Source organism: Mesocricetus auratus, unplaced genomic scaffold, assembly GCF_017639785.1.
Source record: "Mesocricetus auratus isolate SY011 unplaced genomic scaffold, BCM_Maur_2.0 Super-Scaffold_100007, whole genome shotgun sequence".
NCBI lineage: Eukaryota > Metazoa > Chordata > Mammalia > Rodentia > Cricetidae > Mesocricetus > Mesocricetus auratus.
In genome coordinates, this window is record NW_024429191.1 from 48,146,552 (window position 1) to 48,284,192 (window position 137,641).

Sequence of the window (137,641 nt, forward strand, 5' to 3'; positions counted from 1 at the left end):
AGACATCTTACAGAGCAGTGCCACTCAAATTTGAGGACTTCTGTTTGCCATTGTCAGGCTCCAAAAGCAATAGGGACTGGAGATGCTGCCCAATTGGCAGCATACGCACAGCCTTGGGTTTGAGCATGCGCGGCTGGGGCACCTTCCCGTCAGAGCATCTCCATCTGAGAACTCATCTGCTAGGGAGGCAAAGGTAGCTCATGGAGAGTCTGTACAAACGTTAGTCTCCAGCTAAGTGTTCACCTTAGCCCTGCCATGTTCCCATACCCTCTGAGCTGAGCTCCACCCACGAGGACTCGGCAGCAAGTTTTGGAGACCTTGTACACTTTTCTATGCTAAGGAAAAGTCATTTTTCCATCCCTGACGGATTCAACCATTCAAGTCAGAGGGAATTTGAGGTTCATTCAAAAATCCCGATCTTTATTGGAATGTCAGATCATGTCTCAGACTGGGACTGAACCACCAAGATGAAGAAGTTAAATCTGGTGCAGAGCCAGTTCCCTTGTAGCTGTGGGGTGGTCAGCTGTCTGGAGAAGCTGTGGCTCTGATTGGCTGTTACCCCATCCAGAAAAGAGGTCAGCTTCCCTCGTGTAATGAAAACCCTGGCTGGGTGGTTGTTTCCACACTGTATACCATGAGTCCTCATGTTAGTGAATTCATGAATTCTCCCTTCAATGCCTTACTGGAACTGTGTGGAAAAGAAATAATTCTAATAACCACAGAACTGGGCTGGAGAGTTGGCTCAGCGGTTAAGAGCACTGGCTGGTCTTCCAGTGGACCAGGGTTCTGTTACTAACACCCACATGGAGGCTCACAACCATCTGTAACTGCAGTTCCAGGGGACCTTCTGGTGGCCCAGGGCACAGATATACATGCAAAGAACACATACATAATTAAAATTTTAGTACAGAGCTCTGGGCTGGTGTGTGTCAGTGGCAGAGAACTGCCTAGCATATGTGATGGCCCAGGCCCCACCCTAGCACTCACAAAACCCACAAACAGGGTCGCTTCCCTGATACTCCCAGCCGTGGAGAAGGGGCTCCAGAAATGCCCCCTGCCTTGGTACTTCCTTAATGTTTTCCCACTTCCCAAAGGACAAGTTCAACTCCACTCTGCTCTTCCGAATATCTCTCTGCCTCAGGAAATTTTAAAAATAAAAAAATAGATGTATATTTTGCCAGGCGGTGATGGCACACGCCTTTAGTCCCAGCACTCGGGAGGCAGAGGCAGGCAGATCTCTGGTCTACCAGAGCGAGTTCCAGGACAGCCTCCAAAAGCTACAGAGAAACCCTGTCTCAAAAAACCAAAAATAAATAAATAAATAATAAAAATAGATGTGTATCTTTAAGAATCACAGCGGCATGAAAAGATGTTGTGGAAAAACAATCCCTCCCTTGCCGCCTTCTCTCCCCACTTCTGGTAAAGGTGACATCATTTCTCTCCCCTCTTCCAGTAAAGGTGACATTTCCCCCAAATGTGTGTTCCGCTCCCTCCTTTCGTTCAAAGAGGCAGCGTGCACTCTGTCCTTCTGGACCAGCTTCAGTTAGTGATGGCAGATCAGGAACTCAAACCAGTACCTAGCATCTTCCTCCTCCCTCCGCGCACTGAGTTATATTTAGCCCATCACGTGACTTGCACATATGCAGTCTCCCAGCGTCGGACGTTTGAGTTACTTCTACGCTGTTGCTACGACTGTCTTGGTGACTGTTCTCTCTCACTTCTGCACAGACTGCCCAACCTCACGCACGCCCTTGTCCTTGCGCTGTCGAGGGGGAAAGGCAAGGGTATTGGCTTCTCTAAAACTCACCATCAGAGTGTGTTGCCCAACTTTGGTTTGGGAAGCCTCACCAATCTTTAAAGTAGGGGGAAAATGGTTTACTCTACTTTTATCTTGCATTTCTCTTTGGGTTTGTATTTCACTTCTCTTCATGTGTTGAATGAGCTTTTTAATATTTACTTATTTATTTATCCCCCTGAGCAACACCACCCCGTGTGTGTGTGTGTGTGTGTGTGTGTGTGTGTGTGTAGGTCAGAGGGGAACTTCCAAGTGTTGTCACTCTTCTTCCATAGTGAGGATCCTATGGATCCAACTCAGGCTATCTGAATGTCCTTACTCACTGATCCACCCCACTGGTCCCTATCACTGCTACTGCTACTGCTGTTGCTGCTGCTACTACTACTACTGACAGGGACTCTCTTTGTAGCCCAGGCTGGCCTCGAACTCACAGATATCCACCTGCCTCTACCTCCTGAATGCTGTGATTAAAGCCATGCACCACCACGCCCCGCCAAAAATTTGTTTTTAATGTAATGGATTTAGTCATGTTATTTATGGTTTTTTTTTAAATTTACAAACAGTCCTTTGCAAACATCTGTGTGACCACTAGAGGGGGAACGACTCCGAGTTTAACAGAAAAACATTTCCCAACCGCGCCCTTTCCAGTTAGAAGAGTTAAGACTTCACTTCCTGCGCAGTCTGTGTCTATTACGGTTTCCGTCCGTACAGACTGCACACGCTGGTGCTGGAGGTCCCTCCTGGGCCCTGATGGTCTTTCCCATGCGCCCCGTAAGTCACGCATCCTAGCTGGTAACTAAGCTACTAAAGGCGGCAGGGTCCTTCCCAGGTCCCTATCTGTAGCCTTGGCTTGGGCTCTCGGTGGTCAGCTCCAGCCTGCAGGAGCCCCTTCCCGCCACCACGGCTGCCTTTTCTCGCGGCAGATAAAGGGGCTTTGAAGTCAAGCTCGTCCCCAGGCAGCTATCGACCGCCTGTCATGTCTGCTGCTTAAGCCACAGTTAGCCAGCTTCCTACACTTGACCTGTGATTGAATTTCCTTGGAAACTCAGTGACAAGATTGATTCTTTCTAATTGAGTCAAAGATGGACTCTGGGTGCCATTCATACTGTCCTTGTTTGCCTGGGGCTCTCTGGGCACACGCCCCAGACTTTCACAGTGTTTGTTTCAGTTGTCAAGAACCTTTTACTTTAAATGACCCTGCAGACTTTTGGGGTCGGCAGGCCTTAGTGAGCAGAGGCTAGAGGAAACGCCTGATTTTAAATTTGCTTTGCATTCTCATTCAAGTGCAATTCTAAGAAAAGAAAGGAACCAGAACAGAACGAAAGGCCAGCCTTGTTCAAAAGCTAGTTTGGAAATGAGCAAAAAGTTGCCTGGCTCCTAGGGAGTCAGCACCTTAAGCTTTCCTCTTCCTCCTCCTCCCCCCCCCCTTTCTGTGTTCCTGATATGACTCAGTAATAAAGCACACCCGAGGGGAGGGGTAGGACTGCCTGGTCCTCAGGCGCTAAGTTCCATTTAAGCAGTGAGACACTCTGGCGTGCTATTAAGTGGTAGGGTGGCTTAGGCAAAAGCAACGCACTACATATTCCAAAAAAAGCTAGAAGAAAGACGAGTGGGAGTTTTAGCATCAGTGGCGAGCGGCAACGAAGATCAAGAGTCCCTGTCTCCCTGAGGTTAGTTGGCTAAAGGTTAAAAATTATCAGAAAAAAAAATGCTGGGAAAAAAGCCCTTAACTGTGTGTGTGAAATCTTTGTCACAAGCACCCCTTATACATACATTTTTCCTATCAAAAGATGGGATCTCTCTGGTGGGGTAAGTGGGAGACTTGATTGACAGCTGTCAGACCTTTCCTGGATGCCCAGCTGAAGCAATGTTAACAAGGACAAACCAGGCACCTATCCCCAGACCTGCAGTGATGAAGGTTGGATGAGGGTCCACAGCTGCCACCTCCACAGTTCCCGAGTCCCCCGATACTGTGAGCAATATTGTCACTGCTGCTCAAGGACCTGCAGCCATTTCCAGAGGGCCTGTCAGAGCTGTCAATCAAGTTGCCTCAAGTCCTCTCAGTTACTTATCTAGCCCTTATCAGGGCAGTTTCTAAACCTTTGCAGCTACCTGAAGGAGAATCTAATCTGGCCAGTGACACTGGGAGGAGACCAGTCAGTTGCTGACAGCCCAAAGAAACTTCCCTCCTGTTGAGGGAAGCTAACAGCGCTGTCTTGACCACCACCCTAATATTGGAGGTGTTAGGGAACCTCTGCCTAGGCCATGACAACTTCAGGTGATCCTCTGAGGACGGGGTCCACTGCATCTTCAGATATCCCTGCCTACAGGTGCTCTGGCCTTCATGAGGACACCCCTAACTGAGTGAGGAAGAAGTCCCCATGACGTTTAGTGCAAAGGGCTGGCTCCTCTAGCATTCTGGGAGCCCTCCCCCCCATGAACTGCCGAATTTTTATCACAGGGGGAGTTTTATCTAGACATCTTTTGTCTTTTATCACAGGTCAAGTAAGCCAAACTAGTTGCTTGAAGAGCAGGTGATTCCAGGGGCTGCTGGTCCCAGATACAAAGCCACCCATATAGGGGGAACAAGAGTCCAGTGAACAGCTAGGAGCAGAGACTTTGGGGCGCTGAGGCGATGATCTGGGGGTGCAGCAAAGGAGAGCCATGTCGGTGACTAGAGACTTCAGAAGACAGAATGCTGTAAAGGCCGAGACTGAGGCTGAGAGACTTCAGAAGACAGAGTGCTGTAAAGGCCGAGACTGAGGCTGAGAGACTTCAGAAGACAGAATGCTGTAAAGGCCGAGACTGAGGCTGAGAGACTTCAGAAGACAGAATGCTGTAAAGGCCGAGACTGAGGCTGAGAGACTTCAGAAGACAGAATGCTGTAAAGGCCGAGACTGAGGCTGAGAGACTTCAGAAGACAGAATGCTCTAAAGGCCGAGACTGAGGCTGAGAGACTTCAGAAGACAGAGTGCTGTAAAGGCCGAGACTGAGGCTGGGAGACTTCAGAAGATAGAATGCTCTAAAGGCCGAGACTGAGGCTGGGAGACTGCTGAAGGCCAGCAGCAAGCCCTTGTCTTGGAGACCGTCATGGGTCCTCACAGCTGCCAAGAAGCTGCCCAGAGCTGCAACGCCAGGGGCCGAGAGCCAAGTGTCCTAACGAAGCAAGAGCGACAGCATGACCTCTGCGGGCTGGGTGCCGGGCCACCGACACTTAGAGTTCATCAGAGCCCAGAGCTGTAACACTAAGAGCAAGGATCTGACAGCCCCAGCTTAGAGTAGCTGGCAGAACAGCTCCACAGCTTGAATGAAAGCAATTGTCTCCAAAGATGGAGACAGCCTCAACACTTACGTCCCCTTGAACGTCAGGAGGTGTGTGAGACACTGGTTTCTTTTATCTGATGAATCAATTCTCCAAAGAATCAGTTGGGTGTCTTCTAATTCAGTCATTTTGCCTGTAGATAGCATCAGATTCCACAGGCTAAGGGCTCAGTCCCCCAAACAGACCCACCATTCAGCATAGCTGAGGGTCTAGATTCATTGCCTGTAATTTCCCTGTGAGAGAGAAATATATAGGCCCACACAGAATCATAAACATCAATGATATCATTTTGCTTAAGCCATTACATTTTGGGCACTTTGCAATAAAGCGATGTCTAATTACAGCAATCTGGTCACCAGAAACCAGAAGGTATGGTTAGCTAAAGATCCTGTGCCCAAATGGAAACTAGTCTAATGCCTATACCAGGAACAAGGCATTCATTCCATCACCTACATTTAAAACCACTTAATACTCCTCCCAAGTAGTTACCTGGCTTAGAACATCATAAAACAAAACAAAGAAGCTGGGTGTGATGGTATATGCCTGGAACTCTAATACTGAAGACATTCACACAGGCATCACAAATCTGACGTCAGCCTGAGTTTTCTGAGGAGATTCTGTCAAAGAAAGAAGAGGAGGGGATAAAGAGAAAAGAGAAGAGATAAAAGAACAGCAGAAAATGGGACTAGCCTAACACCATGCAGAGCAGAAAATGTGCTCCTACCTATCTTAAGCAGGACTGTATGCCTCTGTCATCTCTGTAGTTAGTGACTGTAAAGAACTCGTGTTTATAAGAGACTGAAAACAAACGCAATCCTAATAGGTTAAAAATGTTATGTTACATGTTAATAAGAAATATATGGGTGCCAGGCGTTGGTGGCGCACGCCTTTAATCCCAGCACTCGGGAGGCAGAGGCAGGCGGATCTCTGTGAGTTCAAGGCCAGCCTGGTCTACAGAGCAAGTTCCAGGACAGCCTCCAAAACAATACAGAGAAGCCTTGTCTTGAAAAAAGAAAAGAAATATATGGGTAACAGACGAAGTGGGGGCAATACCCCAACTAGACACCACAAGCTAGCCAACAAAGTCCCCATTACCAGGACCTCTTCTTGAGTTACTGGCCAATGGCATTCTATAGACACCTAAGAATTACCAACTATTGTCCATACTCTCATTGACCTTCCAAAACCTGACAGTAAGACTCTATTGAACTGATACATTGTATGAAATCTTAAAAAAACAAGGAAAAAGAATGTATGGAGAGTTGTCTCAGTGGTTAAGATCACTTGTTGTTCTTGCAGAGGGCCTGTGTTCAATCCCCAGCACCTTCATGGTGGCTCATAACCTTCTGGAACTCCAGGTCCAAGGTATCTGACACCCTCTTTTCGGGCACCAGGTACACACGTGGTACACCCTCACGTGTGCAGGTAAACACTCACACGTTAAACAAAGATGTCAGCAATGAAATCACGGCGGCTCCCTGAAGGCTGCATGGGAGAGCAACGGCGAGGAGAGTTGTGCGGCTGTGAAGACGAGCGTGGCTTCACCTGTGCTGCTCCCTGGATCTCAGGCATCAACTGTCTCTAGTGATCGTGCGGCGATTTTCACTTCATTTGCAAATCGAGATAGCTCGCTTTCTTCCTCTTTGATTATATCGTTCTTTCTCGCTCCCCACCCCAGAAGCTTTGTGAGAATTTTTAGACCCAAGTTAAGTAGGGGTGATTGTCCTTGTCTTTAAAGAGGAATAATTCATGTTTCCCCATTAAGTGTAATTTTGACTTTTGGTTTTAAATAGTCTTTTTGTCATGTTAAAGAGACAACCTCTTATTGGTTCCAGGGAGCACTGCAATGAAGAATCCCCTTTGGGTATTTATAGAATTAACCGTATGTATTTCTACAGCATTTTCCAAGAGTGTTATTGGTTATGCTAACATGAGCTTTTAGGAGAGAGAAAACTAGAAATAGTAATAAGTATGTTCCTTTTAAAGTCATATTAAAAGGAGGAGAGTTAGGATGCAGTGGTATAAAAGGTTAAAGGGGAATAATAGAACACAAAGGGTTAAATAGTTTGGGAGGTGGGAGGGCAGGGTAGAGGAGGGAACAGGGAGGGGTACCTAACACCACTAAAGCCACATGGAAACCTACTACTGTCGAAATGACTAGATACATACACAGGAACAAAAGAGTTTAAGGGGAGTCCCCCTATAACAGGGTGACAGTGCCCCTACTAGGCGGCGAAGGTTGGAAGAAGTGCCAGGAGTGGGTTACTTCTTTTGGAGCTGTTGGCTAGTAAGGTCCTGAGAATTACAAGCTCTATTCAATGCTTTTGGTTACTTGGCAGTAATACTCTATTGCTGAAGACACCACGTGCCTGTGCCTGAGTCATAGAACACAGATGAACCAAGCTGATACTCACCTGGAAACTCTACCCCTTCTAGTTAGCTTTCATAGTGCTGGAAAATTCGACACACACTACCAGAGGAGAGAGGGAATCACCAGCCTTATCCAGCTGTGAGCCCTTCAAGCTACAACAATGACTGGCCTGGCAAGACGTGTACAATAGGGACACAAAAGCCATAGGAGTAACCAACCCCTTCCTGGTTTGATTTATGCTCTGTTCCTCATGTCTGGCATTGACCCCAGGGCTCCAAACCTGCATCTAGACAGACTCTGAGCCCTCAGGGGGAAGCTGCTACTATTACTTGATAAGTGAACGTAGTATTAAACTGACTCCTAATAACTTGTCGCTGTACCGATAGGTTAGCGCATTGCTCACTTGGCATCAGAGAAGCTTCGTGGGGTAGATTAGAATTAACACAGAGACAGCCCCACAGCTGGTCAAGATGCAGAGAAGAGGTTACAGAGTGCTTGGCCCTGAAGCCAAGGGTGTAAGAGTCAGAGGTGGTGGATGGTTATAAAGAAATGGTGCTTTTCCCCACAGTGGGGCAGCTGAGCATTTGAGCCAGAAAATCCAGTGTGGAACAGGGCGGAGCCGGGCACCAAGTCCCACCACCTACTTGCTAAGGAGCTGTGGCAAGTGACAGCTTCTGGGAGAGGAACAGTCAGTTGTCTTTAAGGGCCCGGCCCCTGGCAGGTTGACCATGTTCCAATGGAAGCCACACATCCAGGAGCATGTGGGCAGCTCCAACTGTACTTGATGAGTTAGAAAGGAAAAAGAGGAAGACACAAAGTTGGATGCATCGGGAAGTAGGTAGATGGGGACAAATGGCAAAGGGGTGAGTGACCAAAATACATTACATGGAATTCTAAAAGAGCTCATGAAAAAGGAGAAAGGAGTTACATCATATTGTGATTGCTAAAATTTTATATAAACCTCTTTTTGTATATCTATCCATTCATAAGATGGCCACACACATCTTTGTCTGTTTTGGGTTTGTTTGTTTATTTGTTTGTTTTTGTTTTTGTTTTAGCCCAAGTTTACTACATATACCAGGCTGGCCTTGAATTTAAAGTAATCCTTCTGCCTCTACCTCCCAAATGCTAGGATTACAGACTTGTACTACCACAGCCAGCTGTACTTCCTTTTAAATACTAATCTTGTTACATGTGATGATGTGTGCTGAGGGTGTGACTCAGTTGGTAGAATGTTTGTCCAGTATGGACAAAGCCTTGACTGCAACCCTCAGCACTGCACGGATCAAGCATGGCGGCCACATCTGCAATCCCAGCACTCAGGAGGCAGAGGTTGGAGGATCCGGAGTTCAGGGTCATCCTTGGCTACAAGTTCAAAGCCAGCCTGGGATATAGAAGATGCTTTCTCAAAAAAAGAAAAAGCTGATTTATAAAAGGAAGTGAAACAACTCATAAAAAGGCAATATAAATAGCAAAAAGAATGTCAAGTAGCCTCTCTGTGGGGTGTATGTTAAATAAAAGTCATAATGAAATACCAAAATTGACAAGTTTCAAAATAGTGTCAGTTAAAAAAAATAGATATCTTTTTTTCTTGCATGGTGGGAGTATAAATCAGTATAACTTTAAAATTGTCCATACATACCACAAATCACATAAACTTGGGAGCTGGAGAGGAAGCTCAGCCTCAGTAGCTAAGGGTCCCAACCTACAAACTTGGAAGGAGGTAAAAGTAACAACGATTTTTAGTTTCCTATCTCTTATTCAAACTTTATTTTAGATTTATTTATTTATATGTGGATACCCACTGGTTCCCACAGGGACCAGAAGAGGACGTTGTGTCCCCCAGAACTGGAGTTATGCATGGCTGTGAACCACCATGTGGATGCTGAATTGAGTTCAGGTCCTCTGTAAGAGCAGTAAGAGCTTTTAAACACTGGGCAAGTGAGCTCAGGGCCCTAGTTTAATCTTTCTTGTGCTTTTAAGTTCCTAAGTCAGTAAAAATCCATTATTTTCATAATTAAAAATTTGGGCGGTGGTGGTGCACACCTTTAATCCCAGCACTCGGGAGGCAGAGGCAGGCGGATCTCTGAGAGTTCGAGGCCAGGCTGGACCGACAGCCTCCAAAACAATACAGAGAAACCCTGTCTCGAAAATAAATTTTTTCTGGGGCCATGCAAGGGGACCAGCAGGCAGCATTGGAACTCATGGAACACAGCTGGGCAGTTGGCAACGCCACGCCTAAGGGAGAGGCAGAGCCCCAAGGACTGCATGTCCTGAGGACCTCTTGCTGTCTCTGAGCTTAGCTCTGGTTGCTGCCCTCGTGATCACCACATCACCCATGATCTATGGGTTATATGAAAACCCTCAGGGGTTTCTCGCCCCTCACTGGACAGTGTTACTGGTATTTTCAATAATAGTGATTGACTTTTCCCAAGCATTGGAGCAGATTAATGCTTCAGTCACCACCCTCAGAAGGAATTTAGACATGCAGATTGTTAGTAAGGTTAGGTTAAGGTGTTTTTGCTAATAACTTTGAGGTAGAAAATCTTGGGGAACAATATAAAGTTTAGAAAGGCACACTTTTAATAGTTGAGCAAGGGACTTAGGGACTTGTTGAGGACAGGAAGCAAGAACAATGTCAACCTTGCTAGGATGAGTTAGCGATCAGAGATGACGATTAATTCCTTGTACCCATTTCTGCCCTCAGCTTCCTAAATAAAATAATAAAAATAATAAAAAACTGTTGATGAGTGGGTATGCATCCTGAGGATTTAAAATAGAGATGACTGATTGTTTTTCATGTATAAAAGTTTAGATCTGTGATTCTTTTAAGATTTTTACAAGATTACCTTTTGAGATAAGTAATAAAGTGATCGCTCCTGCCAGCAGAAGAACTGGCTGAGAAAAATACCTTGCTTGCTTGCACTCTCTTAATCTATAACAAGTTGCTTGGGTGTAAATGTACATGGGTTCTTGTGACAACCTGTTTTTCACCTGTAATATGTAAAATGTTTAATCATGTAAGGGGTATGGAAAGCATGATTCGTTGTAATCGTTCATGTAAAATAGAATTTATAACCACATTGTAATTTTTATACTGTTTGAAAGATTTTGCTGGAGTATATAAACTGTAAGGGAAAAATTAAGTTAGTGAGAGGGGAAAAATTAAGAATAAGCATAAGGGAAACATCAGGGTAGAAGAACAGAACAGAAAAAGGATAAAGTAGAACATGCAACAGAAATAATAATAAAAGAACTAAGATTTGGCCCTCAGAAAAGTCCTTGTCTGTCTGTCCAGTATCCACATCTCCTCTTCAGTTTCTCTGACCTGCTGAAGGCTTGTCATTCATCAGCATCAGATCCTGAGATGCTGGAAGTGTGTGTGTGTGTGTGTGTGTGTGTGTGTGTGTGTGTTTGCACACACGAATGTGTGTTCCCATTTTTCACCAGCCCCAGAGAATTAAGTTTTACTCCCTCAGACAGAAAGGTCAAGTTGAGTGATTACAATGCCGACTCCATGGCTCCCCCTCAATCCCCGAGCTGCTGAAGGCTGGTTCTCATGGCAGCAATAATTTTTTTTTAATTACCAGGCAGTGATGGCTCACACCCTTTAATCCCAGCACTCAGGAGGCAGAGGCAGGAGGATCTCTGTGAGTTCAAGGCTGGCCTGGTTTACAAAGCAAGTTCCAGGACAGCCAGAGCTGTTACACAGAGAAAACCTGTCTTGAAACAAGATAAAATTTAAAATTAATAGCATTACTTATCTACCAGAGTAGCTGAAATGAAAAGTCACAGTAGTGTCAACTGAGAATTAGGATGGGGAACAACTGGTTCCTCACACATGACTGGAAGACGTAGGAGTTAGGTCACCCACTTTGGAAAGTTTGACAGTTACTGAAGCTAACCTAGATTCACCAGCAACTTGGTTTCCACGTATACACCCTACAGAAACAGAAAATAAGTGCACATACCCACCCGAAAACTTTCACAAGAATTTAACACTTCTTACTGCAGCTTTATTGAGAATATTCCCAAACTAGACATAACTCAAATGCCTGGTAAAGGAGATCAGGTCATTTTGATGCATTAAGAGCAGACTATAGCCAGGAAGTGGTGGTTCACACCTTTAATCCCAGCTCTCAGAGTCAGAGGCAGGTGCATCTCTGTGAGTTCAAGGCCAGCCTGGTCAGCAGAGCAAGTTTCAGAACAGGCCACAAAGCTACACAGAGAAACCTTGTCTCAAAAAATAAAAAATAAAGAAACCCCAGCACACTGTAAACAGGAAGGAAGGATTATCAGTGTGTGGAACAGTATGGATGAATCTCAGAGACACTGTGCTGTGACAACGAAACCAGACATGAGGTTTCATACTGAAGATTCAGTTTATGTAAAGTTTAGTAACCGGCAAACACATTTGCTGGTGGGTGAAGTGCTTGTGTGAGTTCACAGAAGCTACAGTGAAAAGAGAAAACTGATGCCTGAAAGTTGTTCTCTGACCTCCGCATGCAGGCCACACCCAGTGAGCTTCCTAGCATTAGTGTGTGTGTGTGTGTGTGTGTGTGTGTTGTTTTGAAAGAGAGGAAGAACATAAAGTTGGATGGATAAGGAGGTGGGGAGGATCTGGGAGGAGTCAGAAGAGAGAAAAAATAACCAAAATATATTTTATGAAAAAATTAAATAAAAATAAATAAATAAACCCCCTGGCAAGAATAGCAATAATGAGTACTGGAGAAATGATTCAGCAGTTTATAGTATGTACTGTTCCTTTGGACAAAGGGTTTGGTGCCCAGTGCCCACACTGGGCAGCTCACATTGACTGTAACTCCAGCTCCAGGAAATTCAACACTCTAATCTGGTCTCTTTGGGCACCTGAACTCATGTTTTCACATCCGCACAGACACAAATATATACACATAATTAAAACTAAAAGCTTTGGGGACTGGAGAGACCACTCAGTGGTCAAAAGCACTGGCTGCTCTTGCAGAGGACCCAGAGTGATGGTGGCTCACAGCTGTCTGTAACTCCAGTCCCAGGGGATCTGATGTCCTCTCTGGACACTGTAAGCATGGGGTGCATGCATTTCAAAGAACTTATTCTTTTTTGTTGTTGTTGTTTTTCTTGATAAGGTTTCTCTTGTGTAGCTTTGGAACCTGTCTTGGAACTCACTCTCTGGACCAGGTTAGCCTTGAACTCACAGAGATCCACCTGCCTCCGCCTTCCAGCTGCTGGGATTAAAGGCGTGAGCTACCACTGCCTGGCTCAGGGAACTTATTCTTAAAGCAATTAAAAATTTAGATGCATACATCCTTTTATCGGGCAATTCCACTTCCAGGAAATCATGTTGAAATAATTCCACCTGAAATAGTTCTGTCCAGAGATGTTTAATCTAACAGTAAAACATTCTTGCATAAAATGGGTCTGGTTACAAAAGTTCCTAGCATCAGCTGTTCACAAGATAACCTCATGTGATGTATCTCAAATCTAGTGCAGTCTAGGATGCAGAGTCAGGATAAGACTCAGGGCAGAGCACTTGCCTAGCACAGGCAAAGCCCTGGGTGGGAGCCCCAGCACCTCTAAAACAAAACAGCAAGCAAATTCATAGATGAATGTTTAAAGGCTCAAAATAATGTAAATTATTTATAATGTAAATTTATATTTAATTAACATGGTAAGATAAAGTTTAAGTTGCAACTGTATGTATACATGTCAGTCCAATCCTGTAGAAAACAAAAAACGTGTGAGAACAGGGAGAAAAGCCAGTGTGGAAAGGGGATGAGGATGTCCTTCTGTAGGCTGTGAATGTTTCATTACCATTGGTTATACAGAAGCTGATTTGGGCCGGGCGGTGGTGGCGCACACCTTTAATCCCAGCACTGGGGAGGCAGAGGCAGGCAGATCTCTGTGAGTTTGAGACCAGCCTGGTCTACAAGAGCTAGACAGGACAGCCTCCAAAGCCACAGAGAAACCCTGTGTTGGAAAAAAGAAGAAGAAGAAGAAGAAGAAGAAGAAGAAGAAGAAGAAGAAGAAGAAGAAGAAGAAGAAGAAGAAGAAGAAGAAGAAGAAGAAGAAGAAGAAGAAGAAGAAGAAGAAGAAGAAGAAGAAGAAGAAGAAGAAGAAGAAGAAGAAGAAGAAGAAGAAGAAGAAGAAGAAGAAGAAGAAGAAGAAGAAGAAGAAGAAGAAGAAGAAATAGCTGATTTGGTCAATAGCCAGGCAGAATATAGTCAGGTGGGAAATTCAAGCAAAGACACAGGGAAGAAGAAAGCAGAAAGCAGAGTCTGGAGATGTAACACAATTGTGTTGTTGGCACTGGAAACTCGTGCATAGGTTTGGTAGTGAGAGCTGCCTGGAACTGGCCTGGTAGTCTCTGAAACCCAGGGTCCCTTGGGATGCTCTTTCTTGGGCTCAAGCCAACAAGCTCATTAGGATGTTTAACAGAAATTACCTGACCTCTGTGGTTTAGGATTAGAATCTCCCCGTAGGAGCAAGGCTCTTAAACATAGTGCTTCTGTCTGCAAGGAAATCATTTCCTTCAGGACTCTCACACACTTTCCCGGGGGCCTATGAACAAAGCAGATGCACCACAGAGAACAGACAACACTGTTCTCTTCTGTGTGGGAACTCACAGGGAGCGTGTCTCAGTTCACTCACTGCAGGTGTGCACTTACAGACCTGGTTTAAGGGCCTGGAGAGAAGGCTCTGCCTGTAAGAGAGAGTACTGGATACCGGATTTGGTTCCCAGCACCCATAAGGCAGCTCACAACTCCAATTCCAGGGGATCTGAACCTCTTTAATATCCTTGAGTGTTGCATGCAGATAGTATACATTCAGGAAAAACACAGGTATACCTAAGATATAAGTAAATCTTTGTAGACCTAATTTAGCAGGTATCTACGGGGAAAACAAATGAATCTCTGTCAGCAACAGTTAGACTCTTGTCGGGGAACAGATAAGGAGTGTGTAGAGAGATTGTTTCTGCCAGGGTCTGTAGTCTGGAGGGGGCTTGCTGGGAGATCCCTCTCCCCTCCTTTGTGGATGTGAAGCCACCATAAAGAGGGGTTTGTGGCTGTTTAAATGCCTGGAAGTATCTGCTGTTAGACAGTAGGTGGGCTTAAGCCTGTCTGTAATGGCTGCGTCTCAAATGTCTCCAGCTCAAAAGAATTGCACTCCAGTCTGATAATTTGTACTACCCTCATATTTACATAGAAAGATCATATTTTGAAGCTTTATCAACTCACCCTTTCCCTAGTTTTTCTGGTAGACCTCTCTCCCCTCACTCATGCTGGTTTGGGTTTTTGTTTGTTTAAATTTTTAGACAGTATCTCATGCAACCCAGGCTGCCCCAAACTCACTCTGTAGCTGAGGCTGACCTTGAACTTCCGATCCCCTGCCTCTACTTCCCAAGTACTGGGATTGCAGGCAGGAGACACACTTCTCTCCAGGGAGCAGGTGACACATCTGAGTACCTAACATGAGAGCCACCATGTGATTTATCTTCGGTCAAAATGCTTCCATGACCTTACTACGCTAGCCAAGTGGCTCTCCCTCCTCGGTGGCCTGTCTGTCTTTAGAACTGCCACCCACAATGGCCAGCAAAAGTCTAAGTTGTCACACATGGGAGACAAAGAAACAAAAATCATACAAAAAGCTGTTTCACTTCAGTGAGCCTCCTGTAATGGCTGTTCAGAGAAACCCTGCCTCAAAAAAAGTGAAAAAAGAATGAAAGAGGAGAAAAGAAAAGAAAGAAGAAATAAAAGATGGGAGAGAGAATCTCACTGAAGACATGATGGAAGGGATACCTCAGTCAAAGAATGTTAAATCTAAAAAACTCCTGCACAAAACATCTAGAAAATCTGATATACCATGAAAACAAAATACAAGAATACCAGGAATAGAGGGACAAAAAGAAACACAGGTCAGAGGCACAGAAAATATTTTAACAAAATCAAAAAAGAAAATTCCCTGCCAGGAGGTGGTGGCGCACGCCTTTAATCCCAGCACTCCAGAGGCAGAGGCAGGCGGATCTGTGTGAGTTCATGGCCAACCTGGTCTATACAAGCAAGTTCCAGGAAAGGCTCCAAAGCTACACAGAGAAATCCTGTCTCGAAAAAACAAAAACCAAAATTCCCCTAACTTAAAGAGGTGCCTATCAAAGTACAAGAAGCATACAGAATACCAAATAGACTGGACTAGAAAAGAAAACCCCCCTGGCACATAATAACCAGAAAACTAAATGCACAGAGCAAAGAAAAAAATATTAAAGCTCCAAGGGAAAAAGATCAAGTAACATGTAAAGGCAGACAAATTAAAATTACACCTGATTTCTCAATGGAGAACCTAAAAGCCAGAAGGCCTGGACAGATGTGCTACATACTCTAAAAGACCACAGATGCCCACCCAGATTACTATACCCAGCAAAACTTTCAATCACCATAGATGGAGAAAACAAATAGATGACAAAACCAAATTTAAGCAATATCTATCTACAGCCCTACAGAAGGTGCTAGAAGGTAAACTCCAATCTAAAGAAGTTAACTACATCCAAGAAAACACAGGTAATAAATAATCCCAGACCAGCAGATTCAAAAGGAGGGAAATATGCATGTGTGCACTCACACACACAGTATCACAATCACCACCACTACCACCACCACCAAAATAACAAGAATCAACAACCATTGGTCATTGATATCTCTCAACATCAACAGTTTCAGTTCCCCAATAAAAAGACACAAACTAACAGAATGGATGTGAAAACAGGATCCATCCTTCTGCTGCATTTAAGAAATAGACCTCAGCTCCAAGAAGAGGCATTACCTCAGGGAAAAGAGTGGAAAAAGATATTCCAAGCAAATGGACCTAAGAAGCAAGCTGGTGTGGCATTATAGGATCTTCAAAACCAAAACTAATCAGAAGAGATAGGGAAGGACACAAATAGTTAAACAGAAATTAAGAAGGAAACTAAAGACTTCCTAGAAATGAATGAAAATGAACACACAGCATCCCCAAACTCATGGGATACAATGAAAGCAGTCATAAGAGGTGAGTTTATAGCACTAAGCACCTACATTAAGAAATGGAGAGCTCTACAGAGAAACTCTGTCTCAAAAAAAAAAAAAAAGAAATGGAGAGCTCTCATACTAGCCACTTAACAGCACACATGAAAGCTCTAGAACAAAAGAAGAAATCACATCCAAAGAAGAGTAGACAGCAAGAAGTTATCAAACTCAGGGCTGAAATCAATAAAATACAAACAAACAAAATCAATGAAGCAAAGAGTTGGTTCTTTAAGAAAACCAATAGGATTGGCAAACACCCAAATTAGCTAAAAGGGAGAGGGAGAATATTAAAAAAAACCCAAAATCAGAAATGAAAAGGGGGGACATAATAACAGACACCAAGGAAATCCAGAGAATCATAAAGACATACTTTAAAAACCTACACTCCACCAAATTAGAAAAATCTTTTTTAAAAAGATATTTTTCTTGATACATACCACTTACCAAAGTTAAATCAAGATCAGGTAAGCAATCTAAACAGATGTATAACCCCTAGTGAAACAGAAGCAGTCATTAAAAGTCTCCCAACAGAAAGAAGCCCAGGATTAGATGGTTTTATTGTAAGATTCTACCAGATCTTCAAAGAAAAAGTTAGCCCTAGTTCTCCTAAAATTATTCCACAAAATAGAAACAGAAGGGGCATTGCCCAATTCATTTTATGAGGCCACAGTCACCTGACACCCAAACCTCATAAAGACCCAACAAAGAAAGATAATTACAAGACAATTTCTCTTATGGACATAGTTGTAAAAATACTCAATAAAATACTTGCAAACCAAATCCAAGAACACATCAAAAGGATCATCCACCATGATCAAGTGGGTTCCACCCCAGAGATGTAGAGGTGGTTCAACATATGTAAATAAATATGTTTATATGATTCATCATATAAACAAACTCAAAGACAAAAAAACAACACACATACACACACACACACACACACACACACACGATAGTCTCATTAAATGCAGAAAACGCCTTTGACAAAACCCAACACCTCTTCATGACAAAAGTCCTGGAGAGATTAAAGCTACAAGGGACATACTCCAACATAATAAAGGCAGTTTACAGCTATCCATACATAGTCAATGTCAGCTTAAATGGAGAGAAACTCAAAGCAGTCCCACTAAAATCAGGAAGAAGACAAGTCTGCCCACTCTCTTCATACCTATTTAATATAGTACTAGAAGTCTTAGCTAGAACAATAAGACAATGGAAAGAGATCAAAGGGGTATATATATATGGAAGAAAGAAGTCAAAGTATCTTTACTTACAGATGATATGATTGATAGTATACATGAATGAATAAAAAACCCAGGAAACTCTTACAACTGATAAACACCTTTATTGAAGTGACTGGATACAATATTAATTCATAAAAATCAGTAGCCCTCCTGCAAACAAATGATAAGTGGTCTGAGAAAGAAGTCAGGGAAACAACATCTTTCACAACAGCCTCAAATCACATAAAATACCTCGAGGTATCTCTAACCAAGCAAGTTAAAGACTTGTATGATAAAAACTTAAAGTTGTTGAAGAAAGAAATTGAAAAAGTTATCAGAAGATAAAAAGATCTACCATGTTCATGGATCATAGGATTAATATAGTATAAATGGCCATCTTACCAAAAGCAATCTACAGATTCAAAGCAATCCCATCAAAATTCCAACACAATTCTTCACAGATCTTGAAAGGACAATTTTCAATTTTATATAGAACGAACACACACACACACACACACACACATACACACATACACAGAATAGCTAAAACAATCCTGAATAACAAAATAACTGCTGGAGGTCTCACCATCCCTAATGTCAAACTTTACTACAGAGCTGTGGTTATAAAAAAAACATGGTATTGACACAAAACAGACACATTGATCAAAGGAATTAAATTGAAGACCCAAACATAAATCTTCACACCTATGGACACCTGATTTTTATAAAGAGGCCAGAAATCCACAATGGAAAAAAGACAGCACCTTCAACAAATAGTACTGGTCAAACTAGATGGCTGCATGTAGAAGAAAGAAAACAAATAGATCCATATTTACCTCTGCACAAAACTTGTCCAAGTGGATCAAAGACCTCAAAATAAAACCAGATACACTGAGCCTGACAGAAGAGAAAGTGGGGAATAGCCTTGAACTCATTAGCACAAAAAAAGACTTTCTCAACATAACACTGTTAGTGCGGGCACTAAGACCAACAAATAATAAATGGTTCCTCACAAAACTGAGAAGTTTCTGCATGGCAAATGACACTGCCATTTGGACAAAGTGGCAGCCTACCGAATAGGAAAAGATTTTCACCAACTGCATACATGATATCAAGAAAACAAATAAACAAATTTTTAAAATGGGGTACAGATCTAAACAGAGAATTCTCAATAGAGGAAACTCAAATGGCAGAGAAACGCTTAAAGAAATGCTCAGCATCCTTAGCCATCAGGGAAATGTAAATCAAAACTACTTTGAGATTTCATCTTACACCTGCTTGAGTGACTAAGATCAACAAAACAAGGGACAGGTGATGCTGGCAAGGATGTGGAGTAAGAGGACACTCATCACTGCTGGTGGGAGTGCAGACTCGTACAGCCACTGTGGAAATCAGTGTGGAGCTTCCTAGGGAAGATGAGAATTGATCTACCTCAAGATGCAGCTGCCACTCTGTCCTACCACAGGACACTTTCTCCACCATGTTCTTCGCTGCTCTCACTGTAGCCAGAAACTGATTATACCAGCATGTACACCACACATATGTACATATGGTGTGACTTCCACCTTCGTTTTAGAAGAAGAGACAGAAAGTGATGAGCTTAAGTGTCCATACACACGGCGTTAAACTTCACTCCAGAGGAAGTCCAGCATGTTGCAGGTGGAGGTGTTGTTCCTTTGCCCCAGCTTTTCATAATTGCTTTGTTTATTGGCATGTGAGCTTTTCTGAACTCAACCACTTAAAAAAAAAAAAAGATGAGTGACCAAGAACACTGGCTGCTCTTCCAGAGGACTTAGGTTCGATTCCCTGCACACACACATGACAGTTCTCAATGATCTGCAACTCAATTCCAGGGTCCTACTGCCCTCTTCTGGATTCTGCAGGCACCGCCTGAATGTGGTACATGGACATACAGGCAGAATACCTACACAAATAAAAATAAATGCATTTTAAAAAATAAAAACGGGGGCTGTAAAATGGCACTGGGTTAGGAGAGCTTGCTGCTCTTCCAGAGGACCCGGTGTCAGTTCCCAGCACCCATGTGATGGCTCACAACTCTCCGTCACTCCAGTTCCTGGAGATTTGATGCATTATAGCAATCATCAGACACTTCCGGTGCACATGCATGCAGGCAAAACATCCATACACATAAAATAAAAATGCAACATAAGCAAAAAATGATATGGTGTTCAAACACACACCGACATTAGTACCACTGTTCAAAGTTGGGTGTGGCAGCACACACCTTTAATCTCAGCACTCTGGAAGGCAGAGGCAGGCAGAGCTATGAATTTGAAGCCGGTTTGGTCTACACAGTGAGTGAGTTCCAGGACAGCCAAGGTTGCATGATGAGACCCTGTCTCAAAACAAACAGCTAAAATCCAGAAAGAAGTGTGTCAGTATATAAATTACATGTGCATGGAAGGGGTACACGGAAGGATTGGGAGTGTGGCTCAGTGGTTGAGCACCACAAAGTGAGACAACTCGAAAGCCAGGCCTTGTCTGTCTCCCTCTCTGCCCATTGGCCAGCAGGGATAATTTTATACCAGTTTGCTAGATCACACACCCAGGCATTAGTTAAAAATTCTAGATGTTTCTGTAAGGTTTGGGTGTGTGTGTTACTTTTGAAACAGAACAGGAATTGCAGAGCACTGCAGGCCCCTTCTGACACTTGTCTGTCCAAAGCTGGCCTCTTCTCACTGCTGTGTGAGCCCTGCTGACCTTCCCCTCCCAGTGTTTCCTGTCACTTAAAGGCACAACATTCTGAAGAGAAGCTGCACTATTGTCTCCTCCCTGCCCTCCCCTTTCTCTCTCTTTGTTTTTTTAAGAAAGGGGTTCACTGTGTAGCCTTGGGTATTCTGGAACTCACTCTGTAGACCAGGCTGGCTTCAAACTCAGAGGCCAGGCTGCCTCTGTCTCGGGAGTGCTGGGAATAAAGATGTGAGCCACACCGTCAGGCTTCTCTTTTTCAAATTTATCTTTTTTGTGTGTATGTCATGTGAGTGCAGGTGCCCATGGAGACCAGAAGAGGGCTTCGGATCCCTTGGAGTAGAAGTTTCCAGTTGTGAGCTGGGCTAGCGGGAACCCATTTCCAGTCCTGTGGAAGAACAGTAGGCGCTCTTGCCTTGCTTCCTATCTCCCTTGTTAGCAACTTAATAAATTTCAGTTCATGCATGTCTGTCTAGCCCTTTATATGTTTTATATTTATGTATGCATTCAAGGTCTATACATGTAGTTTTATGTGTACATAGTTTGATTTTCTAACACAAATACAATAACAATGTATTTTTCATCCTTACTGTGAAGTTTTTAATACATGAGAATAAATAGGTATATGATATATACATAAATTATAAGGTACAATAACACTACACCCTGAGACTGTCTGTGGGTTCTTCATATGCCCTTTTCCTCAGCTAGGAGCTTCCATGGCCCTGGTTTTGATATGTATTATTTCTTTACTTTTACATTTTTCCTTTTTTAATTTAGAAACAAGCTTCTTTTACATATCAATCCCAGTTCCCTCTCACTCCCCTCCTTCCCTGCCCCCCACCCTTTCTGCTCCCCAGGTAGGGTGAGGCCTTCCATGGGGGATCTTCAAAGTCTGTCACATCATTTGGAGCAGGACCTAGACCTTCCTCCATGTGTTGAGGCTGAGAGAGTATCTCTCTATGTGGATTGGGCTCCCGAAGTCCATTTATGTACTAGGGATAAATACTGATCCACTACCAGAGGACTCATAGATTAACCAGACTTCCGAACTGACATCCTTGTTTAGGGGGTCTGGAATAGTCTTATGCTGGTTTCCCAGTTATCAGTCTGGGGTCCATGAGCAATCCCTTGTTCAGGTCAGCTGTTTCTGTGGATTTCTCCAGCCTGCTCTTGACCCCTTTGTTCATCATTCCTCCATCTCTGCAACTGGATTCCAGAGTTTAGCTCAGTGTTTAGCTGTGGGTGTCTATTTCTGCTTCCATCAGCTACTGGATGAAGGCTCCAGGATGGCACATAAGGTAGTCATCAATCTCATTATTGGAAAAGGCCTCTCCACTATTGCTTAGATTGTTAGCAGGGGTCAACCTTGTGTCAGGGTGGCCGAGTGGTCTAAGGTGCCAGACTCAAGCTCAGCTTCCTTACTTTTGTTTTTATTGTCCCATGCAGTGTAGGTGTTCCCAGACAGAATTAAGTTTGTTCTTGCCTCTGTTAGCCTTCTCCTCCAAAGATGTTTTCTCTTTTGTTTTGGCATTTGGGGACGGAATCTCACTATGCTGTACAGGCTGACCTCAAACTCGTGATTCTCCTGCCCCAGGCTCTCGAGTGCTGGATTAAGGCATGAGCCATTATACGTGGACAAGAATGTTGTTTTGTTTGTCTGCTTTTGTTTTCTTTTGATACTGGGGACTGAACCCAGGGCCTTATACATGCAAGGCAAGAGCTCTCTGCCACTCAACGATAGCCGTGGCTCAAAAGACTGGGTTTTTAAAGTCAGCTTCCAGGGCTGGAGAGATAGCTCAGGGGTCAAGAGCACTGGCTCCTCCTTCACAGGACACAAGTTCAGTTCCCAGCACCCATGTCAGATGTATCACAACAAAAGCCTATAACTGCAGCTTCAGGAGATCCTTCAAGCACTGCATACAAGTGAACAGCACCCCCCAACACACACACACACACACACACACACACACACACACACACACACACACACATATTTAAATAAAACTCTTAAAATTATAAAAAACAGTTTCAGAGTTTGGGATGCAGCTCCATGGTAGCATGTGTGAGGCCCTGAGTTCAATTCCCAGCTCTGCTAAAATAAAAAAAAAAAAGGCTGGGGGGGGTCAGTTTCAGTGTGACATGATTATACATGCCTATAATTCTACCACTTGGGAGGTGGAGGTAAGATCAAGAGTTCAAAGCCCATTTCGGCTACATAGAAGGCTTAGGGCCAGCCTGGGTTACCTGAGATGCTGCTTCAAAACATCTGTATTACACACAAAGAGATAAAACACGTGTAGATATAGAGACGGCCATCTCCAGCTGCCAAAGGACAAATGTATACACCCATCAAAGTCAGGGGGCTAACACTGGTCCCTCCCTGTGAGCTAACCCTCAGAATTTATTCAGCCTTCCCAAGTTATCCCACTGGTGTTTTCCACAAGAAAATGTCCCAGTCAGTGTCACATGCCACACTTAGTCTTTTTAAAAACACCAAAATTATATTTAATTCATTTGTATATTTATGTGGTGGATGTGTAAATGCAACACTACATAGTGAGGTCAGTAGTTCCTGGAATCAAATTCACGTCATGAAGTTCTTTCAGCACTGAGCCGTCTCCCCAGACCCCCTACAATAAAACTTACGTTACTCAAAAACAAGTTGAACAAGAATATCTAATAATAAACTGGGGGTGTAATTCTCTCTCCCTCCCTCCCTCCCTCCTTCCCACCTACCTACCTATCTCTCTGTGTAGCATGATACATAAGAGGCCCATAAACAGATATTGGGGTTCAAGCTTCAAGCTGAAGATCAGAAAAGCAAAGCAGCCGGTGCCTAGCTCTTACCTCTACCTCAGACTGGAAGGCCACCCTGTTCCCACCAAACTCAGACTGTAATCCCAAACTGCTATGGTGTCCTCAGTGTGACTGGAGAATCCTGAGACTGAATGCCCGTTCTTGCTCCTGTCTTATACACCTCCCTAATGCTGGAATTAAAGGCTTGTGAACCCAGGTGCTGGGATCAAAGGCATGAGCTCTGCTACTCTTCACCCTTGTGTAGGCCAAGGTGTCCTTGAACTAACAGAGGCCTGTCTTAATCCTGAGTCCTGGGATTAAAGGTGTGTACCACCACTGCCTGATCTCCATAGCCTGAGGCTGACTTTGCTTTCTCAGGCAAGCTTAAATAAATCATAAATAATGTATCACCACGTCTCTCTCTGCTATCCCACTGTATTTGCCCTTCTTGTGTTGACGAGGGATGACACAGTGCCTAAGTGAGGTGCCAAGAGTGAGGTTGTGAGGCTGGCAGGGTGGTGCAGGGTTACATGACGGCATGAGAACTCCTTGCATCCTGTCACGTGCATTCAAGCATGAGGCTGCGCACACTGGCTGAAGCAGGAGGATCATCTGAGTCCAGGACTTTGAGGCCAGCCTGATGGCATTCACAATGAGGACCATTTGTAAGCACCAACAGAGTACTCATACTGTTTATTGCTGGCATTCTCCATTTCACATTGTCGGACTGAAGTGGACACCCCGAGCTATAGGAAGCCAAACTGCTTAGGTTTTACTGTATTTAGAAACTGTTTTGAAGAATGTTAAAATGAAGTTGTAATGGATTAAGGTGGCTCCTAAATCTAATAAATATGATGTCCTTGCAAAAAGACCACGGAGGGCACAAGGACACAGGGACAATGTTGTGACAATGAAATAGACTGAAATGACCACAGGGGCTGTGGGCAGCCACTGACAGGGGCCAACCAGACAGAGGAGACCCTCCTCACAGCCTTCAGAGAGCATGGTCCCGCTCCACCTTGATTTCAGATCCTCAGCCTCCAGAATAGGAAAAAACAAAAGCCACCCAGTTTGTGGTCATTGATTATAGCAGTCTTGGGAAAGTAACAGTGTTGCTAGGAAACATGCCATAGACAGACCTACACACAGCTTGCATCACATGTGCTTCCATGTTTATCTCTACATACTGAATCCATGAGACATTCAACCTATTGCAGTGGCAGAGTTGGTTCATTTTCCCTTTTCCACAAACTTGGCTCCCAATATTTGATCACCCCCAGCAAAAGGTAGCAGTTTCCACTATAGCTGCCTTACATGGCTGCCCTGTCTCACCCTGCCCATGTTCTGTGGTTCCTTCTTGCTGGACTCTGCCTCTAATAACACATGCTGGAGGGGCTGCCCTGCACTGATTTTAAATTCTGTAAGCAGTACGTGTTGCCCATTTCCTCCTGCAATCGCATCTTCACTCAGCACCATGTTTGTGAACTTCAGACAGATGCCCATCTGTGTGGTATTTCCTGATCTGGAACTGCCACGGTGAAGGAGTTTTGTTTTGTTTTGTTTTGTTTTTTAGCTGTGACATCCATACACTCGTCTCCTGGTGCAGAGCAATTTTTCTAGGGCATGTCCCCAGGGATGACTTCACTGCGTGATAGGGTGTGCATCATCCCTTCAGGCACTGCCAAAACGTTCCTCTAAACGCTCCATTTGTCCCTCCTGGTTCCAAACCCTCAGAACAGATCCTGCTGTCCCTTATCTCAGTGACAATGCATTCAGACCTTTACAATGTTGCCTGTCTTATGGGGCAAAAGGATAGCTAAATCTGAAGTATTTGTAGTGCCCGCCTTCCCCTGGGACTGAGCGTCCCTCCCAGTGCGGACTGACTCATTGGGTTTGTTTGTCAAAAAATACCTCCTCATATCTCTTTTAAAATATTTTAAATACTTTTATTATTTTGTGTTTTGTTTTTGTCTGCATGCATGTGTATGTTTGTGTACTATGTGCTTGCTTGGTACCTGGGGAGGCCACAGGAGGGCACTGGAGTTATGGACAGTTGTGAGACACCACGTTGGTTCTGGGAATTGAACATGGATCCTCTGGAAGAGCAGCCAGTGATTGCTGAGCAATCTTGCCAGCCCCTACTTTAAATATCTTTTGTTAAGCTAAGCCCTTTATAGTGAAATTTAAAAACTGAGCAATTTACTATAGATCTTAACATGTTATTTAAGATAGTATCAACATTTGAAATAAATGTATCAATTTGGTGTCATTAAATGAAAGTATTATATATTTTAGGTATATCATTTGATACTCATTTAAACTAGTGTGCCATGAATATGACTGCTTAATCTGTGAACACCGGTTTTTCTCTTTCCTGATCCTGCACCACTAGGATTGACTCCAGAGTTAACAGAGGCAGTAAGGGAGGGTTGCCCTACTACAGGAGGGTGCTGCATTACTTTTTAAAAGAGAAATGTGTCTGTGTGCTTGCTACATGAGTATATGTACCATGTTCCGTCCTGATTCCCCGAGAGGCCAAGACAGCATCAGATCCCTAAGAACGTGGCAGCTGTGAGCCACCATATAGGTGCTGGGAGTTGAACCCAGGTCCTCACAAGAACAGCTTAACCACTGAGCTGTCTCTTCAGCCCCTAAAGAGTATGCTGTAAAGAGAATGTTTCTTCTCTCCTCTCTCTCTCTCTCTGAAACAGGGTTTCTGTTAGACTCAGCTGTCCTAGAACTCACAGTGTAGAACAGGCTGACCTTGAACTCACAGAGATCTACTTGCCTGTGCCTCCCAAGTGCTAGAATTAAAGAGATGGGCTACTATGCTTAGTTGTATGTATATTTGGTGAGTGTGGGGGGGGGTGCATGGGTCATCTTCCCAGTGAATAGTTTCCAGTTTCCTTTTTAAATTATTTTGTGGTTTGTGTGTGTGTGTGTGTGTGTGTGTGTGTGTGTGTGTGTGTGTGTGTGTGTGTGTCCTGGCTGATCTGGAACTTACTCTGTAGAGCAGGCTGGCCAGTTTTAAGTCACAGATCCTCCTGCCTCTGCCTCCCACCGGTTCGTTTTCAGTTTCAAAGTCCTGTGTAAGGCAGACTACTAGGCTATCTATCAAGATCCACTTCACCTTCCTTGTTTTTACACAAGCGAAAGCTGCACACGTGGCAGCCCCTGAGACATCTGCAACCTGATGTAGCTAAATGGTGACCACCTTGCCAATGAAATAGTAGCAAAGTTCAGTGCATCCTATTTCCAGCCATGCGTTTTAAGACACTGGGCCCCTACAAGTCTTCCTCTCACTTTCCAGCTGGGAGTCATGCTCTTGCTTCACCTGTGTGAATGGCAGGGCCAGGGCAGAGCAGCAAGACTGCAGAAAACAGGTCCCAGGGAACACGTGAAGTCAGACCCTGCTGTTCTGCACCAGCGCGGAATGACCAGTGCCTGAAAGGCCTCGGTTTCTCACAGCAGTCTCCCTTCCAGCCTGTGTAGCCCACCTGCTGAGTCCCCTAAGCCCCTCCCACACGCCTCTGAAAGGTCAGATGGAAATCCTCTATCAATACTCAACACCCCAGCCACACCTGGTGCCTGAGCAGGGAGGTTTTCTCCAACTCCTTCAGGTTTTTTTGTTTGGTTGGTTGGGTTTTTTTGGTCTGTTCCACTTTCTCAGAATTTTCCCAAGATAACCATGGAGGTGTTGGAAGGGAGTTGGCCTTGATTCCCTCCTCCCTTCCTTCAGTGACTAAGTAGACTTAAAGGTCAAAGCTGTCCTGTTAGGATGATCTCCCAGAGTGGCTAAGTCAGCACTGTGCCCTTTTCTCATTGAGAGCTCTTTTAGGGACATAGTCCCCAGCCTGCGCTTCAGGAAAAATGTGGGGCATATTGGCTGACAGAGGAAGGCTGGAGTCTGGAGAAAATGAGATACGAACTCAATGTTCATTTTGCCAATATTTTTCAAAAGTGTAAAACTATTACCAATGATGACAGTGTACCACAGATTAGTTGGGTAAACTAACTGACAGCACTTGAAATAAAAACGCAAACATTCCTAAAGGTAGGGCTAAAGAAAAGCCTCTAAGCCTGGTGCCATCCCTGCAACCATTTGCCTTAAAAGGAAATAAATAAGTTACAAGCTGAAGCCCTAGTATCCTAGAGGCTAGTCATCTGCTTCCATCCCTGCTCCCTGAGGAGGTCCAGGTGGTAGGAACAAGACAATGTATCGCTACTCCCTGTGTGAAGCTCTGTCTGTCATGTCTATGCTGGAGTGCATCAAATAACTCAAGGTCAAAGAAGCCTCCTCAGAACCAGCCCACTGTTCCTCAGGCAGCCTCTGAGCGGCAGGACTGCGGCTTCAGGCTCCAGAGCAGGCTGCTGTCTGTGGCCCCACAGCACCCTTTCAGTCTGACTCAAACTATAAAATGCTCTCCACTCTCTGTTTAACTGAAACTCAGGGCCTCCTCCTGAAAGCTGAGCCTCAATTCATAAGTTTCATTCTGCTAGTTTTTGAGATGAGTCTCATTCGGTAGTCTAGGCTGGCCTGGAACTAGGTAGCCCAGGTTGGATTCAAACTTAATGGCAATCCTCCTGCCTAAAGCTCCTGAGTGTTAACAGGCACAAGACACCACAACCAGGTATCATCTTACATTTGGTGAGCATGAGGATGGAAGGTTTTGGAAACGGCTGTTACTTTCTTGCCAGAACTTATTCACAATGCTTTATTTATTTGTTTGTTTATTTATTGAGGTTCTTTCAAGGCAGGGTTTCTTTGTATCGTCCTGGTTGTCCTGGAACTCACTATGTAGACCAGGCTGGCCTTGAACTCAGAGATACTCCTTGCCTTTGCCTCCAGAGTCCTGGGATTTAAGGTGTGTGCCATCACTGCCTGGCTTATTTACATGTTTTACAGCCACACAGTTTATAGCCCAGACATGTCTATTGCCTGGGCAGGGCCTGTCAGTCTGAACCCCCAGTGTCCCCAAGGAATCCTCTGATCTTAGAAAGCAGAAGTGCCAGGCATGTTAGCACAGTCTTGTAACCAAACATGTATGTAGTAGAGGGCTATAAATTTTCAGATAAAAACCTGGTCTCTAAAATGGAAAAAATAAAATTTCACATATAGGCAATCTAAAATGTTTTAAAAGACAAAACTTTCTTCCCAGCATCAAAAGTTTTTCTCAAACATTTTATACAATAATTTACTTTTATTAAAAGCATGGAAGTTTTGATCACTAAAATAATACATACTTATTTTAGAAAATACAAAATGTATAAAAAAGAAGAGTCACTCATAATTCTGCTGCTGACCAGTTACCTACTGCAAGCACACACTGATCCTCAGCACTCACACTTCTAGTCACGCACCAGCCCCAAAGATTCCATATGTTCCTAATAGGAAACAACAAATATATTTCTAAAAAATACTCAGTATTTTCACATGTTTCTTTACAAAGTGGCTTCCTACAAATCCTCCATGTTCCTAACCCTGATTCAGATGGAGACTACAGGGCATTTATTAAAATGAACGGTGAGAGATGGAGCAGAACAAGCAGAGAAGGGGCCTCATCTCCAGATGCCTCCCCTACTCCTCATGCTGCTAGGGGCAGGATGCCCACTTTTCTTCCGTGCAGGTTTTTCAGTCTTAGGGGCTGAAGCATGGCGCCGAGGAACAGCCTGGGAGGGGATCTGAGAATTGAGGGAAAGAAGAAAAGTCAGCATTACATACCCTCACTTCCCCACCCCACAGAGGAAGGGCATGGTGTGAAAGGCCAAACCAGTGAGCACCAGGGAAGGAGTGCACGTGCTAGCCAGTGGTGGATGTTAGCAGCGAGAAGCCGGGTGTGGCAGCAGGGCCAGCCAGGAAGTGTGGAGCACTGGGGGGACCAGTCAGACAGGAGCCCTGCCCTTCCCGGGTCCCTCCTGACTTTCCTCACCTCTTTCCGGGGGATCTCACCCAAGCGGGAGTCTGTGTTTCTTCTGGGGACAAGCTCCCCTTGACCATCAGCCCTGCCACACAGATCAGAGTGTGAGTGAAGATGGGGGAGACCCCCAATCCATACAGCTCTGCACACAAACTGAAATGCTCAGATGAGAGAGCACTCGTTCTGCAAACACGGGGCCTCAGGCTCGATCTCCAGCTCCCAAAAAGAGAACTGAGAACGGAATGGAGCTGGAGACAGAGGAGACTTCATGGGACCTAACGAGCTACTCCAGACCCAAGCTTCTTAAACGGGTACAACTAAACATGGAGGTGAAAAATTGGGAAACAGAAAAGGTTTCAGAATAAGGCACAACCAAACATCAATTGAAAATCAAGCCCCAAATGAGTCCAAGGTGTTTCTGGATGGTGTTGCATTGAGAGACTTCACTGCAGCCTTGGCTCTGAACACACAGCACGCATGCTTTACTCTGAGTCTGCCACCGCTACTCACTGCACACTGCCTCAAACCCCTGGGCTCTGACCCGGTCCTACTGCACAGTGAAGCGCAGTGTTCCTAGTGGACACACGAAGTTTTCTGCTCTCATAGAAACAGCGGTTTAGTTACAGAAAACAAGGACTGTTCCTGCACGTGTGCACCCAGATGCACATAGGAACAACAGTTTGATTGCAGAAAACAAGGACTGAGCATACGCTCAGGGTTAGAGGACAGTCTCCAGTGTCTCTCCTCAGGGGCTCTCCACTTTAATCTTTTCGTCTTTCTGATCTCACTGTGTGGCTGGCCTCAAACTAACAGAGATTCACCTGCCTCAGCATCCCACGTGCTGGGATTACAGGCCACCATACTTGGCTACCTTAGTTTTTGAAACAGGGTCTTTTATTGGCCTGGGGCTGAATGATTTGGCTAAGCTGGCTGCAGGCCAGTGAGCCCCAAGCTGCGGCAAGTGTGTGGTGCCACGCCCAGCTTTTCTGTGAGTTCTGGGGTCACACTCAGCTCTTCCCGGTACTGGGAGCACTTCACCACCTGAGCTGTCTCTCCAACCCTGTCATTCCTCATCATGTATTGAATTAGCATATCTTTGGGTTGTATTCACGTTTGATTTGAAAAATTGTTGTCTGAGTTGCTGTCTTCAAGTTTCACTTTAAAATAAAAGTCAAGGTAGTCATGCTCACAAGTCCCTCTAATCCCAGCACTTGGAAGGCAGAGGTGAGGCTGGCAGAGGAAGGTAGCTCTCCATGCCAGCCTCACCTATACAGCGAGTTCCAGACTAGCCAGGGCTGCACAGTAAGACCCTGTCTCAAAAATATATAATAAATAAAAAATAAGCAAATTTCCTTATGATTTGCTATGAATAAATGTTTGATTTTTTTTTTAAAGTCCTCAGGTAAAAAGGACCACAAGTGGAAAGTTTAGAAGCCCTTCACTAAGTAGGCAGAGCTCCTAGGATTCTGAATTTTGAGCTTCTGGATGATAGGAAAGAAAACTGGGTATAGATACAAAAATCAGCAGAAATGGGAGCAAAGAGCTGGAAAACTGCGAATCTACATGTCATCCCTCATCCCTCCACATCCCTCTCCCCCGGTAAGGACAAGAGCCTGCACTAAGTGCATACGCTAGGCCTGGTCACCTCCCAATCCAAATGCCTCCTTTGGATCTTCCTCTCCCTCCCAGGCTCATACCCGCCATGTTCCAGCCTCTTCAGGTAGAGCAGCAGGTCCTCAGCAGGCAGAGCGCCCCAACCCCGAGCCTGGTACAGTCGTAACAGCTCAGACACCTCCATCAGCTGCCGTGGGGAGCTGAGCCCATCTGGACCTGACAAACAAGTCGACCTTATTACCCAAGGGCTCCTCTCCCAAACTTCATCCCATTTCCCTAGGAATGGACCGAAGGAAATGAGCAAACCCTGGCCTGCTTACCTCTCTCTGGGGAGCCAGTGCTGAGACCACTGCCTTGTAAATGGGTTGAAGGAAGCTCATGGGCCCTAAAAAGACTAGATGCCATGGCTAAGGGAACTTTAGTTTTATGCACAGCAGGGGGAAGGCGTGGCACTTGAGCCGCTTCCTCCCAAGATGAGGCAGTCCGAGAACCTAGCAGAAAGAGATGCAAGAGTGAACATGGGATAAGCAGAAACCGGAACAAGGCTGGGCTTAGCTTGGTTCACACAGAGAGGCTCAGAGGCAATAAAACTGGGCATGGTGGCACACACCTGCACTCTCAGTGCCTAGGAAGTAAAGGTAGGGTGACCAGAGTCCACGGTCACCTCTGACTAGTGAGATCCTGTCTCAGAAAGAAAATGACAATCCTTTCTCCTAATAAAATTTTTCTATGTCATGGGTATTATGTAGTAAAAGAATAGTGAGTATGCTGGGCGTTGGTGGTGCATGCCTTTAATCCCAGCACTCGGGAGGCAGAGGCAGGTGGATCTCTGTGAGTTCGAGACCAGCCTGGTCTACAAGAGTTAGTCCAGGACAGCCTCCAAAGCCACATAGAAACCCTGTCTCTAAAAACCAAAAAAAAAAAAAAAAAAAAAAAAAAAAAAAGAATAGTGAGTATACTTCAATGATCATAACGTACTGTAGTATAATTATCTGGACATTTAAATGAATGCTTTTAGCTTTAGCTGTATTAATTTAGCTGTTACTAATACATTGTTTCTAACACTACAGGTAAAGTATAAATTAATTTGGAAATGGAATCCAACAAGCCAGGCACTGAGACTCACTCCTGTTAACCCAGTATTTGGGGACTAGGGGAGGCTAGTGCTGTGAGTTCATGCTGATTTACATAGCAAGTTTGAGACCAGTCTGGACTACAGAATGAGATCCTGTCACAAAAAGCATACAAACAACAATAACAAAAGAAATGGAATCCAAGTTCAGATACATACATACATACATACATACACATATATATATATATATAAACTCTCTACAGAAAACTACTGCAACCTTGTTTCTAATTCAGACTTGTTTTATATGTTAAGACAGGTAAAGTCTTTAGTAGTTAATGGAGCAGAGTCAAGTCCTACCTCCAAGCTCCTACTTCATCCTAGATTATCAATTCCCACCACTTCTAGGCCCAGCCCCGACCTTCTTCAGAGCTGGGACTCACCAGACTTGGGGGGCAACAGGTCAACAGAGGGGTTTTCGCTGCTCTGAGGCGCTGTTTCCAGCAGCTGGGGAAATAAGACAGGATGTGAAACCTAGGATCTGAGGGAACAGAGGTGTCTGAGGCTAGGGTGAGTGGCCTAAGTTCCAGAGGGGAATTAAGGACTAAGAATGAGATAAACCAATAGCTGGGATAAATAACTAGACCTGAAAAGGTAAGGAAGGGGCTGGGGAGATGGCTCAGTGATTAAAGTTCATGTTGAGCAAGCATGGGGACCTGAGTTCAATTCCCAACATCCACATAAAATCTAGGCACAACTAGGAATGGTGGCACATGCCTTTAGTCTCAGCATGGGGAGGCAGGCAGATCTCTGTGGGTTTGAGGCTGGCCTGGTCTATATAATAAGTCACAGGTCAATCACAGTCACATAGTAAGACCCTGTCTTTCTTTTTTCTCATTTTTCTGAGACAGGGTTTCTCTGTGTAGTCCTGGCTGGGACTCACTTTGTGGATCAGGTTAACCTTGAATTCACAGAAATCCACCTGCCTCTGCCTCCCAAATCCTGGGACTAATGATGTGCGTCACCATGCAGGGCTGAGGTCCTATCTTAAACAACAACAACAAAAGCCATGTGTGGTGTAGAGTGGAGCAATCTTGCAACCTCAGCACTTAGGAGGGAGGAAAAGGGAGACAGGCTAGTTCTGGGGTTTGCTGCCCAGTCACTGCAGCCAATCAGTAAACTCCAGGTTCAGTCAGGGACACTGTCACAAAACAAAACAAATCAAAACAAAACGGGGTTGGGACCCATAGAATAAAACAGCTGACACCGACTTCCAGCTCACATACTTCATGAGCACAAGTGCAGGCACACACCACATACATACATACATACATACATACATACATACATACATACATACAAACATACATACAAACAAAGGCAAGGAAGCCATCCAGACACAGTGACAAGCCTGTGCTCCCTGCACTTGGGAGACTGAGGCAGGAGGAACAGGGTTTGGACTGGACCCTAATCTAGAGCTAATGAGTTAGTAGGTAAAGAAAAATGGAGCTCTGGGTAGTTCTTACCTGCTGCAAAAAATTCTTAAGGCCTTCGATCTGAGAGGCAGGTGGTAGCCCTGGTTTTAGGGAGCCATCACCATCAGATCCAGGGTCTTCCTCAGGAAATGGTCGCTCTGCCCTGTGGTCAGCAGTGAAGGCCTCCAATGCAGAGAAGGGTCCAGCTGTAAAGAGAGACAGATGCCTTGGCATGCATGTGTGCTCTATATGGAAGAAGTCTCTCCATAAATGAACCAACCAAATGTGCCCAAAGAAAACCACTATCAAATGGAATAGTAGGAGCTGGAGAGATGGCTCAGTGGTTAAGAGCACTTATTGCTCTTCCAGAGGTCCTGAGTTCAATTCCTAGCATCCACATGACAGCTCCTAACTGTCTGTAATTCCAGATTCAGGAGATCCAACACCTTCTTCTGGGCTCCACAGGCACTGTATACATGTATAAGCAGGCAAAATATCCACACACATAATTTTTTAAAAAATCTTTAAAACAAATAATAAATGTGAGAGGGACATCACAAGCTGGGTGGTGGCGGTGCACGCCTTTAATCCCAGCACTCGGGAGGCAGAGGCAGGCGGATCTCTACAGAGCAAGTTCCAGGATAGGTACCAAAGCTACACAGAGAAACCCTGTCTAAAAAAAAAAAAAAAAAAAAAAAAAGAGGGGCATCACAGCTAGGAGCTAGGAGACGATGACACCAGTTTTAAAGAGCTAGAGAGGGGAGGAAGGGAGTTGTCTGGGAGATCGCACAGTTGAATTTTAAGACAGAAATGCAGACAGAAGCAGAAAGCTGTGGCACTTAAGCTCAACACAACTTTGCTGTAAACTCCTTAAAGGACACAAGCAGAAGATCCATTCTAGGGACTGGGGAGTAGCTAAATCAGAGTGCTTGCCTAGCAAGCATGAAGCACTAGTTTGATCCCAGCACCACAAACTGGATGTAGCAGTACACTCCTATAATCTCAGAATTTGGAATCAGGGTTCAAGGCCACACTTAGATATAATAGTGAATCCAAGGCAACCCCCACCTCCTTTTTTTTTTTTTGGTGGCTGTAAAATGGCTTAGCCAACAAAGGCACTTGCTGCCAAGCCCGATGACTTGAGTTTGATTCCTGGAACCCACATGATATAAAGAACAAATTAACCCCATAGTTCCACATAAATACCATGGTATGTATGTGCCTATATACATATACAAATAAACAATGTAAAAAAATTACTGTTTTGTGTGTGTGTGTGTACAGAGAGGCCAGAGAAGTGCCTGGATCTGCTTTACTCCTCTGGGACAGTCTCTCACTGAACCTGGAGCTACAAACCCCAGTGGTCCCCAACCCTGTAGTGGTTTGAATGAAAATGGCACCCATAGGCCCACAGGGAGTGGCACTATTAGGAGGTGTGGCCTTGTTGGAGGAAGTGTGTCGCTGGGGGTGGCCTTTGAGGTCTCAGATGCTCAAGCTCAAAGGTCTGCACTAGAAGTGAATCCACCCACTTCAAACCAAGCAGAAAATCTCCCACAGGTGTGCCCTCCATTCCAGAACTGTAGTTCATTCCAGGTATAGTCAAGTTGGCAACCAAGAACAGTCACCACAGACCTCCCCCCACTCAAAGGTTGAGGTTATCAGTGACGACCATGCTGGGCCTAGTGCTAACACAGCAAGAGCTCTTACTCCAGCCAACTTTCCTCTTCCGCTGTAGTGGGGACTGGACCTAGCCCTCAGGAGAGGAGGCAGGCATTCCGCAGTTAGCCACTATGTCAGGGTCTATTCTTTTTTTTCCTTGATAGGGTTTCATGTATCCCAGGATGGCTCAAATTCACTTTGCAGGGGCTAAAGAGATAGTTTAGTGGTTAAGAGCATTTGCTGTTCTTAAATAGAACCTGGGTTCAGTTTCCGGTACTTGCACTATGGCTTACAACCATCTGTAATTCCAGGTTCAGGGGATTTGATCCCTCTTCTGGTCTCCACAGGCACTAGGCATGCATATGGTGCACATATATACATGTAGGCAAAACATTCATACACATAAAATAATAAAAATAATTTAAAACCATCTCACTATACACTGAGGGTGACCCTGAACTTCTGACTTTGGCCTCCACCCAAATGAGGCAGTATGCCATCAGGCCGTTTTTGCAATGCTGAGGGTCAAACCCAGGGCTTCACACAAGCTAGGCAAAGTATCTACTGACAACTAAGCTACAAACCTCAGCATACTTTTCATTCTAAATCCACACTAGATTTACATGTTTCAACTACAAAGAAACCCTATTCATCCAAGTCACAGCGTCCTAAACCCGGGTGGCCACCAATCAAAGTCAGTTCATCAATAGATAAGCACCTGGATTCTTTAAATTGGACCTAAGAAACTATTAAGTGTCAAGAGCGTACGCTAGAGTCAGTGTCATGACTGGTCAAGTCCATAAATAAGCGAGGGTTACAAGAATGAGAACCCCTAGTATGAGGAGACAGAGAGCATGGCAGCCTTTACAGAAAGAAGCAAAGGTATATAGAGTGAGGCGGTCAGGAGAAACACAGTCCCAGAGAGGTAACACTGCCACTGTTGCTGATGGCACCCACTTCTGACTGCAGTTCTCAGTAAGTCCATGAACTTCTGTGATATCCTCTTCCCCTTACAGAATCAGTTTCTGGTAAGACACCAGAAGGGTGTAAGGGAAACACCAGTGGCTTCTGCCCTTGGTTACCTGCAGATGGAGTCACATCAGGCTTGGGCTCCAGGGGCTGGAAGGAGTTCTGGTTCTGGAAAGGGGGCCCCAGCAGGAGGCTAAGATCTGGGGAGGTGCTACAGAGAACAGAAGATGCTCCAGGCAGAACATCCCTCACTCCTCGGCTTTGCTGCAACACAGGTTTCAGGGCCACAGCCATTGGAGGCATGGCCCACATCCTCCTCTCCCCCTTCTCGGGCTCCAGAGCCCCAGGACTAGAGGGCTCAGCTGGAGGAGCCTGGCCAGGAGACAGAAAGAGAAAGCAAGCTCACAGCCTGGTACAGGCATTTGAATATTATCACAAGCTACCCAAATTCTCTTCGATGAGACTGGGTAACATCGAATTCTCATCAAATTTTAAACTGATTATTTTTCACATTGCAATTCTATTACCAGAAATTTTATCGATAGCATATATAATTATATGTATTTTAGTGTTCATTGTAACACTATAGATATAAAATACAGAAAAATCATTTCTGTATCCAGGAATATGCACTTGGTCACATACAAAGTTATACAACTGTAGGCAGAGGGTGGCATCTGGTGTGAGGGGGAGAGGCCGGGAGATGCTGAAGACAGCAGCGCATGGCTGCCACTGGGAAGCGACCTGGATACAGAGGGCTGGGCCCTGGGAGAGAATGGAGGTTACTTTTTAACAGTTTGAATTTTTGTTTTTTTTTTTAAGATTTATTTATTTATTATTTATACCGTGTTCTGTCTGCATGTATCCCTGCAGGTCAGAACAGGGCACCAGATCTCATTACAGATGGTTGTGAGCCACCATGTGGTTGCTTGGAATTGAACTCAGGACCTCTGGAAGGGCAGCCAGTGCTTTTAACCTCTGAGCCATCTCTCCAGCGCGAATTTTTGTTTGTTTTACCACTACATGTTACTAACTCTAACGCATTCTAGTCAATTATCACATCATAAATAAAACTAAGGGGTGCAAGACAACAAAGACTAGGAGTAAGGGCCCCTACTTCAGTCTAGGGCAGGACTTAACCATAGTGTGTGTGGAAGCCATAGATCAACCTTGAGTGTAGTTCTCAAGTATTCACTTTGGTTTTTGTTGTTGCTGCTGGGTTTGTTTGGTTTGCTTTGCTTTTCCTTTGAGACAGGACCTCAGGTAGCCCAGGCTTATCTTGAATTTACATAAAGCTGAGGACAACTTTGAGCTTCTGACTTCTGCCTCCACCTCTCTACAAGCAATTGTGCCTAGCTACTTTTAATTTATTTTTTAACAAGGGTTTTAGGGAATGCAGTCAGATCCTCAATCTTGCAAAGCAAGCACCTTACCAACAGCTGTCTCCTGAGCCTTAGCAACAACTTACTGTCATAATTAATTTAGCCATTATTCCACCACACTAGTATCACACATTCATTTATTCATTCATTCATTCATGTCTAAGTACTGGATTCACAGAGCTATGTACAAAGGACTGAGGTCAGTATGGTGAGCTATGGTCATGGAAAAGCAGTTTATCTGGGCAGGACAGCTATTCTCCGGGGCAATGCCTACCTGAGGGTTTGGAGGCAGGAGCGTGGTGCTGAGCAGCTGGTTGGCCTCATCCCAGTGGGCCTGCAGCATGGCTTGGAGCCTCTCTACCAGCTCTACCCGCTGCTCCTCCAGCTGCTGGTTGCCATTCTTCAGGTCACGCACTCGAGCTTGCTCCCTTGCTAGTCTGAAGAAAAGACAGCAGCTGGGGAGATGGCTCAGTTGGCACCTGTCTGCTGCAAAAGCCCGAGGACCAGAGTTAGGATCCCCATGGAAGGGCAGGGTGCAGCAGTGCACATAGGGAACCCCAGTGCTGGGCGGTCCTAGAGATCCCAAGTGCTCAATGGCGAGACAGTCTAGCCAAATTGGTGAGTTCCAAGTTCAGTGACTCAAAAAAAAAAAAATTGACCTCTTGTCTAACATCACCCAAAAGAACATATCCAAACACATACATTAAAGAGGCGACTTAGGGATTTTAAGGGAACAGAGGCTTAGAAGACATAAGCCAGGATGCAGTGTCAGACCTCCAAAGTTATTAAGGATCAGATACATCAGAGGAGGCTGACTGTCATCCCCAGTCTGGGCTTTACCCATTAGAGGAGGAGTCCACGAAAGACCAGTACCTGAGCTCATAGTCCTGAGCCACCTGCTGCTGCCGCTCCTCCCGTTCGGCCATTTCTACCTTGAACTGAGCCAGCTGAGTAGCCAGTTCTTGCTGGTGCTGCCCACTGAGTTCCTGTAGCTGCTTCCTAGGAAGGCCCAGGTGAGAAAGAGACACTAGAGACAGGAGATAGCACCTGGGGGCTGGAGTGGGGCTCGGTGTCTAAGAATGTGGCATGTACGGCTGCTCTTGCAGAGGACCTAAGTTGGGCTCCTAGCACCAACACTGGGCAGCTAACAACTGCTTCTAATCCCAGCTCCATGGGCCCAACTCCCTGTCTGGCCTCCACAGGCATCTGTACTCGACTGCACATACCTAAACACAGACACAGTTTTAAACAAAAAGGTGTGATCACTGAGAAAAAGACAGAATTGTGTAGGTAAGGAGAGATGTGGGGAGCCAGACCAACGCAAGACATTCTCAGAGGCCCGATGAAAGCATGACACACACACACACACACACACACACACACACACACACACACACACACACACACACGGACACGGACACGGACACATTAGTTCTGTGTCCTTGTCCCAGAGTGGACTTGGCAAGGCTTGTCTAGGGCTGGAGCCAATGTCTCCCCAGAGAGTCAAGGTTGTAGTTTCTGGGGACCTGACTCTTCCCCCTGGGCTGTGGTTATCAGCCCTTAGGCAGCTGTGTTTGAGGGATCCTGTGTTCTCTTTATCAATATTGTCTGACTTAGCTCGCTGATGACTTTGCCACCCCCCCCCACAAAAAGTGTATAAGATGCTGTACTTCCTTTTTTTTTGAGACAGGATTTCTCTGTGTAGCCTTGGCTGTCCTAGAACTTGCTCTGTAGACCAGACTGGTCTCTAACTCCCAGAGATCCACCTGCTTCCCAAGTGCTGGGCCACCACCACCCAGTGATGCTGTACTTCTTAATAAACTTTCTTGGCATAAGTCACCAGCTTATGCAAGACCTGCTAGTCCCAGCTAGTACATTTGTCTTCTTCATTTTTCATTCCTGGTGTTCCTACTTGACACCTCATCATTAGAGACCCTTATTCCAGTGGGTTCAGGTTAAGGACACAGACAACTGCAATCACCTGGCCCAGCCACAGCACAGGGACAGGTAAAAACAAAGCTGATGCTGCAGAATGGCTTCCCCAGAGACTGCAGTGGGGATTTATGGGAAATCAATAGATTAGCTGATAAGTTTGGTTTGGTTTGTTTGCGACAGTCTCACTACAAAGCCCAGGCTCATCTTAAACTTGCTCCTGTCTCAGCCACTCAAGCTGGGATTACAGGATTGTAATCCACGTCCACTTGAAACTGACATAACAGAAAGCATTTCCACCAAGCTTGGTGTTACATATCTTTAATCCCAACTCTCAGGAGGCAGAAACGGACAGATTTCTGTGAATTCAAGGCCAGTCTAATCTATATAGTGAGACCCTGTCTTAAAAAAGAACAAAAACAAAAAAACCAAAAACCAAAACAAACAGAAGCCCTCCCAGAAGACATGAATGAGGGATAGCGTGAGAGAAGGCTGGGGTAGGAAGGAGGCTCATCATAACTGTGAGCAGCACACTTCAGCACTGTCCCAAAAAAGGAGCTGGAAACGCTATTGTCCTGCCCCTTCTGGGAGAGAAACCCCATGTGCCTCTCCACAAGCACTTCATGAAACTCTCCCAAGAGGGAGCAAGATCTTACCGACGGAAAGCATGCTGGGAGTCGCACTGGAAGAGGGTAAACGGCTCTCAGCACATGGGCAGGAAGCTAATGACTTGCTGCTGCCACAGAGACACTATCTAAGTCCCAAGTACCTGTGATGGTCCCTGAGGGAGGCAGCCTGTCGCAGGCTGTTCTCTTGAGCCTCTGCCAGGCGCTCGGTCACTCGCTGCTCCAGCTGTACAGCCAGCTCTGACTCCATCTGGATCCGCTGGCTCTCGTACCGGGCCTAGGAGTGAAGGAAGAGAGGTCTGACTGTCAGCTCAACCCTGTTTGAGCTTAGTCTTCTAAGCAGTGATAAATATAAACAAAGCCAGTACCAACAAGCCCTTATCCACCTTAAGGACGAAGAACAAGAAATCCGCCTCAGAGAGTGACACAGGTTCATTCCCTGTCTTTACTGAAGCATGAGACACATCATATATGCACACGAAAGTAAAAATGGCTTTGGACAGAAAAAATAGACATATTAACCCAAGGAAACATTAGAGCAATCTGCATTATGCGTCTGAGGTAATACATGAGTTACCTCTACCTGTACCCAGGAGGCATTCAGTCAGTCATCTACAACTGCAGGCTTCATTTTCTCCCCTCATAGCCTCCAGCTCACTGGCATCTGAGGGCCACTTCACTCCCAAAGACCTCAGTTCTAATCCCACAATGGCTATTTCTCCAGGTACATCTTTTATGATTTCACTGGACCTCTCTGTGCAAGCTCTGTCTCGATGGTGCTCCCGCGGCAGAACCTCTCTATCATTCCAAGTCTTGGCTGACTTCTCTGTCCCTGCTGCCCTTCAGCCCCGCCCGCCCTTCCTTCTCTCTCCTGTCTGCCGACATTCGGGCCGGATTATTCTACGGGTATATGATAAACTTTTGCCTCTAGACATGCTTTTTACTACATTTCTTAATTCCCAAGTCTTTTACTTTATCTTGATCCTTTTTCCAAACTTCAAACCCATATACTCAAGCCAGGTATGGTGGCTCATGCCTCAATTCCAGCACTTGGTAATCTGGCCTAAGTTAAGGCCAGCCAACCAGCTACCTTGCCTAAAAAAATAAAAATACAACAAAAAACCCCATGTACGCCAAAACTTCATAGCTGTTTCTGTATATACCTTGACAGAGGCGTACATACTAGATTTCCCGACTTAGTGGCACCTCTCTCTGCTGAAACTCCTGAGCTACACTATGAGACTTGGAGGGTCACTCTTGACTCCTCTTGCTTGTTTACTCCCCTGACTGGTCATTTCATTCTACTTTTTAACTGGCTCTCAGAAACTCTCTCACTAGCCCTTAGCACACATTTTACACATTAAAACAGAGGCCCACAATGGTCGGAACTAAGAGTGTTCCCAAGGCGGGGCTCTTCAATGTCGGATATCCCCGTGACTGAATTTCTACTATTCCGAGGATTAGCTAACTCTATTAGTTCCCCCACTGCCTGCTTTTTGTATGAAGTCTGACCAGGACATAGCCACACCCACTATTTTACATACTATCCAGTTACTATGCGTTATAACAGGACAGTTGTTACAACTGAGAACACAATCCCTACCCACAGAGTCAAAATATTGACTCCCTGGTCCTTGGCAGAATTAATAGATGGTCAGAGTTTAACTAATGTGAACTCAAGATTCATTTGATGCGCAAGTTAGGCAGAAACGGTTCTTTTTGACCATGTGGATTTTGTCTGCAGGTACGTCTTGGCACCATGTTGGTGCCTGGTCCACACAGAGACCAGAAAGGGGTGTTGGATCCCTTAGAACTGGAATTACAGATGACTGGCAGCTGCTATGTGTGTGCTGGAAATCGAACCTGGATCCCTTGGAAAAGCAGCCAGTCGTCTTAACTGCCAAGCCATCTCTCCAGCCCCAGAAAGATTTTTGGGTATTGCTTTAACCAGTACTGGGAACTGAACTTGGTTCACTCTCAAAAACTCATGTGGAAGGAAAAAGTTGTTTTCTGACCTCTACACACATGTCATTGTACATACTCACCGCCCCACACACATAGATACCACATATACAATGATAAATAAAAAATTTTTAAGATAAATAAGGTAGGGGCTTGGAGAGAGGTTCAGGAGTTGAGAGCACTGGCTGCTCTTCCAGGGGACAGGGTTCAATTCCCAGCACCTACATAGCAGCTTACACCTGTCTATAACTCCAGTTCCAGAGCTTCTGACACCCTCACACAGACACGCATGCAGGCAAAATATTAATGAACATAAAATAAATTATCTATTTTAAAAAGGATACATAAATTAATGATAAATACAAAGCAGACCTTTACCTGTTGTTTAGGTCTGACAAAAACTTTCAACTGCTCAGTCAGTGCACACAGTGAGTGGGGTCAGTGAACTGAATGGGGGTGGTCAGTGCCTGCAGTGAGTGCCTGCATCTCTTTAAGAGCAGTCAGTGTAAGGGGAGGCTGCAGTTGGGATGTATTATAAGAAAACAGTATACAGTATTTCAGATTTAAACCAGTGTAAGTTAGCCTACATTGTGGGAAACTGTCCTTCCATGAGGAAATAGTGGTGTTTAAGACAGAATACTACTGAATTAGAGCTGGGTGGTGGTGCACGCCTTTAATCCCAGCATGAGGGAGGCAGAGGCAGAAGGATCTCTGAGTTCAAGACCAGCCTGGTCTACAGAGTGTTCCAGGACAGCCTCCAAAGCAATACAGAGAAACCCTGTCTTGAAAAAAAAAAGAAACCCAAAACAAACAAACAAAAAAGAGTACTACCAAATTAACCAGTGATAAGTCCCAAAACTTCCACAATTCCCAAGAAGTCTCTGTATGTGCTCAGAGCTGCTTTCCCAACTACAGAAAACCCCTAAGAACCGTCTGCTGCTCACCTGGACCAAGCTCATCTCCAGCTGCAGTGCGTCTCTCTCTCTGCGGACTGTGTCCAGCTCCCCTTCCAACCGCCGCACTTCAGACTGCAGCAGCACCAACTGCTGCTGGGCCTCCCGGGCTGCCTGTGCCTCCCTCTGGCTGTTCCCCTAAGGAAAATCTGGTCTCAGTGCATATGCCTCACTGCCTAATTCCTAGTTACTGACTCCAAGTCACACTCCATCCTTCCCTCCTCCCATGTGTCCTGTTTCCCCGTCTCTGTTTAATGTCACTCTTTGGCCTGTCATGTGTCTGTTGTCCCCAGACTTTCCTACTGGTCCTCAGCTCCCAGCTTTCACACACAACTCTTCATTCTCCATCCTTGTTCCCTACTAACCTCCATACTCTGGCATCTCATCCTAGTCAGTAATTCCCCAACATGTGTTTCCACTTCCCAACTCTTCCGATTGCCACGTCTACCTTCTCTCTTTCCAGCTGAGCCTGGCCTTCCTCTTGCAGTGCCTGAAGGTGTTCCTTCAGCTGGTGTTCCTGCTGGGTCCAGGCCTGCCTTTCCTCTTCTAGAGCAATTTGAAGGGCTTCTAGCTTGCGGTGCTCATTGAGCTGCCCAGCCAGAGCCTCATCTCGCTCTTCCTGGAGGGCCCGGCACTGCTGCTGCTCCACCTCCAACCTCAGAGTCAGAGCTTGCCTTTCTTCTTCCTACAGCCCCAGGAGAAAGCCAACTTCTTTAGTATGTCCTCCAGGGACCTGGCAAACCACCCCAGACAATGTGAGTGCCAAGGATTATGGCCACTAAAACCTAATGGTTGACTAGCTAACAGTATTATAATACAGTAGGCAGGAACTCCATCCCACAGCTCTCCTGCAAGGAATGCACACCTGGTACTGTAAACCTAGCAGAAGCCCAAGGCTTGACAGTTATAGGTCCTGGGGGAGGGACATACCTACTACTGCTGTCTTGCTAAATGTACATGATGTCAAAATGTCTTCTAAATATTCATGTTTGAGGGTTGGAGAGATGGCTTAGTGGTTAAGAGCATCGACTGCTCTTCCAGAGGATCTAGGTTCAATTACCAGGATCCACAGTGACTCACAATTGTCTTTAACTGCAAGTCCTGGGGGTCTGAAGCCTTCTTCTGGCCTCTCTGAGTACCAGGCAAGCATATGGTGCACAAACATACATGCAGATAAATCAGCCATACATAAAGATTTAAAATTCATGTTTATGCACATATATTTGGCCAGAGAAGGCTCATTCTGCGTGGGCAGCACTTAATTTGGGAATGAAGAACTGGAGACAGTATTGCAAGTGAGTGACTAGTGAGTGCTAAGTCCTAAATGGGGGCATTCATATCATTGTCAACCCCTCCTAAGGCTCAGGAAATGTCACCAAGAGGGACAGGGTGGGGTGCTGTCAAATGCTGTCTGCTGAACACGGCGTGGCACTTGCACTCATGATCACAGCAGCCACGGTCACCCACATAAGATCTGTGTGTAACCAAGCCAGCAAGATCAGTCAACAGTGGGAAAGGTAGAGCCAGCTGCACTAAGTGGGTTACCCCAAAAGGGAAGGAGACATAGTGAAGGCCCTCCGGAGAAGTAGAAGGATTTGGGGTCCATTTATCAAGCCACATTGTTTATATGTACAAGATTGGTAAAATAACTAAGTAAACAAAAGAAGATACTCTATTTTAAAAGCAGACACACTAGTGTATAAAAGGCTTTTAGCAGTGTCTGGCACCTAGAAAGTACTTAACAAATAGCTATCAATATCATCATCATCATAAAAAAATCCAGCCTCCTCAGAAGCTGGTCAGGTGGCTCCTCCATCAGCACTGTCAGATGTAGCTGTGAAGACACAAGCATCAGTCTACATGTAGCAAGCATGTGTCATGAAAGCCACAAGTTCCAAGCCTGGCTACTAACTCCCATAGGTATTCATGTGATCACTTCAGCTCTCAGACTACCAAAGAGTGTCATCCTACACTGTTTTAGGCTGCATAATAGACCAATTCCCGCACCTGACTGAACAAAATCACGTAGGAGTTTCTGAAACCCACAATATAGCTGTTGAATCAAAGCCTCGAGGGTAAGAGACTGACGGAGCAGCTCAGTGGTAGAACTCCTGTCTAGCATGCATACGGCTCAGAGTCCAGGGGCCTCTGGCTTTTAAAAGCAGGGGAGAGGTTTCTAGAAAACAACGTGTGTACGTGTGTGTGTGTGTGTGTGTGTGTGTGTGTGTGTGTGTGTGTGTTTGGAGATAGGGTCTCCTGGTTGGCCTGGAATTCTCTATATAGACCAGGCTAGCCTCAGATTCACAGAGAACCGCCTGCCTCTGTCTACCTTCAGAGTGCTGGCATTGAAGGCCTGAGACACCACGACACCACACCCAGCTCCTCAGATGGGCTAAAGGGTAATTTTTAATAAGGATATACTTTTCAGTCTCAAATTGGCCGGGTAGCAGGGCTGCCTTCAGCAGACTCTCGAACAGCTATTACAGAACTAATACTCTGAGGGTGTGCACTGCCCTAGTGCCCCTCGAATTACACATGCCTCTAGATCACCCCAACAGCCACAGGTCCCTTACATGACAGACTACCTCCACTGCCATCACCCAGCCCGCATTCTCACCAGTGCCTCTCTTTCCCTCTGCTGTAGTCTGGTTCCCTCCTGCTCACGAGTCAGGGCTTCCATGGCTTCAGAAAGGCTTTGTTCCAGGCGGGTTACTGTCTTTCAGGAGAAAAACAGAGCAATGAAAATGCCTCTACTTCAGGAATGGTAAGCAAGGTGAGCCTGAGGCCCCCATGTTAACTAACGGACCTATGGCACCAAAGAGAAGACGGAGTGAAGTCGGGAAAACTGGGAAGCCAGCACTACTACAAATCTGACAGGAGGTGCGGTGAATGTAGAGGGACGAGGATGAAGAGCAGCAACCACAAGGAGACGCCAGTCTTCTGGGAACCCTAAAACCAAAGCCATTTCTTCCCATCTATGGCCTAGACGCTAATGGCTTATAAGCCAGGTCACCGACCTCCTGCTGCTTGCTTCTGGTGAGTTCTGCTGCCTGGCGCTCCTCTTGAAGTCCCCGCAGCACCTCTGTCCGCTCAGCCTCATGCCGATTCCAGCCCTCCACCACTCGAGCCAGGGTCTCAAGAAAGGTAAGTAAAATGGGATTTCAAAATCATCTCTTGCCTTCTTTTCTACAGTCATAGCCACGTTCTTCTCCCGAGTCAGAGGACTGTCCATCTCTCCCTGCTGTCAGCATGCACACACAGAGGTTACAGAGTATGATGGCTCACGCCTGTAATCCCTGCACTTGGGAGGCTGAGGCAGCATGGCCAGAGGATGGCCACTAACAGCTCAAAGGAAGACTATATAATGAGATCCTACCACCCCCTCATTAATACTTCCACAGTGCCCTCCATGGAGAGACCCACCGATGCTTGCCACCCTGTCACCTTATCTAGTTGTTCAATCATGATATCTTTCTTGCGGTCAGCAGCCACAGCCACAGCTAGCTGTTGTTGCAACTCTAGCACTCGAGTCTGCAGGCTCTGAATGTGGCGCTCACAATGCTGGAAAGAAACATGAGGCTTATGGGTGCTGCTCATTCTTATTGTGAACACAGCACCAGACATTTCAGCACCCTTAGGAGAAATGGGCTAGAGACAGGAAGACTGGATACCCAGAATGGAATTGTTTGAAAAGGAAGAATCAGGAATTCTGGAGCAGAAACCTTAACACCCATGACCTCCAAACAGTTTCTTCTACTAGTTAGGTAATGGTTGTTAGCTTCCATGCTCTTCCCTTTCCTGGATTTCCCACAAGCCATTTGGCGAGGAGTGGCAGCATCCTACACTGCAACTCTAAGGAGCTCAGTGATCACAAAGCAGAGAGCCTTTTATTCATGGCCCAGCATTTAAAATGACAGGGAGAGTTCCAGAATTGACAACCAGTGACTCTGCCTTTTCTTCATTCTTGTGCATCTGTCTGTCCCTCCAGGCATTAAGGCTGGCAGTCATGGAGGAACAGATTATCATACACCCATAGCTCTAGAGCTCTGTGCAAGCCAGTGAAGTTCTTATCCATTCAACAAACACGGAATGGTTTTTTTTTTCTTGTTAGTTGTAGTCTAGACCTTAGAGAGCCAGTGCTCAATGGGACATGATACTGAACCTTGAAGAGTTTAGATTTTAGAGGGCAGAACAAATAAGATGGGTATCAATGATACGCCGCTGAAGGGAACCAGGGATCTGATGATTCTCTGCAGGGAAGGTGACACACATTACACAGGACAGTCACTGAGGGTCTTTCTGAACGCACCCTGGAGCACAGACGCAGCCTGCAGGCTCAGAAACTCTCAGCCCCACTTATCCACCCAAGGTCCCTAATTTCTAATGTTGCACTTGCAGAAGAAAGCCTTTGTCTCTCACCTTGCGGCGGGTAAGCTCTGAGTCCAGTGCATCTCTCAGCCCCTGAAAATCTGGGGGGTTGGCAGGGGGCCCTGGCCGAAGGCTGGTATAGCGGGGAAACAACTCTTCCAGTGCCTGGGCAGAGCTGGATGGAGATAGGTCTTGCAGAGGCCGGGTGCTGAGCAAACCAGATAGAGAATGTCAAAACTCAGAAAACCTCTGAGATCCTTCTGTGCCAGTTTATACATCAGAAAACCAGGATCTAGCATGGGCAAGAGACTTGCCCAAAGTCATAAACTGAAGCTAAATAGAGCCATCAACAACAGCACAGAGCCTTGTGATCTACTCCTGATGGTCCTTCCTCCATATCACAGCCCCTAAAATGAGGTTTATTAGCAGCAGAAACAAGTGTATTTTTCATGGGGAAGGTGGACTAAGTAAGGATAGAGAGAGCCAAGGCCTAGACAGCTACTGTCCAGGTTCCAGAAGGAAAGACAGGAAAAGATGAAAACCCATGGCAAGCTCATCCCTCGGAAGAAGCAAGCAGTAACAGGGGAATAAAGGCCAGTGAAGCGCAAGAAGCCAAGGCCAGGGAAGGAGACTCACTTGAGCAAGGTGGCTGTGCTGTCACTGTCAAAGGAGTCCTCTTCCCGTCTCTCGGAGCCAGTTCCTGGAATGAGGGGAGCCCCTGCTTGCAGTCCAAAAGACCCCAAAGTAAGGAACAAGTAGGAACAGGAAGAGAGTCCATTTGAGGAAAAATGTCCCTCCCCTCCCCAGACCTCTTTCCAGAGAATGGGTGCTTTTTCTTCTCAAGTCTCACCTCAGAGGTCTAAGCTCTCGCTTCCCGTCTCCTGCCCCTACACCTCAGCTTTCCTCTAGAGTGCTAAGGAAGGGGCGACTTACGATAGGTGGCATCACGTGAGCTGTGGAGCATGGTCTGGAGCTGACCCCGAACACTTTCCATCTCAAAGATATGCTTAGATCCATCCTAAGGGGATAAGCCCACAGAAGTCACACTTAACCTGCGTAATCTATATTGTGCATACTGCCAGGGTAGAATTTCATATAGGCCTTAGGAAATTGAGGAAAGCAGTTAAAGATCTTAACTTTGAACCCAAACCCAAATGTTTACAGAGGCCAGAAAGGAGACTGAGTGACTAAAGCAGCAGGTATAAAACAAGGCTAGCGGGGACTGCTGCCAATCACAGAGCAAACGCCTCGTCTGAAGCCTGGTGCACCTTTTCTGTTGGATCCACACCCTGGAAAACCTAACCTGTCTGCGGATCAGTGGTGCCCTTTCCATTGGTGTGCCTGACTACCTTCTCTGGAGCATGTATTTTAGTGACTTGAATGCCACATTTTGAGCCATGCAATCAAAATTTTGAGCTTTACATATTTTGCTGCTATCTTGAAGTTGCCTCAGTTCTCACCAGAGTCCAAGAAACCTAATCCCCACTCCCAAGACACCAACCTACTCTACGGTGCAGATGTCTAAAACAAGCAAAAACAAAGCAGTGGGAACCATCACAATTTGCCAAGTTATGTGGTTTCATGGCATTCCCTCACACACATCTTCTGTGAGATGAAAACCCGTATACTCAGGAGATAATTTAAATCTAATAATAGATTTAAGTCACAGCACAGCTAGCTTGAAAGCCCGAGAGTCTAATGCTTTCTAATACCTGAAGGATGTCCGCCGCACACCTCTCTCACCTTTTTCTTCAAGTTGTTCTCCAGTCCAACCGACAGGCTGAGACTCAGTTCTTGAGCCAAGCTGTCCAAGCCCTCGTTAGGTGGCGAGGTGGAAGCTAAATACAGCTGGGCTCGGGCCGTGGCCTCGGCCTGACGGCTGAGATGCAAAGAAGTATAGAGCTGGGAAGTGACCTCCGAGGACACCTGGTTCAACCCAGGAGGCTCTGATGAATCGCTCAGGAGGTCCTCCGGCCGCAGAGGTGAACTGGGGCTGGTAGCTGCGGTAGCCATGCGCAGTGAAGGGACAACTGGACACAGCAGAAAACTGGGAACCCCTGGCTGTTTTGAAAGTCTCCAAACTTGTGGATAAGTTCACCGAGAAGGAACCTTTAGTGGAACCTCAGTGCTTCATGGTTGGAGGTGTGTCCACTGGCTCCGGAGGCCACGGAGAGGGCAAAGACATTCCTTTTCTCGGAAACCACAGGCTTTCGAGGTAATGGACAGAAGACCTGCAGGGCAACGGCGCCTCTAAAGTTCCTTCCTAACTGGAGTGCTGGAAGCGGCAGGTCAGTTTCGGCACCCGCTAACTGTTTCACACTCAAAATGTGCAAACACAGACTCCCAAACCAAAGCGGGGACAATGTCTATCCCTCAATTGGTTTTGTGCGGAATGAGGAGAGACTTCATTGCCACAACACCACCCTCCCGCCTTTACTTCTTCTGTTCCACCCAGAGTCGATTCCCTTGTATTCCCCCTCCAACCCTTCCTAGTAAAAAGCCACAGCAGAGGTACGCAAGAATTCTTCCCAACTCCACCCTAAAAAAATCTCTATAAAACGCCCCACCCCACCCCGCACGGCCCGCCTGGGATCCTCTACTGCGACCACCCTGTTCTGACTACTCTGAGCATGCCGGTCCCTGGTTTGCCAAGATGAAGAGGACCGTCTCCCTATCCCATAACCTCGACAGAGAAAGACCAAAGCACCCCCTTCCCAGCGCCGTACTCCGCTCTCAAAACCGTTGGCAACCTCCCGCCCACCGCCTGCAGTCCGGCCTCCCACGAGTTACGTCACCCGCCCGCGAGAGCACGCTCCCATAACTCACTGGGCTTCAGAGCTCTGAGTGCGCATGCGTGCGGCATCGGTGCGCACACATTGGCCGCGGCAGAGAGGTGGAGTCTGGCGAGACTATAGGGGCGGAGTTAATGCTCTGCTGGTGCGGCTTGAGACCCAGCTGGACACTGGAAACCGGAAGTAGCTTGTCACCCTCACTCGCAGCAATTCCGGTGAGTTCGGAAGTGGGCCCACCTAACTGAAGAACCCGGTTCTACAGAGTCAAGTGCATGCCATCGAGCGAGGCTCTTTATCTTGCAGATGACTGTCCACAATCTGTACCTATTTGACCGGAATGGAGTGTGTCTACACTACAGCGAGTGGCACCGCAAGAAGCAAGCGGGGATCCCTAAGGAAGAGGTGATCAGAGGGTCCTGGCGTACCCTCAAATGCGCATAGCCCCAGCCCAGTCCTTCCTCTCCAAATCCCGGTTCCTCCTCACTCCCATCCTGTCTCATTCCATAACCGAGACCTAACTCTACCCACTCTCCCTCTAGGAGTATAAGCTGATGTATGGGATGCTCTTCTCCATTCGTTCGTTTGTCAGCAAGATGTCCCCGCTAGACATGTACGGTCGTGTTAAAGGAGGTGCTGAAGGGGGGGGCTAACTAGCCTTGGGAGTGGGAGATATAGTTTTGGAATGTGGCCCCAGAGAGAAGAGGAGGACATAAGAGAGGGGCTGCATCTGAAACAAGAGTTCCGAAGCTGGCAGGAGGGGTTGGCTGCAGGGAGAGTCTGAGAGTAGGGCAGGTGAAGGCAGCAACAGTAACTAAGTCGGGGGTGGAGATGATGGTAGGTGTTTTTATTCAATGAGGCTGCTACAAACCATCTGTTTATACGAATAGGAAGGAGTTGACCTTGAGGGGATCACAAATATTTCTTTGGAAGTGATTTCCACTCCTGTTTCAATACCCATTTCTGCAGGAAGGATGGCTTTCTGTCTTTCCAAACTAGCCGGTACAAGCTCCATTACTACGAAACACCCACTGGAATCAAGGTTGTCATGAATACTGACTTGGGCGTGGGCCCTATCCGAGATGTGCTACACCACATCTACAGTGCGGTCAGTGTCAGCCGGGAGCCCTCCTCCTAGAGCCCTAGGGGTCCCTCAAATGTTCTGCCCTAGTCCTTCAGTATTATATCCCCGTTGAACAGGGTTTTCTCCAGAGCCTTCAGCTCCTTGAACAGTAGTAGCTTTTCCTAAGGGTAGGTTGAGTGGACTTTAATGACTTAATTTTAATTATATGTATTGTGTAGAGGGGGTGTGTGCATGTGAGTACAGGTGTCTGTGGAGGGCAGAAGAGGGTGACAGATTTTCTGGAGCTGGAATCACAGGCAGTTGTCAGCCACTCAACATGGGTGCTGGGCACTGACTGTCCTCTGCAAAACAAGTATGCTCTCTTAACTACTGAGCCATCTCTCCAGCCCCTCTTTGTGTATTCTTACGTTCCTGAGGTTATACCAGGTTTGAGATTGAAAATGAGAAGTGTCCCAGATCTGGCTCACACACCCTCCCTCCTCTCCACAGCTGTATGTGGAGTTGGTCGTGAAGAATCCTCTGTGCCCGATGGGACAGACTGTGCAAAGTGAGCTCTTCCGCTCCCGGCTAGACTCTTATGTTCGATCTTTGCCCTTCTTCTCTGCCCGAGCTGGCTGAACCATCTACCTCACCCCTGAGAAGAGTCTTTACCGTCTGGACCCTTGTGAATTGTGGCACTGTGAGCCCGTCCACCTCCCTGTCTCCAGCAAGAGCTTCAGGTCAGAAGAATGATTCCCAGAGGAGTCCATGACAGTTTTATTCCCTGCTCGACTCTGTAAGAAGCACAGAATAAACCTTTTGTCACCCTCTGCTGCCTGAGTGTTGAGTTTCTGTGGCCCCTCCCAGTGTGACTCCCACAAAGATGAGAACTAGGGTAGCCACACATCCCTGAAGCCTATAAAGAGGTTTTCCCAGCAGACTTCTCCGCTCTTTTACTGTTCGCATCTTATCAGCTGCATAGTTCTTCATTGTATTTTGGAATTTTAGCAGCATCCTTTGCTGTAACTTGCTAGATGTAGTACACATCCTGCCTCACCTGTAGTTGTGACAGTCAGTGTCTCCAAACCTTGTTTTATGGGTGACACAAAAGCCCCTCTCGACTGCGTGCCGCTGACCTGGAGGAAACCTGACATGCTTCAAGCACAGAAAGTGAGACCCACGTTCCTGAAACGGGATGTTTTTACCAAGGCACACTGATTGTTTTAAGTTCGGGAGTCTTCCGCAGGCGGAGCTTATGCAGATAAAGCAGCGTGTTCGGCTCGGAGGCGGGCGGGTCCATGCAGATAAGGGGCGGAGCCTGCATGCCGATGAGCTGGACTCGCTGCCGAGGCGGCTGGGAGCACAGCGGTCCCGCAGCGGTTCCAGCTGAAGTGGCACCCGTCTTTCGCCACCCCTTGTCCCTGGGTCTCTATCCTTGAAGACCGTCCTGGACTTTATCTTTATCCTTACCCATTATCCTCCTACTCCCTGCATCACAGCTCCCGGCATCTGAATACCCACCACCCCTGGCACCAGCCCCCCCACGGTTTTCCTTTCCCGCCGCAAACCCCGCGACCTCCAGCAGCCCGCCCCCGCGGGCCCGATCCCGTTTGGCGGCTCTAGCTGCAGCCTCCTCAGCCTTCCCGCTCTCCCAGGGATCGCGCTACCACCACACCGGTGTCTGCCCTCGGACTTCCCACTCCCTCCGAGCCCCCTCCCCCGCCCTGGCCAGCCGGCATGCAGGTGTCCATCGCGTGTACCGAGCAGAACCTTCGCAGCCGGAGCAGCGAAGACCGCCTGTGTGGACCCCGGCCGGGTCCAGGGGGCGGTAATGGGGGGCCAGTGGGCGGAGGGCATGGGAACCCTCCGGGGGGTGGACCCAAGTCACGAACTGCACTGGTCCCCCGACCCCCAGCACCCGCTGGGGCCCTTCGAGAGAGCACCGGCCGAGGGACTGGCATGAAATACAGGTATGGGGTGACCAGACAGCCTACCCATTCACTTCCCCTTCGGGACCCCTGAGGCTTTCTGGATTAGTCGCCATGACCCCTTCAAACTTAGCTTAAAGGGTCATTCCCCTCTTCTTTCCGTCACTGGCACTCCCTCGCTTGGTCTCTCAGTTCCCCTAACTATGAGACCAAGTTCACCAAGGTTGACATAGTCCTGTCGTGCCCGAGCTGCCCTCTTTAACCCGAAAAAAAGCGGGGAATGCCTGGATCCCCAGGCTGCTTCCCCCTCCAATGGCGTGTCCTTGGGTTGGCGTCCTGGGGAGAGGAGGAAGGGAAACAGTCTCACTCTGGCCTGTTGGGGCGCCTGACCCAGATATTGCCCCCACCAGCCCCGAGGCCACTCTCCCTCAACCTTTCCAGGGTGAGGTAGGGCAGGAGAGGGGAAGAGACAGACCACATCTTTCACCCTCAAGCTGAAAGACAAGAGTTGGGTGGAAAGGAATATGGAAATTTAACTTTAACTCAGGGAACTGCAGCCAGAGACTCTCAGAACTCGAGGGGGGGGCACTTTTTGGGAATATGCTGAGGTCATTGATGTGACCTGTCTTAGTCCCCTGAAGTATCCAATCCTCTCCCTGTAGCAGCCCTGACTAGGAAGTAGAGCTGTTTGATCTGTGCCTGGGGAAGAGAAGGAGGATTTGTAGTTCAACCCTCAGAAGTCAATGGAGAGAGGAAGAGAGAGACAGACTTTCCTGTCAAAGCCTCCCCAGCCCCACAGCTGCCTTTGCTGGGGCCACATCCATGTTCCTAGTCAAGCACCTGAGCCGGGGTCGGCTACACTGCTCAATTGTCACCCTTTAGTGTGGCACTCTTTGACTGAGGGCCTATTTTCAAATTCACCGCAATCAGCCACGCTTTCCAAAGCCCGTTACTCCGCACATCCCAGAGATGGCTCGGACACAGGCAGGACTTCACTTAGAAGAAAGACAGACCAGAGGGCACAGATGATAGGCGTGGAATGGAGGTGCTAGACAGTGGCTCAGAGAAATCACTAGTTGTTCATTTGAGTTCTCTCAACAGTATTCCTAGGGCCTCTGCTATGGGGATAGCACTGCCCATCTCATCAACCCACTGGGTCTGGTTTCTTTGGCCTGAGACCCTTGAGGGCTTCTCAGTTTGGAAGGACAGGATCTGGGGACTGATAATCCAAGTCCCCAGTGGAGACTTCACCCTTCCCTGCTGCTTCTGTACCCTGCAGGAACCTTGGAAAGTCTGGTCTCCGAGTGTCCTGTCTTGGCCTTGGTGAGTTAGAATAGAAATTAAATAAAAGGGGCATTATTTCATAGCGTGACTCCCACAGTTCTCATGTGTCGGACTTCTGTCTTGCAGGTACCTGGGTCACATTTGGCTCTCAGATCTCAGATGAGGTATAAGTGATGGGACCTAGAGACAGGGTAGAGGTGGGTGTGGTGAGGGGGTAGGGAGAGAAAGAAGTGGATCTGGTTAGGGTCTGGACAAGCTTGGGGGGCGGTAGGGGAGCTAAGGCAGGAGGATGGGTGAAGGAGAGAAAATGGGGCGAGCAGGACTGCAGTGCTGCGTGGTTAGGATGCAGGGAGGGAAATGACTAAGGGGCAGCCATTCATCGTCAACTTCTTCTCACCTCCCTAGACAGCAGAAGATGTGCTGACACTAGCCTATGAGCATGGTGTGAACCTATTTGACACTGCTGAAGTGTACGCGGCAGGAAAGTAAGAACTGGGGTGAAAGAGTAAAGCTATATTTGGAAGGCAGACTGAGAACATCAGGGATTCTTGTTTCCCTCTTTAAAAAAAAAGAACCTGGGAATTCTGGGAATACTAAAGTCCCATAGACACCCCCCCATGTATTATGGGAGTTGTAGTTCTCACAACACTTCCCTCTCTAGATTAGAGGTCAGTAGATATACTGTACAGTCATATTAAAGTAAAACCAACAAATTTATACTTAAGATTACAAAGCTGTATTTTCAAACACATTACATCACGTCACACGCCTATGACTTTACATTGGAAGCAGCCAGAGTCTAGGGTGATCTACTCTCCTCTGTATTTGATAAATATTCTTCTTCAAGATTTAGCTCAAATGTCAACTCCTCCAAGAGGATTTTATCCAACTGCCCAGAGTTGGTCATAACCTTTGGTGAGCATCCATGACAGGCTGTACTACCTTCTGACGTAAAGCAAATGACTGCTTTATACAACTGTATTTGTTGCTCGGCCCAGAGGCTTCACACTTCCGTGGAACTTGTCTTCCCAAGACCCTCCATAGAGGCATGCACAGTTTCAGGAAGAGGTCGACTTAACCTTAAAAAGTATACATACAGTCCACGTGATTGTACAAATGGGACATACAAAGCTCCAACACTGTAAAGTGTTTCAATAGTTCAAGACTTGTCACAGTTAGCCCATAATTGTGTGCTAACAGAACTGTGTTAGCTGGGCATGATGGCACACACCTGTGGTTCCAGCACAAGAAGGCTAAGAGAAGAGGGTTGAGAATTTGAGGACAGCCTGCACTACAAACTGAGATCCTCTTTCCACAGCAGGGGGCAGGGTGGGATTGTGTGAGCCGCTCTTTGGACGCTGGTGAGAAGAACTCACCATAGACTGTTATTCACAGGCAGAATCAGACCTGGCCATAGGCGGTGCCAGCTGATTTACAGAGGCAGAGGAAGGGAACAGAAACCAAAAGGCAGTGTCCTCCCTGACTCAAGTCTGTTTCTCTCATCTCATCATATTACACCCTTAAGCACCCACAGTAGGGCTTGGTACACAGCTGATACACAACATGAATAAAAATTCCATGACTACACTACTCGCTCCAGGAGCCCCTCTCCTTTGTTCTGAGACCCAAATTGGCTCCTGTTCCCCCACTCTCCTTTCTGTCAACTAGAGGGGACAAGCTGGGGGACAGGAAAGGAACTGATCTATCCTGGAGAGATCAGAGTCCTTACCTTGTCTTTATTTCAGGGCTGAAAGAACCCTAGGCAGCATCCTCAAGAGCAAAGGTTGGAGGTGAGACCAGTTTTGTGGGTTACTGGAGACAGGATCAACCAAATATCATTTTTCTGTTGGATCTATCCTTTTGTTTTTTTTCCAGGAGATCCAGCTATGTTATCACCACTAAGATTTTTTGGGGAGGACAGTAAGTAATTGGGGAGAAAACTTACAAAGAATGTATGGTATATAGGATAGGAGTGGGGGTTGCTGTCCCACACCTGCCCCTCCACCCCTTCTGCCTGTGAGGACTCATCCCATCCCAGTTTCTCATAGCTCCAGATAACCCTCATCCTTGATGTAGCCTTTTCCTGCAGGGCAGAAACTGAGCGAGGCTTGAGTCGCAAGCACATCATTGAAGGTGAGAACTGGTGGCTGGCAACCTGAGGGTGGGCATGGAAGGAACTGAACTGCTCCTTAAGTCCTGCAGTAGAAGATTAAGTTGACTGACAAGGGGGTGTGGTCTGAATTCTTAGCAAACTAAAAGTAAGATGTTTACCTTCCTCTCCTTTCCTCCACTTCCAGGCTTGCAAGGATCCCTGGACCGCCTTCAACTGGAATATGTTGACATAGTCTTCGCCAATCGTTCAGACCCTAACAGTCCTATGGAGGGTAAAACCAGCATCCCTAAACATGACAGCCCTTCAAAATTGGGCACTTTCTCAAATTGGCATTAGGAAGCCAGCCTCCCCCACCCAAGAGTCTCCCAGTCAGACCATGGCACATAAACAAGGAGGTGAAGGATAGACATGATCAAAGACATGCCTGGGTCTTGTTGGGGTGGAGAGTCTAGGTGGGGTGGATCTAGAGTCCAGGATCCCTTGCACCAGACATCGAGGCCTCTCCTCTCCTGTGCACCTAGAAATTGTGAGAGCCATGACCTATGTCATCAACCAGGGCCTGGCCCTCTACTGGGGGACATCCAGATGGAGTGCTGCAGAGATCATGGTATGTGACTCCGACACTCCCCATCCCTCATCTGGTTCCCTTGTCTTGTGCTCAGTCCAAAGCTCACTGTGTTGAGAAGGAAGAAAATGGGATGATTGCACTGACCCCCATCTTCTTTCCACCCCAACCCAGGAGGCCTATTCCATGGCCAGACAGTTCAATCTGATCCCTCCCGTGTGTGAGCAAGCGGAGAACCACTTCTTTCAGAGGGAGAAGGTGGAGATGCAGCTGCCTGAGCTCTACCACAAGATTGGTGTGCAGACCCTCATCCCCATCTTGCCCACTTCACCCATCACATGGGTCCCTGGCCCACACCAAATCCTCTTGCTCTTAGGTGTTGGCTCGGTTACTTGGTCTCCCCTAGCGTGTGGCCTCATTACTAGCAAGTATGATGGGCGAGTTCCAGATAGTTGCAAGGCTACTGTCAAGGTGAGACTTGGTGGCTCAGGGAGGCAGGTCTGGGCTATTTGGCTGCTGTGTGGTCGAGGAGGGGGTAGGGCCTTTACTGGTTCTCCTTTGCTTCCAGGGGTATCAGTGGCTCAAGGAAAAAGCGCAGAGTGAGGATGGCAAGAGGCAGCAAGCCAGAGTCATGGACCTTCTCCCCATCGCTCACCAGCTAGACTGCACTGTCGCCCAGCTTGCTACAGGTGAGACCTTACAGGGCCTGCCCCCTCCCTAGACTAGTGTGTCCCCGGAGGTCCCTCTTCAGACACTTCCGGAGTTCCAGTGCCCACACTGATCCCATCAGTTCCTTCTCTTTTTCCTCCTCGGATCCCAGCCTGGTGTCTCCGAAGTGAGGGTGTCAGCTCAGTCTTGCTGGGGGTGTCCAGTGCAGAGCAGCTGATGGAACATCTGGGATCCCTAGAGGTGAGTGGGAGATTCAGAGACAGAATCTAACCCTGATGCAGGAGTCAAAGCCATGCTGTAACCCTGAATGGACTGAAGTGACTACAAAGTTGTCGTTACAAAGGAAAGTCCGGGGAGACAGGGCCAAACAGCTGAGACTCTTTCTCATTGGGCTTTCATCCTGCCCTTCCTCAGTGTCTCAGCAAAAACTGTCCTCTCCACTGCCCATTCTCAAGGTGCTGAGTCAGCTGACGCCGCAAACCGTGATGGAAATAGACGCGCTCTTGGGGAACAAATCGCATTCCAAGAAATAGTCCTTTGGGGGCGCGGGGACCCAACGCGGAGTGATTGCACCTGTCGGGAAAACCACTTTCCAGCAACCGGCCCTCTAGCTCCGGATTTCTCCCCCCACCCCCAACCCTGCTCCCACGCAGAGGCAGAATCAGGGTAGCCCCGCCCATCAACAAGTCCCGGCTTGGAGTAGCGATTCGCATGAACAAAGCCATATCCTTTCGCCTTGGGGCTTGAGAAAGTAGATCTCCCACCCACCCGCCCCACACTCCTGCTGTGTGTCCTACGGCTAGGCCTTCTCGCTAATCCCAGGCATGAGCCGTCTTTTCTCAGCCATTTGGTCTCGCTCGTTTCTTTTCCCTATTGCTGAAACCCAGAAAACCTCCAGCAGATAACAGAAACACTGAAAGCTCCTCAAAATTGAGCCTTGAGATATCATCAAGGTTGGCAAGAACAGAATGAGTTATGGTGTTATCTGGAACACAAGAAAACAGGGCTTTGTAGTATTTGTTCAATAGAAGCCAGGCTGGTCCTGGCAGAAAGTAAATGATAGTCTTTGGGAAACCAGAATCCTGCCTCCTGCCTGGAGGTGGAGGACTTAAATCTAGAACTAGGGTCACACTTTTACAGAGAGGGGATAAAGGAGGGGACGACAATGTTGCCAAAGGCAGAAAGAAATTTGCTGGGTGGTCTTTAGGAAACTAAGTGCTTTGGAGCATTTAGTGACAGCCTTTGGGCCACCAGCAAAAACACGGGGTTGTAAAAGGTTTGGGACAAACCTGGTCTCAACGGGATTTACTATGTAGCGTCAGAGGACTGCAGTCTTCTTCCTGGCAATAAAGATGGCCCCTCTGCTGTAAGACTTCCCAGGGAACTGTAAATAAACTCAGCTTGATCCTCTGATGTTTCAAATTATGGGGCTGGGGGTGGGGCCTTAGGGGCACCATCTCAGTAGCATTTCCTCTTGTTAGAATGTTCTCAAAGCTGGTTTCCTTTCCACTCATGTGGCATCAGACCCCTATAGTTCCCCCAGAGGATCTAAGCACCAGGTGCCCCTGGCATGGGTCCTCATCCTTTCTTTAGAACCCAGTTTTGTGCCTTGTTGGTTTCATTGACCCCTTCTCTCTTCCTAATGAAAGATACAGTTGGAGAACATGCTTCACCTTTATTTTTTCGGTTTTTTGAAACAGGATTTCTGTGTAGCCTTGGCTGTGCTAGAACTCGCTTGTAAACCAGGCTGACCTCAAACTCACAGAGATCCACCTACCTTTGTCCCCCAAATGCTGGGATTAAAGGTGCACATCACCACGGCCCAGCTTGCATTTTTAGATTTTATTTGGTGTGTGTATGTGTGTGGATACACATGCCACAGTGCTATTGTGGGGGTCAGAGGACACTTCTGGTTCTCTCCTCCACTATGTGGGTTCTAAGGGTCAAACTCTAGCTGTCATTGTTGGCAGCAATCACCTTTACCTGTTTAGCCATTTTGTTAGCCTGCCACCCTTTGACTTTTATGTTTACGGGTATTTTGCTTGAATATATAGTTCATGCACCACTTGCATTGTAGTGGCCAAGGAGGCCAGGGGAGGGTATCAGATCCCCAGAGACCAGAGTTACAAACAATTGCAGGCTGCTCTGTGAGTTCTGGGAATTGAACCCAGGTCCTCTGCAAGATCAGCCACCTCTCCACCACCCACCCACCCCATTTTTAAAAAAGGTTTTTATGTATATGAACATTTTACTTTCATGAGTATCTGTCACCACATGTGTGCCTGTACCTGAAAAGGACAGAGAAGATGTTAGATCCCCTGGAACTTAAGTTACAGATGACTGAAGCACCATGCAGATGCTGGGAACCAAATCTGGGCCCTTTGTAAAAGCAGCTGGTGCTCTTAACCCGCCCCCCACACACGAGTTTTTAAAGTTTTATCTGTCCCACTTCCTGTCATGTAGGGCTCCTTTCCCTCTTGTACCTTCAGGTGCCCAGGAATGAAGCAGTTTTGTTGTAGCTGGACGGGAGAAGTCACAGGGGGTGACAGTGATGAACAGAGGGGGAAAGAGCCACAGCTTGCAGGGAAAAGCAGTGAAAGGTACAACGGGAAGGCAGCAGAAAAACAGAATCCCGTGGGCTCTTCAGGTGTTCTTTCTTTCTTTCTGTTTTCTTTCTTTCCGATTTCTTGGAGGGCAGGAAGTGGGCAGAAAGTCACAGCTTGCAGTGATCACAGGCAAAGGAGATGACTTCTTGCCCTCCCTTAAATATAACCTCAGTGACTCCATCCTGCCCTGCTCATCCTTGTTCCTAAATCCGGGAGTACAGAGTAAAACTAATTTCCAAAAGAGACCGAGCTGCCTGCCATTTACTGACTGGATTAGCAACCATCAGGACCAACTAATGAGCACTTATATCCGCCCCTTCAGTCTCCCACTCATTCTGCAAGACTGGAGGAATCAAAGAAGTGAAATGTATGACTAAGCTATGATTAGTTCTTCTGGGACAAACATACAAGAATTTATCAATTCAAAATAGTATTCTCCTTAAATAGTTCTCTAATGCTGCCTTCCCCAGTGCTCAACACATTTTATTTTCCCTTTCTCTGTTCAACACATTTTAAAACCTCCTCTAAGAATTGCCTCAAGGCAGTTTAGAAGTTCCTTATAAACAAAACCTTCCTTTATTGTCACATGTCCTTTGCCAACATTTCTCTCCCACTGTATTCAAAAGTTCAATGCCTTCTGTGGAATGGCATAGGGATATGGAACTACCTTCATGTCGTTTGCTGCTGAAAGAGACAATCACAGGGTCACTGTTCTAGCGCAGACTTCTGTTGCCCAATGTCCAGAGGGAAGCTATGGTGTTGACAGCATCTCGACTGGGTATTTGACACGTGAGGCTGCCCTGAGAGCAGATGAAGTAGGTGTCAGTGCAAGAGCAAGAGAGTGAGGGGGGTGACGGCTGCAAAGGCCTAGCAGCAGAAGGGACCATGCACACTGCTTCAGACAGCTTTCTGCTCTGAGACAAATCACCTGAGGTAAACCAATAGAAAGGGAAGGTTTATTCCAGCTTAGGTTTTCAGCACGTGGTTGCTTGGCCCATTTGCTTTTGAGCCTGTAGCAGACCATCATGGTAGAATAAACTGCTGGCTCACTTTACAGCAGCTGGGAAACAGAGAGGAAGGGGCTGAGTTCTCAATATCCCTTTCAAGGACACATCCCTGCAACCTAAATTCTAACAGTTCCATCCCCCTCCAAAGTACCATCACTTGGGAACCAAGTCTTCACCACATGGCTTTGGAGTACATTTAAGATCCAAACCATGATAGAATCCAAACCATAATAGAATCCAAAAGTCTACAAAGACGAGCATCCAAAGAGCAAACAGAAATAAGACATGAGGTCAGGATACATGAGGCCTTCTGGGCATTTCTGGGTATTGTCTTAATCATCCAGATAACAGGGTGGCATCTATTTTAAGAGATGACTACACAGTTAAGATGCACACTGCTCTTGCAGAGGAAACATGCCCTTCTGTGGCTTTTCAGGGCTCACCCTAACTCCAGCCCCAGGGTAGCATCTCACACACACACACACACACACACACACACACACACACACACACACACACACACACACACACAGAGTTTCTGCCTCATGTTATTAAGTGGTCAAGGCTGGTCACAAAGCCATCCCCCATTGCAGAGATAGGGAAGTCGATCTTTTTGTTTGTTTGGAAGTAGTCTCCCCATGTAGTCCAGGTTGTCCTCACACTCACAGTCATTCTGTCTCTGCCTCCCAAGCGCTGGGACTGCAGTTGTGTGCCAACATACCCAGTGTAGGCCCTGACTGATAGCGCAGTGACAAAGGATCTGCGAGCATTCAACACTCACTCCATTTTAAACAGAGCTGGGCCGTGGGGCCTCACACCTTTAGTCCTAGCACACAGGAGGCAGAGGCAGGTAGATCTCTGTGAGTTCGGGGCCAGCCTGGTCTACAGAGCGAGTTCCAGGACAGACTCCAAAGCAATACAGAGAAACCCTGTCTCGAAAAACCAAAAATAAACACAAAAAAGATTCTAAACAGCAGTAGAAACAGCACCAGAATGGGATTGGTTTGAGATTTGGAGAGTTCTCTGGAAACAATATGGAGGGGGGAGGCCTATAGACCAGTGTGTTTGTGAATTACCTGCATAGGGAGATGAGAGATGATGACAGCTTGGACCAGGAGGGTGAGGTGAAGGTGAGGTGGAGATGAGGAGGTGGAGTGGCTATTAAAGGGTTAAAATGATCTGGGCTTGGAGGGGGTCAATAAAGGAGGGAAGGGAAGGGAAAGCTTAAGGGTATCACCCAGGGTCACAGAGCTAGCAGAGGAAGGGAAGGAAAAAAACAGGAAGAAAGTCGGGTTTGGTAAAGGGAGATCATAAATTTGGGTTTTTGGTGATAAGGACTGTGGAACAGGTGACAGGATCATTTAAATCAGTGGCTTAGAGGGACCCTTGGTGGTGAAACACTTTGGACTCATTTTATTCTACATTCAATGATTAAGATTTGTTTTGGGGTGATTACTCACTGGGTAAGGTGCTTGGACGAAAGCGTCAGAACCTAAGTTTGAATCCACAGACCTCACATAAGCTGGGCATAATGATGTGAGTGTCTATAATCACATTTCTCCTGCAATGGATAGAGTCCCAGAAGCTTGTGGGCCAGCTATCTTGGCATACAAATCTATGAAATCCCATCTTTAGCAAGGTAAAGGGTTAAGTCGGGCATTGTGGTGCATGTTTTTTAATCCTACTCTGAGGCAGAGTGAGTTTGAAGCAATCCAGAACTTACATACAGAGTTCCAGACGAGCCAGGGCTACAAGTAAGACCCAGTCCCCAAAACAAAACAAAGATTTTAACAACTGCAATGTTAACAAGACGAGCTCTACCTTACTTGTGATGAACCAGGGAATGCTCTGCGTATAGAGAAACCCATCTTGGATTAACCAAGAGATGATATATGTGAAATGCTGGGGAAGTTAAAGGGAACACAATGCAGGCTTGGAGCCAAAGATGATAAGGATAATAATAGTTATTGCTTATCTGGTGTTTACTGTCGCCTGGGCGTCATTTAATACACCTTACAAACACAAACTCTTTCAATCCTTACTATTATTACCCACATTTTATAGATGAGGAAATCAAGGCCCAGAGAAGTTAAGTAACTTGCCTGTGATGTCACAACTAGGATTTGCACTGGAGCCAGCTGTGTCAAGACTGTGTTATTATCCCCGCAACAGAACCTGGGCTATGAGTACAGGACATGAGGAGGCAGCTCGGGGATGGGTGCTACACCGTGAGGGAATGTGGGCTGTGAGCACCACGTCCTGTTTACCTGAGTCAGAAGTCATGCCGAACTGCTTCCTTTCAACCATCATACTGTGTGGGTGTCCAAGCCTGGATACTCTGGAAGGAAAAGATTCCCAGCATTCCTAAGGCCCTGCTCCTGGAATCTAAGTCTCTCCTTAGGCTGAGATGTTCCTGGAACTGAACTCTTTGGGGGAGGATGAAATTTAGGGAGTCTTACGAGAACCTAAGAGGTCATGTATAAAAAGAGAGGCGAGAGCTAAATGCATTGTGACTGGGCAGAATCCAAACATTGAGGAACCCAATTGAAACTGGTTAGAACCAACAGTAAACCTGGCATATGTAGCCTGTTTGTGGAGGGGTTGAGAAAGAGTGTATGTGACAAATAGGCTAAGAGGGCCCTTGAGACTTGGGCCAGTGACTGTGTGCAAGAGGAGACCTGGGGATCTATCTGTTCCAAGTTTAAATGAAAGGTGTTTTGCTGGGGTTGAGACGTTCGCCAAGGGGGCAGTAGGTGGTGCGTGTCCCCATTCTCCCCGGGCAGTTCAGGCAACCTGTGGACATTCACCCCGCTACACCCCCACTCGCATTCCCATCTTCGCGCCTCTTCCGCCCCAACGCGTGCCATGGAAGGGAGCGGCCGATCTGGTGTGTGACACCTCAAGGGTGGGGCCTCACTATTAAAAGGGGACAGAGGCGGCGGCGCCGGCCCCAGGCCCCAGCCCAGGCCCAAGGAGGGCCGCTCGTTCTGTCTTCTAGCCTCCGCAGGATCGACGTCCTCGGGTCACAGCGGTCATGATGCAGCTCCTGATGAGGGTGCCTTCTCTTCCCGAGCGGGGTGAGCTGGACTGCAACATCTGCTACCGACCCTTCAACCTCGGGGCCCGCGCGCCCCGCCGCCTGCCCGGCACGGCGCGCGCCCGCTGCGGCCACACACTGTGCACCGCTTGCCTGCGCGAGCTGGCGGCGCGGGGAGACGGCAGCCGCACGGCCGCGCGCGTGGTGCGCCTGCGCCGCGCTGTCACGTGCCCATTCTGCCGCGCGCCTTCCCCGCTCCCGCGCGGCGGCGTCGGGGAGATCGCGCTAGACCCCGACTTATGGTCACGGTTGGAGGAAAAGGCGCGGGCTGAGCGTGAACGAGACCCGATGGGGAGCCCGGCCAAGGAAAGCGCAGACAACGGAGAGGACGACGACGGGGAAGACGACCGCGAGAAGGGGGCGGGACCTACAAGTGCGGGTTGGCGCGCGCTACGCCGAATCGTGGACAGGGTCCTGGCGCCGGCGCGCCGCTTGCGGCGTCCGTTGCCTAGCAATGGTGAGGGGCCGCCTAGGGAGGATATTGGGCCCAGAGCGCCGAAGAATACTAGGTTAGGTTGCATCCTATTGCCACTAACGCTTCTTTTTCCCTTCAGTGCTCTACTGTCCAGAGGTCAAGGACATTGCCCACATGACCCGCTGCACGCTGTAACGGAAGAACCTGGAAGCTATGGCAGAAGGCAGGTGGGAGCAGCATCTTCGGGTGTGCACTACTTCAAAGGCTTGATGTGAAGACTGCCCCCTCTGATGCTGGAATTGGTACGTTCCTGATGGAGTTGAACAGAAAGTACCCTAGGTGGTGTGAACTTTGAGTGATGGAGGCTCCTAAGACTGTGTCGGCTTTACATTGTGTTTGGATGGAAGTGGCCAAGGGATAATAGAAACAAATCGTACCATAATGTGGGAAGAAAACATACAAAGCTATATAGCTTTGGTGTTCATTCAGGGAGACTATGGTTTAAGAAACAGATCCTACTTTAGCAGTGGCCAATGGTTGGAAATGTTTACTTAAAAAGATTCTGGACTGGGATAAGCTAATTATCACGCCAGTCCCACTTAACCTGGTTATGTGTGTATGCTGGCATGCTATCTTCCCACTCTTGGTTCCTTGTTCCAGAAATTACTGAGTTGCCTCCCTGATTATGATTGGAAGCTTGCATACACAGTCTCCCTTCAGCATAAGGCAGGTATGAAAATGTCCAAGGGGCGTTCATGTGAGGCCTTAATTAAGGTTTATCAGGGATGGGTAAGCCATTTGATAAAGGAGTCAAAATTTAACCTCTATCTGTTATCTTTACAGACTGTAACAATACTGAAAAAAAAAAGATGCTCACATAATTTTAAGTTTGTGTCCCATAATGGGACATTGCTTATTATATGTGATTAGTTCTGTTTTAAAGTCCTGTAAATATCTTACTATAGACTTAACAAGACCAGCAATGTTGGTCTCACAGCTTGCTAGAAGTGCAGAATTTCAGGACCCCAGTCCACATTCCCTGACTACATTTTCAGAATCCCAGGCAATCCATGTGTAAGAAGCATGGTTCGTTCAGTTCTTAGTCACCCTGGGATGTCATCATCATCATCTGTGGGTGGAACCATTAAAACACTAATGACACCCTACTTTAAAGTGACATTCTATTGTGAAAGAAAACATGTTTTTTCTGAGCTAAAAATGTGAATTTACAATAGTCCTCAGTTTTCAGAGGTCTTTAAGAACTTTTTATTGACAAATAGTGTCTAGTTATAGAGTGTAAACCTCCACTTTAAAAAATATTTTGTCGTTTTTCTGTCCTTAATTTCATCTTAATTCCCTTTTGGAGGCCAGTGTGTAATGTGCCTTATTGTCATATTTCTGTATGTGTTGTCAAAATGAATGCTATATTTGTTTTGTAATGTTTTGAGTGTTTCCAGAGCCAATAGCAGTGTTAATGTATAATATGTACTCTAAAAATGTTTGCTGAATAATCTGTTTTTAATGTTATATAAAAATAAAGTATCTGGGCTCACTCAACCTGTGAAAGGTTGTTACTGAATAATACAGAGTATTGTCCAGCAGTTTAAATGACACAAGTGACACCAGACTGACCCTTCTTTAAAACAAACAAAACAAGATTGAAATAAAAAATGCCTTCTGCTCCATAGAGGAATTGAACCCGTGGAGCTGTAGTGACCTCTACTGACTCTTGGGGAAGCAGTGACTTGCATGTGGAAAGCAGTTTCCAGTGTTAGGCACCTCTCCTTCCTTCGTGTCAGGAAGCCTGCTCCCTCTCTGCTTGCGACTTAGCATTGTGGTCTCAGTGATCCTGCTTCTCACCAACTCTACACTGAGCGCATGATGTGATTGGCATTGGGAAAAGGTCTTTCGTTGATTCGTGAGTGGAAGCGGTGGTGGCTCACACCTTTCATCCCAGCACTTGGGAGACAGAGGAAAGTGGATCTCCCTAAATTCCAGGTCAGCCTTGGCTACAAAGGAAGTTCCAGGACAGCCAGGGCTACAGAGAGAAATCCTGTCTCCAAAAAAAAAAAAGGGGGGGTTACTAAGATGAAATAGTACAAAGCAATAATTTTCCTTGCTTTACCTCCACACAAGAATTCCCTCTCCCCAGGCACAAATGACAGCAGACAGAAAGGAAAGTATAATTTATATGTACAACCGATAACCTGATACAGAAGAGGGATTGGGACAGACCAGGAGTGGGAGCAGAGACTGGGAAAGGGGCAGCAAGGAGGAAGTGGGGGTTCCCCATGCAAACTGCCACTCCCTAGCCCCTCCGTGGAGGGGGATGTGCCCATATCTCCCTAGCCTGTTACCCACTATGTTGCTCTGGTTCCACAGGCAAGGTAGTCTCCTGAGTAGGCCCCTGACATGACCTACTCAAATTTAGTCTGTATCCAGGCCTTGAGGAGGGAGGATTTAAGTCCCCCAGAAACCTGAGCCCCAGAGTGGAGATCTGCCCCCATGTCTGGCCTTCTGAATTCTCTCCCACCCTTTCTAGTTTTCCTAGAACAGGTCGAGGAGCTCCTCTTTGGCTTGAGGGAGTATCACCCAACCGTTACTCTTTGTAGGGGTGGTCCTTGGTCCCTAGGAAGGAGAAAGGTTCCTAATACAAGATGCTGGTACACAGGAGGTGACTGAGCCACTGAACAACGCCTTTATTCTGAGGCGGAACAGCATCAACTCCCTCTCTCGTAGCTGCTGCGCCCTCCATCTGGAAGAGGCAGGGAAGGTGACATGCTGCCCCGCCTCTCCCCTTTTCTCCCAGTGCGATTTCACCCCTCTGTGATGCAGTCCTGCTCTGTTGCTCTTCTCCTCACAAAAGGTCCTAAGGCCAGGCAAGGGTATCCCCCACTTTTGCAGGAGGCGGAGGTGATACTGCAGGAAAGGACTGGGAGGCTCCCCTCCCCCTCCCGACAATCATTTAGTGGGAAGCGGTGTATTTGGTGGTGGGGAGTAAGGGTACTTAGAAGACCCTGCTAACCATCTCCCATCCAGACCTCTTCACACCAGCACAGTCTTCAGGGTTTGGTGGGAAAGGTGTGTGGAGGCGGAGAGAGATAGGGTCCTTCTTGAGGGAGAAGCTATAGAGGGGCAAAGGGGCTCCTAGCCCAGTGGTGGCCCAAGGGGTGGGGAAGGTGGAGGGCTGGCAGCAGGCCCCAAGGCCTGGGATGTGGGTCGGCTCCGGGGTCGGGGCCTAGGTGGAGGGCAGGCCTGAGATCCAGTCAGTCGTCTATACAAATCACCTCCCCTGCTCGGGGCTCCTTCCGGTCCAGCCCGTCTGACACCAACGCCCCCATCATTTCCTTCTCTTTCTTCACCAGTACTGGAGGGCCGTTGGTGGTGGCTGTTTGGGGAGACAAGTAAGCAAAGGTTAGTTCCTACATCCCAAATATCACTCCCTGTGATAGTCTGTCCTTGCTGCCGCGTCATTTCCTGCCACTGATTTTTCTTATAAATGTAGAAGGGCTGGGTGAACTCCTCCTCCTCAGACTCCTCTTGTGCCGCCATGTGACAGGGCCTGACTTTCTAGCCTTTCTGAATTCACATTCACTTCTCCTTGAGGAAATCAGGTAGAGGAAGTTTCAAGTGGCAGATAGGAAGTCACACAATGGGTGAGGCGTTGGGTTTCTTTTTTCTTTTCTTTCTTTTTTTTTGAGATAGGGTCTCTCTACATAGTCCTCACTGTCCTGGAACTCGAACTCACAGATATCCACCTGCTTCTCCCCACCAAGTTCTGGGATTAAATGCATGTGTCTCCACACCTGGATGTGTGACAGCATCTCCCACTGCACAGGCTGGCCTGAGGACACCCTGGAGTTTTGTCTCGGGGATGGAAGGAACACAAAGGAATGGATATGACAAGTCCAGAGCAACTCTTCCCTCAAACAGTGGACACTTACAAGGAAGAGATGGGTTTAAAGCAGGACAAGGGAGTCAAGCAGGGACAGAGTTTGGCAAAGATGAGGGAGAAGCAGAAGTCAGAACCGCCATCTGACCTGTGATGAAGGACCCTGCAGGCATCTGGCTGTAATTGGCGCCTGCGGCGGCCAGGGCCCCTACGGGTGCGGCGCTGAAGGCTGCCCCGTACCCCGGTGGTGTGGCGTAAGGACCCGGGGGAAAGGCCTGGAATAGAGCAAGCTGAGGTTAGTTAGTCCACAGTCTAGAGGAGAAGAATCATGCTCCAGAATTACTAGAGGTTGTGGTAGAGGCGGGGACAGCCAAGGTGAAGACTGTTGTAGCGGGCTGCTTCCCCATTATTTGTAGGATTCTGATGGAGTGTGTGTGTGTGTGTGTGTGTGTGTGTTTCTGATGGAGTGTGTGTGTGTGTTTCTGATGGAGTGTGTGTGTGTGTGTTTCTGATGGAGTGTGTGTGTGTTTCTGATGGAGTGTGTGTGTGTGTGTTTCTGATGGAGTGTGTGTGTGTGTGTGTGTGTGTGTGTGTGTGTGTGTGTGTGTGTGTGTGTGTAGGGGGCACTGACAGGAAAACAAGTTAGGGGAAAAGAGGGTTACCGGTGTGGGGTGAGACTCTGTGCCCTTGCTGGCCAGCCGGCTGAGGATACTGCGCTCGGACATCTGAAGGCGGGCTGCGATGGGGGGTATTCGGGACAGCGTGGCTGGCAGACGGGTCACATCCGCCTTCATGTCGCTCAGCAACTCCTCCAGCTGGTTCAGAACTGGGGCCAGGGCCACAGAGAAAGAAGAGCAAGAGAAAGATGCAAAGAGAGATGGAGCCAGAAAAAGTGACAGTCAGATGGACAAGTACAGTTAAAGAGAGGACACAGACATCAAAGGACCACAGACCAAGTGACAAACATGACAGAAAGTATACAGAAAAGAGTGATTCAGAGAAGGAAAGTGTCAGGCCAGATACCACATAGGACAGATGGAAATAAAGAAGAAAAAAGAATATGGAAAAAAGGTAGGGAAGACATTGGAAGACATGGGGTCGGGGTTGTCAGAACATCCCATACTGGAAAGGGAGGCACAGGGTTGGGGATGGTGGGGAGGAAATAGGCAGCATGGGGGGGTAGTATGACTTAAGGAATCAGTTTTAATACTCAATGGAGGGGGTTAAAGGGTCAGCATTACATAAAAGGACCTAAGGCAGGCAGGGGTCAGTCATTATGCCAGGTTCTGATGGGGGTTAAAATGACGCTGGGACTTAACCTATGATTATTAAGGTGTGGGAGAAGGGGTTGAGGGTCAAAGGAAAGTTTTATGGGGTACGGTCAAGGGTGGGTGGGCAGGAATGTTCACATCACAGGGTGAATGAGGTGGTAAGAAAGTGATTGGTGGGACCAAAGCTAAGGACACTTGTGATTTACACACACAGACTAAAACTATCGGGATCGTGGCAGGTACAACAGTGTGGTCACCCTTGCAGGGATGAGGTCCCAGTGATGAGTTAACTGGTGCCTACTGGACACTGATGTCAGGTAGGGAGAATGGGCTTGGGGTGCCAGCTAGGTCAGAGGTGGGGTTAGAGACCAGAGGGGAGTAGTTCAGAGGGTAGAGGGGTAAGGGGGCGAGGGGTGTGGGAAGATTTTGAAGGGTGCGGGGTGAAGACTTACGCAGCGTTGTGGGCCCTCCCCCGCGCGGGGCCACCGCGGCCCTTACCCTTGTGCAGGACGGCGTTGGCTGGCTTGTTCCCTGCCAGCGACTCCTTGGAGAGGTGCTGGTGGCTCTCGGCTAGGCACTCGGCCTCGGCAAAGCGGGCGTGGAGGGCCATGGCGGGGTGCGCCGGCTCCTGTGACAGGTTCAGGTAGGCCGCCCGCCGCAGCTGCTCCTCGATCACCAGCGCCTGCTCCAGGAGCTAAGGGCACAGGACAGGGGTGAACACAGGTGAACAGAAGGACAGGACATAGCACTAGGGTCCTACTCTGTCCCCACTCTTGGCCCAGGAAACTCCAGCTCCTCAGTATGTGACCCCAACACCAACTGTGATGCAGAGCAGTTTCCGTTACAAAAGGACACTGGGGTCTTAGCCACAGCTCTCAAGAGCTGACACTCCCTCTAGACACCTTCTGACCCAAGGTCTGCTTCACCCTACCCTTTCCTTTTTCATTCCCACCTTGAACCTCCGGGCCAGGAATTTATTTTTCATCTCCAGGAAGTTCCCCTTATTGGCTTCAGTTTTAAATGGTTCGTTGATAATGGCAAACTGAGCATCATTCTGGATGTCTTGCCACCGGGCATAGCCATGACTGCCAGTGGAGGAAAGGGAACTATCAAGGAATTTAACTGAATGGACTTGACTGTGAACATTTCTTCTTACGGGCCAGATTTTTCCAGAATGTGGCACAAGCCTCCTTGCCCTAAGTATGGACCCTTCTTGGACCTGTAGTTCCCCTCTGCCCTGTTTCTCTCAACCTGACACGTGTCTAGATTATCCAGGAAGCGGAACCTCAATTGAGAAAATACCTAAATAAGATCGGGCTGCAGGCAAACCTATAGGGCATTTTCTTAACTAGTGATTGATGTGGGAGGACCCTGCCCATTGTGGGTGGGGCCACCCTGGACTGGTGGTTCTGGGTGCTTTAAGAAAGCAGGCTGAGCAAACCCAAGCCATGAGGAGCAAGCCAGTAGTCACTCCTCCACAGTCTCTGCATCAGTTCCGGCCTTGAGTTCCTTCCTGCCCTGACTTCCCTGGAAGATGCATTACAAGTTGTAAGATGAAATACACTTTTCCTCCTCAAGTTGCTCTTGGTCATGGTATTTATCACAGCAACAGAAACATGACTGGGACACCTTCCCTCCTAGCTGAGACAACTTTCTTAATCTTGCATGTATACACAAAGGATACAGAACGATCCCAGCCAGAAGCCAATAGTCATGTCTTCGGTGCCAGATCTCATTGAGTTTCCCCGAGGAAATGGCTGCCCTTTCTTCATTCTGCCACAGCGTGTGCAGCTCTGGGAAGAGATGAGCAGAAGCATCAGAGGTTTGTGACCAAATACATCCCAACAGTCGTTTACAGATGGAAAGCTAAGGGATGGCAGAATACTAAGGAACTGTGGGTAGGGTGACAGAGGTAGCTCAGCGGTTAAAAGCACTTGCCTCTCATACAGAGGACCAGAGTTCAATTCCCAGCACCTACATGGTAACTCACAACCATCTGTAACTCCAGTTACGGGGGACCCAGCACCCTACCCTGACCTCTGAGGGTACTGTATACATGTGATACACAAACATACATGCAGGCAAACACTCAGACATAAAATAAATATGAAAAAGTTACATTTAAAATAGTGGGGAAGTGTGGGGCTGGAGAGATGGTTCAGAGGTTAAGAGCACTGGCTGCTCTTGCAGAGGTGCTGAGTTCAATTCCCAGCCTCCACACGGTGGCTCACAGCCATCTGATGCCCTGATATGGCATAAAGTCAATAGAGCACTGATACATAAAATAAAAAATAAGTCTTTAAAAATATTCCATGAAAAAATAGGAAAACATTGTTAGGGGGAAGGAAAAAAGATAATTATGAACAGGCTCACATTAGGATTAAGACAAAAAATTGTATTAGAGTGGAAAGGCTCATTGTCGACCTGCACTATCACTGAAAGTACTTGGAGTCAATGTAGCAGGTGGCCTCAGGCACAATGAGAAGGCCCAGAATGCACAGTGAGGAGCAGGTGACAGACAGCAACTCGCACCTGTGAAACCACCATCTGCAATGTTGAACATGAACCTCGGCTTCTCCACCTTCTCCTCACGGCGCCCATTGGACCGTGGCTCATCTCGAGGAGGCCCAAGTCGAAGCTCCCGCTCTGCTTTTACATCCTCTGCTAGGTCAAACAGGGCAAAGCTCATACCTCAGGCAAGCCTCCTTCTAGGTCCCAGGACTACTTAATACATAAGCCACGCTGGCTCTTCCAACAGCTACCCACCCAAGACCCAGGCATTTGGTTCCCCCAGATTCCACCACCCCTGGTTCCCTCAGGGACTCAGATGTCCAGTCCTTCCACCCATTACCTCTCTTGCCCAAATCCCCTGTTTCCCCCTCTGGTCTGTCCCTGTGTTCCTGTACATCCAATGGTTTCCCGTCCCCCCTTTCTCCTGGTGTTGGCTCTGAGGCTGTGGATAGAGTGAGGAAACAGGAAGGGAGTATGTTACTCATTCCAACTCCAGAAGACAGAACTCCAAAATTCAAATCCCCATCAGCACTAGGATAATCACCCACCAGGCTTCTCTCTGTCTCCTCGGTACCCAGGTTCAGGCTCCACCTCTCCAGGCACCCCAGGTGCTTCATCCTCTAACAGAATCTTCCGTGGTTCTAGTCGTTCTCCAAGTGATGGGGCTGGGCTGGGAGAATCACCCTGGTGGAGGACAGTAGAGTCAAGATGAGCTAAAGAGTTCCTAGGTACCTAGTTACCAAGACCCCTTCAGACCTCCCGCTCCAGCTCCTCAGAGAGGTCCAGGTGTCCACACACCTCTGTCTCCATCTTTTCCCCCATTTTGCTATTCTTCTCTGACTTCTCTTCCAGGTTTTCAGTGTCATCCTTCTCCAGAGGTGTCCTTATGCCATCTCCTTTCTCACTTGGAGCAGGAGTAGCTGTGGGTGAAGGCAGAATGCTATGGTTTGGATATGGCTTAAGTGTTCTCCAAAGTTTCATGTGTTGAAATTTAATGACCAGTGTGAGGTAATAAAATGGTAGAAACTGAGTCTAAGCACAGTATTTACAGTGGGGTTTGGAGGAGATAATCAGAGTTAGATAAGGTCAGGGGTAAAGCCCCCTCCAACTGAATCCTGGAGGCTCTTAAGGAGAGAAGAATATACATGCTTGCATTTCCCCATGCAATATCCTGTGTGACCTCAGGATTCTGCAAGCAAGAAGGTCATACCAGATGTAGCTGTTGGCCTCAAACCTCCAAAACCATGAGCCCAAATAAACCTATTTCCTATATAAAGCTGTTCAAATTCATGCATCTCATTATAATCACACAAACAGCCTAATTTGTTTGAGGGGGCGTGGGAGCAAAGGTTTTCTACCCTGACATCTGACTGCCCTTGTTCCCCCATCATCCTGACTCCCAGTTACCAGGTTTAGAGGTGCAAGGACTGTTGGTTGTAGATGCCTCAGGAGTGGTGGGGGATGTTTTGGTTGGAGAGGAAGCCCTGGAAGAGCGCTTGGAGTCAGCACTGGGGTCAGGCATTAACTCCGGCATTGACCAGCGTCCATTGATATGTTCAAATTCTTGCACCTGGGGAAGGAGGTTTACAGGGACAAGGGTCAGTTCCTGGCACTGGGGTCATAGGAAGCCCTATTCTCCTCTGTATCACACCAGCCAAAGCTAGAACTAAGAGATCAAAGACAGATGAAGGACAGAGACAAACAGCTGGCCAGATGCTTGAGTGAGGAAAAACTAATACCTTCTTCTTGACGAGAGACATGACTCCAATGCGGGTCAACACCTGCTGGCGACTCAGCCCCTCCCGAGGGACCCCATCAGCAAAGGTTTCAGAGCCATCGGCCCCAGGTTCACACAGATGGCGCATGAACAAAGACACATAGGCCCTACAAAGCATGGAGAGAAGGAGGATTGCAAGGTCTTAGGTGGGGAGGGGTTCAAGCAACAAGGGAGATGCAGAGATCACTGACCTCGAAGTTCAACTCCCCAGGTGCTTCCAAGACTCATTTGTATCAGACCCACATCCTAACTCACTCACTGACCTTCCCATCAGCCCCCACATCCTAACTCACTCACTGACCTCCCCATCAGCCCCCCACTGCATCTCCCGGGACTTGGCACTTTGTTCCTGGGCCCCATCAGTCAGTTTTTCATCCTGTTCACCAGTTCCTCCGCCAAGTTATCATGGCCAAGTAAATGTGAGGTCAGGCTAGCCTGGGAGAGGCTAATTCCTCAAACACCCCTCTCATGAGGGACGAGGCCTGGACCCCTTTTTATTCTAGGCTCTGCTGAGGGGAAGTGGGGAAGACTAAGCCCACATCCCAGGAAATAGAGCCTGGACGTGTCATAAGGTAGGGAGGTGGTGATCAGCTGAGTAAGGTCACATCATATGGTAGCCGAGAGGAAGAAAGCAATCCCCAAACAAAGCTCTGAGCCCCTAGTCACCTCACCCCTGAGTCATCCCCACTCACTTGAACTCTTTCTCAGTCTTGCCCCTCAGGTCGCGCACTAGCCACTGTGTGGTGAAGGCATCCTGCGGTGGCATTCCCCAGCGCATCACAGCATTAAGGAAGGCCTTCCGCTGTCGAGTATTGAATCCTAAAACCTGAAGGTGAGGAAAGAGACCGGCCCATGAATGATGAGGAGTCTGCAGACCTTTCTACTGCTGGTGCCCCCTACGCCCACTACCTCCATTTTCTCCTTAGAGATCATGCAAGGGGCCTGTCAAAGTCTCACCTCAATGTTCCCCCCAACTCGAGCCAGCAATGGAGGCAGCGGCTTGTCCTTTTCATTTCGGAGCTGCCTCTTTGACTGTCGACGCCCTAAGGGTAAAGATGACACAGATCAGCAGAGTCAACACCTCCAGTAAGCCTGCAGTCTTCTCTGCACTCATCCCGTAATACCTAAAACTCAGGGCTAGCCTGTGTTATGATGGCCTCTAGTTTTCTTCCAAGCATGTTGTCAGCACTACTACCTAGTAAGGCCAAAGGAAGTCACATTTAAAAATTAATAACAGGGCTGGGTGGTGGTGGCACACGCCTTTAATCCCAGCACATAGGAGGTGGAGGCAGGCAGATCTCTGTGAACTCCAGGCCAGTCTGGCCTACAAAGTGAGTTCCAGGACAGCCAGAGCTGTTACACAGAGAAACCCTATCTTGAAAAACCAAATAAATAAATAAATAAATAAATAAAGATTAATAACAAGTATATGACAGACAATGTTACACATCTGAAAGTAAACTAACATAACCTTCCTGTTAAGTTTTGGCATATGTGTATTTGTATTTTTAGATGAGGTCTGTGTTGCCCAGGCCTCCAGTTCCTGAACTTAAGCAACTCCTGAACAAGTAGCTGGGCCTGCAGGTGTGCATCACCACCCATAACCACCTTTTTTGACCATCTGATGCCACATGGCTATATATTCCAAATATGACCAAAAACAGAAAAAAAAAAATAGTGGGCTTAAAAAAAGCGAGGAAGTGAAAAAGTCAAGACACGACACCACCTTCAGGACGCTCATCAAAGTCCTCATCCTCCTCCTCAGACCCCACCGAGTATTCTGACTGGTTATCTGTGAGGACAAAAAGGGTTCAATGGTCAGCGCTAACCTACTGCGACCCTTCCCCCTTGGATTCTTCCTCTTGGACATTTCTCCACCTCCACCTGGGCCTTTGTCCTGCTAGAGATGCTGCGTCATACATCCACAGCCATCTTTAGTCTGCAGGTACCTCCCACTTTACCACTCTGACTCCTGTCAAAGCTAATCTAAACAGTGGGTCCCAGGGTGTTCACAGGCTCCCTCTGTAGGCCCTAGATAGTTAAATCCCCACAAATCCATCTGGCCTTAGAAAAGTTCCTCTTGGCCCTTCCCCATCACCCGGCCTCATCTCTGCTCTATAGCCTTGGCCTCCAAAGCTCTCTCCATCACATCTTCCCTTCCCATCCCTTGTCAGGGGCAGTCCTCACCTTGATCCTCCTGAGCGGCATCATTGTAGTTAACCTGCTTTCGAACCCGCTTGCCCTTGCCTAGGTTTCGGGCGAGGTCTTCCTGCTGCTGTTCATAGTGATGCCTCAGCAGCTTCTCCCAGTAGTCGGGATCGACATTCTCCTCCTGCTTGATGATCTCTCGCTCGATCTCCTCAATCTGAAAGGCAGCAGAGGGAAGGCTGGCAGCCTCCCTCTCACTAGTCCTCTGGCTGCATTAAAATCCCTCTCCCCTGCACAGGCCAATTCCTGCTGGATACTTCCTGACCTGTCTTCAGGTCCACACAGTTTCTACACACTGCATATTTCTCCTATCACCTCCTCCTTGCAATGTTCTGGCTCCTTCTGCAAATCTCTCCTCTACTTCCCCTTACTTCCTCCCACAGACTCTAGTAGTCAACTACTAGAACTTTCTTTGCCTATGTCTGTCTCCAAAATTCAGTCTCATCTATCAAATGAGAGATTGCTTGCAGTTCACTGTTGCTTTTTCCTGGGGGCCAGGTTAAGAGAATAAATCAAAAGTAAGTGTGTAGAATTTCAAAATTTAGTGAAGGGCACAGCTCTTCAGAGATGGCCTTGGACAGACAGGGTGTGGCCCCAAAGCCTCTCACCTTGTCTTCTTCACGAACAACATACTGTGCCACCTTGAAGGAGCTGAGATATTCATTCATGTTCTGCACGTCAGTATCCTCGGTGGCATCCTGGTTTCGGTCCAGCAGTCGAGCAATGGCTTCGTTGTCATAGTGGATCACACTGCTGTCCTCCTCCTTATTCTCCCCTGGCAGAGACGAGGAACAGAAAGGACTTGAAGCACGAGCCAGAAGCTCAGGCAGTTGAGGCAGGACGGGTGAGATGCTTCACCTCCTCCTCAGTGGGTCCTGAGAGAACGACTGTTCCCCGGGAGCTCATGTCAGGGGTTCTTTGCTGTGTTTGCTTAGGTGGCCAACCCTTCTAAGGATTACTACTACTCAACCTTCACAGGCTGAGAGAAGAAGTGGATTGTTTTGTTTTGTGGTTTTCAGAATAGAGAACAGGGACTACCTTTAGGGAGCTATAGAAAGTTCTCACCCTCATTTTCATCCTTGAAAAGCTCCTCAGTGCCAAATTTGAGGATGTCATCCAGCTCCTGCTTAGACATGGAGCCCGCCTTGGAGCCCAGGCCAGGCCGCACCACCAGATGTGTCAGCATCATCTTTCTCTTAGCCACTTGTGTGATTCGTTCTTCCACAGATGCTCGGGTCACAAACCGGTAAATCATCACTTTGTTGGCCTGGCCAATCCGATGGGCTCTGCTGAAGGCCTACAGGGGCAGAGAGAATGGAGGTCAGTCGGGAGTGGCATAGAGAAGTAGACACACAGTCAGGAAAGGAGGCTGGTAGGGAAAGGCCTTCTCCTCTCTCCTAAGACGCACACCTGAGCAGGACAACCTTCTCCATGAACCCATGTCAACTTGATGAATGTTATAAGGGATTCAGAATGCAGGTTCCCACCTGGATGTCATTATGGGGGTTCCAATCAGAATCGAAGATGATGACAGTGTCAGCAGTGGCCAAGTTGATGCCCAGGCCCCCAGCTCGGGTGGACAGGAGGAAGCAGAATTGTTGGGCACCAGGAGCTAGGAGGTAAGAATGAGGAGGCCAAGTTTATCACTGGCTGCTAGATGCTCTGACTGTAAATTACTATATCCTAACTCAAAGTCTAAGTTTCCAGCAACCCCTCACCATTCCCCATCTTAAGGACATAGCAGAAGTTTCTCAGCCTTCCACAGCCATAGGGACCAAGGCATTTCAGTCTCACCATTAAACCGATCAATGGCCTCCTGCCTAAGGGCACCAGTGATGCCGCCATCGATGCGTTCATACTTGTAGCCTTCGTAGTCTAGGAAGTCCTCCAGAAGGTCTAACATTTTGGTCATCTAAAACAAGGGGTAGTAGGAGTCCAGAAGACCACAATAATAGCTTGGGCCTAGTTCCTCAAAGTGACATTTGACTAGAACAAATCCCCAAACCTTACACCGAAACATACCCACCCTCTCACGTTCTCAGTGACACTCACTCCATCTCCCCAGACCTCGCTGTTCTTTCAAACTCTTGATTTAAGACCATTTCTTATAAGGCACAGGTACTCGGAGACACATGAAGTGGTTTCCAAGAAACTTATAAATACTTTGAAAATCTCCAAAGTGGAGGGTACCTTTCGTCAGGATCCTAAAGGGTTGGAACTCCCTACCTGCATTCATTCACAAGGCTGTCAACCACACTAGGCTTAGGAACTGGGATGAGTGAGGCCTGCCAGGCCTTGCATTGTTTTTAAAGACAGGGACTCGCTGTTGTAGGCCTGGCTAGCCTCGAATCTATTATGTGGATGGACCAGGCTGGATTAAAGGCATGCACTACTACACCCAACCCAGGCCATCATTTTTATTTTATTGGTTTTTCCAGTGCTAAGGATCCAATCACAGCCTCATGCAAGCCAGGGCTCTACCACTGAACCATCTCTAGCCCCTTGCCCTCTTTGTCTACTGTCATACAGACGTGGAGAGCGGACGGCTCACCTGTGAGAAGATGAGCACTCTGTGTCCTTGCTCCTTCAGCTTTCGCAGCATCTTCTGCAGCAGCATGAGCTTCCCTGATGACTTAATGAGTGCCCCACCCTCATAAGCCCCACTGGGGAGTTTCGGAGACTCCTGAAAAGAGGGGAGAAGGAGAAAAGAACATACTCCTTACTCCTACTGTGCCTAGAAAGGCCAAAAGTGTAATACAGCTGCTATACTTTTCAGTTCCTACCCTTCCAAGGTCAGCACCTGGGCCCTGCAATCCAGCTCCACCCCTCTGCTCAACACAGATCCTCCCAGAGAACCAGCCACATGATTAGCTCCCTGCTCTGGTTCCTACCATAGCAGCCACAGGGAAGAGGTATGGGTGGTTACAGCACTTCTTAAGATCCATCATGATGTTGAGCAGTGACACTTGGTTCCCACCGCCTCGTGAATTCAAGGCCTCAAAATTTCGAGTTAGGATGTATTTGTAGTATTTCCTAAAGACCAGGGTAGGGATGTACAAGAGATAAGAAAGGAACACTTATTTTAATTTCCTTCTTTCTTTCCTTTCCTTTTCTTTCTTTCTTTTTTTTTTTTTTTTTTTTTTTTTTTTTTGAAACAGGATTTCTCTGTGTAGCTCTGATTATCCTGAAAATCACTCTGTAGACCAGGCTGGACTCAAACTCAGAGATCCACCTGCTTCTGCCTTCCAAATGCTGGGATTAAGAGCAAGGGACATCACTCCCAAGCAGCAACCACTTCTAATATGACACTTGGTCCCAATTCTTGGAAAGCTACTATCACCCAAACCCCATTCCCACATCGAGACATCCTGTTCAAGTCTCACTTCTGCATAGGGCTCAGCTCCACTCGGACAATGAGCTCTGTCTTGGCTGGCATATTCTTAAAGACATCTGCCTTGAGTCTCCGCAGCATGTGTGGCCCCAGCAAATCATGCAGTTTCTTAATCTGGTCCTCTTTGGATATGTCAGCAAACTCTTCCAGGAAGCCCTCCAAGTTGCTAGCAGACACAAAGAGGGGAAAAAACAGACAAGGTGACAGTTCCCCGCCTCTGATCCCAGGCTCTATTTCCTATGGCAGAGGAATCTTCTAGAACTCTTGTTGCTGCCTTTCCTCCCTGCCACACTTGTGTGAGCCACTTACTTAAACCTCTCTGGCGTGAGGAAGTTCAGGAGGTGGAAGAGCTCTTCCAGGTTATTCTGCAGCGGGGTCCCCGTCAGCAGCAGCTTATGATCTATCTTGTAGCCATTGAGGACCCTGAAAAACTAGAGCATGAGACAAGGACAGGCAGGAGAAAGGGTTATCAGTGGCAAGTGGCTGTCTCACCTCACAGATGTTTCCCTACTGCCAGCTCCTGAATTCCCATTTCCCTCGGGATCAGTGGCCCCGAATCCAGCCCCATCCCCTCTTCCAGTACAGTCCTTGCCGCACCTTCCAGGCTACAACTCCCCCAAAGGATTTGTTTTAAGGAGCAAGCAATGGGGTCCACAGCCTCAGCGGAGCCTCACTCACCTTGGACTGGTTGTTCTTGAGGCGGTGAGCTTCATCCACCACAAGACAGGCCCAGCGGATGGAGCCAAGGGCTGCCTGATCGATGGTGATCAGCTCATATGATGTCAGGAGAACGTGGAACTTCACCTGAGCCTCTCTCTGCCAATGTAACCATTACCCATTCAGCTGCCACTTAACACACACACTTGCCTACACCCCCAGTCCCTGCCCTTTATCAAGAACCATGTTCCTCAGGGAGCCACTCCCATGCCCAGGACTGACAGACTCATGCATGCCTCCAAGAGAATCTATGAGGGAGTACAGAGGCACACAGAGAAGGAGAGGAATTCCTGGCTGAGACAAAGAAATGACAGATCCAAGGATCTTGAAGCAGGAGACTAAGACTCACCTTCATCTTAAAAGCTTTCTTCCCGCCTTTTATGGCATTATCCTCAAAGGAGAACTCATTTTCTCGAATAATAGCCCGGCTGTCCTTGTCACCCGTGTATGTGACCACATAGAACTTGGGTGCCCACATTTGGAACTCTCGTTCCCAGTTGATGATGGTAGAGAGTGGAGCACTCACCAGGAAGGGACCTTTTGTGTGGCCCTGGGAGTTAAGGTGAAATGCCGTTAGTCCTGGCTCAAGGATCACACACCAGTTTGCCCCGCTGCCTGCTACAGCCTTCTGCCCCCCACCCTGAGTCTGGGTTAGGACTCACACCCTCAGGGGTCTAGGATCCGTCACGCACCTCCTTATAAAGTGAGTAGAGAAAGACGATGGTTTGGATGGTCTTGCCCAGGCCCATCTCATCTGCCAGAATGGTGTCAGTGCCTTGGGCCCATGAGAAGCGCAGCCAGTTCAGCCCTTCCAGCTGATACATGTGCAGTGTGCCTCCCGTGGCTGTGATAAACCGTGGCTGAGTCTCATATTTCACTGTAGGCTGTAGAATGAAGACATCGAAAGGCTCAAGGAACAGCTGAGAGTTCTTCTGTCCTGTCCGAGCACTGGTATCAAGTTGGATTACAATTTCCTCAGCTATGGCCCGAGTTGAGTTCCAGTCTTCCTAAATTTGGCCCCTAAATCAAACCCGACAGCACACTGGGAAGGGCTAGGTTGGAAAGGAACCAGGCTACGACTCCTGGAAGCACTCCAACTCCTACGACAAATCCCTAGCCCCTCTGAAGAGGGCAGGACTGAACTACTCAGGACCATTGCCAGCTTCAGGGGACTCAGCCCCAAGGCTGTAGTGAAGAAAAAGAGAACTTACATCATTAGTGGGTGAACTTGGAGGCCCATCTCCCTGTAACTCCTTCTTCTTCTTCTTATACTTTCGAGGCTGTGCAGGGTCCTCTCCCATAATTAGCTCACTGAGGAAAGAATGGGTGCCTGAGCAAGGCCTGGTCCTCAGGGGCCCTCCCACTTCTCTAAGTCTATTCCAGACCTGCTGCCCTCTGCCTAAAGCATTTCCTCAAATTCTCTCATTTTCCCTCCCCAAAACATCTTAAATAAAAATCTAATTACAAGTACATTTTGTGTGTGTGTGTGTGTGTGTGTGTGTGTCTGTGCGCGCATGCGTGCATATGCCATGGCCCACAAACAGGTCTGAGGACAACTTGTAGAAGTGTTTCTCATTCCACCACGTGGCTCCTAGGGGTGACACTCAGATATCAGGCTTAGTGACAAGCACCTTTGCTCACTGCTCCATCTCGCTGCCCTCTCTAAGCCTTCTATCCTCACTCCTGGGATTATACCTTGAGAGTCCATCCTTCTCTTCAAGGTGACCTCTTACCCATTTCTCAGACCAGATCTCATTTCTTCTTCTTATTTGTTGAGATTCAGTGTATTTTTGTTTATGTATGTGTGATGGGGGTGTGCCCTCAGAAGCCAGAATGTGTCTAACCCCCTGGATCTGGAGTTACAGAAAGCTGTGAGCCTCCAGATATGGGTGCTGAACTCGGATCCTCTGCTAGAGCTCTTAGCTGCTGGGTCATCTTTCCAGGCTGACCAGATCTTACTGTTCCTCCTTAAACTACTCTATCAAAGCCATCAAAGCAGAGTGCAGGCTGCCACTGCCCTAGCCTGGGTCTGTGTGAAACCGCATCCTCAGCTTAGTTTTCATGTGCTATGCTCTGGCTCCCTCACCGATGTCGCCAGTAGCTTTGCTTATGGTCTTCATATTCGGGGATGTTCATTTCATCCTCCTCCCATGTAGACTGGTCATAAGGCAAGTCCTTCCATTTCACAAGATAGTGGTAATTCCCCTTTTTATCCATACTGTTGGGCAGGAGGCCAAGAAGAGAAGCAATAGGGAAAAACAGAATGGTTCACACATTGCATGAAGTCCTGATAAATAAAGCATCAACAAAATCAGCATCTGCTACCTTAGCCTTCTCGAGATGGTATGGGAAAGTCAAGCATCGCACAACACCCCTGAGAGCCCAAAGAATCACTCACTTACCCAGACAGGGTATCACAGTATCACAGTATCACTCACTTACCCAGACACTCAGCCACGGATAGAGGCCAGCAGCAAGTGAACTAACAAATACCCCACCTGATCACTCATTTACACTTTGGTGTAAATGAGCTAGTGCTAGGCAGTAGTAGAAGCTATACTGCAAACACTCATCTGGATGACCTGTTTCTCAGTTTGTTTTCGTGTCCCATCCCCATCCCCATGATACCAGAAACAAATGGAGAAAACTGGACTGTGCTGTGCTTTCCTCCGGGTTTCTCAAGACCCCTAGAAGAGCAAGGCCAAAAGCACTGGAACTGCACAAACAGTTGCCAAACCTCAATGGATCATTTATGCAGGGTCGTCACTGCAGTAAAAGCAGTGTCACAGCCCAGGGAAGGCCTTTCCACAGACCAAGGACTTACCTGTGGCTGATGATACGGTGGACAGTCATCCACTCTGGCTTGATACCAAAACGGTAGTACTTTTCCTCCATCTCAGCATAGTGAGGGTCCTTCACCTTGCGCTTGTCACTCTTCCCGTCATCCTCACCAGAGCCATAGTCCAGGGGTGGGGGCTCGTCCATGTCATTTTTCCGTTGGTAGTTGCGATACATTACCAAGTGGAAGATTTCCAGCTGATAAAGCAGAGAGGGAAAGAGAAGAGACAGCATTCAAATCCAGAGACAAAGGGCAGCAGAGAAGAGGCTAGCCCTGTGAGTTGTAGATAAGGGATCTTTGAAAGTGAGTGAATAGGCTGGGTGGTGGTGGCACACGCTTTTAGTCCCAGCACTCCGGAGGCAGAGGCAGGTGGATCTCTGTGAGTTTGAGACCAGCCGGTCTACAGAGGGAGTTCCAGGACAGCCTCCAAAGCTACATAGAGAAACCCTTTCTCAAAAAAACAAACAAAAACAAAGAAGAAAGTGAGTGAATAAAAAACAAATAATAGTAATAAAAACAACAGTGAAAAATAAATAAAACTGATAGGACAGAGTTGGGAGACCTGGCCTGGGAGAGCAGTTAAGGAACGTAAGAGGCAAGACAAGGGGTGATTAAGACAGTGGAGATAGATAAAGAATAAAAAGGTAGATGGTGACAAGGAAAAACTAACAGAAATGAAGTGAGCACCACAGGTAGAAACTGAAGTAGGAAGAATGTGAGGCCTCAGGCCCAGAAAGAGGGGGAAAGGAGATAGAAGCCCGGAGAACAGAGGCAGGAGAGAGCAAGTGACTGAGAGCAGGATCCTAGGGGGTAGGAAAAGCAATAGTCTCTGTACCTGAAGCTCCTTGGCCCAGGAGCAGTGCCAGTAGGACAGTCCCACCCACTTGACAAAGAACTCTCGCTCTGATCTGCCTTGAAGAGGACGAGGGGGTGGGACATCTGGATTCCCGTCTGCCTGTTGGGGTGCTGGCACTGCCACAGGTGGCTCCCCCCATCGCCAATGCAAGATCTTCTGAACACGGCCCTTTAGCACAGGACACTTCAGGGTGGACACATAAGAGAAGAGGAAGGAAAGAGACAAAGAGAGCCCCTTGTTAGGTAGGACAAAAAACAACAAAGGGTGGGGGCTGAGAAAGGAAGGGCTGGGCCTTTGCGCCAGAATGGGTGAAGCTGGGGCTGGACGGTGAGTTGTGTGAGGATGTGGTCCATTACCGTGCATCGTGGGCACAGCCATTCTCCGTTGGGAATGTCAGGCAGTGGGGGGTTCAGACAGTGGATGTGGTAGGAGGAGATGCAAGCGTCACAGCACAGGAGCTCCCCACCGTCCTTGCACACTCGGCAATACTCCATGTGGTCATCCTCTTCCTCCTTCTCGCCTTCCTCTCCCTCCTCCTCATACTCTTCCTCCTCTTCCTTGGCCTCCCACTGTACTCCTTCCTTCTCCTGGGATCCAAGAGGGAGAGAGAGAGAGAGAGAGAGAGAGAGAGAGAGAGAGAGAGAGAGAGAGAGAGAGAGAGAGAAGTCTTATGGGACCTACCAAACAGGATATCCCCATTTCCCAAAGACACTGACTCTGGGGACAAAGCTCAATGAAAGAACCCAACTAGGGTTCAGGAACCCTGTGTAGCTACTGCTGAGAAACCCAGAAGACCCTAATAGAAGACAAGAGACGGGCGGGACCCTGAGGGCACCAGGTACTCACACAGTGGGGGCAGCTCCATTTGCCCTCAGGAGCCCGGTCAAGCTCAGGGTCAAGGCAGACGAGGTGGTAGGCACGAGGGCAGGTGTCGCACAGAATAATTTCCCCACCCTGCTGGCACACCTCACAGTAATCCTGGTGGTCCGTCTCATAGCCATCGGCCTCCTCCTCCCCGGCTGCTGCAGGACAGCCCAGGACTGTCATATACCCCAGCCAAGGCAAAGGGGACAGAAAGAGAAGGAAAGGGGTTCAGGGGAGACAGAGGGACAGGTTGAACAGAGAAGTCAAAATCTCAAGAAAGACAGCAAAGGAAGAAGAGGGCAGACAGAGGCTCACACATGGCAGCCTTACCCTTCTTCTTTTTCCTCCCTGGCCGACCTCGCTTCAGTTTCTTGGCACGGACAGGGCCATCAGGCCGGCCTGAGGCACTATGGATGCTTCCACTGTCCAGGTCTGACTCCTCAGCTTCTGGATCGGGGCCCTCATCACCCTGAAGAGCATACTGCCCATAGCCCTGTTGCCATCAGTGAGACATTCTACCTACCACCCTCCTCCATCCCTAGACTGTGGCTTCCCAACCCTAGCCTCCCCCGTGGACTCTCCATGGGTTTCAGTCCTTGACACCCGGATGTTTAGCAGACAGGGAAGAGCCACTCACCGAGCCTGCCTTCTTCCTCTTGCTACCCAGCAGCCCCAGCTTGATTTTGAGTGGAGCCATCTTCTTTCCTCGAAGCTTCTTGCGTCCATCAGGCACTCGGGGGCTCTTATTCCGTCTCTTGTGGCCTGGACCTGAATGAGAATAGGAGGGAGGGGAGAAAATCCATAGGCCATGACACATCCTGGAAGAACAAGAGTCACAGGGAACTCTGGCCTGTACCATGGGCTACAGCTTTACTCACTCCCCCTCCATGGGAAGCATTTCTCCCCCAGCAATCAAGGCTGGGAGGGCATGAGTTACAGAATCATGAAGCCATGCAGTTTGGAAAGCAGGGAAACAGAGGTTGGAAGAAGAGGGTTCCTACCTTTGCCCTCTTTGGTTTTGGCTCTTCTGATGGGTGGGGGCTGGATTTCAGGAGCAGGGGGTGGTGGAAGGGCAGGGGGGGGTCCAGATGGCGCTATGGGGGTGGCTGGGGAGACAGCAGCTGACACCTGCTCGGCTACAGCTGCTGCCGCCGCCGCTGCTGCCGCCGCCACAGCAGCTGCTGACCCTTTGAAGGGGTTATTGGCGCTGAACTCTCTCCACTTGGCCCCCAGGATGGTCATCATCTTCGACATCGGGATCTTAGGATTCTTCTTAGCAATCAGGGGTCTGAAAATACAGAAGCAGAAAACCCAGACGTTTCACAGATGGTCTGAGAATACTGCCATCTCCCTGTATCAATTAAGTCTATACTAACTATCCTGGGTGAGGGCAATATGTCCTATAAAGGAAAATATTAATTTAAGTAATAAATTAAACAAAAAGAAGATAGAAGGGAAATATATCCTGTTGAGCATTATCCTCACAATGGCATGCTTGCTTTGATATCTCTGCATTTTATTGAACCTGAAGAAAGTTTCCCTTGGGACAGTCTGAAAGAGATAGACGTTGCATTTTCCTCCAGGGTGTGTGTGCAAAGTGCCTATGAAGACACCTGTGACTCTCAATGTAGACAAACATACTGTCTTTAGCAGGGGTATAAGTAAGACACCACTAAGGACAGCTACCGGTTAGTCTAGGTACCAATCGTACTGAGCTATGCATTAAATTTCCCACCAAATTCACACAAGCTCCTACAAAGTATGCAGTATTTCTAAGTTACAAACAAGGAAACTTAGCACCAAAGAAATTAAGTAGCTTGCCCAAGATGACGCCAGGGCATGAAACTGCTGTGTAAACCTCAGAATAAGCCTCTATAGCTCATGTCCTGCTGCTATGAATACATGATGTGTTGTTCCCAGGACTTAAGAAGGTTGTGAAGACTTGAAATGAAAACTCTCAGACAACGATGTCACCCAGGTCTAGTCCAGTCACAGAGAGGGAAACAGAACTGCTGGAGCAAAAGAAGACACAGTCCTCCCTTTCCTCATTATCTCCTAGTTATGGAAAGTTCTCTAATGTAGTGTGAGACTCATGACCTCTGCCCCAGAACGTTAGGGAAAAATGGACTCTTAGTTGGGATTGACTGATCCCAAACTAAGAGTAGGTTGAAATTATGTGCAAAATTTTGTGTGCACATGCCATGACTTTTTTTTTTTTTCGAGGCAGGGTTTCTCTATATTGTTCTGGAGACTGTCCTGGAACTCACTCTGTAGACCAGGCTTGTCACGAACTCACAGAGATCTGCCTGCCTCTGCCTCCTAAGTGCTGGGATTAAAGGTGTGCGCCACCAACGCCTGGCATGACTTTTTAAAAAGACGTATTTATTTATTATATATACAGGGTTCTGTCTGCATGCCACATGAGGGCATCAGATGTCATTATAGACAGTTGTGCTGCCATGTGGGTGCTGGGATCTGAACCCAGGTCCGCTGCAAGACCAGTCAGTGCTCTTAACTGCTGAACCATCCCTCCAGCCACATGCCATGATTTTCTTAGAGAAGCATTTTCTTAGATTTTTGTTGGGCCCCAGCCCCATGGGGTCTCTGTGAGTTGTTGGTCAGCCTACAACTGTAACTTGTTTTCCAGTCCAAGTGCTTTCTGTTTTCTAGTCCTGGCTTACTGCCCCGGCCTTGACCCTCTGACATCAACATTCAGCAGGAGGAAAACAACGATCTCTTCTACCTGGGGTTTTTCCATTGTGCTGTAAACTTGTATATAAAGCTCCTCCCTCAGGCCCAGCCCACACTGCAATATTAGCTATTTGTCTGAGAGGATTCCCAGTTCTACCGTACCTCATGAACTGGCTGAAGGCTTTATAGTTGGTAAGCGTGTGATAGTCCTCCTCGGAGAACACATGCTCCACATCCTCTAAGCCCCAGGTCAGAAGCAGGGCAGCTGATGACTTCTGTTCCACCTGCTGTGGGGACAGCATGGTAGGGTGGGGCTCGCTGGCTCCTCTCCCAGGCACCCACTCACCCCTGCTCCCTCTGCAGTCCAGTCCCCACGCTCCCCACCCCATGCCCATCTCTGCTGCTGACTCCTCACTCTTACTCCCCAGTCCTACTCACCTTCTGCCCCCCCCTCTCCTTCTCCCCTTTTCCTCCTCTTTGTCTTTTTCTCCTTTTTTTTCTCGGTGCTTCCTTCTCCGTTTCCGACCAGGTCCAGTTCCATACTCGCTGCCTCCACTCTCTGACTTCTCCCGGTACTCATCTCGCTCTGAGCCAAATTCCTCTTCACTGTCCTAAGGAAGAGAAATAGAAAATAACATTTATTCATTCTTACCACGTGCCAAGAACTGTTCTTAGCACGAAACATATTATATCTCTTTCCATCTTTACAACTATTCTATGAAACAGTAATTGACCTATATTTATTCACTTATTTTACAGAAGAAATTGAGGCACAGGGAGCTAACTACACTGCCCAAGAAGACAGAGGACTTCCAGGTTCTGAATTTATGCAGTCTTCTTCCAAAACTGTGGTTTTCTTCTTCCTTCTGTATTGAGAACTAACCCTGGGGCTCAAACATGTGAGGCAAGCTCTTTACCACTGAACTACACCCTCAGCAAGCCAGTGCGCTCTCAACTGCTTCTCTCAGATTATAGGACAAGTTACAGTGACATCTGGACTCTTTACCAGCCTGGAGAAAGTGAGGTTAGGATTCCAGGTCCAAGGGACACAGAAGGGATACAGGAAAGAGTAGAGAGAGTAGAGCCTCTTGACATAAGCAGCACCTCTACACAAGTAACCAGGGCAGGGGACTTGTAGTCTCTGGGAAGTGGACCTCTGAGCCTTGCTACAGCACTAGGGACCCTTGGTACTCACAAGCTTCTTGCGTTTCCGGGGCTTGCCTGGCTTGTTTTCCTTCTGCTTTTTGGGTCCTCGCTTTCTCTTCTTCACACCCAATGCTGAAGGCAGCAGCCGGATATCATCTTTATCTTTGGAGAGAAGAGCACCAGAAAACCCCTGAGGTTCTTCCTTGTCCCCTTTCTTCCCGACTCAGTCGTACTCTCTAGGAACCCAGGCATTAATTCCTCTAAATTTCACTGCCCTTCAACGGATGCAAACTGAGTATTTCTAGTACTCTGGGATCCTCTGGTTCTGAATGGGAGGTCAAGGGTCAGAAAGGAAGAGTAGCCAAGCCACTCCCTTTTCTCCCCTCCTACTAACAAGAGACCAGACTCTAGCCACCGGCTCAGACTGTGGCAGGTCCTTTCAGCCCTCGCCAGGGCTCCTCCTGCCTTCCCCCTCACTTTGCCAGCTGGCAACTTGCCCAGGAAGCGGGGAAGCCATGCCCAGCTGCTGGCCTGGCCTGACCCCAGCACTTGGAGTAGGGAGACACAAGCTGGCAGCTCCCTAAGCCAGATGCTGAGAAGGGAGAGCCAAAGGTGGACACCCGGGTTCTCACACTAACACCCTGGGGCTCTGACATCCTTTTCACCAAGAGAGAGGCCTCTGTTTACATTTTCTTGGATAATCACTCCAACACAGACTGGAGCAAAAGAAATTCCCAGCTGCCCTCTTGCCCACAGGACCAGTGTCTGCCCCTTCACATCCTAGCTCAGCAAAAGGAAGTCTGTGCAATTCCCTCAGCAGCCCTCCCAGAGGACTGCAGTCTGCCTCTAAATCTATCCCCAGAGGCTGTACCTTTATCCCATAGCCTTACCTTTCACCTCTGTATTTTTCCCACACAAGCTCACACACACACACACACACACACACACACACACACACACGCGCGCGCGCACGCACACACACGCTTTACAGGGACACAAACAGGATATAATCACAGACACACGAGACATATGCAGTCAGTCTCAAATTCACACACACACACACACACACACACACACACACACACACACACACACGGGTGAGCCTGATGTCCCTGACTCTCTCCCCAGAAGGCTCTGTCAGAGAACTCAGGACAGGTTCTTCCCTGATAACCCTCCATTCTCCCTGAACCCTACCGGTCTGCTGAAGTTTGGGGACCAGAGCTTTGGGGACCAGAGCTGTTTCCTGCCAACTAAGCTCTTACGCCAAACTGATGCCTCACAGAAATGGGGCCCTGGATCACCTTCCACCCCTACCAATCACTAGACTAACCAGCCAGACCCGTCTCCGGCCAAGTAGAGGCAGCTGCAGCCAGAGGGGAAAGCCAGGGCTTGGCCCAGCCTCTTGCTCTAGGACACACAATCCTCCCTCCCTCAACAGCCAAGGGAAAATTAGCCACAATTAACACCCCAGGCCTGGTTTTCCGATCTGATGCTACCTTTTTCTACCTCCACAATCCCGTGTCCCTGTGAGCAAAGACTCTCTAACACGGCGGCGTATAGGCATGCAGAGGCTGCCTGCCCAGAGGCAGTGCGTGAAAAAACGATCCCGGGCTCTAATAGGAAGTCAGACGTCATGCCCAGCAGCTGGCTCCCCTTAACTCTAGGGACTTGGGTTAACACGAACATGGAAACGAAGACCGCGGGGCAAGTGGCAAGGGCAGGCCAGGCTACGCCAACTGGCTAAGGATCAGGCAAGTGGCCCGCCGGGGTCACCATGGGTGTGTGGGCCAAGAAACCCTGTGAACTCCACTCCCACCCGGCCCAGCAGGAGGTTCTCGATTTTAGCCCGGCAGGAGGTTCTCGATTTTAGGCAGACGTCGGTGGCCAGCAGCGGGGAAGAATGGCGAGGAGAGGCAAGGGAGGGTAATAAAGCAAATCTAAGCCCTAACCTCTGTCTCAGCAGCCTCTCAAAGCTGGCCGCGAGCCCAGACTCTCCCACATCCCGGCTCTCTCGGGAAGGTGGGGAGGGCGAGGGCGGAGTCTGGCAGGAGGGCCTGTGGGAGGAGCCTGGGCGAGAGCCGTCCTCCCGCCCCTCTCTCCTAATCTCGCCATCAATCTCTCGCACTTATATTTATTTTTTTCTCAAATTCCCCTCCCTCCCCCACAACGAACCTCCATAATAGGTCTGCCGCACATGCGTACTGGATGCAGGAGGTGGGTTTGTATTTTCAGACCTTTTGCAAAGAAACTACCAGAATTTTCCGCACCACCCACAATCATTTCCCCACCCCCATCCCCACCCCCTAAGGAATCACATCTATATATTATGTTATATTATTTCTCTAGACTTGCCAGAAGGGGGAGGGAGAAGAAATGAGGTTTTTCTTTAGCTTCCTGCTCCCTTCCCCCACCAACACGAATGCTATTATTTTAAACGTTTAACAATGTAAGGAGACTGGAGCGAGGGGGAAGGGATAAAAATTGGTCTTGGGTAAGAATGTAAAACAAAATGGTGAGAATCAGAGCAGTCGCACTGAAAAACAATGGAAGGCTCTCATGAGTACAAATTCATATTCCAGAAAGAGACGAGGGCGGGCAGCCTGAACAGAGCTCTTGAGAGGAGATTTGTTTTCCCCACACTTAGGTAGACGGATAATGAGTACGCTAAAAATATTTTTCGAAAGTTTTACCTCAGAAAGTCATCTGAGGGGGTGTATCTGGGTCACTTATTTGACTTGGAGGGCTGGAAGGGGGATGAACTTGCCCGGGGAGACAAGGGAGGTGAGATTTGATTTCAAATATGAAAATTTAAAAGCATTGACGCTTCTCAAGGATTCAGAAAGCAAAGAAGGGGGGAGGGAGGCTGCACACAAAGACCCGTGTCGACCTTAGACTCGTTCATTCTCCTCTCGGCCAGGCACCCAGTTCCTGGGATCAAAGCAGACCCCGAGTTCAGAACAGTTAGGCGGGAGTACGGATCCTCTAACTCACCTGACGAGCCTCTTTCCCACAGCTAGCCGCAGGCAGCCCTGCGGGCAGCCCTCTCCCCAAGATCTTTTAATCCCCCCCCCCACACACACACACAGTACACCTCCAAGCGAGTTCTGCGGGCTCGGTGGAATAACTTTTCTAAACTTTCCCCCTTTTTTGGGTAAGCCTAGCAGGGAAAATAGGCTTTACCCAGTAAAGCATTAAACACATGTACCCCCCTCTCCAAAGGCTGTCTCAACATGTGCGACATAAAGTCACACTGGTCAATAGGATAGTTCTACAAATAACGTTTTCAAGTTTGGTGCGTCTGTGCTGCGCTGCCGCCAGACACTTGGGGGTGTGGAGATTGCGGACACCTATCCTAAAGAAGAAATCGCTCCACTAGGAGGGTGGTCGGGGCGGGGTGGGGGGCGCTGGACGTCTGACGCCAGATAAGGGTCTGTCCCCAGCTCAGCTGGACGTGCTGCTCAGAGTGCCAGATGACTTGTCATCTCCGAGAAGGGTGCTGAGTGACGGTCAGGCACAGAGCAGCTGGGTGGGCAGTTCACGCCCCCCAACGTGGTCAGGGTGTCTGGGTGGTTTCATCAAAGGAGTGACAGTGAATGGCAGCCACGTGAGAGTCACAGCTGGGCAGTGCGGCCACCCCAGACTGACGGGGTCACGAGGGGGGAGGGGGCTGCACTTGACACAAAAGAGCCCGGGGCAGAGATGACGAGGGTGGGGCCGGGGCATCTGGCTCCCCAGACACTCTCCCGTCTCCCCCTAATCTGAGTGACCCGAGATCTCGACGGCCAGCTGGGGGTAGTGGAGGGCAGGTCCCAGTCTTACTCCAGGAAGTGGTCTGCGTGGAGTGTGGCCACCACCTGCCCCCAGTCATCCGCCGCTATAAACATTCACACGCCCCCTCCCCCGCGTGCCACCGCACGCCCCTGAGTTGGCGGGCACCGAAGTCCCTGCAGGTGGAGGGGGCTGGTCCGCGGGCCACCGTCCCACCTCTGCCTGCCCAAGTCCCGAGCGGAGGGCGGTGGGTGGCCGTCGGCTCCACACACGGAACCCCACTCGGCTTCAGTTCGACCCCTCCGGGGCCGAGCCCGAGGGGCGCTCACGCGGCCGCCCCTCCCCCACGCGCCCCTCCCCCCACGCCGCCGTCCGGTCGCCGGGGTCTCGGCGGTCCCTCGCTCGGCCTGGGAGGGGGCCCTGGCTTCGCCACGGCCGTTTCCTGCCTGCCCCCTCCCCGCCGAGGGTGAAAAAAAAATCTCCTCCCCCGAAAGCCGCGACCAAGTGGCCCGGTCCGCGCGCGCAGCTCGCTCCCAGCGCTCTCCAGCCCGGGCGGCGGCGGCGACCGCGGTAGCGGCGGGGGAGGGGTGCCGCGGAGGAGGGGAGGAGGCCTGGCCCCAAGGCCGCCGCCGCCCGGACCGCGGGGCCCGTGTGGACCGGCCAGGGGCCCGGGACTCGCCTCGGCTCGGCCGCACCGTAGATGCCCGGCCCCGCGGCTCCGCTCGGGCCCGGGGAGTCGGGCGGACGCTTACCTGGCGGCGGGGGCGGCGGCGGCGGCGGCAGCGGCGGCGGCGGCGGCGGGAAGAGGTGGCAGCTGGGGGGGCTGTGGCGGTCGCGGCCCCGGTCGTGGCCCGGCCCGCGCCCGAGTACTCCCTCTTCGTCCTCCTCCTCATCGTCCTCGTCGGCCGCCTCCACCTCCTCCTCCTCCTCGTCGCCCTCTTCTTCCTCCTCTTCTTCCTCCTCCGACACCACCATCTCCTCCTCCTCCTCCTCCTCGTCCCTCAGAGGGGAAGCCATCCTGTGGCTCTGGCCCCCCCACCACCCCCCCACCCACCGCCCGCCCGCCTCCCCCACCGCTACCACCACCACCTCCTCCTCCTCCTCCTCGGCGGCGGCGTCCTCCTCCTCCTCCTCACCGCCTCCCCCAGCCCCCCAAGCCCCCGGGCCACCCCCCTCCAGAACACCCACCCCCGGGGCCGGCGTCTGAGGAGGGGGGCCGCACCACCCCCAAAAATGTTCTTGGAAAAATTTAAGGACTTTTTTCCCCTTCTCTCTTTCCTCCCAAGAGAACAAGAAAGGGAGATCGTTTTTTAAAAAAATTATATATATGTATATAAAAGTTTTCGACTTCTCTCTACCCCCCTCGGTTGCTTTAAATATATTTAAATTCTGAGGGGGGCGCTCAGAAATATTTCTCAGAGCTGAGGCACTAAGATGGCCGCCTTGAAATTATTTTTAAAACAACCCCCCCTCCAGCACCGCCACCCCCTCTATAAAGAAAGAGAGAGGGGGGTAAAATCCCCTTTTAAAACAAAATGGCTGGCTTAATATTTCATTTTTCATACACCCCCCTTCTCTCTGTTACATCTCATCTCCAAGCTTCTACTCAGAAACCCACTATTTTCTCCCTTTTTCATAACTGATTAGTGCACAGATTAATACATTTTCCTTGTGCATTGAGAGAGTGTGTGTGTGTGTGTGTGTGTGTGTGTGTGTGTGTGTGTGTTGGGGGGCATGAAGGATTTCTGCATAAAACAAAAATGGCTGCTGTGACTTAACCCCCCCTATAAAAATATTTGGGGGGGCATTAATCAGTACTCATGCTCAGTCTGACATCAGCATAAATTGTTAGAGGTTAACTAGTTAGATACTAGTCCAACTAGACTGGATTTTCCTTTTCTTTACTAGTCTTGTTCCTCCCCCCACCTCCCTTCTCTAAAGAAAAGCCTTTTTTTTTTTTCTGAATACTTCAGAAGGGAGTGGTTTGATGTGAAGGTTTTTTTTTTTCCCTTCAGGCATTGAAAAGGAAAAAGATGAAATATATGTTTATATATAACTCTCCACATACCTCATTGAAGTCAAAATGCATTTAATTGTGTACGTATCTTTTAAATGAGAAGCAGTACTGGATTTTTTTTCTTCTTTCTTAAAAAAAAGTGACAGAAATCCTTGTGACTTTTGGGGGAAAGATATGAATAGATACGATGATTGAGTTTTTTCAAAGGAGTCCATGTTTGATTCTCTCCTTCGCCCAGCCTTTGCAGGGTTTTATAATTGTTGTAAATTTTACCTCTACTCTTTCCCTCTGCCCCTCCCCCGGTTGCCTTATTATAAAATCGTCTGGCTTGAGAAATTAATTTGGGGGTTAATAGGACAGACTTTTAGAATAAAGAGGAGAGCGTCAAACCTGAAGGTTGTGAAATTCCTTTCTCTTTTCTCCTGTTTCAGTGTGCGTGTCTTCCTCCATGACCTTCATCACTGATAAAGTAGAAGAAACTGAGGCTGTGGGCGAAAGGAACCGGGAAAAGCAACGAGGTAGGAGGGCAGCCAGGCCTTTTCACTGAACTGGCTGACCCATGATTCCCAACTGGATCCCAGTGTTTATCTTAAAGTTGTGCCAGGGGCAGAAGGATAGTTGACAAGGAGTCCAGAAGTAAGTTTTACCTACAGAGATTTGACAGAAGAGCCTAGAATAAAACTTGCCACGAGGCAGAGAAAGAAGGGTAGGTAGCCGGGGTTCACCGTCTTTCGGTCCATGTCTCTCCTTCCTCTGCTTCCCTCCCATTCTTTTCGTCTGTCCTGTTACTTCCCATCCCTGGCCTGAGGAAAACATCTCCTGGGTCATCTCTCTACTGCCCACTCAGTTTTGCAGAGCTCACAAGGACCCCGAGGAGAAGGTAGGCAACAACCAAGAAAGTATTGGTGACAAAGGAATAATCTACAAATTTTTGTTTACAATGCTAAAATGTTTGTTGACATTCTAATCCCTGCACCACACACACACACACACGCGCGCGTGCGCGCGCGCGCATACACACACACTAGCACTTTATTGAACATTGGTTTCTGTCTTTTTTTCTTTCTTTCTTTTTTAATATGGAATTCTCTTGCCTATGGTCCAGTATTGTCCCGGTCCATGCTCTCTCTCAATCTCATTACTCGTCTGGGTGGGTATCTCCTCTTTCTGTGTCTGGGCTCCTCTGTAAGTGTGCCTTATTCCTCACTGAGACTGTCTCTCTCATGCCTTTGACTCTAAGGGCTCACCATTTCTTTGGTGACCCCCATCTCTGGCTCCTTCTGTTGGCCGCTCTCTTCCTGCCTGTGAATACGTGTGGCTCTTTGTGGTGTGTACCCCAGTCCCTTTTTGTGGCCCGAGTGCGTGTGTGTTCATCATCCTAAGACTGAGAAAGGTATCTGCATGCGTGGGGGCCACATTGCACAGTATGTTGCAGCGGTCTCTTGTGCCCTCTCCTGGGCTAGGCACCTCTGCCTGCCTGCCACATGTGTCGTGTCCAGCAGGCGCAGGTGTCTGCAGTGGCAGTGGGCCTCCCTGAGCAGGCCTCCGTCCATGTGCCCTGCTCCTCTCCTTGCTCACCGCCACCCTCTGCCCGTCAGCACCTGCTCCTGCTCTTTTCGCTTCCTAGCGACCTCTGATTCATCTCCTCACCTTCTTCTGCCTGTCTCTCTACCTGCTTGCTTCTCTTATGGTGTCTGCCTGCCTGCCTGTCTGCTCCTCCCTCACTGGCTGGCAGCTTCTTTCTCTCCCTGGTTGTCTGTCTGCTTCTCTGGCTGTTTGCCCACCACTCTCTCTCTCTCTCTAGCCATCTGTCTGCCCGCCTGCCTGTCTCTGTCACTTTAAAGCCTGAATCTCTTGGTTTGTCTCTCTTCCAGGACTTGCCACAGTTTCCCATAATGGTTTGCCTCTCATCCTGACCTTCCCGTGTTTCTGCTCCTGCGTGCATGCGCTAAGTCCATCACTTTTCTCCACCTCCTTCAGCTGGATCCTATCTGTCTCGCTGGCCGCTGCGCTCCCACCGTTTAATGTTTGTGTCTTTTCATCCTACTTGTCAGCTTTTCCTCCCTTGGCTTCCAAGGTTGGTGTCAACAACCCACTGGGGCTGGTTCTCGCCCCAGGCCTGCCGGTCTCCCTTGCCTCAGTCCCATCTCCATTCATAGCGCACTCCCTACCGCCTTCTTCCACTGCTGTCTCCTTTGTAGTTATCTTTCCACCTTGCTGCCTTCACAGGCAGTCTGCCTGCCTCAGTCTCTTTGTTGGCTTCCCAGTCTCTGTTTTCATGGCTTTCCACTGTCTGCTTAGCGGGCTCTGGCTGTCCACATCTCTGCCTGCTTTTCTTTCTTTCTGTTTGTTTTAGGTATTTTCCCCAGTCAGCTTTCAAACAGACATACACATGATATGGAACTCTAAAAGTATGGAACCTATACTATCAAAAAGTTGGTCTCAGGGGCTTAATAATTAAGAACCACTTAATAATTAAGAACATTGGCTGCTCTTCCAGAGGCCCCAGATTTTGGTTCCTAGTACTGATACAGTGGCAGACAACTCCAGTTTCAGGGAATACAACGCCCTCTTTTGGTTTCTATGGGTACTGGACACGTGATGTGCATACACCAAGGTAAAATACCCATATGCATAAAAAATAAAACTTAGGGGCTGAAGAGGTGGCTCAGTGGTCAAAAGCACTGGTTGCTCTTGCAGAGGACTTGGGTTTGGTTCCCAGCACCCACATGGTGGCTCACACCACCCTTGTGGAACTCCAGTTCCAAGGAATTGAGCACCCACTTCTGACCACCAAAAGCACTAGGCACGCATGTGGTACACATACATACATGCAGCAAAATTACTCATACACATCAAATAAATAAATAAATGCTTTTTTTTGAAATAAAACTAATGAAAAAAAAGTAAGTTTTCTATATACCCTTCTCATTTGCAGGCCAAGAATTCCTCTTCCAAAAGTCAGTCAGGTAGTAGTACCTTTTTTAGAGGCCGCTTCAGGGGCGTCCACATGAGCCCCATCTCTCTTCTAACAGACCTTCTCCCGTTACTCTTTTCTGTCTCTCGCCTCTCTCCCAGGTTTGCTAGGTACTCTGTCATTTGTCAGGACTTCCTATCTTTACTGGGCTCTCCAACTCTTCCCTCTTTGTGATTCTACTTTTTAAAAAAGATTTATATATTTATTACTACATATACAGTGTTCTGCTTACAGGTATGTATGCCTGCATGCCAGATGAGGGCACTAGATCTCATTGCAGATGGTTGTGAGCCACCTGGGAATTGAACTCAGGACCTCTGGAAGAGCAGCCAATGTTTTTAACTGCTGAGCCATCTCTCCAGCCCTCTCTGATTATAGGTATGACAGAGACGGATATAGTTTTTTTTATTGACTGGTTGTTCTTTGCTTTCTTTTACTACCAAAAAAATGCTTAGGAAGGGCTTACTCTCTGCTCTCTGTCTATTCAACCTGGTGAGTTATCTGGGTACAGCACACCCTTGTCGGTCCATTCACTACAGTGTGTGTTATGAAAGGCATGGCCACACTGGAAATACTGATCGGCTGTGTCAGTGCAGGTGGACTTCGTAAGTGCAGTCAGAGTATAAACTGCTTTCATGCAGGTAAACGTCTATATAATTTTTGTCTTTCATGCTTTTAGGAAGACAAGTCTAACTATGTATTCCAGGCTGGCTTTGCCTGGGAGATCTTCCTGGACCTTCCAAGTATACATGTGTAGGCATACACCCACCATGCCTGGGCCTATCATGTGTAGGCATGTACTCACCATGTTATGTGTAGGTATGTACTCACCATGTCATGTGTAGGCATGTACTCACCATGTCATGTGTAGGCATGTACTCACCATGCCTGGGCCTATCATGTGTAGGCATGTACTCACCATGCCTAGGCCTATAATAGCCTATAATACATGAAGTTTCAGAGGCCTGTGATTCTGGATCCTTTTGGGTTATTGACTTAAGGGCAAGAAATTTGTCTTCTTCCTTATCTAAAACATTTGTTCTTTATTACAACTTTCCCCCACCCTACCTCCTACCCTTTCTTCTAGTCCATCCCATGGGTCTTAGAGTCAAGGACTGGACAGTAACCAGGTCTGTTTCTGAGAAGACAATAAGACTTCTCCATACAATGCACACTGTTCTTTCATTTTGCTTCTTAAATGGCCTGTGTTCCTGAATTTCAAACTCTTTTAGCCTCTCTCACTTCTTGGTTCTGTCTTTTCTCTGTCTGTCTGTCTGTCTCCCTTTCCTGACTAGCTACCTTCCTGCCTGCCTGGCCTACAGCCCTCGGTCATCCCTGTTGGGTTCTCCATTTGCCTGCAGTCATGCATGTTCCAGTGCTTGGTAAATTAATGAGGCACCGTGTTTGCATAGGACATTGCTCTGTCTTCCTCCTTCCCTGTTTCTTCCATTATCTTCTGCTTCAGTCTCTTCCTCTCTTTGCTTGGCTGCATTTGTCTTAGAAGTATTCCTAATTCCCACAGTCATTTTTCTTTTTCCTTGCTAGTCTATTTTCCTGCCATCCCCTGTCTGCTCAGTTCTTGACTCTCCTTCCATGCATACAGGTTCCTCTGTATCTTTTCTCTATTTGTTCTCTCTGTCCTTATGGCTTTTATCTATCTGTGCCTGTGTCCCACTGTCTCTAGACGCCTATCCCCTGCTGTCAGTTTCAGTGTAGGCATCAATGCTCTCTTTCTATACTTCCAAAAGTAAGAAGGTTGGAATCCCTGGTAATTAGCTGGTGGATATTATGTCTTGCTTTTTATTTAGAAGAGTGTTGAGGTGAGAACAAGGAATATACAAATATGCAGTTATCAAATGCAAACTAGAAGTTGGTAGGCCTTCCCGTTGTAAAATAAAGAATAAGGAAAAGCATTGAGGAGATTCCCAAGATTATTTAAAGCACAATCAAGAAATGTATCTAAAACAATAGTTAGAAACCTTTCAAGCCAGGTGTTGGTGGCACACGCCTTTAATCCTAGCACTCGGGAGGCAGAGGCAGGGGGATCTCTGTAAGTTCGAGACCAGCCTGGACTACCAAGTGAGTTCCAGGACAGCCTCCAAAACAATACAGAGAAACCCTGTCTCGAAAAACCAAAAAAAAAGAAGAAACCTTTCAGATTATAAAAGGTATAAAGTATTTTGCTAGAAAAATGGCAGGCACTGTTTTCAAGGGGAGAGAAGACCCAACTCTATGCAAACAAACTTCATCACAGACCTCTATGTGCTGGGCTGGGGAGATAGCTCAGGCAGAAAACTGCTCGCTAAACAAACATGAGGACACGAGTTCCATCGCCAGCACTCACTTAAAAGCCAGTGTGTGTGAGTGTGTGTGTGTGTGTGTGTGTGTGTGTACACATAAAATCTCATGTATGTGTTCATAGTGTTAGGGAGACTTTCAGTCCTGTGACCCCAAGTTAAAAGCCTGAAACCAGTGAAAGTACAGATAAGCCTGTGGATGTCCACAATGGACATTTTCGCATCTATGATTTTCAATCCTAGAAGATATCAAAGAGATCCCTAGGGCTGGAGAGATGGCTCAGAGGTTAAGAGCACTGACTGCTCTTCCAGAGGTCCTGAGTTCAATTCCCAGCAACCACATGGTGGCTCACAACCATCTGTAATGAGATCTGGTGCCCTTTTCTGACCTGGAGGCATTCATGCAGACAGACTACTGTATACATAATAAATAAATCTAAAAAAAGAAGGTCCCTAATTACCTTTTGAAGTAAATCTTACAGATAATAGTGAAAGGCAGGCAGATGCAGAGGGTATTCTAGACCTAATCATGGAGTTTTAGTGATAAGAGGTCATGTAAGTCATTGGTTCCTAAATTGTACTTCCCTGGAAAAGTTTTTCCTTACTCTGAGACTATATATATTAAATATATATATATTTATACAAAATACATAAAATATATGTATAGTTTACACACACATCAGGCTGGCTTCACAAAGATCCACCACCTCTGAGTTCTAAGTGCTGGCCTGATTGGGTCATTAATATGTAGTATAACACAGAAAAATCCCACAAATTTTCACAAATGCATCCAAAAATTGAACATCCTTGCTTGTGTGTTACCGCTGGTGAGAACACTGCATAGGAGTTCAGTTTCTCCCGCCCTTCTTACTAAGTTATGTGCTTGATAAGTGCACATGCACATGAGGATATGAGCTCCATCTCCAGCACCCACCTGAAAAAGCCAAGCATTATTGTGCAGACTTGTGGTCTCAGCTCTGGGACAGGGAATGGGAAGAACTCTAGCACTTGACAGCTAGCCACCTTAGTCTGAATAGCAAATCCCAGGTCCTATTGAGAAACCCTACCTCAAAAACATAAGGTAGGCAGAAAACCTCAGCCTCTGGCCTGCACATGCACCAGCATACATGTGTGTGCATAATTTCACACAATACACACATACAATAGTCATAATAATTTTTTATTTAAACTAATAATAATATTAAAATGAACATGTATTTATCATTCAGCATATTAAATATTACTGATATCTTTAAAACCTCATGTAGGGGCCAGAGAAATAGCTTGGCAGTTAAGACCACTTCCTGCTCTTGCAAAGGACCTGGATTCATTTACTAGTACATAGCATGGCAGCTCATAGCTATCTGTGACTCCAGTTCCAGGAGAGCCAATGCCCTCATCGAGCCTCCCCAGTCTCCCACATAGAAGGGTGCTTATACGTGCATGCAGGCATAAAAACATACACATAAATAAAAATAATAAAATGGAGTCATGTGGTGCTTAATTATTTCTACACATTCCCATCCTTCACTGCCACCAAAATTTTGTTCTTAAAATTTTTTTTGTTTGGAGCCGGGCGGTGGTGGCACACGCCTTTAATCCCAGCACTTGGGAGGCAGAGGCAGGCGGGTCTCTGTGAGTTCAAGGCCAGGCTGGACCGACAGCCTTCAAAACAATACAGAGAAACCCTGTCTCGTAAAAAACCAAAAAAAATTTTTTTGTTTGGGGGCTATCGGGATGGCTCAGTGATTAAGAGCACTGGCTGTGCCTCCAGAGGCCCTGGGTTCGATTTCCAGCACCCACATGGTAACTTACAACTATCTATAACTCCAGTTTGAGGGGACCCAGCACCCTCTTCTGGTCTCTATGAAGACCAGGCATACACAGACATACATTCAGGCAAAACACTGTACACACAAAATAATTCTAAAAATTAAAAACAAGTTTTCTTTTCCTTCACATCTGTAAATAAAAAAAACATTTGTTTATTTATTGTGTGCGCGTGGCACATGCATGCACCTCTCATGCTCTAGCACATATGTGTAACCCAGAAGACAAGTAGCAGAGTTCAGTTCTTTCTCTCCCACCATGAGTGGTCCTGGGATAGAATTTACAGTTCACCAGGCTTGGCAACAAGCCCCTCTTCCTACTGAACCATCTTATAGTCCACTGTAACTTCTTAATTTTTAAAAATTCCTAGTCTACAGAAAAGTCTGAAAGAATACAGCATTCCTGTACCCCTCAGACAGGCTTAACTGATTGTTAATATTCTGTACATTGACAATGGGTATGCTGGCGAATTTTATACCAAACTGACGCAGGCTAGAGTCATTGAGTAAAAGCAAACATCAGCTGAGAGAACACCCTCAGCAGACCGGCCTGTGAGCAAGGCTGTGGTGCATTTTCTCAATCAATGATGGATGTGTGGGCCCAGCTCACCCTGGGCTGTGCCACCCTGGACTGGAAGGAATAAGCCATGGCCCTTGTGTCCGCTCCTACCTCACATTCCTGCCGTGTTTGGGTTCCTGCTCTTTCTTCCCTCAGTGATGGACTGTGATGGGGAACTGTAAGCTGAGATAAGCCTTCTTCTCAAGTTCTCCAGGCATTTTATCACAGCAGTAGGAAAATGGTGTGGAAGCCCTAAGACAATGGGCAGATTCTTGTGATCCAGTCTTAAGTGACTAAATACCAAACTGTAATATAATTCCAGCCATGTAGTAAAGTGTTACAATAATTAAAGGGTTAGTAACAATTTTCACAGAAATAAGCATTGTTTTTGTTTTCTAGATATTTATACTTTTCTCCATAGAATTTTCTCTGGAGTAAATTTTGTTTTGTTTTGGTTTGGTTTTTCGAGACCGGGTCTCTCTGTATTGTTTTAGAGTCTGTCCTGGAACTCGCTCTGTAGACCAGACTGGCCTCGAACTCACAGAGATCCGCCTGCCTCTGCCTCCCAAGTGCTGGGATTAAAGGCGTGTGCCACCAACGCCTGGCCTGGAGTACATATTCTATGATGAAAAATAAAACTAAGGAGAGAGAGTCAGAGACAGACTTGTCAAGAAATTTGGAAATCTCAGATAGAGACTGCACCTGGAAGGGCTGGCACTGGACTCAACACCTAGACCAGATCATGTACCTGAGGGAAGTTTTTATATGTGTGCAGGGTTGGAGATTAAGCCCAGAGCCTTCTGCATGCTAGCCAGTGACTCTATACTGAGCTACAGCCCCATCCTAGGAGAATCTAATTTTAGATCCAGGATTCTTTCCAAATTCCCTAATCTTGTATTAAAAACCTGCATTCCTTGAAGGCTCCCAAAGTCTTGCTCAGATCCCTAACTTCTCCTCCTTTGAAGTTAGTTTTTGAGGGGCCAGTGAAATTGCTCAGTGGGTACTTGCAGCCAAAAGGCCTAAGTTGGATTCCCAGGATCCACACTATAGGAAAGAAAAAACTCTGTGTGCCATGGTGTATGCACCCATAGTATGCACACACATATGTATACAAATGAAATATATAATAAATATAATTTTAAATGAGAAAAAAGATTCATTTTCATAGTCTCCCTATTACCAAGTTTTGCCTCTTGAGCTCACACACACAAACACGCACACACACCCCATATTCACTGGGTACTGAACCCTGGCCCCATGCTGCCATTGCCTCCAGTCACCTGACTATGTAGACCCTGACTTCATGTCTTCCAGGACCTTCCTCTGTCACACTTAGGGTGATCCCAGTCTCTGCCCCCTGCACTCTCATGTGCTTACCCGCATTGTTCTTTGATCCCTGAAACAGTCCTGAAGTTTCTCACGGCCAGCTCCACTTTCACTTCGCCTTTTTAAATCTCTCAGCCATTGGTCTCCACTGCCAGTGTGCAAGCTTCTCATTCCTGCAAACCACTTACCACCAAGGTGCAAAGTGCAGCAGTCCAGCAGTGACTAAGTGCCTCCGCAGGAATGTTTTCCTAATCAGCTTCCTTTGTCAAGGTGCTCCGCGGTGGCTTTTCTGATTTTTATTTTTAAAATATCTTAGTTTTGATAGTGTGTTTGTCTGTGTGCACATTAATGCAGGTGCCTGCCGAGGCTCCTGGGGCTGGAGTTGAGGTGATTGTGAGCTGCCCACTGTGGGTGCTGGGATGGGAACAGAGTCCTCTGTAACAGCAGTATGTGTCCTAATCACTCAGCCACGAGGGCACCTTAAAACCATCCTCAGATCCATTCCTTAAAGTAAGTCTGTCCACTTCCAGTGAGGGAGAAAGACAGGGTCAGGCAGAGGTGCACATCTGTAGTCCCTGTACTTGGAAGTGAGAACAGAAAGATCAAGAATGAAAGGCCATCCAGAGCTACCCAGAAAAACTGGACCAACCTGGGCCTACGTAAGACCCTGCCCTTAAAAAAGAGAAGGAGGAGGGAAGCGTAAGTAGGGAGAGAGTTAAATACAAAGAATTAAAGTCTGTTTTCAGGGGACTGTAGCAAAAGGGCTCTAAATTCAAGACCAGTCTAAATTACAGAACAAACCCTGTTTCAAAAAGTAGGTTTGGCATTACTATTTCAAAGGAGCCTCTTCTGATTAAACTGCTATTGTTAATAATTAAAAATGTTTAAATGAGCCATGCATGATGGCACACACCTTTAATCCTAATTTTCAGGAGGCAGAGGTAGACAGAGCTCAGAGGCCAGCCTGGTCTACATGGCCACTTGCAGGCCAGCCAAGGTTGCAAAGTGAGAGTCTATGTCTATCTTTAAAAAAGTTTAGAGAATGGAGAGTTGGCTCCGTGGTTGAGAGCAAGTCCTTCCAGTGAACTTGATTCCTTTCCCAGAACCCACTTTGTAACTCCGGCCCCCATGGGCACTGCACAGACATGCATGTCGGAAAAATACCCATATACACAAATAAATACAATTTTTAAAAAATAGGTTTTTGTTTGTTTGTTTGTTTTTACGAGGCAGGGTTTCTCTGTATTGTTTTGGAGGCTATCGGTCCAGCCCAGCCTCGAACTCACAGAGATCCGCCTGCCTCTGCCTCCCGAGTGCTGGGATTGAAGGCGTGCGCCACCACCGCCCAGCAAAAAATAGTTTTAAATGAACAAAAAACGGGATACCATATTTTTTCTGGCCTTGAGTATGAAAAAACTTTTAACTACAATGAGCAAAGTCATAGAGGAACATCCTTATACATTTAACTTAATAAAATTAAAATTTACAGTGGTCATGCCTGTCTTTAATCCCAGCACTGGGGAGGCAGAGGCAGGCAGATCTATGAGTTCAAGGCCACCCTGGTCTACAGAATAAGTTCCAGAACAGCCAGGGCTACATAGTAAGACACTGTGGGGGGCGGATAGACTTTGCCCAGGAAATGATGAAATTGAAAAAATTGTTTCAAGGGCCAGCGAAGCACCATAGTAGCAACTTGTAAAGGAAGAAGCATATTGCAGAACTGGCCCAGCAAAGCTCTTCCTGTCTCTACAGTGGCCAGGAAACTGTGGGTCAGCAGCTGACTCCACAATCCTTCTAATAGTATAAAGTGACAGGATTCAGTAAGTGGAAAGGACAGCTGTGAGGGGAGCAGTGAGCTAAGTCTGCTTGCTTAGAAATGGGGCCTCACTGCTCCAAACTTGAGAGTTGCAGTGAGCCTCCTGCCTCAGATTCCTAAGTAGCTGGGAACTATAGGTGTACATCACCACACCTGACCGTAATGTTTCTTTTCCTTTCTTTTCTCTTCCTTCCTTCCTTCCTTCCTCCCTCCCTCCCTCCCTCCCTCCCTCCCTTTCTTCCTTCCTTATTTGAGATAGGGTCTCACTATTGTAAACTCCGACTGGCCATCCTTGAGCTTACAAAGATCCATCTGCCTCTGCCTCCATTCAACGTCATGCCCAGCTGTTGCCTGGACCTCTGCCAGCATTGGGACTGATGAATCAGAAGGTTAAGACACAATCCTCATGACCCATTCAGTAGAAGGGGAAACCAATACCCTACAAATACATGCTGTGGTAGTGCTCCCCTCCACACAAATTAATAAATGAAATATAATTTTAAAATTCAAGACCTCATAGAAATCTATAACAAAAAGATCATTAGAAAAATACAATAAGGGCTGGAGAGATGGCTCAGAGGTTAAGAGCACTGACTGCTCTTCCAGAGGTCTTGAGTTCAATTCCCAGCAACCACATGGTGGCTGACAACCATCTACAATTCAATCTGGTGTATATGTAATAAATAAATTAAAAAAGAAAAATACAATAATATATTCTATAGATGAAATGAGATTAGTTATACTTTGTGTCCAGGCTCTTCCCAAAGTAAGTCTTAGGGTGTACCATACTACTTCCAGTAACTTTACAGAGCAGTAACCCTAACAATCTCCATTTTACAGATAAGGAAACTGAAGCCAAGGGAAATTAAATTGCTTGTCCAAGGTCAGAGCTATTTAGAGGTAAAGTAGGCTTTTCTATAGCCAAACTCAAGGAACTCCTCAAGGTCTGCATTGCCTGGCTACTGGCATAGAAACCGATTAGCCATCTGGGCTGTGGTGGCCCATGCCTTTAATCCCAGCACTGGGAAGGCAGAGGCAGGCCTGGTCTACATGGCTAGTTCCAGGACAGTTAGGACTGTTATACAGAGAAACCCTGTCTCAAAAAAACAACAAAAAAAAGAAAGAAAGAAAGAAAAGAAACTGATTAGCCCTATACAAAGCCGAGTGTACTTTATGTACAAATAATTTATTAATAAAATAATTTATTATACAGATTAGGCATCTCTAATATGATAATTAAGATATTTCAAAATCTAAGACTTGAATATCAACATGATACCCTCAGCAAAAATGTTGGCATGCTATGAATGTTGCATTAAATTACCTCCAGGCTATGTCTGCAAGAAATATGAAACATAAGTGTCTTTTGGGTTTGAGTGTTTCCATAACCAAAATCTTTCATAATGTATATGCAGATATTCCACAATCTAAAAACATCCTAAATCTCACATCTTATTCCAAGCTTTTGGGAAAAGGGATATCCTGAAGTTTGCCATTGCCTGGCTGTCTAGAAATGCCTGGCCTCTGTTGTCAGGTCCCTCTGTCCCAGCAGAATTACCTGGCACCTTTCCAGCTGGCCAGCTACCCTGCACTGTAGGCTCTAGATGTGTCCCGATACCTGCTGGCTTCCTCCTGCTTCTGCAATTGCTCTTAGTCCTTTTTACTATCCAGCTCGCTGTATAGGAGAAGCAAGCCAATGCCAGATTAAAGTAGATATAGCCTATATATTTAAAAACTAGTTTTTAAGACCCTGTATTCAAAAACTCTATAACCCCCGAAATCCATCCCTGAGCCACTAATGTAGGTGCCCTGTACTCAGGAGGAGAGGGCTTCAGAGTCAGGAAGGTAGGCAAACTCTGGCACTTACTAACTTGGCCTCTTGCCCCTAGCTGGCTCCTTAGTCCTCCAGTGTCATCCCTTCTGTCTGCAGGCCAGCCTGCCTCCCCTGTAGTGAGGGTTAAGTGAGCTGACTGACAGAAAGCACCACTTGGAGGAGAGGGGACTAGAATTGGTAGTTGTTCTAAATGATCCAGTTCACTAGAAAATGATGCCCACTTCAGAGGGATTCCTTTTCAAGGATTCCAAGGTGAGAGGATTCATGACCTTGGTTATAAAAACAAAACAAAAACATCCTAATTTAAGGTGCAAGTGATGAACTTCAGTTACTATTATTCCCAGGAATTGGTCCATTTCCTTGCTCTGCCTAATTTTGCATGAAACCCAACTTTGGCAGGACATGAAACAACCACATTTAACTTGACTCAGTAATTCTCAGACACAAATACTGTTTGGTTGGAAATAGAAAGTTAGTTACAGATATGGTCTATCAATTCCTTAATCATGACAGATGTTCCTGGATGCTAAATATTGCCAAATCTCAGGAATTTCCAAGGGACACACTTGTTACAGAAGAATGACTAGCAAAAAGAGCTACAAAGAAACTGAAGATGGCCGAGTGTTCTTTAAGAACCTTCAGGATGATGGCATCTGCGTCTCCATAACTTCCTTGACCTCAGCTGCATATAAAGAACTTCTATTCCAGGCCATGCCTAGGGTTATGCCTGTAGTCGTGGATGTCACTATCTGTTGTCCCTCCTTGTGGCTGAAGAAATGGCATCTAAGGAGAGTATTGTGTATGTAGTTATTTTTTTAAAGATTTATTTATTTATTACATATACAGTGTTCTGCCTGTCACGTCTGCTGCGTGGCCTGTGTCCGAGAACGTGCGGAGGGTGTCGGGGATTGACAACACAGAGACTCGTTCAACGATATAAAGAGAACTTTAAACAGGCTCCAAAAAGGTTCAAGAAAACTTCCTAAGAAAAGCTCCCACCAGAGAAGCTTCTGCTCTCTCCTCTCCCCTGGCTGGTTCTGCTCTGACACCAGAGGTGGATGTGTGTGGGTTTTTGAAGGTGCGGTTAGTCTCTGGACAAGGTCGAGGTCAGGGCGGTTTCCGTGGGAAGGCCTTTCCCAGGAACTTATTGTATCATTTTTAGTAAACATGTTTTTACTAAACATTGTCTTACAGCTGCCTACTCCCAAGCAGAAGGGGAAGTGGGTCTCTGCTCAAGGTCTGGTGTTCCCACAATTCACCCCTTTTTATTTTCAAATGAGGCACTCCTGGCTTAGGTCAAGTAGGGTCACCCTCCCTTTCCCGTCTTTGGGGGACCTTGAACCCCTGTTTTAGGTGGGAGGGGTCTTCCCCACAGGTTGCCCGTCATCGGAGATACCCCAACCTTAAATCATCTGTAACCAACCTTCATGGCTATCGGGATTGCCATGGGCTAAGCTAAGCAATACTTGGTTACGGATCTCTTGTCTCTGGAACAAGGCACGTTTGAGCTCGGCATAAAGCCAGAATGCCTACCGCCACTGCCACCATTTCCAGGACCCCCATTGACATAGCGCCTCTCCATCACCATACCCATCACCAGATCTGGGCCATAACATTCTACCAGCCTTCGTCTGTTACAAGGGTAACCCGCATGTGATTTACATTTACAATTTGATAAAGTTTCCAATCGTTTTAAGATCTGCTCAGGAAAGCATTTAGAAAGTGCACTTGCACAGATACATTGGGCACAATCATTGATGTTACACATGTAGCATTATGAAAAATATGAACAATAGTTGTCACATTAGGACAAGTTGCATTTCTCCAGAAAAATACACTGGCCTAGTCGTGATTTCAGAAACAGGAACCACCAAGTTTGATATTTCAAGTGACCATGTCCTGTTCAAATACTGAAAAGAGGCTTTTGCCACTCATAGTCCATACCAATGTCCAAATGCTTTAAATGGGTCCTTTTTTCTCTGTTGGCTTCACGATGAAAACTCATGGGTCTGGAAGGTTGATGCAGCAGGTCTGTTGAGAAACTGGAAATCTCGAACCAACTGTTTTCTTTCTTTCTTGGGCTGTAGATTCGATGACATCAAGGGTCAGGAACACTGATTTAGGAGATCTCACTCAAACTGGCTTAGGTAGGCTCCCATGGTATCAGGTCCAGTTTTTCTCTGCTCCATGTATCTCACTAAATGGTCTGACAGCTGCTAAAGCTTTATTCTTTTCCTGCAAGAAAACACAAACATGCCCTCGACCCCAAATTAGGGTCTTCTCCACTGTCTAGTGTATGGATGTCTCCATTTGACCTGAGCAATGGTTGCTCAAGTTCCATCATGCCAGAATCTGTCTGAAGCTCACTGGCATTCACATTATAAAATTTTAAAATGAGGAGTGTATTATTTGATGAGTCATGTGGGGGCTGGGGACATTATTCCCCCTTTTTTATTTTCTAAAAAAAGTTGTTTTTTTTGAACTGTTGAAGCTGGACCATAACAGTAGAAGGATTTGTCTACCCTCCTTGGTTGACTATCTAGGTAAATTGGGATTACTATTTAGATTATTTGTAGATGCCCATTAAAAAGGACATATCCTTTGGATATTTCCCAAAAACTTCTGAAAATCACTCAAAGATTGTAAAGTATGCTGTGTCTAAATAACTTTTGAAAATTATTTGAAGTCTGTGAGCAGTCTTTCCCAATCTAACCTGTAGAGCTCTCACTAGCTGACAAGGCCTCATTTGCATCTTAAATTTTTCTGTTAAAACATTAACAGACTGGCTGGATGTTCCTTTTGTCTATATTTAAAGCAATCTAGGTAGCTTCTGAACTATTTTTGAAGGGATTTAAGTATCCTTTTAATCATATAAGCAGTTCACACTCACGCATTTACAATCACATTTCATACATACCGGTGTGGCCACACCATACATTCAGAACATACATGCATCTTTCAGTCATCCTTTTTCCCTAGGTCATGATTAGTCTGTTGCAATGAAGCTTCCTTAATTGAAATCTATGTAAAAGAACAACTCCAGCCAATCCTTGAACTAAAAGGGTTAAAAAGTCCTGTATGTTCTTTATCATTCCTCCATTTGAGCTACAGTCATGGGGTACAGCCGTACCTACTCCTTGTAACTCTGTAGATGCAAGGTGGAGAGGCCAGGTTTTTGGCCAAAAGTTTTTAGAGATGACTCACAAAATAGAACTTAAATGTAAACAAAATTTTTCATTCCATATACCTTTGTCTTTTTCTTTTTTTTTTTACTTAATACCAGTACCTCCTTTATTAACTGTTACCAATTTTCAATTTACTCACTTTTAATCCATCCTCCAACTGAGGGTGATCTCTCAGGTTCCCCTTTCTTTCCTGACCTTGGTGTCAGGCGAAGGCCTGGAGATTTAATCCGGTACCCCTAGCTTGGTACCCCTTTTTAACACATCCGCATAGCCTTACTGGCCAGCCTTTTAGATCTCTCAGTTTCCCTCAAAAATGACCAAAACCCTTTCTATCCCCTGGGGCCCTGGTCTCCAAAGGGAGGGATGCCACAGGGCAAACCTCTCCCTGTTCTAGTTTACCTAGTTCCCTCCCCGGGCTCCAGCCCCTCCCTTGCGTCATCTGGGGGCCCCTGCTTTTGGACTTGGGTGCCTGAGTGGTGAGGACCACTCCCATTTCTTGCATGAGGTCCCGTCCCCAGAGGTTAATAGGGAGGCCAGGCAAAACATATGGCTGGAAAAGCCCTGTGTGGCCTTCAGAGTCTTGCCACTTTAAGATTCTGAGGCTTTTTTGGGGCACAGCCTGTCCTATTCCCTGGAGGGTCACTGTTCCTTCCTCTTTCGGCCAGGCAGGGGGCCAGAATTTATCTGAGAGGACAGAGAAATCTGCCCCAGAATCTAAGACGCCCCTAAAGGACTTGCCTTCTATCTTTAATGTAAGCTGGGGGCGGTTCTCCATAGTGGCTACCCAAAATGCTGCCGGGCCGGTATGTCACGTCTGCTGCTCGGCCTGTGTCCGAGAACGTGCGGAGGGTGTCGGGTATTGAAAACACAGAGACTCGTTTAATGATATAAAGAGAACTTTAAACAGGCTCCAAAAAGGTTCAAGAAAAACTTCCTAAGAAAAAGCTCCCACCAGAGAAGCTTCTGCTCTCTCCTCTCCCCTGGCTGGTTCTGCTCTGACCCCAGAGGTGGATGTGTGTGGGTTTTTGAAGGTGCGGTTAGTCTTTGGACAAGGTCGAGGTCAGGGCGGTTTCTGTGGGAAGGCCTTTCCCAGGAACTTATTGTATCATTTTTAGGAAACATGTTTTTACTAAACATTGCCTTACAGCTGCCTACTCCCAGGCAGAAGGGGAAGTGGCCAGGAACTTATTGTATCGTTTTTAGTAAACATGTTTTTACTAAACATTGTCTTACAGCTGCCTACTCCCAGGCAGAAGGGGAAGTGGGTCTCTGCTCAAGGTCTGGTGTTCCCACAATTCACCCCTTTTTATTTTCAAATGAGGCACTCCTGGCTTAGGTCAAGTAGGGTCACCCTCCCTTTCCCGTCTTTGGGGGACCTTGAACCCCTGTTTTAGGTGGGAGGGTCTTCCCCACAGGTTGCCCGTCATCGGAGATACCCCAACCTTAAATCATCTGTAACCAACCTTTATGGCTATCGGGATTGCCATGGGCTAAGCTAAGCAATACTTGGTTACGGATCTCTTGTCTCTGGAACAAGGCACGTTTGAGCTTGGCATAAAGCCAGAATGCCTACCGCCACTGCCACCATTTCCAGGACCCCCATTGACATAGCGCCTCTCCATCACCATACCCATCACCAGATCTGGGCCATAACATTCTACCAGCCTTCATCTGTTACAAGGGTAACATGCACATGATTTACATTCTGTTACAAGGGTAACCCGCATGTGATTTACATTTACAATTTGATAAAGTTTCCAATCGTTTCAAGATCTGGTCAGGAAAGCATTTAGAAAGTGCACTTGCACAGATACATTGGGCACAATCATTGATGTTACACATGTAGCATTATGAAAAATATGAACAATAGTTGTCACATTAGGACAAGTTGCATTTCTCCAGAAAAATACACTGGCCTAGTCGTGATTCCAGAAACAGGAACCATCAAGTGACCATGTCCTGTTCAAATACTGAAAAGAGGCTTTTGCCACTCATAGTCCATACCAATGTCCAAATACTTTAAATGGGTCCTTTTTTCCCCTAAAGGGAAAACTGGCAAAATGAATTCTGTTGTTTCAAGGTGTGTCAAGGGCAGATAGTTAGTCTTTCCAGTTCTCTGTTGGCTTCGGGATGAAAACTCACGGGTCCGGAAGGTTAATGCAGCAGGTCTGTTGAAAAACTGGAAATCTGGAACTGACTTGTTTTCTTTCTTTCTTGGGCTCTAGATTTGATGACATCAAGGATCAGGAACACTGATTTAGGAGATCTCACTCAAACTGGCTTAGGTAGGCTCCCATGGTCTCAGGTCCAGTTTTTCTCTGCTCCATGCATCTCACTAAATGGTCTGACAGTTGCTGAAGCTCTATTCCTTTCCTGCAAGAAAACACAAACATGCCCTCGACCCCAAATTAGGGTCTTCTCCACTGTCTAGTGTATGGATGTCTCCATTTGATCTGAGCAATGGTTGCTCAAGTTCCATCATGCCAGAATCTGTCTGAAGCTCACTGGCATTCACATTATAAAATTTTTAAATGAGGAGTGTATTATTTGATGAGTCATGTGGGGACTGGGGACATTATTCCCCCTTTTTTATTTTTAAAAAAATTTCTTTTTGAACTGTTGAAGCTGGACCATAACAGTAGAAGGATTTGTCTACCCTCCTTGGTTAACTATCTAGGTAAATTGGGCTTACTAAATAACTTTTGAAAATTATTTGAAGTCTGTGAGCAGTCTTTCCCAATCTAACCTGTAGAACTCTCACTAGCTGACAAGGCCTCATTTGTATCTTAAATTTTTCTGTTAAAACATTAACAGACTGGCTGGATGTTCCTTTTGGCTATATTTAACACAATCTAGGTAGCTTCTTAACTATTTTTGAAGGGATTTAAGTATCCTTTTAATCATATAATCAGTTCACACTCACGCATTCACAATCACATTTCATACATACCGGTGTGGCCACACCATACATTCAGAACATACATGCATCTTTCAGTCATCCTTTTTCCCTAGGTCATGATTAGTCTGTTGCAATGAAGCTTCCTTAATTGAAATCTATGTAAAAGAACAACTCCAGCCAATCCTTGAACTAAAAAGGTTAAAAAGTCCTATATGTTTTTATCATTCCTCCATTTGAGCTACAGTCATGGGGTACAGCTGTACCTACTCCTTGTAACTCTGTAGATGCAAGGTGGAGAGGCCAGGCTTTTGGCCAAAAGTTTCTAGAGATGACTCACAAAATAGAACTTAAATGCAAACAAAACCCTCCATTCCATATACCTTTGTCTTTTTCTTTTTCCTTACTCAATACCAGTACCTCTTCACTGTTACCAATTTTTAATTTACTCACTTTTAATCCATCCTCCAACTGAGGGTGATCTCTCAGGTTCCCCTTTCTTTCCTGACCTTGGTGTCAGGTGAAGGCCTGGAGATTTAATCCAGTACCCCTAGCTTGGTACCCCTTTTTAACACATCTGCATAGCCTTACTGGCCAGCCTTTTAGATCTCTCAGTTTCCCTCAAAAATGACCAAAACCCTTCCTATCCCCTGGGGCCCTGGTCTCCAAAGGGAGGGATGCCACAGGGCAAACCTCTCCCTGTTCTAGTTTACCTAGTTCCCTCCCGGGCTCCAGCCCCTCCCTTGCGTCATCTGGGGGCCCCTGCTTTTGGACTTGGGTGCCTGAGTGGTGAGGACCACTCCCATTTCTTGCATGAGATCCCGTCCCCAGAGGTTAATAGGGAGGCCAGGCAAAACATATGGCTGGAAAAGCCCTGTGTGGCCTTCAGAGTCTTGCCACTTTAAGATCCTGAGGCTTTTTTGGGGCACAGCCTGTCCTATTCCCTGGAGGGTCACTGTCCCTTCCTCTTTCGGCCAGGTGGGGGCCAGAATTTATCTGAGAGGACAGAGAAATCTGCCCCAGAATCTAAGACGCCCCTAAAGGACTTGCCTTCTATCTTTAATGTAAGATGGGGGCGGTTCTCCATAGTGGCTACCCAAAATGCTGCCGGGCCGGTACTTCCAAAACCTTGGTTGCCCCTTTTCTCTTTAATTTTTCTAGCCTCACAAGGAGCTGTAGGGAGAAGGAGTATCTGAGCAATCAGTTCTCCTGCAGGGATGGCAACAACCCCACTGCCCACTGATGTCATTATTTTAATCTCCCCTCACTATCCTGGTCTATAACACCGGGGTGTACCTGGATGCCTCGAAGAATAGTACTGGACCGTCCCAAAAGTAGTCTGACCGTGCCTGGGGGCAATGGCCCATGCACCCCAGTAGGGAGGGCCTGGATCCCCATTTCCGGTGTTAGGATTGCCCGGGCAGAGGGAGCGAGGTCCAATCCTGCACTCCCCGAGGTGGCTCTAAGGAGGTCTGAGATATGAAGGGGTTGCTCTGGGGAGAAAATGAGTCCTGCCACTGCCCAGAGCAGGGGTCATTGCCCCGTACACATTGGTTTTGGGGCCCTGGGGCGGGGCCCTCCTCCCGTTTCCCTGATTATTATTAGCAGGAAGGAAATTTCCCTCCCGGTCAGTTTTAGAGTAGCAGTTTTTGGCCCAATGATATCCCCTTCGGCAACGGGGGCATAAACCAGGTCTCTTGAGACCCGTAGTACTATTTTGAGGGCACTCTCTACGGAAGTGTCCCTCCCTACCGCAGCTAAAACATGTTTTTCTCCTTCCCAGAGTAGGTCTTTCTTTCCCCACTTGGGGCCGAATAGCAGCAGCTAACACTTGGCCCTGGATGAAGTTCCCATCAATGTCCCTACAGATCCGGATATAGTCATTTAGACTTTTATTGCGATAGGGGCGAAGGGCTTCCTTACAATATTTATTTGCATTTTCAAATGCCATCTGCTTTATGACTGGCATCGCAGGCCCAATGCCCCCAAATATTCTTTCTGCTACCTGACTGAGACGGCCTACGAAGTCTTGAAAAGGTTCGGAAGGTCCTTGAAGGACTTTGGACAGATGATCCCCTCCTTCCTTGGAAGGCAATGCTTTCCAAGCCCCTTGGGCTGCTGCTGCCACTTGGGCATAGACTGCGATGTCATATTGCATTTGTTGCTGAATGGTGGCATATTGACCACTCCCGGTAAGCATCTCCACATTTCTCTGGGGCTGTCCGGCCTGTGCATTTCTTTGGGCTGTCTGGCTGCATCTTTCCTGAAACTCACCTCTCCAAATCAAATAATCTCCCCCCGACAGAGCTGCTCTGCAAAGCTGCTGCCAATCGCCAGGTGTCAAATTAAGAGACACAAAAGATTCCATTAAGGAAAGTGTAAAGGGAGCCTGTGCTCCATAATTTAAAGTTGCCTCTTTAAGTTGTTTTATATCCTTAAAATTTAAAGGGTTATGACGCCTAATGACCTGTCCAGAATTGTTCAGATCTGTAACTTCCATTACTGGGGCCACCACCGGGCAGCATTGGACCCCTCCTCTGGGTCTTCCCTCCAGGTCTGAGAAGGACTGGGTTATCTCATAGGAGGAGTCCCTTTTTTCAGAGTATGGGGAAGGGTTTCTCTCCCTGTCCTGTCTTTCCTTAATTAGAATCTTTTTAGTTCTTTTTTAAGGGCCGCGATCTCAGCAAGTAACCGTTCCTTTTCAGACTGTGACGAGTCTGAGTCTGAGCTACTTTCATTTTCTAGGTCTGATAGAGAAGGATATAACCGATTCTGACCGGAGTCCTTCTTTTTGGGTCGCGCCCGGAGATGTCTACCCGTTTTTTGTTGTTACTAAGAGACTCCTCCTCATCCTCACTAACAATGGAGCCTCTAGTTTCAATCACGGTCTCTTCATCATCACTCTCTGCCCCTGAACTCAAGGAGGCTTGAGTCTCAGTCTCTTGTAACTCTAAAAAAGCCTCTTTTGTGTCCTGAACTACCTGGCGGTGACGAACCTTATCTGTCAAAAGTGCTCCCCTCACTAATCTCCATAAGGAGAATGTCGTAGGGGGCAAGGACTCAGATCCCTCTTTTCGTAAAAGTCTATGAAGATCACGGCGAACCTCCTCCCAATCTGGAATATTTAAGCTTCCCCAGTAATGAACCATGGACTGGCTCGTTCGATCGATTTTAGAAAGCCTTCTAGGGTTTTAGACTTGACTGCAGTCCCATGTTCTTTAAGTAACTTTTTAGTTGATACTGTAATGATTCTAGCTTCCCGGAACTATTCCCCATAGTTTCTTAACCCCGTCCACTTACCTCGCTTTCACGATCTCAGTGGGACCTCCAATTGTCACGTCTGCTGCGTGGCCTGTGTCCGAGAACGTGCGGAGGGTGTCGGGTATTGACAACACAGAGACTCGTTCAACGATATAAAGAGAACTTTAAACAGGCTCCAAAAAGGTTCAAGAAAAACTTCCTAAGAAAAGCTCCCACCAGAGAAGCTTCTGCTCCCTCCTCTACCCTGGCTGGTTCTGCTCTGACACCAGAGGTGGATGTGTGTGGGTTTTTGAAGGTGCGGTTAGTCTCTGGACAAGGTCGAGGTCAGGGCGGTTTCCGTGGGAAGGCCTTTCCCAGGAACTTATTGTATCATTTTTAGTAAACATGTTTTTACTAAACATTGTCTTACAGCTGCCTACTCCCAGGCAGAAGGGGAAGTGGCCAGGAACTTATTGTATCGTTTTTAGTAAACATGTTTTTACTAAACATTGTCTTACAGCTGCCTACTCCCAGGCAGAAGGGGAAGTGGGTCTCTGCTCAAGGTCTGGTGTTCCCACACTGCCTACATGCCAGAAGAGGACACCAGATTGAATTGTAGATGGTTGTGAGCCACCATGTGGTTGCTGGGAATTGAACTCAGGATCCCTGGAAGAGCAGTCAGTGCTCTTAACCTCTGAGCCATCTCTCCAGCCCCCTGTGTATGTAGTTATTAAGCAAAAGCATTCTCCCTTCTAAGGAGTAGCTGGATGTTTTCTATACCTCATGCTTCCCTGTGAAGCTGCAGCCTGGCTTCTGTAACAGACGCTCTCCAGGTGCTGCTTGCTCTAAATCCACAGATACTTAAGTCATCATCTTATTACTGGACCTCTGCCTAACCTTTCACACTTGTTTCCACTTCCTTCAAGTGTGCTCTGGCATCCATGGTACCATCCACTCAGCTCGTCCTCCCCTCTGGCTCTCCTCTGTGAGTGTCCTTTTCTTCCTCCCGGCTTAGGCACTGATCCTGCCAGGATCTCTGCGCAGATCTCTTTATTCACCAGGTGACTCATCCTGGCTACAGCTACTGCTGCCCAGGAACTCCTGGCTGAACTGACCCAGAGCTCCAGTCCCAAGTATTTTCGTGTCACGAACTTGCCACAGACAGTTAACTAACCCTCCTCTCCCAGCCCTCCTCTTCTTGCCATTGGATTCACCATCCTCCCGGCCTCTCAGATCACACAGACCCTTGGGTGTCATGCCTGGCTCCTCCTCACCTCTGACATCTGCCAGGTAAATTACTCTTAACTTTAGTCCTCTTCTGGTCTCCACAGTCCTGGTCCTGCTGCCCTCATTTCTTTCCCAGTTGTTTAGGCTCCCAGTCTCCCCCACTTTCCCCTGCTCTATTCTATTCTCTATCGACATTGTAGCCAAGCCACCTTTTACAAATGCTTATCTGACTGTATTTGGTGTTGCACACCTTTAACCCCAGCACTGGTAAGGCAATCAGTCCAGTCTCTGAGTTTGAGGCCAGCCTAGTCTGCAGCAGAATTCCAGGCCAGCCAGGGTTATATAGTGAGATATCTCAAAAACAAACAAACAACCCCCCTCAAATAAATGCGTGGCCTGCAGATGGCTTAGCAGGTAAAGCTGCATGCTGTGCAAGCTGGACATCTGAGTTTGATTCCTGGGACCCACAGGGTGGAAGGAGAGAACTGACTCCTGTAAGCTGTCTTATGACTTGCATGTATGAGGGTGAGAATGTGTGCTCTCTCTCTCTCTCTCTCACACACACACACACACACTAAATTTAAAGTTAAATGTAAAAAAATTGTAATGAAAATCTAAAAATGCCCTTCCCCTTATAAAGCTTTTAACTCTGAATTGTATACTTTAAAGAGGTACATTTTATTATCCATACGTTTCATATCAGTTCTTTATAAAAACCAAAATAGAGCTGGGCAGTGGTGGCGCACACCTTTAATCCTAGGACTTGGGAGGCAGAGGCAGGCGGATCTCTATGAGTTTGAGGCCAGCCTGGTCTGCAGAGCAAGTTCTTGGACAGCCAGGGCTACACAGAGAAACCCTGTCTTGAAATAATATAGTAAAAGCAAACTTGAGCCCTCGCCTGATTTAGGAAGCCTCCCATGACCTGGCCTGGCTTGCTGTGCCTCCCGCGCTGCACTGCCTTGTGCTTTGGTGGTCTACACCTCACCTCTGCCATTTGCATCCCCAGCACCTGCCCGCTTACCTCTCCCTAGTCTTCACCTAAGCAAACACCTCCTGCCCTGCAGGTCTCAGCTTGGAATGACACTTCTCCAGAAAGCCCTCCCTGATGCCACAGAAGGTGACCCCGTGCTCAGCTGGGAATGACACTTCTCCAGAAAGCCCTCCCTGATGCCACAGAAAGTGACCCCGTGCTCAGCTGGGAATGACACTTCTCCAGAAAGCCCTCCCTGATGCCACAGAAGGTGACCCCGTGCTCAGCTGGGAATGACACTTCTCCAGAAAGCCCTCCCTGATGCCCACAGAAGGTGACGGTGCTCTGTGCCACTTGTGCAGCAGGCTTCATGTTTGCTCATTCTTGTGGGTATTTGTGGAAGAGCTGCTCTGGACAGGGGCCAGGTTGAGGTGCTGAGTGTTTAGTGATAAGTGAAAGATATGCTATTTTTTTAAGTTCTAAGGAGGGAGAAAGGTAGACAGGAAACTATACTATGGGGGCTGGTGATGTAGCTCAGTTGTTAAGAGTGTTGACCTAGCATGGGCAAAGCCCTGAGTTCAAATCCCATGCACTGCATTGAACCCTGGTATTTTGGTACATACTTGTAATCTAGAACTATGGAGGTAGAAACAGAAGAAACAGAAGTTCAAGATTAGGGCCTTTATGATGATGGCTCAACAGGGAAAAATAGCTACTGAGCCAGGCGTTGGTGGCGCACGCCTTTAATCCCAGCACTCCGGAGGCAAAGGCAGGTGGATCTCTGTGAATTTGAGGCCAGCCTGGTCTACAGAGTGAGTTCCAGGACAGCCTCCAAAACAATACAGAGAAACCCTGTCTTAGGAAAAACCAAAAAAAAAAAAAAAATAGCTACTGAGCAAGCCTGGCGACCTAGATCCAGGCTCCAGGATTCATGATCCTCTGATCTCCATATGTGCCTTAACCCATATGTGACATACCCTAATACACACTAATAATAATCATTATTATATAGTTTTTCACAAACACCCTCAATCCCAGCACTGAAGAAGCAGAGGCAGATGGACCTAAGTTTGAGGTCAGCCTGGTTTATAGAGTGGGTTCCAGGACAGCCAAGGCTGCACAGAGGAAGCCTGTCTAAAAACTGAAAGGGAAAAATAAGTTTCATCCTCAGTTACAAGCAAGTCTGAGGCCTAACTGGGCTACACTGAGACTTTATCTAACAGACAACCAAACAGGGTAATAGAGGCTAAAGAAAGGCTTCGGTGAACTGATTGCTGTACAAGCATGAAGACCCGCATTTGGTTCCTTAATGCCTATATGAAAAGTCAGGCATAGTATCCTGTGCCTGTAATCCTGGCAATGAGAAGGTAGATACCTGGAGCTCACTGGTATAGCCAAATCATGAGCTCCAGTTTCAGAGAGAGACACTATCCCCAAAATAGGGTAAAGGAGCTGGAGAGATGGCTCCGTAGTTGAAAGCACTTGTTGCTCTTACTGAGGACCTGGGTTTGATTCCCAGCACTCACAACCATCTGTAGCTCTAGTTCCAGGGAATCTGACTCCTTCTAGACACCTCCTTCTAGACTCCAAGGACACTGAACACATGTGGCCATTAATAGACATGTGGGTACTGAGAATTGAACCTTGTCCCCTGGAAGAGCAGCCAGTGTCCTTAACTGCTGAGCCATCTCTCATAGAAGTCTCTGGAAACTATAAAAGGAGTTTAAGCTCTTCCTGACTACCATGTAGTGGAAATGGGATGGCAAATTTAAAAGGTCCCAAACTTCTCTGAATCCCTTATGAGACTTTTTTTTAAAGGCAAGGTCTCACTATGTAGAGCCAGACTGGCCTCAAACTCTCAGAGGTCTGCCTGCCTCTGTCTCCTGAGTTCACCATACCTGGCTCCTAGTAAACCCTTCACTCCAGTTCCTCAAGGGTAGGAATTGGGTCTTGGATATCCATAATCCAGCTCTCTCTATGCCTGGCTCATCAAGGTGCCATTTTAATGTATTAAATAAATACTGTAGACGAGATTCAAATTGAGGTTTTCAAGAAAAGTCTAGGTCAGTTATCAGCATTGTACTTTCCCTACACTGCTCTCCAGAGGTGACCTCTCTGTCCCCTCCAGACTGGCTCAGATGCTTTTACCCTTTGCTTCTAATAAACATATGATTTGTATTTTCCTTTCGTTTGTTTATTTTGTTGTTTTGTTGCTTCCCTGGCACCAGCTCTGTAGACCAGGCTGGTCTTGAACTCAAGAGATCTGCCTGCCTTTGCTTCCCACATGCTAGAATTAAAGTGTGTTTTCCAAAAACAGCCATAGTAATTGTGATGGTTTGAATTAAAATGACTCCCATAGGCCCATAGGGAGTTGTACTATTAGGAGGTGTGGCCTTGTAGTAGTAGGTGTGGCTTTGTTGGAGGAAGTATGTCACTGGAGGTAGGTTTGAGGTTTCAGAAGCTCAACCAGGTCCAGTGTCACTCTTCCTGCTGCTTGCAAATACAGATGTAGCATTCTTGGCTACCTCTCCAGCACCATGTCTGCCTGCATGCTGCTATATGCCTTGACAATAATGGACTAAACCTCAGAACTGTAAGCCAGCCCCTAATTAAATGTTTTCCTATATAAGAGTTTCCATGGGTCCTGGTGAGATGGCTCAGCAGTTAAGAGCACTGGCTGCTCTTCCAGAGGACCTGGTTCAATTCCCAGCACCCACATGGCAGCTCACAACTGTCTGTAACTCCAGTTCAGGGGATTTGACCCTCACACCAATGCACATAAAATTTAGACAAAGAAAAGAAAAAGAGTTGTCGTGGTCATGGTGTCTCTTCACAGCAGTAGAAAGTCTAAGACAGTCCTGTCTCATAGCCCATGTGTTCTCCTGTTTGTTGATTTTAATTTTTGAGACAGGGTCTCATGTAGTTCAGGCTGACTTTGTACTCACTAGCTGTGCTTAACCTTAACCTCCTTATTATCCTGACTCCACTTGCAGAGTTCCAGGGTAACAGGTCTGCACAACGTCATGCCCAGTTCATATGTTCCTACAATGTCATTTAGACGCTCTCCCCATTGAAAAATAAGGTCCTCTTCCCGCTCTTTGAATTTGAATCTAAAAATAATATGATCCATTTTCACTATGGTTCTTTGGAGGCTCACTTGCTCCTGGAACCCAGCTATGATACAGTGAGGTAGCCCTGTTTTCCCTTGTAGAAGCGATGGGGAAGAAAGTGGTTCTTTCTCCAGGGCCGGGATGTAGTTCAGTGGAAGGGCATTTGCCTAGAATATTGGAGGTCCTGTATTCAATGCCACAGCACTGAAGAAAACACTAAGAAAATGGAACCTTCAGCTTCCAGAAATCCACCCAGTTCATGCATTTGGATGTAGAAATGAGCTATCCTACTTAAGTCTGCCTGAGTTGCAGACCTACCAGCAAAGTAAGTAATGGAGGTCGTTAAGGTGCTCCACCTAGGGATGGTTTGTTAGCAGCTGCAGGTAAGTGGGCAGCGCCCTGTGTTCGCCCTGCAGTTGGGGGACTACTCAGTGTCTAGGGATGAACCACAACTGTGTTGGCTCAAAGCGCAGCTCTGCCCGTCAGTTAGTCGTAGGGCCCTTGATACTGACACCTCAGTTTCTCCATGTCCTTTCATCAGTATAAATTTAAAAAGTTGGAAGGGGTGATGGCACACATCTCATCAGCATTTACCATAGAGTGTTCCAAGCCAGCCAGGGCTACACAGTGAGACTCCGTTTCAAAAAAACAAATGAAAAAAAGCCACACCTACCTCTTAAGTTTATTGAAAGCATAATGTTATTAAATGCGGAGATAAATGCATAAGTAAGCCCGGTGGTGGTAGCTCATGCCTTTAATCCCAGCACTCGGGAGGCAGAGACAGGCGGATCTCTGTGAGTTTGAGACCAGCCTGGTCTACAAGAGCTAGTTCCGGGACAGGCTCCAAAGCCACAGAGAAACCCTGTCTCAAATAACCAAAAAAAAAAAAAAAAAAAAAAAAGAAAGAAAGAAAGAAAGGAAAAAATGTATAAGTAAATCTTTCTCATGTTTGTGTACATGTATTATATATAGTATAACTTTAGTTGTGTCTCAAATGATTGTGTTGGGTATAGTGGCTTATACCTATAATTCTAGCCTGGTGAAGGCCAAAGGATCAGAGGTTTAAGCCCTGCTTCAGTTGCACAATAATTTCAGAGCCAGCTGGGCTACATAAGACTCTATCTAGAAAAACAACAACAAAACTATCCAGTGATCCTTTGTGGGCTGGGGTGGTGGCTTCCCAGATAAGGCACATGCTGCCAAGTCTGAGAACCTGCCATGATCTCCAGGACCCACATGCAGGTTGTCCTTTGTCCTGTACATGTGTGCTGTTACATGTCCAAACCCATGTCTATAGCTAGGCATTATACAGATAAATAGGAATGTAATGCAATTTTTTTTTTTTGGTTTTTCGAGACAGGGTTTCCCTGTGGCTTTGGAGCCTGTCCTGGAACTCGCTCGGTAGACCAGGCTGGTAATGCAATTTTTAAAAAGACAAATGATCTTATCTACTTATTCACCCCACTGTAAACCCAAGTGGCAATGTTCCACCACTCGTTGTTATAACACTGAATACCTGAAACAGGACATAGAGTACAAGTTAACTCTGTTAATGAATGGATTCGTAGTACATTTTATATTGTTAGTAAATGGAATATGTCATTGGTTCCTATTCAGTGTCAGTTCTTTTGTCTGGGATATCATAAAATACTGTCCCAGATTCCTTTGCACCTCTGTAATGTAATTAATTTCCCATAAATAAAACCTAATCTGATGACTGGGCTAGATGGCTCATGACTTTAAATCCAGCATCCAGGAAGCATAGTTGAGAGAGGGTCTTGTGAGTTAAAGCCAGCCAGGTATACATGGAGAGTTCCAGGCCAGCCAGAGCTACACAGTGAGACCCTATCTCAAAAACAAGAAAAACAAACAAAACAATAACAACAAAACTCCAAACCATAGGTTTGCTAAAAATGTTGAGATCCTGCCTTCTTGATATAGGCACTGTCCTTTCTTCTGTTCCGAATTGCCTGAAATATAGGCTAGAAACAGTGTAGCCAAAACGTTGATGGGATGGGGATTAAAAGGGAAAGAGGACACTCGTGACTCTGATGATCTAGTGGAATCATGGCTTCACTAACTGCAATCCTCTGGTTATGTGGATAAATAAAAACCTTTGTAGTTAACTTGAACAGCCAGCTTTGTTACATGCAGCCAAATACAGACAAGTCTAAGTACGCCATCTTCCCCACTGCTCAGTAAAAGGCTCAGGACGTCTGTCAGTGCATGGGTCACTTACAGCCCAGATCTCAGGGGCAGAGATTAGGTGGAAAGGGACATTTGACTTGGGTTCACGTGGACTTAAAGGTGGGAGTTGTGTGTAATTTCATTCTTTTTTAAATTTTTTCAATTTTTTATTTGTATATATGAGTGTTTTGCCTGCGTGTATGTATGTATACCACCTGTGTACCTAGTCCCCTCAGAGGCCAGAAGAGAGCATCCAGTTCCCTGGAACTGGAGTTATGGATGCTTGTAAACTACCATGCAAGTACTGGGAATTGAACCTGGATCCTCTGCAAGAGCAACAAGTTCTCTAAACTGCTGAGCCATCTCTTCATCCCCATACTGTTCATTCTTGAATTAAGCATTTACTTGTTAAAATTCTATCAGGCATTATGTGGTTAGTGGGGATACAGGTGACAGCTGAGCTCCCACTCAGCAATAGGTCTCAGAGGGCACTAGATGGCACTGCTCTAGACAAGGGAGAGACATGATTCTGGCCGACTAAAACCTTGTTCCTTATCTGTCTGCTTTATTCCTATCCCCACGTTAGTGATCTCCCCTCACTTACTCCACACATCAGCTTTGTTTTATAGTGTTTGTTTCCCATGTGCCTAAAATACCCATATCCAAAGTTTTCCCTATCTGTACTTTGAACACTGGACTTTTCATCTCCAAGGCAAGGGTTTCCCTATCTGTACTTTGAACACTGGACTTTTCATCTCCAAGGCAAGGGTTTCCCTATCTGTACTTTGAACACTGGACTTTTCATCTCCAAGGCAAGGGTTTCCCTATCTGTACTTTGAACACTGGACTTTTCATCTCCAAGGCAAGGGTTTCAAGCACTGCTTTCTTGCCGGCCTGTCATAAAGCGGCTGTTCTCCTAATACTAACACAATTGTGAACACTCTGCAGATGCAGCTCTAGAGCTGGAAGCATCATCCTTATCCAGATGTCACAACTGAGGCTGTAGAGTCAGTCTCCAGCATAAAAGAGCTAGATAACCCCTGCAGCTACGAGGCACAGCCAGGTCAAAACAGCTCTAGGATAGCAGTGGAGTACTTCAGACCCATCATTACCTTTGAAATTTCTGCCAGGGGAGCACAGAGAATATGATATGGGTTGACATAGATCATTAAGACTGGTGCCAGGCTGCCTATTTGTTAGTTACGTTTGAGGCTTTTAAAGTTTTGTTTTTTTTGTATGAGTGTAACTACTATTCTAGGCAGGTGTTTGGACTCTTAGTGGTATCTGATGGAAATTACACACACACACACACACACACACACACACACACACACACACACACACACAGTATTTAGAAAGTTTCAAGATGTCCAAGTGTCTTGCCATGAGGTATAGAACCCTTTTCTATACAATAATTGGCATTTTTACTACAAGGAATATGTGCTTATTATCCCCAGTGAAGTATATGGCCATCAGTTTGCAGAAACTGCCAGCTGAGTCCCTTGACGCTGCTGGAGCTGACTGAGGTCAGCTTAGCATTCTGTCCTTTGCCACATCTCCTCTCAGCACAGTCGATCACCACAAGAGGACTTGTACCCACACCATGCTGTTTCTAGATCTCAGCTTACAGACACATGTTCCTCATGTGAAGTTTCTAGGCTCCTGGGAAGCCGATAACAAAGTAAGTAACAAGTGTCAGTGAGTGACTAAAACTCACATGGTCCCTATTGTCACTTTAGCAGTCAGTCTCCCCTCACTTTGCACCATCAACGTTTTTATGTTTTTAGTATCTACTACCGTAAAAACTCCTGGCTGGTGTCCTGGTTGTTTTGTTTTCATCATCTTGACACAAACTAGAACTATCTAGGAAGAGGAGCCTGAGTTTAGAAAATGCCACAGGCAAAAAAGAAAAAAAAAAAAGAAAAAAGAAAGGAAACTGTAACAGGCAACTCTGTAGGACATTTTTTTTAATGAATGACTGATGTTGGAAGCCCCAGTTCACTGAGAGTGCCACTCCTGAGCTGTATAAAAAATAAAATGCAACAGGCTTATGGATGACAGCAGCTTTCACCCCAGCACTCGGGAGGCAGAGGTGGACGAATCTCTGAGTTCGAGGCCAGCCTGGTCTACAGAGCGAGTGTCAAAGCAGCCATGGCTACACAGAGACATCTTATCTCGGGGTGAGGCTTACAAGCCATGAGGTGTGAGTCAGTAAGCAGCATCCTCCTTGGCCTCTGCTTCAGTTCCCACCTCCAGGTTCCTGCCTTGAGCTCCTCCCCTGGCTTCCCCAGTGATGGACCACAGCTGAAAGCAGAAATAAATGCTTCCTCCTCCGGGTGCCTTTGGCCATGGTGTTTTCTCACAGTACAGAGACCTAAGACACTGCACATAGTGGCATACTTCTGCGATCCTAGCACTCAGGAGGCTCACACAGAAGGGTTGGGAGTTTGATGCCAGCCTGTGTTGCACAGTGAGACTTCTCAAAAACTGCCTACTCAGTATCTCTGCCCACCCAGTGTCTCACGGAAGTCACATTATCCTCCACCGGAGCCTGAGGCCACAGCTGGAAGGATGCGCTCCTTGATTCAAGCTTGCCTGTTGCTGCAGGGAAATCCACTTCTTTATTCCTTATTCCCTCCCCTGTGAGGGCTAAAGGGGACTAAATGTAGCCACATCACAAAACAAGATGTGATGTTCTCCTCATTTTTTTTTTTTTTTTGGTTTTTCGAGACAGGGTTTCTCTGTAGCTTTGGAGGCTGTCCTGGAACTCACTCTGTAGACCAGGCTGGCCTCGAACTCACAGATATCCACCTGCCTCTGCCTCCCGAGTGCTGGGATTAAAGGCGTGCGCCACCAACACCCGGCTTCTCCTCATTCCTAAACTCTACACCTCACCCCATAGGCACCCACCCGACAAATGCTGTCCCACCGAGCTACATGCCAAGTGCTACACACACCTACTCAGGTGCTCCGTTCACCTCATCCCATAAATGACTGATTCGTGTGTGCAGATGCTCTGACACATGCGCCCATGCTAAAGAAAAGGCATCAGAGCCCCAGAGCTAGAGTTAGACGACTGTCAGTCACCGTGTGGGCGCTGGGGATGGAACCCTAGTTCTCTAGAAGAGCAGTCAGCACTCTTAACCAGGGTCATCTGCCCCATTAGTGACTTCCTTCATTTTTATTTTTCTAATTAAAAAGTTTTTTTGAGAGAGGGTTTTTCTGTGTAACAGCCTTGGCTGTAGACCACGCTGGCCCTGAACTCTCAGAGATCCACCTGCTCTACCTCCTGAGTGCTGGGATTAAAGGCGTGTGCCCTTTACCGAGTGGCCTCAATTTTAACTTCTTTGAAGTTGGGTTTCACAGCTCTTCTCTCCCTGACTCTTTAGTCATTAGAGCCACCTGGTGGCCATAGGGGAAATCACAGGTGTATTACCCCCAACTGTCTCTGGTGCCAGAGTCTGCAAGAGTAATTTGGAGTCTTGGCTCTGTGTAATAAAAAACAAACGATAACAACAACAACAAAAAATGTACGGGTGGAGACCAAGGCACAGGGCTGGGCATCCTGCTATCTCCTAGTCCCACTTTGCCTTCAGGACACAATGTTAATACAGATGAATTCCTTGATACCCAAGTTCATTTGGTCTCATTTATTGAGCAGCAGCTATGTGCTCAGTAATGAGAATACAGCAGTGAATGAGATTTCTGCCCTTACGAGCTTACAATCTATCAGCCAGCCATTTGCATCCATTCTACATCATTTTATAGTGATAAGAACACTGAAAAATGCACAGTGCTAGGAAAACTGAAGGAATATTTAGGATAATGGAGGTGGAAAGCAAAGGGGCCGTGGTGAGCTGGGAGATCAGTTTCTGTATTAACTGATGGAATCTCCATCAGAAGGCCGCCCAGGATGTACCAGACACCGGACAAAGAGGACGCCGAGGAAAGATACGTGCAAGGAGGGCGGGGCCTGACGTAGGCAGGGCTCTTGGATTTAGAGCGTTATTCCAAAATCATGAAATCCTACTGAAGATCTGAGGCAGAACGATGTTTAGGTTTGTCAAGGCACAAGTAGAAATGGAAAGACAGGAAGTTTCTTAGCAATCGAGACAAATGAAGGTGGTTATTTTATTAGACAGATTGCAAAGATTTTAGGGAAAGAATTGATGAGACCTTGGGCATATAGGGAAAGGAGTATGTTTCTAACAAGAAGCTTTTGTTCTCAAATAGTTTAGGACTTAGAAGAACAAACAAGAATACATGAAAGGTTGCCAGGCGTTGGTGGCGCACGCCTTTAATCCCAGCACTTGGAAGACAGAGGCAGGCGGATCTCTGTGAGTTCCAGGCCAGCCTGGTCTACAAAGCGAGTTCGAGGATGGCCTCCAAAACAAAACAAAATAAAAAATAAACAGAGAAACCCTGTCTCGAAAAACCAAAAAAAAATTACGCATAAGGTCATTTCAGAGATGGCTAAACATCATGATTGGATCCAAACAATGTATGGATTTTAGGTTGCACGAGACTATGTGAAAGTCCTTAGCATCAGTGAATTCAGAAACCACTGAAATCAGCAGGGTTGGTCCCGCCTTCATTCATGCTCCCCACAGTCAAACTCTCAGAAAACAATGTAGCCCACCCAGTGTCTCATGGAGGTCACATTACCCTCCTCTGGAGTCTGAGGCCACAGCTGGGAAAAGGTACTCCTCGGTTCGTGTTCACTGCTGCAGCAGGGACATCTGCTCATCACTTATTCTGGGGCCTCACCCCCACCCCCACTCTTGTCACTCCCCCCACCCCCAAGACAAGGTTTCTCTGTGTAACAGCTCTGGTTGTCCTAGAACTAACTTTGTTGACTAGGCTGACCTCAAACTCATGGAGATCTGCCTGCCTCTGCCTCCTCCAGGCTAGGATTAAAGTCACCATGCCTGGCTCAATTTATCCCCTCCCCTGCTAAGAATAAAGGGAACCAAATCTAGCCAACAAGCCTCCTCTTTTAGAGTCACCATCTTGTAAAGTCAACCCTGTCTTCCTTGCTTTTGTAAATGTAAGAGAGAAGGAAAAATAAAGTACCCCCTTTTGGGTCCCTCACTACAGTACCCTGACCTCCAGGCCCTTTCTCCATTCTGGTATTTCCCATAGTCAGTAAATACCTGTCTTGTTGCCCCCAGTCAGAAATCTTGCTATAACATTAACAAAGAAGCGGCCTCGGTAGCTAATGCTTGGCTGAAATTCAGCCTTCCCTGTCTCGGTCCTTAGAGTGCTCTGCTGATTAACTCCCTTCAATAGAGTAAATGTTGACTACACAATAGGTTACATTTCCCCATTGTGTAATAAGCCTAGGACAAGCTCACATTCCAAAAACATGGTTGAGAGCATTAGGTGAAGCTACTGAGAATGTCCCTTTACACTGAAAAGAGCCTGACTTTCAAAGTTGGGCAGGCTTGTGGATTTGCATTGTGGCTCTTAGGTTACGAATGTGCTTTTGTGCTACTGGACCTTTCTAAACTCCTGAGGAACTATCTGTGAAATAGCATTACCAGCATTCACTTTATAGGATGCATAAAGCTCTCGGCATAATTTCTATCCTGAATTGACTGACAGCCTTTCACTTTTCCTGTCAACCACCTTAGAAAGTGAACCGACCCACCAGCCATAGTTGATAATAGGAATTTCTGGGCCCTGTCTTTGTGAATCCCATCTTCCTGCAAATATCTCATCTTTACCAAAAAAGCTCTTCCATCCCTTCATCCCCGTGTGTCTTTCTCTTACTATCAAAGAGTTCTGCCTGACATCTACCTCCTCTATACATTCCAACTGAAATACCCTAGGTCTCTCCCTATCATTTATAGGAATTAATTCTCTCCCCACTAATATTCTCTGAGCAAATCATAGAAGAACTAGGGATAAGGGTCCTTACATTTCACAAAGGCACAAGAACCACAGGCCAGTTTCCAGAGGGCAATAGGGGTCTAGGCCTAAGCTCTACAGACCCATACCTCTTTACCTCAAGGCACAGAAAGAGGCAAACTCAAATATGTCTTGAGTGTACATGCATATCTCCTTCCCTATAGCTCTGTGAGGTCATCATTGAAGTAGAGCAGTATTGCAGGTGTATGAATTGTACCATCCATATTAAGATAGTCAAACTCTTCTTCTTCATCTCGGATTCCATTTTCTTCCAGGGTATGATCCATGTTCAGATTCTTCCCATCATATTTCCATGTGTAGCTGGCAGCATGTGCATTATAGGGGAGATAGCGGTGTAGGATTTCCCACATTGATTCCAGAGCCCCCACCTAAAGAACACAGAAGTATTCACCTCTAGAATTCTGTATGGAACATACACACATACTATACTCCCCAAAGGCCAGAAGGACCCTTATGTCTAGCTCCTTTAGGATTTGCTCCTCCCCTAAATGACAGAGCTTGGTTCAGAGTGCCTCCATTAGCAGATAGTACACCCACAGTCCCAGAGAAGTAAAATTGAATCTCCAGCACACAACAAAGAGTCCTATCACTTTTAACAAACAAATGGCTCCACAGAGTCCAAGCCAGAGCCTCTCACCTGCAACCTAGTATACTAAGAGTCCAGCTGCTGTCTGTAACAGCACAGATGCCCTTCCAAGGACCCCCATCACTATGAAGGGAGACTGGTAGCTGTGATCCAAACGTCTAGAATTTCCAACCCTGGGAACCTGAGTCGTTTGCTTTCCTCTTGTTATGACAATGTGAAAGGAAGAAAACACAGCTTCCAGAGTGATTTCTGGTTCCCACTAGCCTGTCCCCAGACACCAGATCTCACCTGCAGTGTGTGCTCCTGAGATGTAAGAGTGTTAATAATACGGATGTTCCGGGTCTTGGCAGACAGCCGCCCCACCTGGTAATTCGACCCCTTCCACCAGGGCTTCCCGAAGTCATTGGCCCAGTCTGAGCGAGGCAGAGGAGGTGGGATGTGCACGAAGCGGCCCCGTGGGGTGCGGTATCTCAAGCAACCAGTCAACGGATCTATGTGCTTGCGAATCTTTAAAAGCAAGTGTGGAGGAAAGAGCCATCATTATGTCGGGGTCTGGTTATTTATTCCCCGCCATCCTTCCCCTATTCCTGCGCCGCGTCCACCAACCCCACATTCCAACAGAACTTACGTCTCTGGTCTTTGGATCAAACCAGTGGCTAATGTCCTGGCCTGCAACTTCCAGAATGGGTTTCAGCAGTAGGTCTCCTAAAAAGGAACAGCGGGCATTTAAGCCGGGCACCCAAAAGCCAAAACCAGCTCCCCAGTCCTTCCCTAACGTGTGCCCCTCACCTTTAAACTCCTGTACAAGCGGCGTTAGATTGTACACATATCCCAGGTAAGACACCCAAAGGTCTTCGGGCTCGTTGTGTTCCGCTACTTCTGACGGCGTGAAATACCGACGGTGAAAGTATTCAAAGTCTGGCCCCGCCACTAGGCCCCGGCGCTGCATGGCTCCTGTCCTATAAGGGGCACCGGCTTCCTAAGCTACTTCCTTGCTCCTCAGCAGTCTTAAAACTGCCAGGTTCAAGAGCTACCTGGAGGGCGTTTGTCGCTAACATGGAAACCATTGTCCCTTTTCGGCCACCGTCCACTGAGGTTACCTGCGTAAGCAGGGCGGGGTTTAGGCTGCTTGTGTTCACCGTAAACATATTCTTGGTTCGGCACCGAACACAGTGTGTTGAATTCCTTCTTACAGAAAATGAAGACAATCCGATTGCGAACGGAGCCTAGGCTACACGAGTTATTTAGGAGTAACAGGAAGAGATGGTGTGAGACCAGAATAGGTTTTCAAATTTCAGGCATTTCTAAAGGAGTCTAAGACATGGCAGGTAAAGTTCTCGCGATATTCTTGCAATTAGCTCCCCCCGTGAACCCGGACTGAAATAAAATCTCGCGAGATCTCTGAAGTGGCGGACCCGGAGACGCGAAGGAGTTGTGATCTCACGAAAAGGAAGCGCTTGGGAGCACTCGCGAGATCTGAATACCCGACCCAAAACGCTCTTAGGAAGTTTAAGGCCCAGAGGAGGTGCCAGGGCCAATGGCCGGAGCCGGGCCAACCATGCTGCTACGAGAGGAGAATGGCTGTTGCAGTCGGCGTCAGAGCAGCTCCAGCGCCGGGGTTAGCGTGGGCTCGGGGTCTGGAGGAGCAGTCGGGGGCGACCTTGGGCGGGGAGGGAAGGGGTGGAGAGGACAGAAAAGAGAACTACAGCTCCCAGCAGTCCGCGCGGCACGGCCTGAAGCCAGGGGGCTGCTGGGAGCTGTGGTTCTGCGGGCGTGCAGCTGAGACTGTGCACGCCTGAATTGGTGTCCTGCTCTAGCAGGACTCTGACGGGGAACAGGAGGACTCGCCGGCTGCGCGTGCCCGGCAACAACTAGAGGCATTGCTCAACAAGACCATGCGCATTCGTATGACAGATGGAAGGACACTAGTCGGCTGCTTCCTGTGCACCGATCGCGACTGTAATGTCATCCTGGGCTCTGCGCAGGAATTCCTCAAGCCGTCTGGTCAGTGTCCCGGGAATACACACCACCTCGGGAATGCGGCGTAAATTCACCGCAAGGCATTTATTTACTCTTGCGGGCCTTATCTGCACCCCTTATTTTCCGGGGCGAGACTGATGCTTGCCTGCAGTTCTGATGATCTGACCCTTTTTTCCAGATTCATTTTCTGCGGGGGAACCCCGTGTGCTGGGTCTGGCCATGGTACCAGGACATCACATCGTTTCTATTGAAGTTCAAAGGGAGAGCCTGGCGGGAGCCCCATATCTCTGACCACAATCGCACTTATTTTTGAGACCATTAAACCCTATGACCAAAGCAGCCCGTGTCTGTGTGTAGGTCCGATGCCAGGGCAGGGACAGCACACCGCACCCTTAGCGGTTTATCTGGGTTCAGGCGCTTCCTTTGCCCGCCCCCTCAACCTAATGCTGAGGAGTACCAAAGCCTCCCTCAAGTTACGCGTTTTAAGGCCACAGGCCATAGGGTGGGCCCCTCCATCTTCCCTCCCACGCTGCTGCTTCACATTGTAGCGGGAGGGGGTGTCATCCTGCTCCGGAAGACCCATTGTTTCCCACCCCGGCCTGGCAACACTTAGTTCCTTTAAACTGGGGTCAGAGAACGGGCTCGGGTCCCCAAGGGGAGCTGGGTAGGCAGCTGAAGCAAGGCCCCCTCTGTGCTATTAATGGCGAAGTGACTTTGGGGTCAGGGTCAGCACTCTGGGGTCTAACCAGGAAGGACGGGCTAATGCGATAAGAGAAAGGCAGGGGCTGCAGGATGCTCTGCTCTGCCCATTTGTAGTCTCCGGATTTGTTTCCTCCTCCTGAGCCCTGGGCAACGACGGCTGTATATATGCCTCCCCTGTATTCACAGAGCACATTCATTTCATAAATTCTTTATTATTTGTGATGGTTTCTTCTATCCCGTACATTAGAGGAGCAGCACCAGCTAAGGAAGGCACGAAGTCCAGCCCTCCTATTCATGCTGGGCAGGGAAAGCTGTCCAGGGTCCAGCCCAAACGTGCAGGATGATATTTTCTGGGGCAATTTCGCCAGCGTTGGGTCCCAGGTGATGCTGCTCCATCCAAGGGATGCCAGGACCTGACTCAGGCAGTGGGAAGGAGCAGGGCAGGGCAGAATACTCCTGGGCTTGCTTCAGTCCTTGCGCGACCATGAGAACAGTCGACAGAATTCTTGATTTAAGGCACCTCAAACCCAGACCTTTCCCGGTGTGGGAACAGCCCGGGACTCCGGTGAGGCCGGGATTTGCTTCGGCTGTGGGACGCGCCGGCGCCTGTAGAGGGCTCGGCTGTAGGGTACCAGGCAGTCGGCCAGGCGGAGGCGCAGGCAGAGGCGGCGGTAGGTGGCCAAGGCAAGCACAAGCAGTGGCACCAGCAGCAGGAATCCAGTGACCAACAGGGCCGTGAAGCCTGGGTCCCGCAGATGGGCGGTGCAAGGGGGTGCCTGGGAGCGCAGGAACTGTGCAGATAACAGACATCAGACTAGCCCACCGGGCCACACTGCCCCGTAGGGAAACAGCCCAGGTCAGGAGGTTGTGGCGCAAAGACACCACCACACCACCACCGTGCACGCATACCCCTTGGGGCCCATGCTTACCTGGGAGTGGCAGAGGAAGCCGAAGCCCAACATGGTGACAGCGGGTAGCAAGATGGTCCCCAGGACTAGTGCCAACAGGAGAAGATTGAAGACAGCCACCAGTAGATTCTGAGCCGTTACTAGTACTGCACAGGCCCAGCAATCCAGGGGATCCCGGGGCTCCGGGCCGCCAGCGAGAGCCGAGCGTTGGGCTCCGGGGACCTCCGCCATGGCCTGGCTGGTTCCCGCCCCGCATGGCTGCAGCCCTTATAGCCCTCTTTCCTGCCCCTCCCCCGGTACAGCCTCTCCCCACCCCACCCCCAACTACCTTATCCTGGAATGCAGCTCTAGGATTAGGCATCCTCATCCCAAGGAGCAGACCCTGGCTCTGGACATTCCACAGGCGCCTCCGGGGAGGGGCTCGCTACCACCGGGGTCCGCGCTGCCCTCCCATCAATCAGTTTCCCGACTCTTCTACTGACCCTCTTTACAGCCATCATCAAAACACAAGGGATTTTTTTCTGCTTTTATTTTTAATATTAATAATTCTCACACAAAAATCACTGAAAATAGGGTAGGGTTGGGAAGACCTCTCTGCCCCTGGGGCAGAGAGACAGTGCAGTGCGAGGGGGCGGGACTGTAAGCCCCCCACCCCTCCGCAGCCCCAGCGGGAGAAAACGAACTAAGAAAATGAAAATAAAGCCCCAGAGGAACTCACCCCAGGGTGTCCCTGCCCCAGTGAGGCCCTGCCCTGGGCTGTTTCACGCCTTTAAAAAAAAAGGGGGGTGGGGGTGGGGGTAGAGGTGTCCAACGCTTTTTAAATTGGCCAAGGCTGGGGAGGACAGGGTTCCTTTTCCTCATAGCTCTTTCTTTAAAACTTTTATTTTTTATTTTATTTATTTATTTTTTTTTTACAAAATACCATTTCAGTTCCCACTTCTTCCCCTACAGTACAGGAGTCGCTCACCCTCAGGTGGGGTTGGGGTCGGGTTGGGAGTGGGGGTACTGGTCCAAGAAAGTGCAGGACGTTGGGGAGGGGAGCGGGTTTGAGCACCATGAGAGCCCGGCTGGAGCCGCGGGCGGGCGGAGACGGACGGGCCAAGCCCGGACATATACTGGGGGCAAGGAGAGCCCAGAAGCGGGCCTCCCAGAGAGGCAGGAGGGATGGCTTGGGGGTGCAGGAGGTCGGGTTTCCCCCCAAAAAATGAATAAATAGAGGTGAGTGGGACTGTTATAAATTAAAAACAAAAAACAAAAAAAGAACAAAAATACAAATCATAACCAAGTGAATAAACAGAGACATATACAGGGATCACAGCTAGCATTGGAAGTAAAAAAAGGAGGTCCTGGGGGAGGGGTAAAGCCCATAGAAAGAATCTCATTAAAAACCTCGGCTGCCGAATGTCTATGTACACAACGAGCCGCGAACGTCTGCACCGGCGGGCGGCGGGCGGGCGGGCGCGGCGGGCAGGCTTGAGGGAACCCGTATGTGACCCCCGCCGCCGCCGGAGCCTGGTCCTTGTGTCTGTTGCTAGAAAGGCCAAAGTCGGTGAGGGGAGGCGCTGATGGGCGAGGGGCTGCCAGCCCCCTCCCCGTCTCCCTTTTTTTTTCCTTTTTTTCCTCGTATTTGTTAAAAAAATTTCTTAATAAGTTAAGTGAGGGGAGCTGCCAATAAGGGTGGAAGGGCCGGGCCCCACCCCCTTCCCAGCCCGAGGCGGGACCTAGGTCCAGCCCAGGCGTGTGCTGGTGGCCCCGCCACGCCCTGCGTGGGCGGGCGAGCGGGGCGTCCGGCCTCATCGCGACGTGCTGGCGGGAGCCTGCGAGAGAAAGCGGCGGCTTGAGCGTGGGTGGGTGTGGCCCCGGCCCCGCCCCCCAGGCCCCGCGCTCGCTCTCACCAGCGTGAAGGCATCGTAGGCCTGAGCCAGCTCCTCCGTGCGGTACTGCTCCAGCACCACCACGCCCTGGAGGCCCGCGCTGCGGCGGCGCGCGCAGCCCTCGCAGTGCACCAGGTAGGTGTTTCGGCTGCCGTTCTCACTCGTGACGAACAGGATGTTGAACACCTCCACCTGGCCGGGAGGAAGGGGCTGTCAGCGGGAAGGAGGCCCCACGGGACCCGCCCCACAGGCCGCCCCGGACTCACATCGCACTCGTTGCAGTAGTAGGCAGGCTCATCCTTGACGCGGCCTTGGTAAGCGATCTTCTTCCCCGCCCGCACCAGGCTCTCCCGCTGCACCTGGCAGTGCTTCATGGACTGCAGGAGGCAGAACCTGGGAAGAGCCAAAGGTCGCACTGAGACTCGACTAAGAGAGATGGCCGAGGCTGGTGGGCAGTGTTCCGGAGCTCAGCCCCAGCAGCTCCCTCTGCAGCGCTCCCTCTTCATTTGCATCGCATTTCCTGTCTTGCAAATGCCACATTTGCCACATTTGTCCTGTGTGTGTGTGTGTGCGCGCGCGCGCGCGTGTGTGTGAGAATAGGGTTCCGTCAGCCTCCTCAGCACAGCAGCCTCTGTGACACATCACAGACATGAGGTCTGTCGGGGAAGAACGAGGGTAGGGTAGGCAGCAAGTCAGGAGGAGGTGGGTGCTAACCAAACAGGGGCCTCACTTGATCATCTTGAACAAGTCAGGGTCGCTGATTTTGACGGTCCGAGCTACGTTCCAGGACACATGAATCATGGGCACGATGGACTTGACGTTCTTCACCTCGTTCCATTCGTATCGCTCTAGGGCCAGCTGGTACTGATAGGCTGCAGCCAGAGGAAGCCAGCAAGGATTTTCAAACAGCCCCCGGCCCCCTCCTCCCTCACACCCACCTCTCCCCAACAGGGCTCACTCCTCATACCCCGCACCACGGTGACTCGACCCCCCTTACCGGTGAGGGGCCCCACATTCCAGGCAATGTTGTTGCACCAGCCAGTAGCCTGCACCCAATGCACAGTCCCTGCATTAATCCACACGAGGTCTCCAGGGCGCTGCACGAAGCGGTAAACGGGAATATTGGACGCATAGAGGTCATCCAAGATTGGCCACCAGGAACCAGTCAAGTAGTCCACACCATGCCTGTGGGGTGGGCAGCCACAGGGTCAGGCGAGAGACCTAAGGACCCGATGTGATGGGGCAGCTCACAAGGGGGCGGTGCGCACCGGTCGCAGAAGGCGCTGATGGTCTCCCAATAGTGCTCATGTACTGCAAACCACTCGCAGTCCCCGGGGCCAATGTTGATATTGACGGAGCAGAAATTGTTATTCTCTTGGTGGCCTGTAGAGGGAGGTAGAACGCCACGGATAGTCTGAAGCAAACCCGCACCCGCGATAACCCCGCCCTTTGCCCTCACTGGCTACCAGCTGAGCACTGAGTGCGCACTTCCCGCACCGTGCTCAGGGTGAGCAGCAC

The 137,641-nt window shown here is 47.7% G+C and overlaps 10 protein-coding genes, 4 long non-coding RNA genes and 1 other non-coding gene across 20 annotated transcripts in view; 6 read left to right on the forward strand and 9 right to left on the reverse strand.

Moving 5' to 3' along the window:
* Positions 1-2,481: 2,481 nt before the first annotated feature.
* LOC121141377 lies at positions 2,482-6,887 on the forward strand. The gene is made up of 2 exons (XR_005878270.1): positions 2,482-2,566; positions 4,296-6,887. It is a non-coding gene; the product is annotated as an uncharacterized LOC121141377 (long non-coding RNA).
* Positions 6,888-28,456: 21,569 nt separating this feature from the next.
* Cntrob (centrobin, centriole duplication and spindle assembly protein) lies at positions 28,457-49,984 on the reverse strand. Of its 5 annotated transcripts, none has more exons than XM_005067563.4 (19): positions 48,949-49,983; positions 48,139-48,223; positions 47,842-47,905; positions 47,257-47,413; positions 46,282-46,398; positions 45,855-45,971; positions 45,455-45,553; positions 43,286-43,522; positions 42,829-42,975; positions 40,066-40,199; positions 38,238-38,363; positions 37,639-37,801; positions 36,096-36,354; positions 33,406-33,560; positions 32,323-32,386; positions 31,128-31,298; positions 30,891-31,023; positions 29,206-29,278; positions 28,457-28,957 (listed from the first exon to the last, which is right to left on the reverse strand). In XM_005067563.4, the coding sequence occupies exons 1-19, from the start codon at positions 49,216-49,218 to the stop codon at positions 28,835-28,837; spliced, it is 2,694 nt and encodes an 897-aa protein (XP_005067620.1). In that variant the 5' UTR covers positions 49,219-49,983; the 3' UTR covers positions 28,457-28,834. The 5 variants fall into 5 exon arrangements, 4 of the variants coding, with proteins under 4 accessions (XP_005067620.1, XP_005067619.1, XP_040604877.1 ...); XM_005067562.4 differs by having other exon boundaries at positions 47,842-47,923; XM_040748943.1 differs by having other exon boundaries at positions 47,842-47,926.
* A 71-nt stretch (positions 49,985-50,055) lies between these two features.
* Trappc1 (trafficking protein particle complex subunit 1) lies at positions 50,056-51,887 on the forward strand. Its single transcript, XM_005067560.4, has 5 exons — positions 50,056-50,212; positions 50,301-50,399; positions 50,537-50,607; positions 50,964-51,102; positions 51,568-51,887. The coding sequence occupies exons 1-5, from the start codon at positions 50,132-50,134 to the stop codon at positions 51,694-51,696; spliced, it is 519 nt and encodes a 172-aa protein (XP_005067617.2). The 5' UTR covers positions 50,056-50,131; the 3' UTR covers positions 51,697-51,887.
* Positions 51,888-52,377: 490 nt separating this feature from the next.
* Kcnab3 (potassium voltage-gated channel subfamily A regulatory beta subunit 3) lies at positions 52,378-59,026 on the forward strand. The gene is made up of 14 exons (XM_005067559.4): positions 52,378-53,027; positions 54,265-54,308; positions 54,396-54,433; positions 54,675-54,754; positions 56,015-56,059; positions 56,145-56,189; positions 56,359-56,402; positions 56,567-56,653; positions 56,904-56,989; positions 57,122-57,242; positions 57,324-57,418; positions 57,516-57,636; positions 57,768-57,856; positions 58,072-59,026. Exons 1-14 carry the CDS (start codon positions 52,795-52,797, stop codon positions 58,147-58,149), a joined length of 1,206 nt encoding a protein of 401 aa, XP_005067616.1. The 5' UTR covers positions 52,378-52,794; the 3' UTR covers positions 58,150-59,026.
* Positions 59,027-64,176: 5,150 nt separating this feature from the next.
* Positions 64,177-66,298, forward strand: Rnf227 (ring finger protein 227). Its single transcript, XM_005067558.4, has 2 exons — positions 64,177-64,783; positions 64,881-66,298. The coding sequence occupies exons 1-2, from the start codon at positions 64,264-64,266 to the stop codon at positions 64,934-64,936; spliced, it is 576 nt and encodes a 191-aa protein (XP_005067615.3). The 5' UTR covers positions 64,177-64,263; the 3' UTR covers positions 64,937-66,298.
* A 614-nt stretch (positions 66,299-66,912) lies between these two features.
* Chd3 (chromodomain helicase DNA binding protein 3) lies at positions 66,913-88,203 on the reverse strand. Its single transcript, XM_013111650.3, has 38 exons — positions 88,197-88,203; positions 87,921-88,045; positions 86,069-86,355; positions 85,705-85,835; positions 85,398-85,560; positions 85,050-85,243; positions 84,560-84,790; positions 84,183-84,386; positions 83,333-83,544; positions 82,595-82,726; positions 81,720-81,819; positions 81,201-81,392; positions 80,858-81,058; positions 80,470-80,607; positions 80,101-80,222; positions 79,784-79,957; positions 79,292-79,433; positions 78,952-79,083; positions 78,195-78,312; positions 77,888-78,012; positions 77,466-77,697; positions 77,009-77,175; positions 76,380-76,557; positions 75,919-75,984; positions 75,150-75,235; positions 74,885-75,018; positions 74,155-74,299; positions 73,823-73,985; positions 73,214-73,335; positions 72,964-73,099; positions 72,756-72,857; positions 72,437-72,568; positions 71,589-71,697; positions 70,857-70,989; positions 70,403-70,598; positions 69,296-69,459; positions 68,782-68,908; positions 66,913-68,129 (listed from the first exon to the last, which is right to left on the reverse strand). Exons 2-38 carry the CDS (start codon positions 87,923-87,925, stop codon positions 68,008-68,010), a joined length of 5,517 nt encoding a protein of 1,838 aa, XP_012967104.2. The 5' UTR covers positions 87,926-88,045; positions 88,197-88,203; the 3' UTR covers positions 66,913-68,007.
* Positions 74,608-74,750, reverse strand: LOC121141678. The gene has a single exon (XR_005878642.1).
* A 55-nt stretch (positions 88,204-88,258) lies between the features above and the next one.
* LOC121141378 lies at positions 88,259-90,392 on the reverse strand. The gene is made up of 2 exons (XR_005878272.1): positions 88,954-90,392; positions 88,259-88,369 (listed from the first exon to the last, which is right to left on the reverse strand). It is a non-coding gene; the product is annotated as an uncharacterized LOC121141378 (long non-coding RNA).
* Positions 90,393-92,960: 2,568 nt separating this feature from the next.
* On the reverse strand, positions 92,961-93,709 carry LOC121141202 (cleavage and polyadenylation specificity factor subunit 6-like). Its single transcript, XM_040748044.1, has one exon. The coding sequence runs from the start codon at positions 93,687-93,689 to the stop codon at positions 92,961-92,963; it is 729 nt and encodes a 242-aa protein (XP_040603978.1). The 5' UTR covers positions 93,690-93,709.
* Positions 93,710-93,852: 143 nt separating this feature from the next.
* LOC106020906 lies at positions 93,853-108,166 on the forward strand. The gene is made up of 3 exons (XR_002382266.2): positions 93,853-94,769; positions 95,121-95,207; positions 107,841-108,166. It is a non-coding gene; the product is annotated as an uncharacterized LOC106020906 (long non-coding RNA).
* On the reverse strand, positions 94,745-95,173 carry LOC121141379. The gene is made up of 2 exons (XR_005878273.1): positions 95,080-95,173; positions 94,745-94,817 (listed from the first exon to the last, which is right to left on the reverse strand). It is a non-coding gene; the product is annotated as an uncharacterized LOC121141379 (long non-coding RNA).
* Positions 108,167-129,929: 21,763 nt separating the features above from the next.
* On the reverse strand, positions 129,930-131,932 carry LOC101836005 (cytochrome b5 domain-containing protein 1). Its single transcript, XM_005067557.4, has 4 exons — positions 131,449-131,932; positions 131,288-131,364; positions 130,948-131,166; positions 129,930-130,441 (listed from the first exon to the last, which is right to left on the reverse strand). Exons 1-4 carry the CDS (start codon positions 131,606-131,608, stop codon positions 130,211-130,213), a joined length of 687 nt encoding a protein of 228 aa, XP_005067614.1. The 5' UTR covers positions 131,609-131,932; the 3' UTR covers positions 129,930-130,210.
* Positions 131,933-132,061: 129 nt separating this feature from the next.
* Positions 132,062-132,975, forward strand: Naa38 (N-alpha-acetyltransferase 38, NatC auxiliary subunit). Of its 2 annotated transcripts, none has more exons than XM_013111665.3 (3): positions 132,062-132,277; positions 132,477-132,663; positions 132,818-132,975. In XM_013111665.3, the coding sequence occupies exons 1-3, from the start codon at positions 132,197-132,199 to the stop codon at positions 132,928-132,930; spliced, it is 381 nt and encodes a 126-aa protein (XP_012967119.1). In that variant the 5' UTR covers positions 132,062-132,196; the 3' UTR covers positions 132,931-132,975. The 2 variants fall into 2 exon arrangements, with proteins under 2 accessions (XP_012967119.1, XP_005067613.1); XM_005067556.4 differs by having other exon boundaries at positions 132,480-132,663.
* Positions 132,976-133,533: 558 nt separating this feature from the next.
* On the reverse strand, positions 133,534-134,525 carry Tmem88 (transmembrane protein 88). The gene is made up of 2 exons (XM_005067555.4): positions 134,271-134,525; positions 133,534-134,132 (listed from the first exon to the last, which is right to left on the reverse strand). The coding sequence occupies exons 1-2, from the start codon at positions 134,478-134,480 to the stop codon at positions 133,863-133,865; spliced, it is 480 nt and encodes a 159-aa protein (XP_005067612.1). The 5' UTR covers positions 134,481-134,525; the 3' UTR covers positions 133,534-133,862.
* A 246-nt stretch (positions 134,526-134,771) lies between these two features.
* The window catches only part of Kdm6b (lysine demethylase 6B), a 21,181-nt gene continuing 18,311 nt past the window's right edge, over positions 134,772-137,641 (reverse strand). Inside the window, 6 exon segments of the mRNA XM_040748945.1 lie at positions 134,772-136,066; positions 136,145-136,315; positions 136,390-136,516; positions 136,854-136,995; positions 137,121-137,308; positions 137,392-137,506. Of these exon segments, the coding sequence (XP_040604879.1) occupies positions 136,043-136,066; positions 136,145-136,315; positions 136,390-136,516; positions 136,854-136,995; positions 137,121-137,308; positions 137,392-137,506 (767 nt within the window). The 3' untranslated portion in view covers positions 134,772-136,042.

Coding starts and splice junctions, on each gene's coding strand:
- Kcnab3 (XM_005067559.4), top strand. CDS start 52,795: ATGCAGGTGTCCATCGCGTGTACCGAGCAGAACCTTCGCAGCCGGAGC. Junction 54,434..54,674: donor GCTCTCAGATCTCAGATGAG/GTATAAGTGATG, acceptor TCACCTCCCTAG/ACAGCAGAAGATGTGCTGAC. Junction 57,243..57,323: donor TGAGCTCTACCACAAGATTG/GTGTGCAGACCC, acceptor TCTTGCTCTTAG/GTGTTGGCTCGGTTACTTGG.
- LOC101836005 (XM_005067557.4), bottom strand. CDS start 131,608: ATGCAGCGCCGGGGCCTAGTGGCGGGGCCAGACTTTGAATACTTTCAC. Junction 131,365..131,448: donor GCTTGTACAGGAGTTTAAAG/GTGAGGGGCACA, acceptor GTTCCTTTTTAG/GAGACCTACTGCTGAAACCC. Junction 130,442..130,947: donor CTCAGGAGCACACACTGCAG/GTGAGATCTGGT, acceptor TGTGTTCTTTAG/GTGGGGGCTCTGGAATCAAT.
- Tmem88 (XM_005067555.4), bottom strand. CDS start 134,480: ATGGCGGAGGTCCCCGGAGCCCAACGCTCGGCTCTCGCTGGCGGCCCG. Junction 134,133..134,270: donor GCTTCCTCTGCCACTCCCAG/GTAAGCATGGGC, acceptor TTATCTGCACAG/TTCCTGCGCTCCCAGGCACC.
- Cntrob (XM_040748943.1), bottom strand. CDS start 49,218: ATGGCTACCGCAGCTACCAGCCCCAGTTCACCTCTGCGGCCGGAGGAC. Junction 46,399..47,256: donor CAGAGCTTACCCGCCGCAAG/GTGAGAGACAAA, acceptor GTTTCTTTCCAG/CATTGTGAGCGCCACATTCA. Junction 37,802..38,237: donor GCTCAGGACTATGAGCTCAG/GTACTGGTCTTT, acceptor TCTTTTCTTCAG/ACTAGCAAGGGAGCAAGCTC.
- LOC121141202 (XM_040748044.1), bottom strand. CDS start 93,689: ATGGCTTCCCCTCTGAGGGACGAGGAGGAGGAGGAGGAGGAGATGGTG.
- Chd3 (XM_013111650.3), bottom strand. Junction 75,236..75,918: donor CTTTGATGAGCGTCCTGAAG/GTGGTGTCGTGT, acceptor CTTTACCCTTAG/GGCGTCGACAGTCAAAGAGG. Junction 70,990..71,588: donor CTTCTGGCTGGGATCGTTCT/GTATCCTTTGTG, acceptor CTCCACTGGCAG/TCATGGCTATGCCCGGTGGC.
- Naa38 (XM_013111665.3), top strand. CDS start 132,197: ATGGCCGGAGCCGGGCCAACCATGCTGCTACGAGAGGAGAATGGCTGT. Junction 132,278..132,476: donor AGAGCAGCTCCAGCGCCGGG/GTTAGCGTGGGC, acceptor GTCCTGCTCTAG/CAGGACTCTGACGGGGAACA. Junction 132,664..132,817: donor GGAATTCCTCAAGCCGTCTG/GTCAGTGTCCCG, acceptor CCTTTTTTCCAG/ATTCATTTTCTGCGGGGGAA.
- Rnf227 (XM_005067558.4), top strand. CDS start 64,264: ATGATGCAGCTCCTGATGAGGGTGCCTTCTCTTCCCGAGCGGGGTGAG. Junction 64,784..64,880: donor GCGTCCGTTGCCTAGCAATG/GTGAGGGGCCGC, acceptor TTTTCCCTTCAG/TGCTCTACTGTCCAGAGGTC.
- Trappc1 (XM_005067560.4), top strand. CDS start 50,132: ATGCTCTGCTGGTGCGGCTTGAGACCCAGCTGGACACTGGAAACCGGA. Junction 50,213..50,300: donor CCTCACTCGCAGCAATTCCG/GTGAGTTCGGAA, acceptor TTTATCTTGCAG/ATGACTGTCCACAATCTGTA. Junction 50,608..50,963: donor AAGATGTCCCCGCTAGACAT/GTACGGTCGTGT, acceptor CCATTTCTGCAG/GAAGGATGGCTTTCTGTCTT.